General features: G+C 39.2%; 12 protein-coding genes across 17 annotated transcripts; 4 read left to right on the forward strand and 8 right to left on the reverse strand.

Moving 5' to 3' along the window:
* Positions 1-3,700: 3,700 nt before the first annotated feature.
* On the reverse strand, positions 3,701-6,014 carry LOC146309659 (ferritin, middle subunit). The gene is made up of 4 exons (XM_084743965.1): positions 5,691-6,014; positions 5,042-5,188; positions 4,271-4,396; positions 3,701-4,168 (listed from the first exon to the last, which is right to left on the reverse strand). Exons 1-4 carry the CDS (start codon positions 5,790-5,792, stop codon positions 4,013-4,015), a joined length of 531 nt encoding a protein of 176 aa, XP_084600091.1. The 5' UTR covers positions 5,793-6,014; the 3' UTR covers positions 3,701-4,012.
* A 6,072-nt stretch (positions 6,015-12,086) lies between these two features.
* On the reverse strand, positions 12,087-20,805 carry aldh16a1 (aldehyde dehydrogenase 16 family, member A1). The gene is made up of 17 exons (XM_084744687.1): positions 20,444-20,805; positions 19,123-19,222; positions 18,868-18,994; positions 18,603-18,760; positions 18,426-18,503; positions 18,035-18,222; positions 17,745-17,903; positions 17,483-17,641; positions 16,648-16,804; positions 16,366-16,441; positions 16,160-16,265; positions 15,566-15,702; positions 15,291-15,461; positions 13,539-13,743; positions 13,229-13,414; positions 12,691-12,816; positions 12,087-12,532 (listed from the first exon to the last, which is right to left on the reverse strand). Exons 1-17 carry the CDS (start codon positions 20,531-20,533, stop codon positions 12,353-12,355), a joined length of 2,403 nt encoding a protein of 800 aa, XP_084600813.1. The 5' UTR covers positions 20,534-20,805; the 3' UTR covers positions 12,087-12,352.
* A 585-nt stretch (positions 20,806-21,390) lies between these two features.
* Positions 21,391-40,547, forward strand: LOC146309661 (histone acetyltransferase KAT7-like). Of its 5 annotated transcripts, none has more exons than XM_084744117.1 (15): positions 21,391-21,594; positions 23,353-23,497; positions 25,830-26,045; positions 28,433-28,717; positions 28,841-28,923; positions 29,863-29,949; positions 31,350-31,448; positions 31,544-31,654; positions 33,284-33,475; positions 35,128-35,217; positions 35,555-35,695; positions 37,104-37,197; positions 37,412-37,558; positions 39,780-39,886; positions 40,074-40,547. In XM_084744117.1, the coding sequence occupies exons 1-15, from the start codon at positions 21,580-21,582 to the stop codon at positions 40,170-40,172; spliced, it is 1,911 nt and encodes a 636-aa protein (XP_084600243.1). In that variant the 5' UTR covers positions 21,391-21,579; the 3' UTR covers positions 40,173-40,547. The 5 variants fall into 5 exon arrangements, with proteins under 5 accessions (XP_084600243.1, XP_084600245.1, XP_084600246.1 ...); XM_084744119.1 differs by having other exon boundaries at positions 21,393-21,594; positions 28,436-28,717; XM_084744120.1 differs by lacking the exon at positions 21,391-21,594 and adding an exon at positions 21,625-23,257 and having other exon boundaries at positions 31,544-31,633.
* Positions 40,548-46,070: 5,523 nt separating this feature from the next.
* LOC146309662 (uncharacterized) lies at positions 46,071-48,428 on the reverse strand. The gene is made up of 5 exons (XM_084744671.1): positions 48,160-48,428; positions 47,033-47,129; positions 46,809-46,841; positions 46,617-46,670; positions 46,071-46,399 (listed from the first exon to the last, which is right to left on the reverse strand). Exons 1-5 carry the CDS (start codon positions 48,283-48,285, stop codon positions 46,365-46,367), a joined length of 345 nt encoding a protein of 114 aa, XP_084600797.1. The 5' UTR covers positions 48,286-48,428; the 3' UTR covers positions 46,071-46,364.
* Positions 48,429-62,515: 14,087 nt separating this feature from the next.
* On the reverse strand, positions 62,516-71,841 carry LOC146309663 (NACHT, LRR and PYD domains-containing protein 3-like). Its single transcript, XM_084744587.1, has 9 exons — positions 71,723-71,841; positions 70,643-70,935; positions 69,604-69,909; positions 69,185-69,283; positions 65,975-67,907; positions 64,996-65,169; positions 64,715-64,888; positions 64,565-64,611; positions 62,516-63,400 (listed from the first exon to the last, which is right to left on the reverse strand). The coding sequence occupies exons 2-9, from the start codon at positions 70,656-70,658 to the stop codon at positions 62,850-62,852; spliced, it is 3,300 nt and encodes a 1,099-aa protein (XP_084600713.1). The 5' UTR covers positions 70,659-70,935; positions 71,723-71,841; the 3' UTR covers positions 62,516-62,849.
* A 3,800-nt stretch (positions 71,842-75,641) lies between these two features.
* LOC146309664 (NLR family CARD domain-containing protein 3-like) lies at positions 75,642-84,185 on the forward strand. Its single transcript, XM_084744929.1, has 10 exons — positions 75,642-75,745; positions 75,849-75,974; positions 77,640-77,771; positions 78,083-78,161; positions 78,306-78,516; positions 78,678-80,484; positions 80,618-80,791; positions 81,571-81,744; positions 82,403-82,449; positions 82,617-84,185. The coding sequence occupies exons 1-10, from the start codon at positions 75,657-75,659 to the stop codon at positions 83,171-83,173; spliced, it is 3,396 nt and encodes a 1,131-aa protein (XP_084601055.1). The 5' UTR covers positions 75,642-75,656; the 3' UTR covers positions 83,174-84,185.
* A 156-nt stretch (positions 84,186-84,341) lies between these two features.
* Positions 84,342-88,633, reverse strand: LOC146309665 (uncharacterized). 2 transcript variants are annotated; one of them, XM_084744927.1, is made up of 6 exons: positions 88,087-88,629; positions 87,688-87,862; positions 87,196-87,390; positions 86,509-86,643; positions 86,043-86,198; positions 84,342-85,127 (listed from the first exon to the last, which is right to left on the reverse strand). In XM_084744927.1, the coding sequence occupies exons 1-6, from the start codon at positions 88,218-88,220 to the stop codon at positions 84,864-84,866; spliced, it is 1,059 nt and encodes a 352-aa protein (XP_084601053.1). In that variant the 5' UTR covers positions 88,221-88,629; the 3' UTR covers positions 84,342-84,863. The 2 variants fall into 2 exon arrangements, with proteins under 2 accessions (XP_084601053.1, XP_084601054.1); XM_084744928.1 differs by lacking the exon at positions 86,509-86,643 and having other exon boundaries at positions 88,087-88,633.
* A 1,873-nt stretch (positions 88,634-90,506) lies between these two features.
* Positions 90,507-92,546, reverse strand: LOC146309666 (uncharacterized). Its single transcript, XM_084743689.1, has one exon. It carries the CDS (start codon positions 92,371-92,373, stop codon positions 91,450-91,452), a length of 924 nt encoding a protein of 307 aa, XP_084599815.1. The 5' UTR covers positions 92,374-92,546; the 3' UTR covers positions 90,507-91,449.
* Positions 92,547-93,263: 717 nt separating this feature from the next.
* LOC146309667 (growth hormone secretagogue receptor type 1-like) lies at positions 93,264-97,805 on the reverse strand. Its single transcript, XM_084744189.1, has 3 exons — positions 97,314-97,805; positions 96,191-96,366; positions 93,264-94,166 (listed from the first exon to the last, which is right to left on the reverse strand). The coding sequence occupies exons 1-3, from the start codon at positions 97,447-97,449 to the stop codon at positions 93,264-93,266; spliced, it is 1,215 nt and encodes a 404-aa protein (XP_084600315.1). The 5' UTR covers positions 97,450-97,805.
* Positions 97,806-99,437: 1,632 nt separating this feature from the next.
* On the forward strand, positions 99,438-104,393 carry eci1 (enoyl-CoA delta isomerase 1). The gene is made up of 7 exons (XM_084743690.1): positions 99,438-99,559; positions 100,943-101,068; positions 101,412-101,539; positions 102,939-103,085; positions 103,171-103,292; positions 103,423-103,601; positions 103,957-104,393. The coding sequence occupies exons 1-7, from the start codon at positions 99,517-99,519 to the stop codon at positions 104,121-104,123; spliced, it is 912 nt and encodes a 303-aa protein (XP_084599816.1). The 5' UTR covers positions 99,438-99,516; the 3' UTR covers positions 104,124-104,393.
* Positions 104,394-105,267: 874 nt separating this feature from the next.
* Positions 105,268-109,738, reverse strand: dnase1 (deoxyribonuclease I). The gene is made up of 8 exons (XM_084744208.1): positions 109,600-109,738; positions 108,770-108,858; positions 108,512-108,598; positions 108,145-108,260; positions 107,708-107,820; positions 106,572-106,726; positions 106,045-106,138; positions 105,268-105,478 (listed from the first exon to the last, which is right to left on the reverse strand). Exons 1-8 carry the CDS (start codon positions 109,735-109,737, stop codon positions 105,428-105,430), a joined length of 843 nt encoding a protein of 280 aa, XP_084600334.1. The 5' UTR covers position 109,738; the 3' UTR covers positions 105,268-105,427.
* A 4,588-nt stretch (positions 109,739-114,326) lies between these two features.
* Positions 114,327-121,575, forward strand: naa60 (N-alpha-acetyltransferase 60, NatF catalytic subunit). Its single transcript, XM_084744605.1, has 7 exons — positions 114,327-114,550; positions 116,004-116,119; positions 116,957-117,086; positions 118,002-118,098; positions 118,520-118,754; positions 119,254-119,419; positions 119,529-121,575. The coding sequence occupies exons 2-6, from the start codon at positions 116,010-116,012 to the stop codon at positions 119,408-119,410; spliced, it is 729 nt and encodes a 242-aa protein (XP_084600731.1). The 5' UTR covers positions 114,327-114,550; positions 116,004-116,009; the 3' UTR covers positions 119,411-119,419; positions 119,529-121,575.
* Positions 121,576-121,896: the final 321 nt, after the last annotated feature.

The following is a 121,896-nucleotide window of genomic DNA, read 5'->3' on the forward strand; positions in this document are numbered from 1 at the left end:
CACTTAAACTAATCTTTCCCTGATTTGGAAAACATCCTCCACTATGTGTAAAATCTAATTTTTCTCTCATGCAAGAGCTTTCCAATCAAAATGCGTTCATCAGGTGATATAGAATGACATGAAATGAGTAGTAAACTCTAAAATGCACTAAACTAACATTAACCCTGTGCTCCCCGTGATCACAGCTTCTTCTTAACAGATTTACAGGAAGACTGATACACAAATAAAAAAAAAAAACAAAGTAAGGGAAATACACCGCTTCTGAAATGAGTCATTAATGGATCTACAGAAGATGAATCGTGTAAAGTTTCATGATCAAGTAATTTTTCCAGTAAAAGCATAAAAACATTTTATTTATTTTATTGCTTCCAGTACATGTAATAATTCACATGCTAGAAACAGCTGGAATGATTTGTTTGATTTTTCTTTTTCCATTCTTTGTCAGCAGAAAACCTTTTAGTTTTTGACTGTTTGTTAAATACGCACTTTTAAAACACCAATTTTAACTGTGGTAACAAATGAACTAATAATTAACTCTAAAATAAACTATAATACAATATGAAAACAACAAGTAACTCACCTTATTTAGCGTACTCCCTCTTGTCTCTTTGATTTTAATTTTACTTTATTGTTTTGCATCCAAATGTCCTCCAGACAAATCCACCACTGACTGATGAGAAGTCGTTGCGCACAACTCCCCCTCTCTCTGTCCCCCTCCCCCCTCCGTGTTAATCTCCACAATATCCCTCACCGCCAACTGCTTACTGTCCACCTCCACTGTGAAAAAACAGTCCCATCTTTAAGAGCCAATGAATCGAATAAATAAAACACTGTCACTTTAAGTCATATTTCTTTTCAAATCATTGATAAATTTATATTATATTCTGGTAAAAGTGTCACTGTGCTGAATACTTGATTAAAATAAAAATCAAGGAAGTGAAGGTGGGATTATTTTATCCCACTTGTAGATTTTTTAACTGAATTATAAGATTTTAACCACCACTTTAAATGACTTGTCCACATTTTTCACTGTACCGCCTCACCATCCCGGTGTCTCCCTGCTGAAACAGTGGAGGGACACTGAATTGTTTGATTGTTGTCTCATTCAGAACATAAAATGTGGTCAGATTATTGCATTTATATTCCAGAAATACAGAGCACACACAGATGACGGTCACAGTTCAGCATAGTCCAGTATTTTCAGTAGTTACCCTGCAGGTTTCAGCACTCTGGACAGCAACAAACCCAACAGTATAAGTCATAGGGGACCTCACCCAGACCCTCACCCACTGAGTTTGATTTGAGTAAAAGTCATGACCTCTGAGAAATAGGCAGCACTCTCTGATGAGATACATTTTAGCGTCTGCTGCTGCAGTTATTCATTATGAGCTCAGTTTATAAAGGATTACACTTGCTGCACAGTAGGTCTTTCAAGATAAATGTCATTAGTTCAGGAGGTAACGCATTTGAACCTCTCAGGTACAAATTTTACGCATTTTGCCCTTATTTTTAGACTTTAAAAAGTTTTAAACTGTTTATAATTCCAGAACTCTTTGGGTTAGGGTTAAATAGATACAGAAAGAAACATGGTTCACAATGTCTAGAACGCCAAATGTTATTTGTTTTTTATCTCCTCAACCAGTCCAAGATATCAGTCAGTTGATCAAACAAGGAACTAGGCCAAACATTTGTCACAGCCTCGTAAATGATAAATAAATCTCCTTGTATCCTTGTACAAAGTTTTAGCTGGAAGGTCGACTTAGTTATGACCTCCCAGTGCAGTACCGAGCATTTCCAGCAGATGGCCATGGTGCATTAGTAAAACCCCACAGCAGCTCAAAAAGCTCTCCACAAGTTACCACACCACTTAGAAATATAGTTAAGTAAGTGTCATACTGAAAATGTTTATAGTATTTTAATTATTGTTTTACTTATTAGTATCATCATAATATGTTTAGGGAATAGAGGATTTCCTGTATGGTGTAGTTACTGTAACACTCTTAATGATTTGTGACATTGCACTATATGAATAAAGTTGACTTGTATATCATATATCACTGTACTTTTTACTTTACTACATTATTATATGTTAGGATAATATAAGACTGATCCCACATGATCAGCTTTAAGGTGAACACTTTAATGCATCTATAATTATATTGGCTCTTGTGCATAATTTTTAAAATGTATATATCTTAAGTATATTCTGATGCTGATATTTCTGTACTTTTACTTTGGTAAGATTTTGAATGCATGACCTTTACTCATGAACAGTATTTCATTGTACACGTCTTCCACCACTGTTACTGTTATCCAGCAGCTTCAGTTTCATGTTTTTGGTTTGAAATAGAGGAGACACTGCTCACGGAGGTGACCGTAGTCGATAACGCCATAGTCTGTCAAAGGTGGACATATACACAATTGTATGCTTGGCGACAATGGAGGCTTCTAAAACCTGTTATTTAAGTTCTTAATTATAAGAATTATCTTGGGGACAAAAATGACAGTCAGCAGTGAGTAAGTAATGGGCTGTTTTTGTGTACTTTTGTATATTCACATTCAAACAGGACTATCACTTGTCCTGCTGATATTGTGCTATCCTCCAGGACATGAGCTGAGACAACATGTGAGAGGAAACGTCCCCCCATCCTGCTGTTAGTAAAAGGAAAAATGAAAAAAAAAAAAAGTCAGTAAAGGTTATAGTGACTAAGATATTGCTTGCGGATATAAGGAAGTATTGATGTCAGTGAGCATATTGGGCCAAACAAAAGGTTATTCTGTTTAACATCATTTTATCGTAGGGGTGTCAAAGATAAGGACCAGCCCGTCAAATTCTCCTGGATGACTTTGCAAAGTGTAAAATATTGCAGAGCAGCCATTAATTCCAGTCAATAACTAATGTGGTCATTTTCAAAGATGCTAAACATTGTGCCAAACATTATCAACCAGCAGCCTCAGAACAAATGAATCTGTCAGCTCTTTATCCTGCTGCTGAGTCACTGCATCATAATTCATAAGTCAACCTTCTCCCTTATCAGCTTCCACTGTAGTTGGTGTTGTGTATTGATGCCTTACTACACAGGAGTGGATATTTACCAGAATTTCTAGTTGTTTGAGTCATAAATACTAAATTGTTCAGTTTTCAAAACACATAAGTATTTGTGCATTTGTAGATTTACTTTGATCTGTATATTGTAATGAACATGTAATGACAGTAGACTGGCTGAATGAGGAAGAAGTGACATGGTTGCATTTACTTTTGTTCATTTATTTTGTAAATGGGTGGCTCATAATTCTGAACATGCTTGTACTTTACAAAGAGATAAACATAGGGGTTTTGTATAGGTTATGCAATTTTTACTGGTCCAGCCCACTTGAGATTATTTCATCGCTTTTCATTTAGTTACTCCAGGAAAATCTACAGTTTCAGTGAATACTGTGATCACTTTATTGCTAATTAAAGGGTGCTACAGTCATATGTACCAGGAAAGTTATTACTGCCAATGCAGAATAATTTCGTAATGCTCAGAACAGGCATGAAAAGAACATTAGCTTAAAACAAGTGTAGGTGTATATGCATGTCCAAGTTGTATGTTCTGCGTATGAATAAAAAATAAAGTTCTAAAAGCTAGTCATAGTTTGATTCAGCTTTTTGGTCAATATGAACAGGTCATGCAACAGATGCAGACAAACTCCAGAGTCCAGCTCAAAACGTTTATTCAGATTACGAACAGATAAGAAACATTCAGTCACAATTGTTAAAATGTCACAAGAGGAGGCTTACAGGTAATTAGGGCAAAAGCCATAACCTGATTAATATCGTGTCTTCTATACGACATTTAAAGACAGTGACGCCACCAGAACATACGAGAACTTATCAACTTTACAGGTCAAGCAGATTAGATATAAAATGATGCTGAGTGAATGAACAGCTGGAGCAGAAGGGCGCGTTTACTTAAAAGCTTCTGTATTAAGATTTTTCAATCGCAGGCTCAATCCTGGGACTTTGCATTTAGCTCTTGCTCCCCAGGGAGTGCTTGTCAAACAGGTACTCCGCCATCTTGTTGTTGGCGGCGTCCATGCGGGTGAGGTTGGTAACGTAGTCGCCCAGCTTCTTGATGGCCTCCACCTGCTCATCCAGGTAGTGGGTCTCAAGGAAGTCACACAGCTGAGGACACAAATAAAAAAAAACTGTTAGTTTGTTGAAGACAGACAATTAAAGGCAATGCAGGATCTCTCACAGTATTAACAGACCCGTTATATAACTTACATGAGGGTCTCCATGATCGGAGGCCAGCTTGTGCAGGTCCAGCAGAGCCTGGTTCACGTTCTTCTCCAGCTGCAGGGCACACTGCATGGCCTCCAGCCCGCTCCCCCACTCATCACGATCCGGTTTCTACAGAAGAAAAACATTCAATTACAGCAGGCTGAATGGTCATTACGTTAAGCCTTGTGTACACAGCGCACAATCATCCGCCTCACTGGTTTCTACACCGGCACTACTGCCATCCATCACCCTCCGTCTCATTACAAGCTCAGAGGATCAGCTCTGGTATTTCACTGACTCACTGAGGAAAGCTTTTAATTCAGGACTGATTAATAGTACAGCAGACTGCTAGTTAAATTAGAGCGGAGATCTCTAGCTCTGCCAGGACCCTCCATACTACAATAGCTGACACTTCCAAATATCTGTTATGAAGGGGAGAAACTAATGTAAATCACAGTAATTGCATGAGGTCAATATCATAACCATTTATGCCTCATGTTAAGTTTCGCATGTCATTTATCTAGGCTCTTTCATTTATCTATCCTTGTGTATTTTGTCCACCTCGTTCATTGCTATATTGTTGTTCACTAATTAAAAAAGCACAATATAATTTACATACCAAACATTATCATGTATAATGAAAGTACAGACAAAGAATTTAAGAATTGGTGGTAAGTGGGAGGGCTAGTTCATCAACCCCGGTTAACCTATACTAGACACACAGGGTATGATGAGACATGTCACAACAGGACCAGCTCTCTAGTCTCTACCAACCTTGATGTCCTGGAGGAAGATGCGTCCTCCTCTCTTGTTCTGGAAGGACAGCAGCTTCTCGGCGTGCTCCCTCTCCTCGTGGCTGTTCTCCTTGAAGAAGTGGCTGAAGCCTGGAAGGGCCACATCATCGCGGGAGAAGTAAAAGGCCTGCGATGGAGAGGATGACAAAAACAGTGATTAGGAGGAGGAGACGGCACCCATTATTATTTGGCTAAAAAAGCTTGTAACAAACAGTAGTTATGCAGCCAGGCAGTGGTCAGGCACATGAGTCATGACCTTTAGTCAGGTTAGACACAGACAAGAAGTACATAAGAGTGCATAAGCATGACACAGCAGTTTTTTTTTCCCCAGTGAGGTGGGTGGGGGCAGAAACACTCCTTATCCGGCAACCTGCCACTCAATGATAAACAACCTAGCAGCAAGCCAATATTAAAATACTGCATTTCTGCAGTGATAGCAATGCAGACAATACACCATAATTGAATCAGAAACTGTATTTAATATTTTTAATTTTAGCATTATTAGTCTATGAATCAGCTAATGTGGGTAATTTCGAGGATAAACAAACAATGCATCACACAATTTAAGATTTAATTCACATGCATTGATATATACTATCAAATTAAATATTTAAAGTGTTGTTTCTCACCATAGAAGTGTAGGTGTAGGAGGCAAACAGCTCCATGTTGACCATACGGTTGATGGCGGCCTCGCAGTCGCGGTGGTAGTTCTGACGCACTTGGGACTCCATTTTGGCTGGCGTTTCTTGTGCTTTTTCTTAACAAAACGGTACAAAAATAAAGCTTTACGGCGACTTTTTTTTCAGTAGTGTTCAAGTAGAAAAGTTTCTTTGTGAGTCCGGAATGCAAAGCAGTTGAAATAAGGCCGGGACGAAGGAAGAAGTTCCGTTCAAACACTGTTGAAGCAAGAACTCCTCAAGGTTTTCTTCCCTGGTGTGAAATGGAAGATGAGCAGCTTCCTGTATTTATACCCCGACGGCAGCCCTCGTGCGCGACGTAACGTCACTCCGCACATTTCAGCCAATCACAGAGCTCAGGTAACACATGACAGTAGCAGGACTGTGAGATAAGAGATGATGTTGCATTTTTTCCTCCTTATTCATGAGATTAATGTTATATAGATTTATCCTGACCTGCTGACAGTCAGTCACCTGCAATGACAAAGCACTTCTACAAATCTAAGAGGCAATAAATTACTTTATATTTTAATTTAGTTATTTCTCTTTTTTTTCACATATACAAAAAATGTAAGGAAAAAATATATATATAAACTACATTTATATTAACTGCAAGACATCATGCCCTATTAAAATAGAAGTCACTCTTTATTTTACGGTACACTTATAAGATGTAACAATCCATACTTTCTATGAAATTACACAGACACTAGAAATAAACAAACACAGCTATAAACTACTTAGACACCATGTATCCACAGGTACAATGTTAGGATATAACAAGCCATTCTTTGTATCAAATTAGATAAAAACTAGAAATATGCTCTTTATTAGAGGGACTATTTATGAGACCCTTATTAGACTTTATTAGAGGGAAATTATGAATAAATTACAAAAGATCTGTACTGTTTATGTTTTTTTTACAGTTCTGTTGTGTCCCACATTATTCTTCAAGAACGTCTAATAGGATTTAATGGTGGGGAATAATACACTTCAGTTTACAGTACAGTTCTGTTGTAATGTGCTCAAATTTACCTTCTAATAAAGTTTTTTTCCTACCATACAGTAATTTTTATTTCCATGTAGTTTCAAGTTCAGAGTCTCTGTTATATAGTATAGTATAGTCTTATTGAAATCCAAATGGATTTTTATTGAAATTCTACTGAGTTCTGTCAGCTGACCTAGCACTCGATTGCTGATCATTCACTTATGTAATCTAAAGAACTTGGTAAGTGATACTGTCATTAACTTTGGACCAATTTACGACCATACACTGACCTTATTTTACCTCATGAACACACCATAAGGAGTGAAAACTGCTGATAACATGTTTTCAGCGAAGGCGGTTTTTGTTACATTACTCAATACCACAGCACTGTTTCAAGACACTGCTGAGTCTGGACAGCCTGAAAAGTCAAGAAACTGTTGTATTTCAACTGTTTGAGCGCACGTTGATTTTTAATAAAACTGATACAAAAAGAGTCTCAGTCCTGTTGCAATAAGACTCTTTTTATGAAACTTGTGCTGCAAAAAAGTCTCATTACCTATAACATGGGTAAGTAAGCTGGGATAGGCTACAGGCCCCTGTGACCATGAACGGCATAAGCGGTTTAGAAAATGGATGGATGGGACTTTTACAATAAAAAAGTAAAGGATGCTAAGGCCAAAGTACTGACAATAAAGTAAAACATTTGGTGAATGTGAGAGTAAGACATGGGACATTCAGCCTACCTGAAAAGAATGGTTCAGACTATAGGGTTAATATTATTGCCCTTATCAGACTATAATAAACTGAAATCGCTCTGACTGAGAGTCAGTAGTTTTCCACTTACCTGTGCTCTGTTTAAAGTGCCTTGCCCAGGTGGACTTTAAAGAACCTGTCAGTCTGGATTACTGCTTTGTTCAGAACCACAACACTGGTTCTCTTTACATGACATTATTCCCACAACTTCCTGATAGCTCATTTCAATTATTAAATTTAATCTTACTTGTTCTGTTAAAGCTATAATAAGTAACATTTCTGTATGAAAATGTCAGAAATGTTATATATTTTGTTATTCCAAATGTTTCCAACAACGTTCAAATCCAGAGAAATCCATATATTTTTTCATGGTAACAGTACATTTCCTCCTACCTGCTAACTGCTATAACTTACGTGAAAACACATCAGATACATTAGAGAGTGAGGAGGGAAGTCTGCAAATTTGACTAAACATAGCCTAATGTGAATAAAACATTATAGTCTACTATTCAATCATCCATGAACATGATTTCTGCCTCAGGTAGATTTTCAACTGAAGACATATTACACAAAGTAACAATGCATTTCAAAAGTAATATGTTCACATTTCAATATATTTGTTCGCTTATTCCTAGTAGTTAGCTTAGCGTCGAGAGCTACATGCCAAATAACATCACAGCTACATTACAGGTGTTTCTGTTGTTTTTGATGAGATGAGTGGCTAATTATTCAACTCATTCTTCACTTCTGTGAGCAGTGGTTGTGTGGCCGGTATGGCCGCACTCTAACGAGTCACCTTTGCATTTGAAGAACTACATGCTCTCGGCTTTAATTATTTACACATCTCCAACTGCTTATGTGTCAGCCATCTGGCCTGTTCGGTTGTGTTTTGTTTGCTCATCTCTTGCAGGTTCATTTAAGGTGAGGCCATCCATCTTGGCTGACTGGAAGTTCCCGGGCCTTATTCTCCTAGTCCTGTTGTTTTTTGTTTTTGTAAATAACGCTGTTGATTTGAGGGGATTTTTCAGTCAAGTCATACTCATATTCTTTGCAGTGTATTTTTCAGGAGGACTTTGTTCAATAAAACCACTCGTGTGGTTGTTGGCTTTAGAGGCAGATGATTCAGCTTTTTCCCGGTCCACCATTTTCATTTAAGTTGCATCAGTTTTGCATAACAGCTTTCAGCCTGCACGGAAACCTGCATGTTAGTATGCTCATATCTTACACCTATCTCATACCTCAAGTTTGCTCTTTGAAATAGTGACACAACACAAGCTGTGTTTACGAGGACAATATGTCTCCAACCAGACTGAAATCGTTCAGATTAGACATTGCTACATAACCGTTTACATGGACGCCAAATAAAGTGATCCAATTAGATGTGCGTTCCAAAGCAGATCAAAATATTAAAGTGGAAATATAACAGAAAAAGTGGCTCCTCCTCTTAATACAATTTTCAAGATCATCCATAAGATCATAAAATTGAAAACTGGCTGCATCTGAGCCACTATGCTGTTTTGACTTGTAGCCTTCTAGATAATAGATGGGTTATCCCGCTGTTTCTGATGTGGTCAGTGGTCCAGTGGATTCCGACTTCATTCATCCTTTCAAACACTTGATCGAACAATTTATTGTTTCGAGCCTTTAGACCATTGAGGTGTTCAACCAACTGTTCATCCCCAAATTTAGAATACATATTTGTCCTCTCACCTGTAGAGCTATTTATCCATCTAGATTGTTTTAGTGTGAGTTGCCAAGTTTCAGAGGTACTGGGTATAGAGATGTCAGCCTTCTCCATAATCTGAAAAAAAAAAAAAACATTTTAAAAACTCTACAGCAATGTAGAGAAAAAAAACATGACTCACTTACTCAAGGTAATCCACAGACCTTGTTGTGAGCAGTTTCATCCAGGAGCTATTTCCTTTCTACCCGAAATCCTCACAACAAGATCTGCGGATTATCTTGAGTAACCAGGTCAGGATTTCTGGAAAGAGACACTAGTGATGAGTTTTTTCAAATGCATTTTTTTTGGCAGAGAAGGCAGACATCTCTTCAGCTGAAAACTCCAAAACTCATCAACTCAAACCAAAAAAAATCTAGATGGACAAATTTCAGTATAGGCCAGAGGAAAAAAAAATGCATTTTTGATTTAGGGTTGTGTACATATGTACTGTCAGTACATATGTTGTTCCAAAAAGCACTATAACCTCTGGTGAATTTACTAGATTTTCCATAAACCAGAGAAGAATAAAACTGAATTTGGCACTTCAGCGAGATAAGCACCTGTCGTTACGACACAATGCGAGTGTCTATAACCACTCTATATCCCACAATCTCATACTTGCAAAAAAGTGACCCAGCAGTTTAGAAATTACCCATGCTGATTTATTGCTGTGTCACGTAGCACGATTAGTCAGAGCCTCGGAGTAGGATCAGGTTCAGTTGAGAATTCTGCCGTGTCATTGTTCTGACTCAGCATTCCACAGTTTCAAGGCCGTCCTTCCGTTTACTTTGTTCTGTTTTGTGCGGGGTGACAGCGAGAGGGAGGAGTCTTGTGACCAAGCCGATGTCTGACTGGAAGTTTAGCTCATTGCTCTGCTGGCTGGAACCAGTTTGGGAAAATAAAAAGGGAACAAGAAAGTAAAAAAAAGAGGGAACCTGTGACTGGATAAGATTTACTGAAACTTAAACCAAACTGTGTCCAAGTTCCATCACTGCCTACATTTTTTATATGTCAGTGTATAGGAGTAATACCTAATAATATTTACAAAATGAGCGAAGTTGAAATATATTGAAACCAGAAGAGTGAACTCAGTGGAGTGCAGATCTCCGTCAGCCAACCCGAAAAGAATATTTGGATGTAACCCCTTTGTAATCAACATTTTGATTATCATCAGTGTTTGTGTGAATGTTTTTGTCATAATTAGCATATGAATTCTTGAGTTATGGTTAAAAGACACAGTGACCTTTGACCACCAAAATCTAATCAGTTCATCCTCGAGTCCAAGTTTAAGTTTCTGGATGAATCAGTGTAAATTAAACTGTATAGCCGGCTTCAAAAGTCTACAGACGTGCTAGCAGCTCTCAGAGGCTGTACTTGGAGACAGTGGTGCTTTAAGCTAGCTTCTAATAATTAAAAAACAACAACAGAGTGTGTAGATTCATTAAACACTTGTCTTTTTTATTATGTTTTATAGACAGTGAGACCCACAGTGTCATTCTCTGGAAACAGACATATAGATGTGATACTTTTTTTTTTCCTACAATGTGAACTCAAACATAAAAACTAGATTTCGCTGGGAATGTTTTCATCAAATGTACTTTTAAGGCTTAAAGCCACAGTATTATTGTAAAATGATAAAAAAAATATCCAGTACAGTACATTTGCGTGTTTAGGCTGAGTTGACACGATTGATTTTTTTGTTTTTGCTTTGTCATCAATAAAACTCTAAGGCAGATGAGGTTTCAAGTTGTAGCCTAGAAAAGGGGACACATTTGTGGTAAAAATACTTCTTTTACTACAACAGAGATATTTTATTGAAATGTTATGAAGTTTATCATGTCTCTGACTCTCTGTCACTTCGAAGTAGTCCTCTGAGTGCTTTTTGATGCTGACCTTAGAGTCAAGACACTTAATAAAGAAAAAGAAGTAAGAATAGCAGAAGATAGAGGTAGAAAGTTATAAGGTATTCTGTTGATGCCTGCAGAAACAGCAGAGCAACAGCTGGAGACAGAAGAGTAACCTACACTGGATGTTATATGTAGTGAATACCTCCCCCTTTGTAGATTATATTTTAATTATCGTTGACAATTTTTAATTTTAATACATCAGCAATGCTGCTAACGTATGACCTTCATCAAAGTAAGTATTTTAGAGTTTTAGTAAAACCATTTGAAACCCCCTGTCTGTATTAAGTGCTCTATGGTTTGTTAGGGAGTTTTTTTTCTTTTTCTGTTTTGCATAATTCAACCCAGACAGGTCGGCCAAGCCTTTGTGGTGACTCCTGCCATTACCTCAAAATCAAATCTATTAATACATTTAATCTCTTACATTCTCATTCTGCTCAATCACTCAAAACCTGCTAAATAAATCTTGGCTTTCACATTCCTCTCTGTATATGTATATTTTAAATAAACAATAATAGGACAGAGTTTCCTTGTGGCTGATGAAACCCTTTGAAAGTTATTGAAAACACCTGTAACTTTTATGATTGTATTGCATATTTTGATGTTAACATTTCCTTGCTTATAGAATTTGTGTTAAATAGTTTTGTTGATGTTGGAGAGGCATCTTTTTCTGTGCTGGCAGCTCGGTGCCACATTTTTGGATGCTTCAGGTTATACAGATCCACAAACTCAGGGCCATTACATGTTGGAAGACATCACCTACTCACAAGTTTCCACTAAAATGAGAAAAAACATAAGTGGAAAACTGTGAAAACAAAAAACCCCACTCCTAATTGACAACTCGCAAAACCCCTCCCCCAAACAGCTACTGTCCAATCACAGCTTAACAACCTTCACTATGCACAGCAGGTACTGCCTCTGCATTTTAATCCTTGTTTGGAAACATTAAAAACTCAGCTGGTGTTTTTCGCCACCACAGAAAGCCTGACAGCCATAGCAACAGTAATCAAGGAGGGTGAGGCTTAGCAAACAGTTAATTACTGAGGGCATTTGCTGTCTGTTCACTGTTAGGTTCACCTACGTCTTATTATTTTCATGGTTACAATTTTTGATCCTTCCTCTTAAATCTACATCCTACAGGTCACGGTTTAAGTCTACATGCTGATGTTAAAACAGTGGATATCTGCAACTCTTCTCCATCTATCTTTCTAGCCACCTTCATTGTTCATTTTCCCTCCCCGTTTTCTTATGCAGTAGGAATCCAGACACTCTTCCACTGGATGGCATTTCTCCACATCTCTTCCAGGAGCGAAGGATGAGACTGAGTCCAGTCCTTCCCTCCATCCCTCCCCTCCTCGTCCTTTTGGCAGAACAGGCGCAGGGTTTTCAGGGGGCTGGTGCAGGTGTACTGGAGGTACTGACAGCCCTATGGCAGGAAATCAGAGAGAGGGGGTGAAGATGATAATATGTGGTAGATCTGTGTCATGAAGAGTTCTGTCTGAGTTGAATCCTGCGTTAAGGGGGAGCTATGTCCCCCAGCTTCCAGACAAAATATCAAAATAAGTGTTGGTGTTTAGCCCTCACCTCAGCACTGCCCCAGTACCAGATGGCTTTGATGACACTGTGATTAGCCAGAGCCACCGTTAGCTGGTCTCTGCCTCCTGAGATGATATTTACCAAACCTGCTGGCAGGTCTGAAGACTGAAGCACCTGAGGAAGAGGAGGAGGAGGAGGAGGAAAAAAGGGGGATATTAAGACGCTAGTTCTCCAGTTGGCCCATAAAAACACTGCAGAGGAAGATGTTTTTTATGGGCAAATGTATGTTGTAGCAGATGAATTAAAATGCTGCAGTCTTCTAACAAACTCTCAGCACAGGGAGCACATTACTCCAGTGTTGGACTGTCTCTGATGGCTGCTAGTGGAGTTTAGATTTCATTATAAAAATGTTGTTGTTAACCATCAAGAACTTCAGGGCGAAGCATCCCGAGTACATGTCCAAAAAGTTGTCTCACTGACTGGTATCTACTGAATGTTCCAAGACTGAGCATTTGATGCTTTTATTGTGAAGCATTTGCTCACTTTTGTGTTGAAAAGTGCAGATGCCTTCCTTCTTAACACTTACTTGAATGAATGCCAAGGCTGGTAGTGGATTCTTCTGACTGGGGACCATGATGACGGCGTTGCCAGTGGCGATGGTTGCTCCAAGAATTGTTACCATAGAGAGGAGTGGATTCTTGTCAGGGAGGACGACGCCCACGACTCCCAGGGCTTCAGGGATGGAGAGAGCAGAGCCGGACTGTGGCACGGGCTGAAGGAGGGGGACACAGTGACATGTAAATGCAGTTTGTAGATCAGCAAATGCTTCCCATCTTCCTTTTCATTTTTTCCATTATTAGAGAATCTTTTAAAAACTTTGTATAAAAAAGCCTCACCGGAGCTCCTCCTTGGATTTTGTCACAGTAAGCTGCCCAGTCACTGAGCCTGTTGATGCTGAGCTCCGTCTCCTTCTCAGCCTCGTCCATTGAAACACCGGTCTGAGCCTTGATTGACGCAGCTATGTCTTGTCTCTTTGCCTCCAGGCCCTTGGCCAGAGAGTAGAGCGACTGAGCGCGTGCAGACAGACTCTTTTTCATCCATCTGGAGGAGGGGAAGGATGCAAAAGGAAATAAAATGACTATGAAAAAGCCTTTGTGGTAATACTGACATGTAATTTTACGCATGTTTCTTTTCAGGTTACTTTTTATTATTTTGGTAAAGTGAGAATGGTGGTTAAAAACTAAAAGTATGAGTGTACTATATGTACTGTTCTATTCATGTTTTTTTATGAACTGACAAGAAGAGCTTTTTGTGTGTTTACTGGATTGCAGTATAATCAAACTCTGTTGATGTACTTTGTTGATATATTACGTATGACTCTGCAAATTTGTGTCAAGTTGAACTTTAACTCATGATAAACACACACAGCCCACTGGGTTGTGAAATACCTTGTTGCCTGTTTGGATTTTACACAGGAGTGTCCTTGTGAGAGTCTGAAACACTCAATAAATTTCACCTCTTAAAGTTTTAAAGCTCTGTTTAGCCTTAACAGCAGGTGTTACAATTTAACTACAAAAAGGGCCTGGGCCAAATTGATGGGACAAGATTAAATAAAATTGTGGGGCATTTGTTGTGACTGTGTAAAACAAAGGACAGACCACAGAGTCAAATCCCACAGGACACAGGATTCCTGTGAGACTCCTACGAGATGGGAGTCAATTTCACTATTGATCACAGGACTGGGACAGGACAGGAAAAACAGGTCAACGGGACCAGGAATCATAATAACAATAAGTCCGTTTTTTATGCATTGATGTAGATTGATGGCAACGCAATGGGACAGGACCCATTCTTTCAGGATTGGAATGGGACAGGAATTTTTCCCACCCTGTCATGGGACTGGGACAGACACAGGAGTGAAAATCCACCCCCGTGTCACCCTCGAGCCTCCCTCACAAACAGGCTTAACCCACTTGCATTTTGGATTCTGCTGCCACTTACGATTAAAACAACACTTGGCCATTCTGAAGCAACATTGGCTTGCAAAGTGCGAGATGTTTTGTTTTGTTTTCTTTCCTAACAACTGAATGTTTTGCACCAAAGCTCACACATCTTCCCTTGTCAAGAGCATAAAGCAGTACACTGACGTAAACAGTTCCTGCACTGTTGTAACATAAACACCAAGCAGTGTAAACTGTCATGTTACACATATACAACATATTTTACACATTTGACAGTTATTAGTGATGTTATGGTTTTTATTCCTAATCCTAAGAAAGGACAAAAAATTGAACAGTTCTGTAAAGAGAAACTTCATTCAAAACTTTTAAGGCCTTTTGTTTTTTTTTGTTTTTTTTTTATTAAATTCAATCCTTTCTAATACTTCTAAGACCCAGCTGGTGCCCTGTTATTACAATTCCTATATTATTTGAATACTGCTTTGGTTTATCCAAATAAGAAGAGAATTTCAACAATAGCAACAACAAAAACGTGTGTATCTGTTGCATATATATCCACTCAGTGTCCACTGTATGTTTGGGCTTGTGACTCTGAAAACATAATGTACTTGTTTGGATTTTTTGGCTGGACTTTGATAGCCCAACTTACAATCGTCTGTGTCTAATGTGTTTGTGTGTTAGAGCTCTCACCCAGGCTGGACTTTGATAGCGGCCTCCACAGCATTACGGACGTCTTTCCGGCCTCCATCTGGACAATAGGCTAACACACTGCCGCCTCCTGGGGACTGCACAGCCACACTACAGCCAGAAACTGATTTACATGCCTTACCACCGACAAACTGCTGGTAAGACTTAGGAGCACTGAGGGAAGAGGAGGGAGGAGGGGAGTGACGCAGGTGGACAGATATTACAAAACTGACAAAAGCAGAGAATATCATCATCTGTATTACTGTAAACAAACCTACCTGGCAGAGTCTGAATCATCAGGAATGACAGCTGCGGATGCTGCTGTTCCAAACTTTGAGTAATCCATAGAGACAGGGGAAGAGCGAGGTAGAGGAGGAGAGGAAGAAGAGGGTGGGCGTAGAAACTGGTACAGACCCTGGAAAAGAGCAGAGAGGAGGTCAACACACAGTACAGGACTCAACTGCACAGTGTTTGATAACACTGTTTGCATTATTGGATCTCTGCAGTATTTAAATATGGAACAAGACAAGTCAAAAATATAACGGACTACATAATTTAAAAAAAAAAAAAAAAGAATTGTTGTTAAGTAATTAAGCTGGAGTGTGACAAGAAACAGCTTTATATTATCCCTCTAATATCCAAACAGTACACCACCAAACAGCAGAAAAAGTAAATAAATTTACTCTCCCCACATAACCGGAACATTTTCACACCATATTTCCAATGTTCCTAATGCGTATTTGAAAAAGAGATGGGCATGGCCATGCATGACCAGGCGTTATTCCCCCAACGATAACAATAACAACAAATCTTTTACCATATTTTATATCTGGGGCTACTGTTTGCGTCTCCTGTAAACTACTCAAACTCACCTCCTGTCCTCCGTCAGTGCAGGTGCCACTGTCTTTGTGACCAGAGACCGGCATGCAGGGGTCAGACACAGAGTGGGAATTCACCCACACTGAGCCGACTGACAGACTGAGGAGCGAGGATGAAGAAGAAGAAGAAAATATCAGTACAGTTTCACAGAAGAAAGAAACGTACAAGAAAAGTGTTGAGTGTGTGAATGAATGTATACCTCTTAGCTGTCTCCAGAGCCAGGGTGAGGTCTTCAGTCCAGATGGAGGCTGCATGGCCATGAGGACTGTGGTTTCCTGTGTAGAACAGAGACTGTTACCGTGGTTCAAGTGGATATTCAATATTAAAATACAAACTCCCCTGGAATCTGTTTCATTGAACAGTAAACTGCTGTTAGCCACGAAAAAACAATGTAAATGCAACATGGAGGCCACTACAACGTCATACATCTCATCTCAATTTATCTAAATCACTGTAATAATGAATTAATTGGCTTCCTCACCCAGAGTCACTGCTTCTGTGTTGCTTCTGAAGGTCATGAGAGGCAGCAGTGGTCCAGGAGCGGGGCTGACCACAAATGGAGAGGAGGGGGCTGCCCCACAGAGCACAGTGGGGGGGTACTGGGCACCTATAGGGGGGGCAGTGCAGGATTGGACCAACTGTGGACCAGAGAAAAAAAGTAAGTAGAAAACCAAACACCTTTAAGTTCATTATCATTTTTCAACTCAACTCCTCATTTTCCTTCATTTTGATTTTGGCATAATCATTTATCTATTTCCCGTTTTCCCCACCACATTTCAAGCTTTTTCAGAGAACTAGTTACCACAAAACTTTTTTGTAGTATCACAGTATAAACTCTTGTACCAGTAGTTATGATTTCATCCAACAGTTCTCCAAAATTTGAGGAAGAATACGTAGAATTTTATAAATTATAAAAATAATATTTTGGGGGGGAGTTGTTTTTATTTGACAAGATAGCTGAAAAGCAGAAAGGAAAGGGAGCAGAGCAGGAGAGGGGGGCAACGACTGCAAGTGGGAGTCAAACTAAGCCACAGGAGCACCCCATAAAATGTAGAATAGTTTTTAAAATAAAAATTGAATTCAAGTCAGGTTAGTTTTCCATCACCAAGTTATTAGTGTTGTACGGAAATGTACAATACTAGTAGTAAGCATGTGAACTACGGATTAGTTGCAAAATTTAACCATCATAGTTTGAAACATGGGTTTACTGTCACCCTTGTAAATTACTGTCATAGTGTGAGCTTATTCTACTGTCAGTCACTTATTTTGAACATCACTGCAGCTGAGCACAGCTCATCTTTGTTGTTCTGACTAACCGTGGCCCCCTGCTGTTGAGCTTCCTGTACTGCAGCATCCACCAGGACCCGGTCTCCATCACTGTGCAGGGCCACACACTTCATCCCTGCCATGCGCAGCCTGAGACGGGCCACAACACTGTCCAGCACACTCTCCTGCACGCACAACACCCAGTGGACCTGAAGGGGACAGAGGAAGAGAGGACTGTTGAAGAGATGCAGTGTTCTGACAGGATAGCATACCTCTATCCTCCTATAAGGGATTCTCATTTGAGTAAATCACCTCTCTCTTCTTCTTGAAGGCTGTCTCTATCACTCCATCCACTGCGCTGTCGATATCAGCTGACTCAAAGATGATAAAGGGACATGTAGCACCGATGCAGGGGGAGACAGAAACGGGAACGCCCATCCCTGCCGTGGCTTTACACAGCATCACCCCATCCTGAAAGATAAGAGAAATATTGTTGGAATAAGTAAACATGAAAAACAGCTTTCAAAACATTTTATCCGATGTATAGGCAAGTTCTCAACTGTCTGATGAGGAATAAAACCCCAGTTTTGTCACACTCTCACCTGCTTGTTACCACTGTAGCTTACGTAGCTGATGCTGGAGCTCTGGGCCACTTTGGCACCCAGTGACATGTCACTTCCTGTTAAAACATTAAGAGCTCCTGCAGGAAGTCCGGCTGTCATAAAAAGCTGTGCCAAAAGGAGCGCTGGAGGGCCGTTGCTCCGACCAGGGACGATGATGACAGAGTTGCCTGGAAGAACGCAGGATTCAATTAGAACTCACAACACCTCTTGGAGCAGTTCTGAACAAAAATTGACAAGCAAAAATTCAGATTTAATTAGAGCTGCAGCAATTAGAAAATTAATTAATTTGTCAGTTGACAGAAATTTTATCTGCACCAAGTTTGATAAACAATTATCATTTTGTGTGTGTGTATGAGCACGTGTGTGTTACCCATGGCCAGTGCTGGTAGGACTTTGAGCATAAGGGAATAGACAGAGCAGTCATCAGAAACAACTACTGCCACCACACCTGGAAAACAAGAAAACAAATAAAATTAAACAAAAACTCTATTGAGAATGAAGACAAAAACCAAAAGCTTCTTCATGAACACCCCCACATTAACCTCACCCAGCGGTGTCCAGCTGGTGATGAGAGTGTCTCTGAGCTGAGCCCAGCTGCTGTAGTACTGCAGCAGTCTGACAAGGGTGGACGGCGAGCAGGAGACCCCACACAGCTCACTCAGCTCCGACACACACTGTCCATGTTGCCCGAGAACACTCACCAACCTGTGAGTGGACGACAGGCAACATGGACATTAATATCCACATCAGGACAGCAGTAGAAACAGTCAGTGTTGAGGCTCCTAAAATGTGTGAAGGCGAGTTTGTCGTACCTGAGCAGGACTTTGGCCCTCTGGTGGCAGGTCAGACCACCCCAAGCCTTATAACCATTAACAGCAGCAGAGGCGCACTGGGAAATGTCATCCTCCACAGCGCACACTGTGCTGCACACATTACCACCTGGAGACCAGAGGAGTGAACAAAAACATGTATGTGGTCAGTTTCTCTGAAAACTTTGAAGAAGATGATGAAACTGAAAAAGAGCTAAGGACAAGCTGTCCATGTACTCCAAACTCAGCCGCACTTACCTTTAGAATCAGTCAGAGAGCAACTCTGTCTGTTCGCTGGACAGACAAACTTGCCATCAATGAACAGACCCAAGGAACGGGAATGGTGATCAAGCCAGGCCTGATGGAGGAGAAAGTAACAACCGATATGGAGAAAGTCTCTGAGGCAGGGTTTTTGTGATTAATAATACAGATGTTAATGACTAATCATTAATCGATGAACCAAATAAAAATTTATTAGCCGATAATATATGTTTTCTCCAGAGCTCATGGGTTATGAGTGTTTGCTTTTATCTGGCTTTTTAGTCTAGAAAGCCTAGAAGCTGCTTTCAGCTTCTTAAATGTGAGGATTTTCTGCTTTTTCTTGGTTGTTTATGATGGTAAGTGAGGAGTTTTGGGGTTTTGGACTGTTGATTGGACAAAAGAAGCATTTTAAAGACATCACTTTGGGCTCTAGGAAAGGATTTTTAGATATTTTATAGACTAAATGATTATTCAATTAATTGATTAATTGAGAAAATAATCATCAGATTAATTGATAAAGAAAATAACTTTTAGTTGCAGCCCTAAAACCCATGCTCACATTTTATTGGCCAGGAAGTTGCCACCTCTCCTGGACAGTGACTGATAAAATTTGAGTACGCTGGGCGGAGTGTGTCAACTATTTACAGACAGAAGACCAAAGTACAGAGCCGTCCTTCTTTCTGAACCCCTGAGGTCATCTTTAGTTTGCAACAAAGACCAAACTAAAGCTGCTCTGATGTAACAGTGTAATACTGCACAGCACCTTTTCCTTTAATGACCTGAATTCAGTCTTGTTACAGCAGAAAGACAGATTGCAAGGATGTGGAGGTCAACTGTAGAGCAATCTTGATGGTGTTTCATCAAATTGCACCACTACGAGGACTGTGATATCTTAACATTTTTCTGGTTCTTGGACCTTAAAAACATCTGCATCACCATTATCACAATTATATGGTCAACTTTACATGTGCTACCTGTTTACATCAGGAGCTCAAGCCTTGATGATCTGATTTATCTCTGAAGGATGGATAATGTGAGTGTGAGATTTCCCTGAAGTGAAAGTCAAGTGTCCAAACATCTGGCTTGACATTTCACAACTAACTACTGTACGGTCTAAGTCACATGTTTGCCTTGTGAGTTACAGTCAGCTAACACTTAATGAACTTCACATGGGTCAAACAGTCTAAAAGGAATATGCTAACTCTAGTTAGCAGTAAAATAAGCTAACATTTGTCGGTACGCAGCATTACAATGTTTTATGCCAACCACAACTGTTGAGTCTCTTCTTCTGTTGTGAATTAAGTTTTTATAACTTTACCTGTGCAGTGGCATAGCTGGAAGTTGCTGCTGGTCCGTACTCCATGCTTTGAAATATATCGTGAACTGTCTTGATGGTGCTACCAGCCATAATAGTTACAAGTCAGAGAAGCAACAAATCTCTCTACCGCCCTTTTGTATTCGTTTCTGAATGGCGTCCAGGGTGTAAATCTTTACTTTGAAGCTTGTGAGGTGGTACCAGCAAGAGAGCGAAGAGAAAAGGCTCACAGGAAAGAGACAGACGTCCCACTGCACGTCAAATGCAACGTGCAAGCTTCCCTCTTACAAAAAATCTTGAGACGTGTCCTGTCTAGATGGGAATCCCAGAGCCGCGAAAGATCTCGCGAGAGTTATAAATTTAATCCCGAATCTGATCTTTTCCTAACCTCGGTCATGAGTGTTGTCCCTATACCTAATAAGATCTTAATCACAGCATTGTTACATAATGAAACATAATTACTTTGTACACCATGGACACTGAAGAAACAACGCTTATAAATCTCGCGATAGTTATGTAAATCTAGGGATCCCTTCTAGACACGACCTTTGCCGAGCTATAGTTGTGGGAGCAGCGAGAGGTTTCACTCCTGCTTACTTCCCTTGTTGTGCCTGGTTTCTAACAAGGGTACATATTATTAGATCAGATTTAAGCAAACACTATGTTTAGCGTTTCGTAACCTACCTGCAGTATTTTTAGATATATTTTAAATTTCGTTTAAACACATTTAGCAGGTGGTTCCGCCCTGTGTTACACCGGATGACTTTACTGAATGTAACTAGTTGTTGTCATTAATATTTTAGAAACTAAACCATAATAACTATTCTTTTTTATATTTTATAAAGTTTAGAACATGCATGGTCTTGCACACATTCCAGTCAGACACATCGAAATATTTTAAACATGCTAATCAGGTGTTTGTTCCACACGGAGGAATTTTGTTGACGGACCCCCTAAAACGAATGAGCTTGCGCTGTATCAACAAGGAAGTGCAGAAAAATTGATGCGCTTTTTTCAGCTGAGTTGGCTCATATGGAAAGCTGGTGATTTGTCGTTCTTAGAATTTATACAACCTGGGAAAATTGTTCCCAAAGTAAACAGTGATAATCAGCCAGATTCGGCACGTCACGCTTTTGAAAATGCCCCGGAGGAAGGTAAGCGGAAAGATGTTTGCAGCAGACTTAGCCGTTAGAGCACTGCAGATCGGACACACAACAACATAACGTCATAGCTAATGTTAGCCAACGTAGAGGTAAAAATCACACTGTGTGAAACCAGCTATGGCCACCAGCAAGCTGAAATTGGATTCTACTAAATGTTGTTAATAAGTTTTAGATGTGAGTTGAATATAAATGTTATTAGAATCACACAACTTTGCTGTGTTGTGCTGAAACCTATGCTAGCCAATGTTTATTGCTAAGTTGTTAGAATGTGTTATTGTGTATTAAGTGTCGCTTCTTCGGGGTATAAATGGTAAAGGAGTGATCTGAAAATTTGGCCATTGAGAGTTTTTGTTAGATTTCTTCAGCTGATGGAGGGCATGGTGATGTTGACCCCCGTTAATGTCTATAACGGCTGCTATAACTGAGGAAAAGGAACAGGCTGTTCTTTGAGTGCGAGGATGGAACGAAGCGTCCGCACCAAAACAACGCTGTGATTGGTCAGAATTTGGACCAGCGTTGCGTTTATTGGTCTGGCCTCCTCAAACCCCACCCCCTCTCCAATGTAATTGGTCGTATGTAAATTAAGCACTCGGTTTCTTGTTGTGGAGTTGTGTGACACACCTCTAATGTGCGCTTGCTGTCCATGCTGTAGTGTAGAGTGATATTGCTCCCCTATTTTCACTTGTATATTGTTATTTAATGTTTTTCAGACATTTAAAAATGTAGTTTCTTTTCATTAGGCTTGCATAAACGCACAAAAGCACTGTGCGATGCTCTTTTTTTGCATTGTAAAGTCTTGCTTTGGTTCATTGTATGCTTTATATTTACTGCACTTATTTTGTATTTGTATATAAGTTTAATGCAGTTTTAATTTATGGTGTACCTCTCCTAATTTATATTTTCTTTGATTTATTTTCATCCTAATTTCTGCCTCTGTCGCGCTGTAAGACCAGTTACCCCGGGGAATCAATTATAGTGTTATTGTCGGGTTGGCGCATGGAGGAATTTGAAAAATAAATAAATATGACTGTGAACAAAAAAGTACAACGAATAATATGCAGAGGAATAAGAATATTCTTCCTTATGAATTAATGTTATACAATTGTAGGCAGCCCTAGTATCACATTTGAGCTGTTGTTTCTGAAGATTGAAGGGTCTCCCATTTGTTATCTCTTCGATGCAAATTACATGTTGGTTACCTCTTGAGTCCCCTTACCCCACCCCCACCCAGCCAGATTGGGGTAGGGTGAGACCTCTCAGCATCACCCCCCATTCATTCCGTGCGGCAGGCAGCTATAGGCAGCTTGTAATTTCAACAAAATGTGTAGCAGTTCGTGGGACATTTTTTTTAATTCAGTTGTTTGTTTACTCAGCTGTTAGTCGCTCGTAGCATTAGTCCCCCAAACAGTTAGTCGACTTTATAGATCAAACAGGAAATTCACACTGAAAGTGTTTTTAAACGTTGTGGCAAATTGGGGGTTGGTACAGTTCATGCGGTCGGCATTATTCGTTGTGTAGCCGTGGTGACGCTGATTTGGTAGATTTTGAGCATTTATTGACAAGTACATCGTGAGATATTGGGAGTGCAGAGCCGGAGGTGTGCGGGGGGTGATGCTCCTCCCCCAGTATGGGATCTTTGTTGAATTATCCGCTGGTAAAACAAAAACACAATTTTTTTTTCACCCACGTTATTCTCACTAATTTGAGGCGGTTTTGGTGACTTGTTACTGATATCTGATGTTGTTTCAGAGGACGGCAGGCAGCAGCTCGGACGGGACGGAGGACTCGGATTTCTCCGCCGATCTCGAGCACACAGAGGCTACAGAGAGCGCGCGCAGGCGCAGTAGCACGCGCTTGACTCGCGCGTCACTGCGCCTCAGCCAGAGCTCACGAGGTAAACATCAAAAACATTGAAAAGATAATCCAGCATGGCCAGATAGAAAGTACAGCAATGCACATAAATCAGTTACGCAGTGCACAGGCAGGAGCAATAGATAGTTTGGGATGAGAAAATGTGAAATAAGGAACAAACTGAAGGACCATTATAGTGTATAAAATAATTAATAAACACATACATACACATCATACATGCTTACATTTCAGTTCTCACAAAATCGTTTTTATAGCTTGGTACTTCATACATTTGTACTGTTACATGAAGGTGTTACATTGTCAATTTCCTCAAACCAAATAAAAAGGAGATCCTCCTGCTGAAAGTATAAGAGAGCTTCACCAGAGAGGTATACCTACATACATATAAGGGATTTACTCTATGGATTTTTTTAGCTGATAGATAACCAATAAATAATGTCACATTTCTTTATTTTAAAAGGTGGCTCATGTAACCTGTAGTTTCTGCATACCGGAGTTTAAGAAAGGCTTAGATGTAGTGAGCAAAGGTGGATGAGTTAATATTCCTTAGCTCTGACCAAACTAAATCTAACTTGCATTACTATTACAACAATAGCGAAGAACAGTTCTGACTCTGCAAATGTTAATTTATTTTTTCTAGTAATGTTGTGTAATGTATTTATTTCTTTTAGAAATCAAATGAAATGCTTTGAAACTGTCAAATCAGATATTAGCATAGCAGATATTTATTGGATAATATATGCAGATACCAATATAGACAAATCCATACTGGGTAAACTCCCTCCATATCTGTGTAATCTCCTATCACTTGCTAACAGCTGTTATGTGTCATTTTGCTCCACTAGATGGCTGCTCTGCCAGTAGATTTTGTCAGGATTTGCTCAGAACTTGGGAGAGCAGCTTTCTCTTATTTTACAGTCTGGTCATGGAATAACCCCCAGTACACACTACAGCAGCTTAATGATTTTGTGATCCTGTGAGAGTTCAGACCTCTGATAAAAAAGTGAAATATGAATTTTCTATTCCTAAGCTGTATTTTATATGATGTATAATTTGCCCCTTGTCTGTTTTTAACCTGCTCAGTTCTTATAAGTGTCCCTTGTCTGTTATTACTTACCCGATTTTTACAACTTTTTAATGGTGTGCTATAATGAACAGGTCTCCCCTGAAAAATAGATTTTAATTTAAGGGTCTGTCTGGATAAATGTTAAATTATATAAATAAATAAATAAATAAATGAATAAATAAATTTGCAGGTTTAATTGGGTTACCCCCCTTAGTCTGTATAATAACCATCAAAGCAGCATTTTTGGTTAGTTTTAACCATGTATTTACTGGCTTAGTGTAACATTCTGCTGTTAACATTAAATTTAGACTCGCTGAAGTTCAAATATAGGGTTTATAATCTGGCACAGTATATTAACGTGGCACCCATGCAGTGTGGGTGTATCACCATTTTATTGGATCACAAATCATAGGAATAACCTTGTTGTAATTACAGCAGTTTATTTTACCATTATCATTTCACTAGGGTAGTACAGAACTTTAGGAAGACCTTTCCTTGCCTCTTTATCCTCTTTTCTTGCTGTAAAAGTGCAATTTTCTTTCCTTTATTTTCTTGTAGGTATAATTAAACCTATTTATTATATTACATTACTGTTTTGTTTAATGCTCCTCACCTGCAGTGAACTTCTTTTGTTCACTTCTTTTTATCATACATATTTTATCATACATGTTTATTATCAAGCCAGTCAGTTCTACGTACAGTATGATGTTATTAATATGTGTCATTTGAATGAGGAAGGACGCTTTGATTCAGGGACCACAGGGAGACTTCAAACCCCCCGTTCACCTCATCAGTTGCTATTATATATGGGCAGCCTCAAAGCATGAATGAGTCCTGACCTCCCCCCACCACAGACACATACTCCCACTCCTCTGTGTGTGACCTCTTTCTGCTGTGGCTGCCAGGGGGGGGATTTACAGCAGAGAAAGAAAGGCCGACACTGTTTCCTCTGCTTTTTGTTAGCGAGAGATGTTGGCTACGCTGTCGTAGTCCTCCTACAGGCTTAGAAACAGCAACAGAGGCTAGTTCTCTCCAAAAAGAAGAGGTTTCAGAGGTTCTGCCTTCTTTTCTCTGCCAGGATTAGTCTCTTCATAACCATTGAGGCCATTCGCAACAAGTAACTATCTTCTTCTTACCATTTTGCTTGGAGTTGCTCAGTGACAAACTGCTTAGGTTTAAGATTTTCTTCTAGGATTTGAAAAACTTTTAATATGTCTGTTCAGTAGACTGTAAACTCTTCTCTTCTCTTCTCTTCTCTTCTCTTCTCTTCTCTTCTCTTCTCTTCTAGATAACTGCAGCTCAATACGGAGCAGTTCACCTGCACCTGTGGGTGCTGATGAAGGCCTAGATTCTGCAGCAGAATCGGCAGCAGCTGCAGTGGCAGCGTCCGTCTTTTCGTCCGGGCGCAGGATCACACGCAGTCAGCAGGGGGCGACAAACACTACGGCCAAAAAGTACCCACTGCGTCAGAGCAGGTCGTCTGGCTCCGATACCGAGGCTAATGGTGAGAGAAGTAGTGTTTCCTGTATGTCTTAGAAATTAGATCATGAATTACATGAGAAATGCTTTCATCATGTTTTGTTATGAGAAGCCAGAGGATGACAGGGAGAGTAAAAGAAAAAAAAAAGATGAGTAGATAAGAGAGTTGAAAAGGAAGCTTGAAGGGCAGAGAAAAGAAGGAATGATGTGAAGATGAGGTGGATATGAGGGGTAGGAGGAGGAAGGGCGTCTGTCTGCGTCTTTCATTCACTCATTGTAATAGTGCTGTTCAGCTAATGTTATGAGCCCTGTCTGTGATCACAGTGTGTTCCTGATTATAAAGAAGACAAATATGTCTCAGAGCATATCCTGGGCTTGTGTTTTGTCACTGGAAAGAATGAATTACCTTACGGACACCAGGATCTGTTGTCTAAGTTCAGACCCAGGAGGAGGTGGTGATCTGTATCCATTAAAGCGGAGGATAGATCTGTGCTTATTCAGTTTTATCATTTATTGCATTAACATTGAGTCAGCCCGTGAAATAATATCAATACAATGGTACATTGCTAATTTAGTTTATGAAAATGTTTTATTATTGTCATTTTAATGTCTGTGTCACACAAACCTAGTTTGTTTGCTTTATTATTTTCTCACAAATAGAAAGATAAAATGTGAAAAGCTAAGCAAAAATCAGACAAATTAAAACATGCAAACAGCATGATTCAGTAACAACAGAAGCTCATCATGTAGGAGAAAACCACACATTTCAGTACCAAACTTAAGATAACTAATTAATATATGCGAGCCAAACTCTACAATACTGTTACAGTAAAACAAGCAGCAGATTTAATGTTTACAAAGGCTGAGTTGATTCCTTGGTAGCTGACGAATTGAACTCCAGACTCTGTGATTATAGGTACAGCCCACGAAGCTATGGGCCCCGCTTGTTCCTTTACCTAGCTGAAGAAATATATATGCTGCCACCATGTTCACCAGCTGGACGCAGACTGATAAAACACCGACATGAGCAGTGCTGTGGTGGCCAGCGATGTGGAGAGGTGGAGGAGACTCACCTGCGAGCAGCAAAGCTTGAGATAAATTCATATTATTGGTGCTAAAGCTTTGAACAGCCCTACATCAAGCAATGTTTAGCTTGGGTGGAGGTTTGCAAGTCAGAATTTGTCTGACATCTTGAACAGCTGATAGAGACTGGTAGAAGTAGGAAAGAAAATGGGCCTCAATAAGTCTGTCTATTCACGAGACTCTCTGAGTGCAAACGTTGGTCTTCTACTGCAGTAACATCTGTCTTTGCTATTGGATTTCTCTGCTGGCAGCCACTGCTGGAGGGTGTTAACTGCATCTGTATGTGGTCAGATTTGCAGCCTACAGAGATTTCCCTCGAGATAGATTTGTGGTGATAGAGATACCTTTATCACAGGACAAGTGGTACATTTGCATTTAGGCTTTGTGGGAATAGACACTGCAGTATTTCCCATATAATTGCCAGTCCAACGAGCACCCCAGTCAGGCTAAAAAAGTATTTATTTAAATGGCATAAATAACACCAAATTTAAACTAATTTGAAAATCAATCATTGCCTTGGGTGGATAGCTCTGACAGTTGCATTTCTCTCCTCTGTGTTTCGCTGAAGGCAGTGGAGACACAGAGCAGAGCAGAGGGAAAGAGACAGGTGAAGTTGCATGTGCATTTACCACGCTGAGTTGCTACAGCTCACATGCCTGTGATACCACACAGACAGCCTTGTTGCCCTACTTTTCTACACTGGGTTTGCAAAAGAGTTGTAAAGGGAAGAAAACAGTCGTAACAAGAAAGCAGTGTGATTTTCCAGCCCTCGTTCACAGACAGAAAGGCAGGAAGAGAGAAAGAAGAGTGCGCCTAAAAAATACTGCCCCTCACCTGATGTTTTCATATCTGTGACAGATGCTACAGATAAAGACATGGAAACTGTAGTTAGAAGTGTCATGTTGCTGGTGTAATGTCAATATGACTGTCAACAGATCATTTTCACTGTCTGCAGAGGAACAGTGGATTATGTGTATCTGTATAATATGTGGATGAAGTATCCTTGCAGCCACCACAGATATTTTTTTTCTGTCAGTGGTGTCACTGTTGCTGCTGTCCAACCCACAGTATTTGTCTTAAGTGTGCCGTTTGCTACGTTGCATGAAAGCCATAATAGCATCAAATATTCTGTGTTGTGCAGGCTTGGACAACTTCATTGAAACTCCGTGCAGTTTCTCACATGCACGTTAATGTATCTCTATGACTACGAGTTTAATTTGAGATTGAAATGGGAAAAAAAACATGCCATTTTCAGTTAAAAAGACAACCACTGATTTACACAAGGCTTGTAAGAGTTTATTCCCTCTCATTCCTTTTTGATTGGCTCAGCAGACCTGAAGCAGGGGGCTGACCGGGACGAGACCCCTCCTCGCACCCCGACGGGTAACGCCCCATCTTCAGAGTCAGACATCGAGGTTTCCAGCCCCAGCAACGACCTCGTCTCTTCCAGCAACGATATTGTTGTTTCACAAGAGGAGGACGAGCGATTGGCCAAAGAGCTGTCACTCAAAGAGGCCGCCGCCCACGACCTCTCACACCGGCCCAAACGTCGGCGCTTCCACGAGAGCTACAACTTCAACATGAAGTGTCCCACACCTGGGTGCAACTCATTGGGTGAGGGCACGAACACAGCAGCATTTTTCATTGGCTCAGATGTCCCACGTGTATGTACCCAAACTGAGCTCTCTGTGTCCACCTCTGTCTCTTTCCCTCTGCCTCTTTCTCTTTCTCTACCAGGTCACCTAACAGGAAGACATGAAAGACATTTCTCCATATCTGGATGTCCTCTCTACCACAATCTCTCTGCAGATGAATGCAAGGTACACACACACACACACACACACACACACACACACACACACACACACAAAGATATATCAACAGGGATTACAGGGTAAGAAGTATGGAAGCCCATTTTTGCCGTTGTGATGAAAAAACTATTTTAAAATGCTAAAACTTTCTGGAAATACTTATTTCAATAATGATTAAAAACTACAAAATAATGGGAATCCTTAAAATAATGAGAAACTCAAATTAACATCAAACTTTCTCAAAGTTCGTTCTCATTATTTTGAGATACCAGGTTCTTATTTCGAGATACTAAATCGTTATTGTACAATTATAAGTCATTACTCTGTGATAATTCATTATTTTGAGATAGTAAGTCATAACTTTGAGATAATAAGTCATTATTTTAAGACATTAAGTAACTGTTTTAAGAGTCTAAGTCATTATTTTGTGAAAATAAGTAATTATTTTATGATACTGAATCATTATTTTGCAGTGATAACTCATTTTTGTGATATGAAGTCATTAATTTGTGACAATGAGTAATAGCCTTACAGTAATTGAAACCATGACACTGATTTTAAATCAGAAAATTTTCTCATAGGAAGCTCTGCTATTTTACGTTTTGTCTGTTATTTTATAGTTTCCCTTATTTCATTCAATTTTGTTATATTTTTCTGACAGCTATCTGCCACATTAGAGTAAAATATGTTGTACTTTAGTTACGTAGTTAATACTTTGTAGCTTTTGTAATATTACTCTTTAGTCGACCAGGTTTCCGCTGTGGGAGCTTCTCAGCTGTCACACTGTGACCAAGTGTCCAGTGGATGAAACTGAAGAAAACCAACAGACTCAAATTGAAGTTGTCAAGCTGTGAAGCCTCCAGGAACACGGAGGTGGTTGCTGTGATGTTTCTGCTGCGGGGGTTGGTTGTGAGTCGTTTGTGGTAGACAGTGTTGATGTTTTGTTAGGGCAAGGCATCGACGCGCGAGAAACAGACTGAGGAGAGGACGCTGTCGCACCGCCAGGACGAGAACAGACACTCCACAAGAAACCAGGTAACACACAAGAACACATACACACACGTATTAACATGTGCAAATGCATCAGACAGGTACAACACATGGTGACACATGTTCACACCTGAAGCAGACAGATGCAGTACACATACAGTATATACATATACTTTCTTTCTGTAAGGGTGCAGAATATCAGGGAAACGTATTCTCCTTATCAGCTGAACAAGTGAATCCAGGTGAAAGCTGTGACCCTTCCTCGATTTCAGCTGTCCACTTCACTCTGTCATGAACTGAATGTGTGTGTGTGTGTGTGTACGGAGGAGACTTCTAACACACATTGCAACGTTACTCTTAAACCAGTGATAGCTGAGGTCAGAGATCAGACTGTGATTCCTCACTGTAGCAGGGCCGGAGGGAAAGTGGTGGAGCTGCTGCAGTTTGAGTCATAGTGAGTGTGACAGAAGTCCTGGTCTGATGTAATTTATTAGTTTGTTTGACAGGGACAGAGCTCATTCACGAATAGAGAAAAGACTGTAAATGAGACCGTTAGCCTAGAATCTTATTTCCAGATTAGAAAGTTCCCTAAAATAGAATAAAATGATCTATCTTACAGACATAATATGCAACATTTTCGTATTTTAAAAAACAATGTATAGACTAATACAACATAACATTTGCCATTTGATTATTATTATTATGATTATTATTACCATCTCAATCAATGTAGCAACAATATTGTGGGAATGACTATTGGTGCTATTAAAAAATATTAAACCACCACGATTTTTGATAAATTATCATCAGTAATGTGAATATTATGACAGAGTGGTCACTGATAAATAATAGAACAGCAGCTAGAGCGGTCTGGTAAGTTCAGAAAACTGCATCACTTTATTGTGTGTGTATATATATCTCAATATAATATTATCTAAGATATAAAGGAGAGATTAGATCCAGACATGGATCCCGATGTGTTACATCATGTTTAGGAGTGTTACATGGCCTTTCAAAGAGGAACATACTTACAGATTTTGAACGTGCAACATGACCGAGTTAGCCACACTGTAATATGGCTTGTTGTATTAGTACGTTTGGAAGCATGTTGCTGTCTGTGCAACCGTGTGTTTGGATCACTGCGTCATCAGCATATGGCCAGACCTCCTCAGACACAAGGTAAAGAATACATAAGTGGTCCAAATATAGATCTCTGTGGGATGCTGGCACAGATGTTGATTTATGATTATAACCCTTACCAAGCAGTGATATAATATCAATATAGGCATTTATTTTCTTTATACATAACACATATGCAGCTTTATATAAAATCCTCACTCAGTTGAATTCAAGGATGTGATCTGTTTTTTGTTCTACCATCGTCACAGGGTCAAAACGCAAGTGCAAAATCTTCTTTTTGTATGTTTCTTTCTTTATGACATCAGGCCCCTTCAGATCGTCAGCTGCGCTACAAGGAGAAGGTGACGGAGCTGAGGAGGAAGAGGAACTCCAGTCTCAATAAGGAGCAGAAAGAAAAGCACATGGTAAGTGGGTGAGAAATATAACACCATCCACCGCATACCTCCCATATTGTATTGTATTAAGTCTTTCTGCTTTCCCTCTCCGCCCCCACTACCAGGACCACCGTCAGAGCCACGGAGCAAGCAGGGAGCCGCTGCTGGAGAACATCACCAGCGACTACGACCTCGAGCTGTTCAGGAAAGCGCAGGCACGTGCCTCGGACGACCTTGTAAGAGAGAAAACTCATCATCACCTCCCTCCCTTACTCTTTCCTCCTTCCCTTTCTTTTTCGTGCCCCCTTTTCTACGTTCTTCTTCTTCTTCTTCTTCTTCTCTGTTTCAGTCAGCAAACCCTCCTCTGCTGCCACAGAAGGAGTCTGAGATATTTTTGGTAGTTTGGACAATCACTTCCTGTTATTCTGTGTTTGTTTTTTTTCTTCTGCTCTGTTACTTTGTGACCCATTCAGATGACAAGGCATTGTTATTTTCAATCAGGCGTACTTTAAACGATCACATGGGTGGTTTTGTTTGCTTTAGTCGATTTACTTTGCATTCTCTACAATTTTCCAAACAATCACTAGATTTAGATTAACCACAGACTTTTAAAGCTGCTATTGGTTCTTGTTTCATTACAAAATAAAAGCCATCTTGTAAAACTTCAGACAGGCAATCCATCAGTGAACAGTGAACACTATTTCACACTGTCTTTATCAGAGTAATGCTATTATTGTAGCTAGTCTTAAATCATCTTAAATTCACTTGCCCCAAATTCAGAGGTTTAAAGGGTGACATCTATATTTTTCAACCTGGGCCCCACTTTTCCATGTTTTTGTGTCTAAGAGACTATCAGGGACAACAATTTTTGAAATTGGGCAAGTATTTAGCGAGACCACTGCAGCCATCAGATGCAAAACTGAGCTGCAATGTAATTCTTATGGTCAACTGCTCACCGTCAAAGTATGTCTTCTAAAAGTGCTTGTTTTTGCCACTGGCAGGCTCTGATTGTTCAGGGATTTATTATTGAATAAAGGGTTTATTTTGAACAAAGAAAATGAGTTGGTGATTGCTGGAACAGTGGAAAGACTAACCAAGATGTTTTTGGTGAGTTTTATTTGTTTCTGTTGACTTTAAATGAAGATGGTGACGATAAAATTAATATTTCGAGTTTGGCCACAGCAATAAATAGTCTTTTTTCAGTTAAACTTTGGATGTTTTGTATTTTACTCTTTAAAAAAAAGACCTTTTCCATGATGTTGTCAGACAATCTGAGCCTGTCAGTGTCAGAGACAACGACTTTTAGTTAGGGCTGGGCAATATTTGATTTTGTATATATCACCCAGCAGTAATTGTTGCAATGCATTGTATTCTCTGTGTTATATATATTGTATATCGTAGAATAGTCTAAAAATATCTTCTTTTTTTTTTATAAGCCAGGATTTGTCACACTGGTCACTTAGACACAAAACATGGGAAAATAGGGTTCAAGTTCAAAAATTTACCTTATTTAAAAGTTACCTTTTAAATCTTAAATTCAATTTCAGAGCTTTTGAAAGTGCAGTTTATGCAAATCTTGACCCTACCTTCATCTAAAGCCTTTTCCTACTTTTTGCTCATCCTGATTTCCCTTCCTGCATATTTTTATTTTATTTTATCCTTTTTTTGTGGGTGGTTGCCTCCACTGAGGTTTTCCTGAGTGTAATCTTTGGTTCAACTGATCTTCTTCCCTGAATAATTGACATCTTCTCTCTTTCTTCTCTCTCCCCTCTGCCTGCTCGTCTGCCCTCTCTTCTTGTCCTCTTTGTACGTTTTCAACTTTCCCCATCACCCACCCCCCTTCCGTCCTGTCCTGGCCCGTACAGGAGAAGCTTCGTCTGGCCGGCCAGGTGTCAGAGGGCAGCAACATGATAAAGACCATTGTGTTTGGTCGCTACGAGTTGGACACCTGGTACCATTCTCCATACCCAGAGGAATACGCCCGCCTGGGGAGGCTCTACATGTGCGAGTTTTGCCTCAAGTACATGAAGAGCCAGACCATTCTGCGCAGGCACATGGTAAGGTAGCTTTTTATATTTATAAAGATGTGCAAAGTAGTATGATGCTGTTAAGTTTTACCTTAATCCAGTTCCAAATGGTGTAATGTAATGCTTTGTGTTATCACACCTGCAGATAAACAGTTGGTTTGGACTCACATTCATCTCTCTTGTAGAATTCAGTTTCTCCATCTTGTGTGTCTTTGATATTCAGAGTGACTTTAAAGATCCAGTTTGCTGATTCACATTCATCATCAGACATTCTTGTGATTTAGTATTTATAACAAAAAACAAAAGGCTGCATTATGAAAACAAATGCACATCAAGACCACTGTGCCCTGTATCACTGGTTCCCACTGGTGGGAGTTTGTGAAAGCTACTTCCTCCTTTTAACTGGCTGACACGCTACTCACTGAAACTTTGCCTGAGAAAATATACATACAGGCTTGTTTTTATCTGATTTCAAGGAGAATGTGACCCGATGGTAGGCATTGCTATTTAGAAATCTTCCCACTGATGGTCTCATTTGCTTATTTAGGTCATATAGGGGCAACAGTATTAAACTGAGACTGTTTCATAACCACTTAAAAGCTCCTTGTAGTGCATTTAAGATATAAACTTATAAAAAAAGAGGACACAGTGAAGACATTAACACAGGCAGAGCATTTAGTCTCAAAACAGTCTTGTCCTTGATTAGAAAAGTACACAGTTAAAACGACCAAAGAGCTGCCAGATCATTTGCCAACTATCAGGGAGAAGAAAACACTGAATTTGTCAAGCCCTTTAAGCCTGCATAATTGTTTTAAAAAATAACATAATACAGAGAACTGTGTAAAAAAAAAGTCCCTGAAATATCAGGAATACTCATCTCTGATGAAATATTCACAGGAAATTAGTGCCTGCATTATTGAATTCACTGTTGGGGTTAATTGTACAGTTTATTAGCTGTTATCAGCAATTGTATTGAATATAATATGAGATATGTCACTTCATCAGAGGTCGTCACTTAATCCAGCGATAGAAAAGGGGTCCCTCAGGGAAAAGGGTTGGGAACCACTGTGCTATATAATGTGTCTTCACTTTGATTGGTTCTGCTGGGTCATTATTTTGATAATCAGTTTTCTTGTTCTCTTATTCCCCCCACTTTTCAATATGAAAAAAAAAACACCACTAAATACTGCAAATTCTTCCAGGTGAGGTACTTCAGCTCAGCTAAAATGTCTGATGGATAAAAAGATTGAAGCTTCTGGTCAGTGATGTTGAAGTATTAAAGTGGAAATGGACTGTGGCACAAAATGAGTCTGGCCTATTGCTTTAGTTCAAAGTTTAACCTCACTATCTCAGTGCCTAAAGCCATTCATAATTGTATTTCTAGACCATGCAGACTCTATTTAGATAGTCTATATAACTTCCCTCACTGATGCAGTTCACACTCTTTCTATACTGGAAGGAGAGAAGTGAGAGGACTGGGATGCTCTGCTCAGTGACCCAATGGTTTGATGTGAGCATGTCAGACACAACACATCACTATTATCTGTAGCAGACTGGCAATTTTTGCCAATTAAAACACTTTGAAAACCAGAATGACCATTATATGCAACTAAAAGTGGAATGTTTTTCCTAACTTGTATATAAACTTACCTCGGCTGCTTCCTTTTGTGTGTTGCATGAAGGCCAAGTGTGTGTGGAAGCACCCTCCAGGTGACGAGATCTACAGGAAGGGGAATATCTCTGTCTTTGAGGTGGATGGCAAGAAGAACAAGGTAAAAGAGCACTGCACCACCCGTCCTGGCTTTCCCTCAGAAGATCCAGGAATAATGGCGCCTCATGCAAGAACATTTCTGTAGTCTTATCTTAAGCATCTCTCAATTTTTTCCTCAAGGTTTTTTGTCCAAGTGTTCTAAAGTTGACTTTAGTATCATAATGACGTGTCATATTTCTGTCACTATTTTAATGTCGTTTTCCACTGTTTTAGGTTTTAATGGTAGTGGATGAATCAGCAATCCCTAATGAGATGGAGATCTGTGCATGTGAGATTATCCAGCTGTGTTTCCTGGAAGCTTTGATAACTTCTGATGTCTATGATCCTCTTCCTCACAGATTTACTGTCAGAACTTGTGTCTGCTGGCGAAACTCTTCCTGGACCACAAGACTCTGTATTACGATGTCGAGCCTTTCCTCTTCTATGTCATGACAGAAGCCGACAACACAGGGTGCCATCTAGTTGGATACTTCTCCAAGGTAACTTGTGGACCAAACACAGCTGGATTACTAGAAAAATGTTTAAGTCCAGTGTTTTACAGAATTTGACAAGCTCTGTTTGGAAGTTAGGATATATTAAGTGACTTAATAAATGGGCCATTTTTTAAAGAAATATACTACAATTTTTTTTCTAGTTAGAAAAAACGTGTGACAGTGTGTCACATACATGAGTTAATGTATGTGACACACACTGTTTGGAAAAGAAAGTGGCTGTCATTGCCAACTTTTATAGGTGCAATGTGTAATATATGGCCAGAATTTAGATTAAAAATGTTAAAAAATGAACTAACAGTTACAGTTTTGACATTATGTCCAAAGACGTTTGTTTTGTGCTGCAGAACTACTGAAGTTAGTATATTTACCAGCTAGCTTTGGCCCATCCTGTCTAGTAGTATCAGTTTGTGCCTCAAAAGGTGATAAATGTATGTAATATTTCTTCCAACTGCTTGATGCCATGACATGTTGGTTTGAGTTTATATGATATTTTTTCAGTAATATGTGAATATTATGAATATGTGTGAATATGTGAATATTCAAGGTACACAAACAACAATCAGGTGGCATTAAGGAAACATGTTAAGTTTAAATACTTGCTTCTCTGACTTCACTGCTGCAGCTGCAGTTTCCTTTGAAATGTCTATTCTGGGCTGGAATAACTGTTTCTCTAGGCCTGTTTCATGTTAATTAGAGTTCAGGCAGGCAGAAGGCAGGCAGTCACTGAACTCAAAGTCCAGAGTGTGTATTTTGAGAGCAGTGGTCTCTTGTTTCATATTAAGAGACTTAGCTTTACATTGACAGACAATTGACAGTGATAAACAGTTGAGAAACTCACCGTTGCTTGTTATTGTCAATTTACAGTGTTGTCCTCATCTTTTGCTCCTGCAGCCTGCTGGAGCTTCCCCAAGTCTAGGAAGGTGGGGTTGGGGTGAAGCAATTCATTTCAACCATAGGTTGTGTATTAAATAGGATTTCCGTCTATATAATATGCAGTTTGTGGCTTAAACTCACTATTTGGACTGCTGTACTCATTTTTGCATATGCGATTGCTACATATTGCTTTAACCAAAATTTTACTAAAATTGCAATATGGCCTGACCAAAATGGGAGCTGCAAATGTTTGTCAAAGGCAAATTACGTATCAAAATACCATTTTAAATTAAATGTTGTCGTGCTGCAGAGATGTCCTGTCTTACACAAGATTTCAAGGTATAAGAAGGAGTGAAAATACGAAGCCAAAAGCAATGTGAAGATTATATGAAAAACTTTTTTTTGTCATAAAGTATATCCTCTGCCTGTGTAAACAACTCCAGTTAAATAATCTTAGTACTGATAAAGTGCCATGTGTCAGTCAAACCATCATGTTTATGGATTCATTCTCCCTCTGCAGGAGAAGAACTCTTTCCTGAACTACAACGTGTCCTGCATCCTCACTATGCCACAGTACATGAGGCAGGGCTACGGCAAGATGCTCATAGACTTCAGTGAGTACAGACACCTGTACTGCGTGTGTCTCTCTCTTTGTGTGTCTCTGTGTGTGCACTTGCAAAGTACTCGCTGTTCTGGGGAAAACCTTGAACATTTTTTTATGTGATTTTACTATATGATTTTGCTACTTATTAGTATTATCAGTGGGAGAAGGAAATGCTTAAGGAAGAGTAAAGCCAACAAGAAACTCTCTCTGTTGTGTCCTCTAAGGTTACCTGTTGTCCAAGGTGGAGGAGAAGGTGGGTTCACCTGAGCGCCCCCTGTCCGACCTGGGTCTTATCAGTTATCGGAGTTACTGGAAGGAGGTGCTGCTGCGCTACCTGAACAACTTTCAGGGCAAGGAGATCTCCATCAAAGGTCAGAATGGGATCACATTCTCAAAAATTAACTCAACTTTTATTTTAAGTCAGAAAAGTAAAACATAAAATAAACCCCAATAAGAAATATATATATAAAGGTGACAATAAGAATTTAAAACAATAAAAGCCACAATAAAACCCAGTGTCTTTCAGAATGCTGGAAAGAGATCATTGTTGGCCAAGTAATTTATTAGAAGGAAAACCTATAAAGTAAACTGTTAGGAAGGAATCTGAAAGTCCCACAGAAGCCAACAACTCTTGAAACTGTATGTGTGTTGATATGTGCATGCATGCGTTCATGTGTATCCGCTTTGTGAATGGATCAGAGAGCACTGAGGCCACTCCAAGTCAGTGTTCAGGTGATGAATGAAGTTGGAGGCACACGAGACTTAAACTCGAGCAAAACTGGGTCATCCCAAAGATTCTGGTTGTATGCGGAGGAAAGCCCTGCGAGAAAGCCTGCAGACACACTATCTGCTCTTTGAGGCTGTACTTAAGCATGGCAGTGTTTTGAGTGAAATGCTAATGTCAGTATGCTAACATGTGCACCCAGGCATGACGTTCATTATCATGGTTTAGCATGTTAGCATGCTGACTTTGCTAATTATCACTTATCACAGCTGAGGATGATGGGAATGTCATTAGTTACACAGGTATTTGGTCACAAATTCAACAAATTTAAATTTTGACCTGATGATGGTGCGAGATGTAAAAGGCTTTGCCCAGTTATTATAATTCATGACCCATTATGATTCATCCTCTAAGAAGTATGAATGTCTGTACCAAATGTCATGGCAAATGTGTCACAGCTTCAATATTAAATCAAAAATCCAAGATTCTGTTTTTTGATTTAAACATTTTTTTTATCCCTGGTGGCTATGCCATTGTTACACCGTTGAGTCTTAAACTGTGAAGATCAACAATTAATTGGTTTTATGCTCTGACAAACTGTTATCTACATTGTCAAATCCTTTGTTAAAAAGTGTTTTTGAAGTGTCGTTTTTTTCCTTTGGACGTGTGCTAGACACCGCAAGAAAAAAGCAACCCTGGAAAATTGCTGCAATTGAAAAAAAAATTTCGTCACACTGAATGAAGAAGTAGCAGAAGCCTCATAAAATAGAAAGGTCAGGCAGCAACCACGACTGTGTCACAGTGAATAGTTCAGTCATAACACTCTGTTCCCTCCTATCCAAGCTTGTTTTTGTCCCCCTTTTCTTTTGAGATTGTGGGGGGTTTTTTTTCTCAAAAGTTCTGCATATTTTTTTTTTAATTTAGGAAAATGTTTTCAACTCTCACAGAATAGTACAAATAACCCTTGTTAGTCATCCCAGTCTGCATTCAGAATTCATTCTCACTGTGCTGCCATGATTCAACTGCTCTGCCTCTGCCGTTCTCTGCCATGCCTGTGGATATTAGCAAACATTGTGCACAGTGGGTTTTGTCATCACAAGCCTTTTGGTTCGTTTTAACTATACCGCAAACCACACGTCATAAAGAGCTGTGGACAGGCTTTATCTGAAGTTTTACAGTGTTGAGAGGTTTTTCAGTTTCAAGGAAACAGCACAAGTAAACAGTGATGGTGCTGCTGCTGATAATGATGATACACTAGTTTCTTGGTATTGTGAATAAGGAACTTTATGGAGAAATTGTACATGCTGGAAACCAGTCAGTAAACGCTGTGAGTGGCTTTGTCATTCTGAAGTCTTAAATGACTGAACGCAGCATGTCTGTAGTTCATGTTTACTGACCTGAGAGAATGGCTTAAAAGGATAATTCACCCAAAAATGAAAATTCAGTCATTATCTTACCTCCATTGTTTGGGAGATTCTGCAGAGCTGTTTTCCTGTGAAACTCCAGCGGTGTTTTGTGGACTGGAAAACTAAACCCGACCTTCAATCAGCATGAGGGTGTGTAGATAATGACTGAATTTTCATTTGAATTTTGTTGTTGAACTTACAACCTTCAAGAAGTTGTCATTGCTATCTAATAGCATTTAACTCAAAACACTCTGTGCCTCAAAGAACTGCCAGCATGTTTTCATCGTGTTTTTTTCTGCACATTTTGAATTGTTGCATTAGAAAAGGTTCATGGAAACAGCAAAATTGAAAAAAAAACAAAAAACAGTACAGCACTTTAATTTTGAAGAACGTTATGTTGTACATATGTTCTTTATCTTGTAATTTTGATTTCTCTTCTCTTTGTTTGTCGCTGTTTATCAGAGATCAGTCAGGAGACGGCAGTGAACCCAGTGGATATTGTCAGCACACTGCAGTCCCTCCAGATGCTCAAATACTGGAAAGGAAAGCACCTGGTTTTAAAGAGACAGGTAGGAAAGGACTCAGTCAGATTTGAACGACAGAATTTTTTTCATGCTTTTCTGTCTGTCTGGTAGAAAATCCTTACTTCACCAAAATGTTAGCTGGTTGGTCGGGATACTGAAGGCAAACACATTTAAGCATTATTACATAGCTCTACATTAGTGTAGCAGACTAAGGTGCATTTTCTTTCTGTAGGACCTTATTGACGACTGGAAGGCCAAGGAGACGAAACGCGGTAATGGCAAGACCATTGACCCCACAGCCTTAAAATGGACACCACCTAAAGGGACGTAGAGGAGCTTTCTTTCACACTCCCAACCCAAAACACACACACACACATATACACACACTGACAGATCCTCCTGCGCACACTGGCATGCTCACAGACCCTGAGCCTAACCCTTCACACACACTCTTGAACAAAACGCTTTCAGCAGCTACAGTGCAGTCGGTCACTTACAGAGTCAGCTGTTAGTCTGGGTTCAGCAGCCACTGTCATGGCTCGAAAAAACTGACTTCACTCTAACAAATACAACATTATCTCACTGACAGGATGTCTGTCCAAAGTATCAAAACCTTTTTTTTTTTTTTTGATATAACACAAAATTAGAAGAAAATGAGGCTTATTACAGGAATAAATTATTAGAAATGTTTATTTGGAGTCAGTTATAAAAACAAACATGTACTGCATAATGTCATGGCATAAAAAATTACACCATTTATTAATTTGATTATTTGTTTCATGACTTGTTTATTAATTTAATATTGAACACTCTCCATAGAAGAGAAGCAGCAGTTTCAGGCTACAGGTACAGGCGAACAATGAAATATGACTAAATAAAAAGCAATATAATGAGCTATGTAGCAGCCAGTGATGTCAGTCTACGTACTGTATGATCACCACTGATATCTCTTTAGCCTCATTTGTTATCTGAAAAGTGAAAGTAATTGTGCATTGTTAGTACGCCTCCTCCCAGACACTTGATTAGCACGGAGCGCCAGGCACATCCGCTAATCCAATCTGCAACAGCCGGTATTGAACCTGCGCTGCATTTCATTCTGCTCTCGAGACAACGTGGGTCAGCAGCACGTCGACTCATGCGAGACGTTTTGGCAGACACAGACCAGCTGGCTGTGATTAAACAGGACATGGGCAGTGTATAGAACACATAAAGTTTCTAGAATAAGGAGCCCCGACCTCGATTTATCACTCAGAAGACACAACTAATTAGAGAGTTCTAACACAGGATACAAAAAAGAAAAAGGATTAAAAAATATTGATGTGTGTTTGTCTGCATGAACAAAATATTCCCAAGTATTAACCAAAGATTTTCTGTTTAAAAAAAAAAAGAGGAAGCAAAAAAAAACAAACAAACAAACACACAAAATCAATATACAGTTCAAAAGGTCTCAGTTGACTGATTTATCAAGCATAATGAAGTGTCTATGAGAAATAAAAACAGTCTCCATATTTTATTAAAGTTCCTCAGAACCTCAGTTTTACATTAGAAAGAACAAAGTGTGTTTAAAGGAATTTTTTACAGTTTTTTTTAACAGTTGTGCAGTGCTAACTCTGTATGATATGATTGCGATTGTTGTTGAATAGCCTGTCTCAGAAAATAAATAATAATAAATTACATGATAACTGATAAATTCTATGGTGTTGGAACAACCCCAGTACTAACTATTTCACATAACAGTGTACTTTATGATTTGAAGATGCATCAACTGCAGATTGATGTTGCCTTACATCATGCATCAACTAAAGGTTTTTAACCTCTTTTACAGACTCTCTTTGTGTGTAATCAATGTTAGACAGCCCGGAGTGTACGAACATGTTTCTGGTACTGACAGTGGCTGATTGAACCCAGAGCAAACCGATAACTCAGCATCTCTCGTGCAACAAACACACACTTTGTGTCCAGTATTTAACCCGTCATGCCAGTCACGCGGTTAGTCAGGAAGCTATAGCTGCCATTGGCTCCGTTTGGACGGTGTTGTGTCACTGTGATGGGACCTACCTGTGTTTTTTAACCACCTGTCTTCCCTTCTTTTTGAACCTTTTATCTTGGTGACGCTGTGTTGTTTTACGATGTCTGCGGTCATATTCTGAACAGGTACACGGGGCGTCTGAGGAGCGTTAGAGCTCACAAACATGTTGCTGTTTTCGGCTGTGTCCCTTTTAGTGGTTTTGTTAAAGTTCTCAATGATATTTTGTACTTTTTCTACCTCTAAGGTTTACCACTGTATAAAAGCTAGAACAGCCCATTTTAAGCTTCTTTTGTTTCCTTTTTTTTTATTGTGTGTTAACATGTGAGCCTGTGTAGCTAGCAAGTGTTTTTTTTACTAGATTTTTAAAAAATATATATGCTATTTATAAATTTTAAAAAATATGTTAACCGCGTAGAACATAAAAGACAAAGTCTGGTAGAGGAATGTCTACTCTATAGGATCGGCTTCTTGTGAATATAAATATTTATCTCAAAATCTTATGTAGTTTTGAATGTGTTTTAGAAATGTGTGAAAGGTACAGGAGGGGAAATCCAGGGGGTCCCTCATTTACATTTCAGAGACTTATCTCCTGTAAAAAGTGTCAAAAGTGACACATGATTGAATCAAGACAACACATTGTCACTACTTGTCACCACCGATAGAAGCACAACCTGTAAGTGTACCAGTAAATATGCTTGGCACCATTTTTCTATTACTTTTTGTTCTTTCAGGCTATTGTGTTTGACTGAAAAAATATTTTATTTTAGTTACAATCTCCATATTTATTGATTTGGATCTACATGTTAATTTTGTAAGCAGCTTTTAAGATTTTTTTTTGAAGGAATAGTTTATAATTTTGGGAAATATGGAAATAAATAATCTGAAAATAAATATTGACCTTCTTGCCCAGAGATAGATGAGAAGATTGATGCCACTCTCATATCTGTATGGTAAAATATAAAGCTACAGCCAGTTAGCTTACCTCAGCACAAAGACTGGAAACAGGGAAACAGCTAGCAGTGTTTTGGCACGAAACCCCCTGTAAAAGACAAGAAGTTGCTGTTATGATACTTTTTTTGAACCAATTAAACAAACAAGATGTAACATGTTAATTAGTGAGTTTCAATCACTAAAATTAGTGCGTGTTTGGAGGTTTTTAAACATGGATAAACCTCAATAAAATAGGCGGTTGACCCTTCCAATACCGTTTGCTTTCCTGTGCCGCTGTTTTAACTGATTTCTGTTATTTTACTGTTTCGTGTTCTCAGTTGGATAGGCGTCGTGTTAAGTTGCTGCTGATGAAAACCCAACATTTCCTGATTTTGCTGTTTCAGAATAAAAGCTGTTACATAAAAAAATAACAGACGATGTTTATCTACCCCTCAGACGCTCAACTAAAGACAAGCGGTCTTCTGTTAAGTACGTTCTTTTAAGCAAGTCCAAACTCTGCTGTGCTGGGCTGACACACTGAGTCAAACCAAGCTGCACATGCGTATGAAGAAGGAGCAAAAGAGGCGACAAGCCTTCATTGGGTTTGCCAAAAAGAGGTGAAATTAGTATGCCCACTCAGCCATCATGTTTACATCACTGCCAGTTGAAAAAATACCCGTGACCACTGCAGAGTGAAGTGAGGGTTAGTAGGTATTTTGTCCTGCATAAAAGGGGTTGTAGAGGTTCTGGTAGTTGGATATTTTTACCTTTGGACTATGCCAGGGTAGTTATTTGCCTCTGTTTCCAGTGTAAGCTAAGCTAACGGCTTCTCATCTAATTTCCTGCAAGAAGACAACTAAGTGTATTCCCCGAAAATACTGAACTATTCCTTTAAACATTGTGCATAAGCTTAGACGGCAGTTTGCTGTGAAATTGGAGGTGTGTGGCCAACAATGTCAGATTGAATCAACTATTTTTTTTTTCATTGTTTTTATGATGCTATTTTGTTCATGTCACTATTTCTTGTGTGGAGGAATGTTTCTATGTGCAGACCACAGCCTAGAGTTACATTTGCTTTTCCTCTTTCATCGTGTAACAAATGTTGCCTTTTATATTATGTAAGGTTGAAGATGTTTGTCTTGTTTTTATAGTGATGTTTTCTTTCTACCATCTGTGGATTTATTCATCCATATTTTACTGTTTCTGTTTTCTCTAATCCTGTGGTTGGCTTTCCTGCCTTTATTTGGGTCTTACATGAAGGGGTTCAGGAGTCGCATCACTGACTGGCAGACTTCAAATCAATACAAACAGGCCGTGTATTTCTAAGAACTACATTTATCCTTTTAGCACCTGCTCTCAATAAACCTCTCTGAAATGTGCTACTGACCAAAATTACTTATGACTTCCATGAGTGTAGACGGCGTCTTTGTGTTTCTTTGCCAATTCTTAAGTGCATTTACAAGAAAGTGCACTTAATTTTGACAGAGTTTCAAAGGAAACATCCATCCCAAACCACAGTTCTTGATGATGATGATTTATACATAACTGGGCCAATTTAGTCCTTGACTGTCCTTCAGTTTTTGTTACGCTGAGATTTGATGGAGTTTCCTGTCCCTCACAATGAAAGAAGACGGCCATTTCCTACTGATATTTAACATACAAGGAAAAAGAGAAGATATTGTCTGTTCTCACAGTAGCAGTGAAGGGACTTTTCTTGACTGGAAAAGGCTCATTAAACCAGAAATGACAACAACCCTGGAACGTGTTAAGCATCACAAATCGGTCCTATTTTATTGTGAAAGCGATTTCTTTTTCCCTTCCATTTCCTGTCTGTCTTGATGCCACAGTCCATTTTTATTTCTCATTTGAATTTTGTCCTGGTGTATTTCAGTTTTTCTCGTGCCAGTGGCAGCTATAGATGGGCAACTTCCGAGCACCTTTCTGGTTATTAACACATCTGAACAGTATCACAGTTACTTAGAGAAACCAGAGGCATTCCATCACCATTCATAGGCCTCCAGCGAGCTGTTGTTGTACTACAGCACTTCAACTCATCCTGCTTCCTATTTAAACTACGCACTGAAAGCAGAGACAGACAAAAGTAGCGTGGCATCGATATGTAGCTCAGTCGTGCTTTTGTACTTGCTTCTCCCTCTTCAATAAATGCAAATGGTGAAACACGTGGTGAGCTTTTTTTTCTGATGTGTTGTCCGTGTGTTTGCTGCTTCTCCCTGCAACATCATGGGAGTTTTGTAGAGCTTTTGCAGAGCTCTGGAGGTCTCCTCAGTTAGTTAGCAGAGGCAGCAGCTACACATTCATTATTTTATCAATCTATGACAATAAACTAATGAAAGACATAAGGTCTGTCCAGACACACACATGACCCATAGCTACAACAAGAAAAACTTAAACTGATATTGTCACCATAACTGTAGGAGAAATGCCCACATCAGTTTTCCTCTTTCATGTTTAAATATATCGAAGTTTCCCAGTGTAAATAAATGGCTCAGGCAGATAGAAATATGTAAATATGTGTCTATTCAGAGTAAAAACAAGTGCATTCACCATGTGAACAATATATGGTTTTATTCCTTAATCTGCAACATTATGCCATTACTTTATTACCATAGAGTTTTCAGAGCATGTTTTTGCTGGCTTTAAAAGTTGAATAATGTCAACAACGTTGGGCATTTTATGGTTTGTTTAAAAGCTGATGCTAAACAAAATCGCTGGCTTGCTTTGTATGGAGAAGCAGCTGAAGGAGTATAAAAGGGGAATGAGTCAAATTAGTATAAATGGGATTTGAAAGTTGAATAAACTCATAGATGAAAGATGGAGAAGATTATAAGGTTTGAATTGAGTTTCTGGTTTAAAGTATGAATGTGTAAAATTTAAAAGAGTATGAATAGTTGGAAATGTGGGAGAGGGTTTAATGATGCAAAATATAGTGTAAGCTGGAAGCTGAACTGCCTAGTTGGCTTAACTTTGTATGAAGAAACAGCTGAAGGAGTATGAATAATAACTGGGAGTTAATCTGCATTGCTGGTGTAACTTATCCCTTAAATATGTATTATTTAAGAGCAAAAACAAGTGCAGACCTCTGTGTGTACAAAATATTGTTTTATTCATTAATCTGCAACAGTATGCCTTTACTATATTACCATAGTGGTATTAGAGCATGACTTTTAGTAGTGTTTATTATCTTAGTCCATCCTGATGATACTGAATCCTTCTTAACAGTGGCAACACAGAATAAAGACACACTCAAAATCATGTTATACACTTTATTGAAATAAGCAAAATTAAAACACATGTACATAGTTTTAAATATGACTAAATATCGTCAGTAACAATATGTAGATTATAGTTCAAAAGTGATGGGTAGGCAAAGATGATGTCAGCAGCAGCTTAAAATAATTTCAGTTAATTGCAACAGGTGAGTAGACCATCCGTCCATGTCAGACTGCGTCCTGTTGATCAACAACATAGGACTGACCAGGACATTATAGTTCGAGCTGAGCTTTGATAATGATTGTTAAGGTGATCTCATGTCATTTTTCATGTTCAGTAAGAGTCAGATTTCCATTCCTCTTCCATATCTGGAAAACAGGAAAGAAAAGAGCCAGAAACTTGAGCAGGAACACCTGATAAAATGATGCCATGAGGAGTAAAGTTTTCACAAATGAGGATAGGATTTTAACAACAGAATCCTGCACCAGTACTGGTTGAACAAACAGGCAGATTTCCAATGTATAGTTATTACATCAAAGTAACATTTACTGGAAACTTAAAATTCCCCTAAGGAGTTTACATTACCTCCACCTAAACTCCGTCTGCCCATGAGTCCAACAAACATCTCCCCTTTATTTCCTGATAAAGAGTCAGACAGAGATAAAGAAAACAAAGATTTTCATGAGCGTCAGAAGAAACCAATTTATCTTGAAACTGGTGTTAACTTAAAAAGAAAAGCAAAACAATATTCGTGGCTTCTGGTGTAATTACACTCACTTTTCCTGCCCAGTCTCACAGGTTGAGATGTGCCTGAAATTAAGGAGAGAGAGAAATGTTGTGGTGATTATTAAAAAGTACTCCAGAGGAAAAAAAAATAGTTTCAGTAGGAACATTATACAGATATTACTAGAGAGGGAAAAATACCACAAAGTACAATATGACAGCCACAAAAATTCAACTATTAAACCCCGTAAAGCGGAATTATGTATTTGTTTGTTTACCTGAGCTTCTTCCCATCAGGCCGTGGAACTGCTGTGCTTTGGACCGCTTGATGAGGTCTGCCAGCCGGATGGTTATTCCTCTCTCTAGTGGGTATCCCTGCACACACACACACACAAAGGCAGAAACAGAGTACAGGAATTTGTGATCCTGATGTTCGTTACCTCCTGTAAATTATCTGATCCCTGCTGTTTGATGGACTGGGAGAGCTGGTGCTGTCCATGGTACTTCAACTGCACAATTCTCATACAGTTTAAAAGGTAAAAAGGAGAGTACAGTATACAAGGGCATAATTTTCACAGGGGATGGGGAGAATATGCCCTCCTCAATTTTCAAAATCCTGTTTGTGTCTCGTTGGTACACACTTTTAAACGTTATGTTCAGTTTACTTAATAAAATCTCTCAAAACTTTTCTCTCCAGCTGTTAAAATCCAGGCTCACAGCAACAATGAGCAGCAACTAGTGGGACATACAATTTCTTTGCCCTGGGATTTGTCTTACAGGTGGCACACGAACCTAAAAAAGCTCTCTGGAGATAATATTATGAAAGAGTGCTGTGAATAAAAGTGACTTGACTTGAATAGATGCACATATAATGTTGATTTATTGATCTAAATGTGAGGTCTAGAACAACACATCAGGTAATGTATTAAACACTGATAGTCCAGCCTGACTGGTTGTCGCTCTCCGCGGTGCTGAAATGTGAGTGTCAGCTCTAAGTTTGTAAAACAAACAGATAACTGGAAACGAAAGCAGGGAGATTCATTTGTCTTTTTCCTGTCTTTTTTTTATATTTAAGATGAATCTGACGTGATTCTTTAAATAAATACTGGCTTCATCAATAACTATATTAGAGTTTAGAAAACAAAATTCTGAAAAACAGTTCTAACTTTGCAAAATTAGATGTGTGAGACTAAAGGAGTTAAAAAAGCAACATGAAATTACTATAATCCTATTAACTTAAACGCGTGCTTTTGTATGTACTTTTCATTATAAGACATCGAAACTTTCTGTATACATAGCTGCGCTGAGCACTCCGCTGTTTATCCTCTATAGGACGAATAAAAACCCCTGTACAAATCCATAAATCCGCCTGCAAACTTTTCTCTGACGGTGTCTTTTCTTTTACCTGCCAGTTTTCCACCGTCCAGATCTCTCCGTCCTCTTCATCGCTGGACAGCGGAGTCCCCAGCGCGCCGAAAACCTGCACGAACACGACCACCAGCAGCACAACCACAAACTTCAGCGCCTCCATCCTCACCTGAGGGAGCCGGAGTTTAAAAAAAAGAAAAGAAGTGGCTGCAGAAGGTCAAGAAAAAAATCCCTGATGTGGACGCATGCAGCAGTCAAGTAACTTTAAACTTCAGCTTCAGTGCGTGAGTGCTCTTCACGTTGTGCGTTTGTCCAGAGTGAAGGTTTGCTCTTATAAAGACCCCCTGCTCGCCCCTCCCCACCTCCTCCAGCCTGATATTAAAGTGAATACATCCTGCAAGCCAGTTTCCCTTTTTTTTTTTCTTTGTCTGAGTCAGACCTGATGTGCGTAGACAGTGAATAAACTTCACCTTATCTAAACTGTCCTAAACTGTGAGGGATGGATGTGCTGATTTGTCTGTTTCTGTTACTCACCTGACTTTTCTTTTGTTCACATTGACTGATTAACGAGCTCATTAAGCAGGGATAATGTACAGTGAGCAGGTCATTATGGCTAAATAAATCCTGACAGGGTGATGCAGGAGCCGGACAGAAAGCAGAGGGATCTGTACATTATCCCGCTTATTACACCGCTAATTACTTTAAAAATCGATAGCTTGACACAAAATATTGATTAAGAAATGATTATAGCTCCTCCAGAGTCTATTATCAGAACTGTGTCCATGGCAATGGTCTGTTATACAGAAATAATAGACCTTAGAATGCCATAATCACAACAGATCATTTACCAGAGCCGCAATAAACACATTTATCTACTTGGTGAGCTTGTCAATCAGTCATACTTCACCCGGTCAGGGTTTATTTTGCCATAATGACCTTTTCACTGACTTATAACATGGGTTTGTTAAACACTCAGTTCTGATTGGTCAATAACAGCATTCTGAGGTCTGTTATGTCTGTGTAGCACACCATGGTGTTTACTGTTACACATCATTAACTTGAAGTAATGCTCAGAGTTCACAACATTATATTCCCAACTTCCGTGTCGTAATTAAATTTTAAAAAATGAAAAGTCATGGGTTCTATTTGAGCGCGGCACACAGACCGTTGCTACAGACGTAGCTCTGATGATAGGCTCTGGTAGAGGCAATACAATCTTTTAAATCCATAAAATCATTTTAAAATTAATATTTTGTGTAAATTATTGTGTTTTTTTGTAACTAACTATGTAATAAGTGGGATAATTTATTTTGCTCATTGAACATTATCCTTCCCCAGCATTAACAAAGTGGTGTTTGAGATATCAGCTCAATGAACCACAAGGAAGAAAAAACACAAAGGGGCCACAGGCAAAGATGGGACATGCTTTATTTTACAGGTTGGAGACCGCAATATGCCAAACCAAATCACAAACAATCCTGACACGGTTATATTTTCAATTTCAGGCCTGCCCTCAAAGCTGAACCAGATCACGTCATGTTTTGTCTCATCTTTATGGCTTGTGTCACCTTCTGCAGGTGCAATTAGATTTTCAGCTGTGATGTATTCATGCTTTGTTTGTGTGACTCTGCAGGTGGGTGGCCCAGGAGCACGATGAATTTATACCCGAAATAATCACCGCAGCGACAGCCTTTGACAAGGATACATGTCTCCCACCTCGCTCTGTGAACAGCACAAACAGCTGGAAAAAACACGCAAACATCACATTTAGCTTTCAGGGCGTTTCTGTCATTCTTCAGCCGCATGTACGATTAGTCAAACAGGAGATTTCCTCGGTTGTCAGCACTGTAACTACTGTGACTTTCTTTTCTGTGCACTCTTGTGACCTCCATGACTCTTTGGACATAATCTCATGTCCACCACAGTGGTTCTCAACCTGGGGGTCAGGGCCCAAAAATGATGCCAGAGTAAATCTAAAGGGATAGGAAGCAGAGTTTTTTTTAAGTTCACTTTTTCTTAACTTTTCTGTATTTTTTCCTTGAAATACTAGGTTTCAGACTGATATACCAGTTGTTCAATATATCTGTCAGGCTCTAGTAAACAGGTGCACTGCAGAGCAGCATTCTCTCACACAAAGCAACAGCAGCATTGCTTTAGGGATCCCTTACGCTGTAAGTGCACCCCGGTGTCTGAGCCACCGTCTGCATAATTTTAAAAATACAAAAAAGTGGAGAAGAGGCTGAGAGGGGGGTGGATGTGTGAGGCAGGAATTTCTCAGTGGGGTGGGCTGCCAACCTCTAAAGGTGTTCAAGCGTAGTTCAGTGTGTACGATTTACTGACAGGGATTTTTTGGTGGAATATGGCAGAAATAATCTGTATAATCACCTGAAAATTAGAGTTATTGAGTTTTTGTTACCTGAGAATTAACTGTTTACTTCTACAGAGGGAGCAGGTTTTCCTAATGTTGCACCTCCATGTTTCTACAGTAGCCCAGAACAAACACAACAAATACTGCCTCTTTAAAGTTTTTTTTTTTTTTGCAAAATTGTGTTTTTCACGAGTTTTGTGGCCACTGTAGGTTCTGGTTCTTTGCCATAAATAAATACCAATGTGGTGAACTGATAATAATGTGTTGCTAAACAGTTGTGGACACACTCATTAGAGGATAGTATATCAAAAACAACACATTAACATGTTAACAAGGTGAAACCTGATTTCCATTGAGTGATCTTTAACTAGCTACATTTTTCACTGCTACCACAAACACAGGGGCTGATCTGTCTTCACAAACAGCTGGCCAGGGATCATCCTCGCTAATTCTTCACCTTCATCATCACAAAGGAGTTTTCGGAGCTTTTCCAAAATCCTCCAGGTGTGCTGGGAGCCAGCACACCAGTCCTCCCTCCCTCCCTGAAGAGGGAGGGAGGAAATTAGACTTTAGGCCCCATACCAAAGTAGATACACACAGTAGACTATAACTCACAGAAGTGGATCAAACACACACACACACACACACACACAGACACACAGACATATCTTTACTGATACATCAGTACACAACCCAAAGGGCTCTGAACACGCCGGTCAGGTGGATAATGACAGACCTCAAGTGTTCGGTCCAATCAGAATTAACCCCAATCATCTGCTGTCGCCATTTATGTCGTCAAACACCGTCTCACACATTTGATTTAAATGTTGCTTGTAATGTCTCATTTGATGAAGGCCACGACCTGCAACATGACGGTCTCATACTTAAGTTGGTCTTTGTGGTTGGACCAGGCGCTGGAGTTTTGACCTCATCAAACAAGGTTACAAGGTTAATTTATTTATCATTTTACAGCACATGCTTGTTAAAAAACAAAAAACAAAAACAAGATGTGAGTTGTAGTCCCCTTTATGGTACTCACAAAAATATATATTTGCAGTAAATGGAAGGATAAATAATAAGTTTTTTCCATGTTTAGTGCTGAGGACGAATTTAGGAGTCTCATCTCTCTCAAGCAGATTCTCAAAACAAATTGTAAGAAAATACCTTATAGTCCTATAAAATGTTATGTCGAAGAACCTGTAATATGTTTCTTGCTATCAAAGTAAATTATCTCCAAATATATTTTAATGAAAAATTACACCCTCTTTCAAATGGGAGCATCAGAGTCTCATCAAAATGTTTTCTTTAGTCATACATACCTATTTCAGTTCAGGGTCACGGATCTGACCCTCAATCATCTTCAACTGTGGCATCCGTTTCAAAACTATGCTTGACAGCTGATTAGTCATTTATGTATCCACTACTTTAATCTAATAACAGTGGTTGATTTCCTGTGTCACTCACTGTCTCTCCTCTACAAAAATAGCTGCAATCAGTCTCCTCTGAAAATCAGGCGCTATTGAAGATAAAAGAGAGAACAACATAGTACTTAAGATCATGTGCAACATGTAGGAAACTGAGTAAAAAAAAGCAACATTAAAGCATTTTCAGGCTTAGAAAGACTCTACTCCCCCGACTTTTATTATATACAGTACACCAGGTCTGGACCTCATAGACCTAAATAATGGGTACAGCCATGCATAAACACACTGTATACAACCACAATGTATTAAAGTTTTTTTCATTCAGTGACTTTGTTTTTAGACATTTTCATGCAGAAATTCTATATATTCTACCATTAAGTCAGCTTTTTTCTGCTGTTTAATTCAGTAGGATACATCAGGTTGTGATGTTAGTTACAACAGCCACACATTTGCATCAGTCGTGTGCTCCTGCGCTCGAAGCTTCTGAAGTTAGCTGATTCCATTTTATGTCCAAAATATTTTTACTGCCCCTTCAGCTCAAAGGAATGACTTGACATTTTAGGAAATAGGCTTATTCACTCTCATGCTGATAGATGGCCGCCACTCTGATGTCAAAAGGTAACAAAATCCATTTACAAGGGCCTCTAATCAACATGATATACTGTATATTACATCATATATTGTCACATTATAGATTTGATGTGGTTATAATCTGGGAGAGCAGGTAGTAATATTTGCATTTAGACAACAAAAGCCATCCCACATGCGGCAGTGGTCTGTGCTCCTTGCAATTAGAGCTAGAAATGAAATAACACGTGTGTCAAACTGAAACAATAAAGTATATGTGATGTTTTCATTGTTTTATCCCTCCTTCACTCAGACACCTGCACTGTCCTAACCACTAGAGACCGCCTGCCTTGACATGACGGCTGGACTGCTGCATGGCTCACAGAACAAAATCACCAAGTCATTACCTCAGTTATGTTTAACCATTCTACCATGATGACTAAGTGACTCGTATAATTGTTGACATGAATGTTATATCAAAAGTTACGTCAAAGAGTGTAGAGCATGGTTTGAGGATTTATGATGGGATTAAATAATGCTGAAGATAATGATAGAAAATAATACTAATGAAAATTTAAACACAAATATTACAGAATATTTCTCTGACTGGGGATGTACTGCATTAAGTTGAAGTCACTGGAAGTTCATAATCAGATCAAAAGCTTAATGCTCCTGCCTCCTCTTCTGTGATTGGCCAGTTTGTGTATTTATTTCATTAAAGTCACCACCAATCACCATATAACTTTATCCATAAGTTTTTCCACTCAGAAGAAAGTAACGTGGAAGTGCCAAACACTGCAGTTCCTTAGTTCCTTAGACTTATCCTCTGGGGACCATGAATTTCTGTAAAAGGATTTTGCCAAACCATCTAGATTTTGAGACATTTACTGGATATATGAAAACTTGGACCTCCTAGTGTTCACCAAGTCACCCACACCAGCAGAACTCATTCTCTGGATTTAATGAATGTCCAACATCATGTTGATACCACTTGGTGCCCATGGTGGTTGCCAATATGTACAGTACTATCAAATTTCAGTCACTTTCCACAGTCCTGGGGGGGCTGGAGGGTTTTGGTTTGTGGGGTTTATATAGTATTAGGGGGCCATGGCTCCATTGTGTTATTGAGTCATAGTTCAGATCTGCCCAAAAATCCAGAACACTGAAATCATGAACAGTTTAACTCCACAAATCAGTACTACACAGTTCTGTCTTTTCACATGTTTTTAGCTACTATTTTCTAACATGTATAATGTGTTTAGGACTTGCAGGTGTCTAGAAAGACACGGACAGTAGGTCGGTCCAATCCACAGAGAGAATTGGAGGTAAGCTAGCTATGTTTTACTGTCCATATTTTCCATCCACATGACAACATTGTGTCTGTTTGCCACTTAACAGAGATGCAGTGAGAAAATGTTGGGGAATTGACTTGTTCCCCAAATTTCTGACATGTCGGAAATTCATCTAAACGTCTGACCATCATGTTGAAGCCATTCTGCAAGTTTTACTGCAAGATTTACTGACTGTTCACACAGTAGCTGATCGGGCTTCACTCCCCCCCGTGCACTGCACAGCAAATGAAGCCTGAAGCTGAAATTCAGTCAAACTCTTACTAACTTTAAAGCAGTTTAATGCTGCTGGGTTCATATCTGCACTAATTTAGCTTAAACATATTGCTTTGTACCTGAGGTGAAAAAGATAACCACATATACAATGTATTGAAGATTATGCAGATACTCGACATCCTAAAATTTCATAAACTCAGTGTGTGAGATGTTTTCACAGGAGAGTCTTTACTTGATTTCCTGCCAGATTCAAGTGCCGGCTGTCTGCTTTGAGTTTTGGGAGAGATTTAGCTGAGCAGGATGAGCTGCATAAGATGAGCAACATGAGGATTTCTTAGAAGCATGATTTTTGCTCTGGGTTTCCTCTGACAGCACATTAGTGGTGATAATATCTGGCATCAGCCAACAACGCAACAACAATCATCAAGCTTCCTCCAACATTTGGTTTGTGCACCTTTTTAAAGATGACTTTTAACTGAAAAACGTTTGCAAAGGTTTTCTGCATCTCAGACAGGTGTTGGTATTTTCACTTCTCATTTGAGCGGTCCAACACATACTTGAAGTTTTCCCTTTTCTTAACTTGCTTTTGCATTTTACTGTGACTCTAGTGAACAGTCTGTGGACAAAGATGAAGCTAACATTACGTCCAGTTAACTACCAAGGGAGCCGTTTTTGCCAAACAAAAATCATTCCAGCTGTCACCACTTTCTCGAGGGATAAGTAAAGACAGCACACCTGGTGGGAAGTGCCAACACATTACGTGATTTCTTTAATCCGTTTAAAGCTAATTCCTTATTACTTTTCCTCCCATATCCTTACAACTTTGTTGCTTGGAAAGAGTAGAAGTAACAATAAAATCCAGAATGTTTGTCACCGTAATAATGATAACATTAAATTGTAATAATAATACCCAGAAGAGGATATCAAATGAACCAAAACATACCAGAAATTCATTTTGTACTGTGTGATCGCCGGAAATTTATTTTCTTTTTGCAGTCAACTCCCAAGCAACTGTCAAGGTGTTTGTGCTCACATGTCATAGCTGCAGTTTGAAATAACACACACTGAGATTAACAAAAGCTAAATTTTCATTATTAGACAGTTTTGTTGGCTAAAATGACAACAGTCGCTGCATTTCAAATTGACACTAGTTGCAACACTGGTATAACATAGGAAAAAATCTGTAAAAACCTGTAAATGAGCCGTGGCTGGTGAAAATTGAAAAGAATGCCAGAGCTGGGACAGACAAGACAATTTATTGTCACACTGCCAGCCATTTTACTGCAGATCCAATCAACTTTTATTTGTCTGATCAGACTCATCTCACCTCTCCCTCCCTCTCAACTGATTTCATTCAGCCTTTTCTTTACATGAAATATTGCAGATGCAAACCCAAATGAGCAGGGGCAGAAAGCCAAGCAAGATGTCAGCACAGGCAATAACAAAGAAAATTATTAGCACACAGGATTAGCACACTGCTCCCTTGAATTTTGCATTGCTTCATAGCATGAAGCTACTTTTTGAACACAGATTCATGCCAGTCAACACTAAACGTTGAATTGTTTTTGCCAAAAGCTTTCTCTCCAGTGTCATTCACCAGTCACCAGCGCCTGTCCTCTTTTATTCTGATATACTAGAAAGTAAAGCTGCACATTTTACTGTAAGAGTTGACAGATCTAATCAAGCTCAATCACGGCGGAGCACAAAGTGGAGCCACAGAAGAGAGGAGAATCCTATTCCCACCAGTCTCAACTCTTTGTCAGATGTAGGGCAGCTCTGCTCAGGTGATGGGGCAGGTCGCACATGCCTTGGCATCGATGTGGGTAATAAAATGAATATTGAGCAAACTGTAAACAGTCTGTGAGAGTCATGCTGTGGTTTGTAATCTGCCAGTGCGATATTTTGCCTCTCAGAGTGATGCACCCTGGTGGGATAATGACTTTTCAATATCCAAACGGTGCATTACTGTCATGGCTGACTGGCTCCATTATCCATTATCCTGTTGATGAAGTTTATTGCTTTTGGTGAGTTTGCCTCATATTTTTACTAGTGTGCGCCCATTTAGCAGGTTACCAGTGTTTTAACTATAGTATTTAATTTTTGTACTTCCCATCAAGCTAGAGAATAAGAGGAGAAAGAGGAGGAGAGGAGTTTGTCTTGTCTGTTTTTAGATCAAAATTAGTGCTTTTTTAAAAAAAAAAATGCAGCTAACCTTGCTAAAAATAGAGATAAACCTCCCATTGTCATTAAATGAGTTTACTTTTCTGAGATCAGGAGTCCAGGAGAGTAAAAAGACAGAAAGGCATTGGTATGTTCGCTTCTCAATACTTTTGTAGCTTCTAACTGAATCTCTTTTTGCATTATGTTTTCAGGTGGTCCGTCTGTCCATCTGTTTATCCCATTCTTGGGGGAATTTCTTCAAATTTGGCACTTGGACTCAAGGATGAACTGATTAGACCTTGGAAGTCAAAGGTCAAGGTCAGCAACCTCACAAACCATGTTTTTGGCCATAACTCAAAGATTCATATGCTAATTATTACAAAATTCCACACAAATGTCAACAGGAAAAATGAAGTGACGATGTTTTATATCCAAAAAGTCAAAGGTCGACTTCACTGTGACATCATAATGTTCAGCTCTCTATGAGTCCTTTGTACTAATTTCCTTTTAAAGATGTTAACAATGTTTTATTCACTGTGTTTTTATTAGAATTATTTTCACACACACACACATTATTTATATCATTCATTATTACTGCATTATATTTTTAGTTCAATGTTACTGCATTTATATTGCTGATTTTTTTTTTTTTACACAAAATCAAGCAGCCAAAACCAAAGAATTTTCCTCTTGTAGACTTTTATAATAAGGTGTAAAAACAAAGGATTAAAGAAGGACTGAAGAATTATGAATGTTGAATGTTGTTCAATCTTGATTGCCTATAGTCTTGACCTGCAAGGTGTGCACTGATTCCTGTCCCTATTCTTAGGTATTTAAATAGTAAATCTTCCTGCCCAGAGGTGGATATACACTGTATACAGTATGCACCACTATACTTCACTGTTGAAATGACCTAATGGGAAATTCAGTAAATCAGTTAAATTACGCGGAAATAAATTAGCAAACTGTGTACAGCAAAAAGTACATGACAAAATCTGACCACTGTGGAAAAAAAAGAATGATAAAGGTATAACAGCATATTTAAACAGTAAAAATGTTTCCTTTTATGTGACTTGGTAATTTTGAATTTTGGTGTCCTTAACAACAGTGCTTTTCCAGACTTTAGGAGGACTCGTGTTCAGATGGAGATGAAAATCTAAAAAAAGAAAAGGTAAAGCCCTATGTATGAGGTGAACTGTAAAATCTAAATCATTATATTTACATCAGTAGAAAATAATAATCTAAAATTATCATTATTGGTAGTTGTCAGAGTTTGGGACAACTGGAATTTCATATTATTGTTCAGCCAATAATATGTAAGTTTGTGTGTAAGTTTGAGTTTCCTAATGAAAATTATATCTTGGTGTTGTTTTCTCCATCCTGTTGATTTCCCCTCTGGACAGAACTGTATCTTCATAGTTACAGAGACATTAAAAAGGTATATTGCAAAGCCATAGAAACTGGCTCTCGGGCTATGAAATGGCAGCAGCACAACTACTGCTCCCTTAAGAGACAATGCGAGTTGTACGTCACATTGTCACATTATATGTTAATGCATTCATGTGACAATTTGTGCATGTGTTTTTCTCAAAGTTGTCATCCCAGGTTTTTAGCCCAGAAGTGCTGAATCCATATTGCATTAATTTGCTCCATATGTTACAGGTCTCTTCTGAGATCCTCCCCGTTGTGCAGCACCAATATACACAATGAATACTGGTAGTAAATACGACTGGATGCTTTCCCCCACTTCATAATTAGATCGTTCAATCATTTGCTGTAGAAGCCTTTGCCTTGCTGGGGGCTTAGAGAGAGAGAGATATGTCTGTATGCAGTGTCTGGTGTGAGCGTATTTTAATGTGTGCAGTGAATGTGTTTGGGTGGCTGCATGTGAAACCTTGCAATTCATCGATGCACGTCTAGAGAATTTACACCTGTGTGTTACTGGATTGAAACAGGAATGAATGTTAATAAGACACTGCCTTGTAAAATGTAGCTCAGTTGACTGAAATGTTTTAAGATGTGTATTGAATTTGTGTCAGAATTAGATAGATGGTGCTAATTTCCCATTGCATCATGGCTTGGGATCACTTCCATGAAATAAATGCTTCTTTGTTTTGGCTAATTGCACTCAGTACTATTCAGAGTATTGTTTTCACATAAGAGAAAGGGGGAGGATGAAAGCAGGCTAAATTAACAAGTAATTACATGCATTTTTCTTTTCATCTTCAGGTACTTTGTATGATCTGTCCAATAATGACCTTCGTTACTATAAAACATAAAGAATTTAAATTTTAAGGTTAGCTTACATGCAAACTCATCTTACTCTCCCCTTCCAAACATGTAGGAGAAACAGTGGCAGTGAAGTGCGCAAAATGGTGATGGTGATGCAACAGGTCATTCTAACGTAACAAAAACACAACAATTCTCATTTTCAGGTGATGATACATTCTTACTTCCCATTTCTGTCATATTTTGGCAATAGACTTTTAATGGAATAATTAGACATTTTGGAAAATACTCTTATTTGCTCTCTAGAGCATTGTTTCCCAGACCTTTATTCTGGGGACCCATTTTTTAAAACTGACAAACCTAATTCCCTATAGGCCTTATCAAATAATCTTGGGAAGCCTTAGAGGTGTTGCCTGGTTAATTTTGTTATCTTTGACAAAGCTAGCTGATCTGCACCAGGCTGGGTAACGCACAAAAAAGTTGTGTCGCGGGTATAAAATATATTTAGATAAATTAATCTGGCAGGGGAAAATGAACTAATTGCGGGCAGGCAGCAGGTGAGAACAATAATATATCACATTAAATACAATAGCCTAATAGGGCTTTTTTCTTAAAAAAAAAAGTCAGAAATTATTGTGCAGTGTTTTTGACATTTAAAGACACAATAATATCAAGCCTAATCAGGATTTTTTTTTATTATTGCGAAAGCCTACAGTGCAAGTTTTGACCCCACATCTGGCCAAATGATGGGACGTCATTGTCTGATCCAACAGCAATGTTGGTTAGTTGCTCACTAAAATGGCAAAAGCCAGTGGTGAATAACACATCGTCGATGGCCAAGTCTGGCAGAGAAATTTGGCATGATCAGAGACTGTGAGAATGACATTGTTAGTGGTCTCACTGCTTGTAAAAAAAGTGCCAGAAAGTGTTAGACCCAGTCTCTGATAGGAGGACAGGTGCAAATGAGAAATGAGTGTGTTTAATCATGGGTGAGGCTGCAAGACTTAACAGTTCTGTGCAGGTCCAGATATGACTTGTAGATATTTGTGGGTAACGGGCCGCTTTGTGGGTGAAAGAAAGAACCCATGCAGGACTCAAAGTCAAAGCTAAGCTACCCGGCTGCAGGCACAAGCTTCATATTTACCATACAAACTTGAGAACAGTACTCATCTAACACTCAGCAAGAAAGCAAATAAGAATATTTTTGTTTTTTACTGCTTAGCCTATAAGGTCTGTGGGGGATATTCAGCTGGGCCTCCCTGAACACACCACACACACATGTGTACACACCTAAACACACACGCACACACACACACACACACACACGCACAATCTCTGAGCTCATGCCCTACACTGTATCCCAGTCAATACATGAGAACTGATAGCTTTTCTACTAGCCTGGTGACTGTTTGGTGAAAGACTGTTGTTACAGTTATTTTCAAAGCATAAGAAAGTCCAGACCGGCATCATTTGATTGATTGTATTTACCAGATCATGTTCACAAAGGCTTTCAAAGAGGATGGAAGAGTTCTTTATTTAGGAGTTATGGTGTGGCAGTGGATTGATTGGATTTATCAGGTAAATTTAAAATGCACACAGCTGTATCAACAGTAAAGAGAGGAAGGTCGGGAAAGACTGGTGAGTGAGTGATGAGGAGTCGATTAGGAGATATGAAGCAAACATGTTCTGCAGATAACATGTTTCACACACACACATGCGGTGTTAGATTGGCAAATCAAAGTGAAGTAGCTCTTAAACTGCTTAAATTTACCAGTGGAGGGAACTAATGCATTATGGAGAACATAATCTTTACTCCATATTTAAAGATTAATTCCAAAACAGTAGCAGGCTTGTCTCTGCTGCTTAAGCACGGCGCTTAATAGGTGCACTGGGTGAAGGATATGTAAAACACAGTGTTTGTAGTGATAACAGTACTTTTAGTAGTGGTGGTAGAAGCTTTGGTTGGCTGTTTCTAGGTGCCTTGAATCCTATATTTAAAGGAGACTCAGTTATTTTTTTGGCATTCAACAATGACATAATTAACACCACATGAAGTTGTTATTATGTATGTTATCGTGTTAGTGCAGCAACATTAGCATTCAGTTGTGTTGCTGGCCACCAGACAAATCTAACTTCAATATTTACTCTACTTTTACTTGAGCTCTTCTCATTTGGCTTCCAACAACTCTTGACAAACGTCTGATTCTTTAGCTGCTAAATGTTTGCCCATGTTCATAAGCTAGCTGCTAACTTTGCACAATGGTTTTAACAGAGTCATTTCACTGTTGCGGCTGCATTTTTTTTGTTTGTTTGTGATTGGCTGCTACCACTGTGCCCTGATTGGCTGTGAACATGAGTGTAGACTGGCACTTACGCGGGACAGTTGTGACAGATGAATGGATCAAAAAAGAAAAAAAAAACATGAGATTGGTCTTTGTGAATCTTGAGAGGCTATTATAAAACTATAATATGTCACATTTCTGCATGAAAATGTCTAAAAACATTGGCCATATGTTTCATATTTTGTTGAGCGGTGTACTTACATTATCCCAAATGTTTCCAGCAATGATCACCCAGAGACTGAGAGAAATCAGTCATTTATTCAAGGTAATGGTGTATTTCCTACTAGCTGCTACTTGCTATAACTTTTAGGAAAACACAGGATACATCAGAGGTCAAGGTCAGCAACATAACTAAACGTAGCATGAAAGAAACTTTAATACTTAAAAATCATCCATGAACATGATCTCTGCCTGAGTCATTTCAGGCTGTTTGTTAAGTTTTCTATTTTATGTTACAAAATGGAAATGTTAGTATTTGTTAGTGCTTGTGTCTGTTCAGAACACTGTCATTTATGTTGTTCATTTTTGTGCTGGTTTATAGTTTTAGTGTTGTCCTCTCTGGCTCCATATATTCCTTTTTATTTTGATAATGTAAATTGAAAATGATAACCTTCTTCAAGATCAAACATCATATTAAAAATGTATTAAATATATTTATAATATACTATAGTTTTATACCATTAGTGGCTGTTACATTTCTTGAGGCCAGCTGTACTTTTCTTTGGCTGCTTGTCCTTTATATTGAATGACTTTAAGGGGCTGATGTTGCTAAGAGTTGCTTCTTGGCTCTCATTCCACGCTGCTTGCCAGAGTATTTTATTTTATTTTTTTCTCCACAACCATCTGGGGGCTCTGACCCCCAGGTTGAAAGCCATTGTCATGAGGGGTATATGACAATAAAAATGCAGGGACAAAAAAACAACAACAACAACAACAACAACAACAAAACATACACAATATGCATGTCTTATAATAAGACAGATCTGTCATAACAACTTTAAAATCATCTGTTTTCTTGACTGTGATTTAAAAAAAAAAACAAAGCACAGGAGGTTTACAAGTTTAACTGCACCTTTCAGTTCTTTGGACCACAGCGCCATCTGGTAGTAGAGAGCATCTATTACATCATTTGAGGGTAAAACAGTTACACTAAACAAGCAAACAGTTAAAAACTCCAGAAATCTGTACTGAGCAGACTCAGATAGGATACAACCCAAAGGGTACATCTTAATAATCAACCACAGTCATGTAACATGATAAGCACATTTGATTGCACTGCACCTTTATTATCATCATCAAACGTTGGAAAGATAATTAAAATGATTTAATTTAAAGCAGATATCTAAGAGTTCACAAAGCGCTTCGGTCCGTGTATCATCGGTTCATTCAATTATTCAATTCAGTCTGTTTGTTTACTTGTTTTTCTGTATTAACCGAATGCTGAAAAAAGACGGACCTGCTTCACAATAGCCAACAGAATAAAATGAAAAAGACATTACACAATTAAATGACACCAAAACACCAAACACCAAAGGAAATAACTGAACACATAAAAACAATTCTTCAAAACTAAGTTTAGAATTTGCATTATAAAATAGTGAGCTGATTTTAAAAAACAACAACACATCTGTTTCACTTCCCTTCCACCATATCACACCTTGCTTGTCTTAGAAAACCATGTATATACATCTAAACATGTGCATGTGTGAGATTTCTCACTGCATGGAAAAGATGCTAATACTGTTTCAAATATTTTTATTGAGAAGCCTGGTGGTAAAAGGTTACAGAACAAGGTGTTGTCATGCTTCCTTTCCATATAAACATATAATACAAGAAGATAAGATTATTGAATATTGATTTTGTCACATGTTGATTGATTTCAATCTTCCCATCTTACTCAGGCCAAGACAGCAAAAAAGCATATTTTCCAAAATATTCATTCATTGCTTCTGACAAAACGTGTTTGAAGTGCTGTACTTGTTCTCTTTGAAATTCACTCCCGGAGCATCTTCCACTCGTGGAAGAGGTCCAGTGTGCTCCTGAGGATCTGCTCAGAACAGCTGTTTCGTTCTTTAAACAGATGACTGCTCTCCCTCCTCCATCTGACACAGTGCAATTGAGCAGTCAAGCCCCATCCAAAACCCTGGGTAAAGGGGCTCTGTGAATTTGGAGTGGAAGGTGTTGAGGTGATCCAGTGTGTCAGAGGAAATCCTGTAAAAGGACAGAGTGCCAGCAGGCCAGTCCAGATACACTGCTACTCTGGTAGAGCTACCCGGGTGTAAGCTTGCTGTTGTAAATCTATTATTGTGCAGAAAATCAAACCCATCAGCGCGGTCTAGACTCCAGGACTTTTCATTCTTTCCAAAATGGCAGTCATTAGCCTCTCCGCTCCTACTGATTCCTCTGTAAGCCACTGCAACCATAGTCCACTCATCCCACTCTACTTCCCAGTAACAACGACCACTAAGACCCTCTCTACACAGCACCTGAAAACAGCCGTCAAATCTCTCAGGGTGATCTGGATATGGCTGTGCCTCAGTTCCCCGTGTGACTCGTCTGTTGTCATCAGACAGACGGAGGTGTCTGTGTGCTGTGTTTGGGTCCAGTGTGAGTTCACAGGCATCTGATGGAAAGAACAAGTCACAATACAAGCGGGAGTTTCAGACCTGTTTGGTTAATACGACACACATGACTGAGGATTGAATAAATAGATATCACATTCATGAACTTTTAACTTTGGTATTTTTCAACCTGGGCCCTCTTTTCCAATGCATTTGTGTTCAAAGCCCAGTTCTCACAAGAAATTCATGACAAGATTCGAAACTTGTACCTATTAACAGTGTGCTGCTGTGCACAAATGCAGCTAGACACGACTGTACATAATCTCCATAGCCACAGTTGTCTGCACTGCTGCTTTTCCGGATTTTTTTTTTTTTTGGAAGCTGGATATAATTTGTTGCTTCTTAAAATATAGATGAGCAAAATAATAATGAGCTACTTTGTGACAGCTGCACTTCTAGAATGGATAAAATGGCAAAAACATAAAAGGAAGTGTGTGGTTACTATTGTGGAGTGAAGGGTTGTGTCATACAGACATGGTTGTTCCTCAAACAAACTGAGGTGATCCTCTCTTTCCTTTGGCCAAAACTCTGCTATTACTGACAATTTTTTACCTGTCTTGACCAGGTGACTTCACTACAAGCTGATTGGCTGCCAAAAACAGCCGTCTTGAGGCAAGTTGAGACAGAGTTAACACCTCTGCGATTTTTCCCTGTAACTAACATTTTTGTCTTGTCGTGAATCTTTGGTCTGTTTGACCTCCAACTCGCTGCAGTTAAAGATTTATTTCAAGCAAACCACCACAGTTGATGACTGTTGAAACAGTGGAAAGACAAGTTTTACAATTAAAAAAATTACTACTTCAGGAAATGGAATCTGGCCAGTTTGGAGAACCATAGAACAGCTGTTTCAGGTTGAACAAAAAGGATTTAATCAATAAAAACAGTCTATCTGTACGAATACTTTCCATAAAGTAGTTGAGATCTGAGACTAACAATCTAAGCCTGTCATTGGCAAAAACAAATACTTTTAATGGACATAGTTTGAGGGGCAAAATTGCTCCCTGAGATTACATTACAGCCTGATTTGCAGCTGACAAGCAACAAAAGTTGTTGTTCTCATCAATTACTGAGAAACAAAAATATAGGAAAATATGACCCATGCTGAAAAATTCCCTTTACCCTTTAAATTTGAATGGAAATGTAATCTATGTAACTGAATCACTTACACTTCCTCAGACCAGATTTTAACCAGCGCACTCCACATGGGTCAACCCTGAAAAAAAGACTCTTGAGTTATCATAATTTTTGAATAATATTTCTTAACTTGACACAGTAACAGGACAGTTATCGGTTAACTAACTGTTGTCTCTTCATACCTGAGAGTGTCCAGTCTCCAGTTTGGATCCTCCAGTCCAGCTGAGAGCAGCTTCACTCCTGAGTCTCCTGGATGATTGTAGCGCAGGTCCAGCTCTCTCAGATGTGAGGGATTAGAGCTTAGAGCTGAGGCCAGAAAGCCACAACCCTTCTCTGTGATCAGACAGCCTGACAACCTACACACAATCACACACACATGCACACACAGCAGTGAATTTTGAATTTTGATATGCAGATTTGACCACATTTTTCACCATTTAGAAACAAATTCAGTAATTCCGACCTGAGGGTCTCCAGTCTACATACTGGACTCTCCAGTCCAGTACAGAGCACCTTCACTCCTGAGTCCTGCAGGTCGTTGTTACTCAAATCCATCTGTTTCAGACAAGATGACTGTGAGCTGAGGATTGATGCCAGTGCTTCACAGTTCATCCATGACAGATCGCAATAATTCAACCTTAAGGAAAATGGAAGTAGATGTTTACTTTCATATGTATTTATGTATTGTATATAATATTATAATCTTAGGTAAGTCTTAATACAATTATTAATAATGATAGTACCCAGTTAAATGTTTACACTTTGCTGTGACACGTGAATAGATGGAAGAACATTTGTTCAACAACTTAGAATTAGGCTAAGTGGGTTGTCTTTATGCCAATTTGAACAAATTTATTTGAATTTTATTTTTTGACAGCCTTTGTTATAGACTTATTATTCATTGCTATAAATTACTGAATTATGAAAGTTGTGTGGTCAGCATATAGGGGCCATGTTAAGTCAAACAACTTAAAAGTCATACACCCTTTTGTTACACTGCAGCACCTCCTTTTTTCCGGTTTGTCTGAACAGTTAATCACCTGTCCTTGGGCTCATTCCCAACCTTGCCACAAAATCTTGTGCGAGTCTGTGAATCCATTTGGAAGTTACAAGCTTCACTGCAATAAGCCACTCGCATTACCATGCCCCCTTTTAGACAACTGGCATGAACACAAATACACGCCTTCACAGACACAAACTTGACCTCTGTGCCAAAATTCAGAACTGCTGGTTGCAGGTTATAAACTGAAAAATCAAAACTTGTTCACTTAACATAACAAAACTATGTCAGTCTCACTAGGGAAGTGTTTGTGTAAAGAGAGCATAAAGTTTTCATGTCATTTTGACAGTCCTAAGTGTAGACTGTATATGAAAGTTTTCTGTCATGAATGAAATGGCGTTCATAGTTTTTGTTTATGGTCATTATAGGATTGTATTCTGGCCTGAGAGATTCCAGTGTAAAGTGTAGACTTTCAAGTCCATCACAGAGAAACTTCACTCCTGAGTCCTGCAGGTGGTTGTTACTCAGGTCCAGCTCTCGCAGATTCTTGGAGCTGAGACCCTCATAGCTGTCATCTGAGAGGTCACAGTCACTTAACCTGATATGCTGTTTTTCTGATGTCAGTAAGATGAGCACCATAGTTGACCATTCAGCAGGAGAGAAAGAGTCTAAACCTGACCAGATCAGGTGTCGTTGGATCTCCTCTACTAGAGAATGGTCATTCAGCTCATTCAGACAGTGAAACAGGTTGATGCACGTCTGTGGAGAGGGATTCTCCCTGATCTTTGCCTTGATGTACTGGATTGTTTCTGCATTGCTGCTTGAACTCATTTTTTTCTGTTTCAGTAGGTCTGCCAGGTGTTCTTGATTGGTCTGCAATGAAAGACCCATCAGGAAACGGAGAAACATGTCCAAGTGTCCATCTGAACTCTCTACGGCCTTGTCAATAGCCATCATATGGACCTCAGTTGCAGATGTTTTGCTGAAAAGCATCTGCAGACTTTTGGAAGTTGCTTGGCATTCAGCCATCACATTCTTGTTGCTGTTAACGAGCATCAGTTCCACATAAAGAGCAGCCAGAAACTCCTGAATGCTCAGATGGACAAAACTGAACATTCTGCCCTTATCCTTGTGCTTCTTCCTCCTGTGCTCCTTTTTAAAGATCTGTGTGAACACCCCAGAGTACACAGATGCTTCATTGAGAAAAATTCCACTCTCTTTTAGGTCTTCCTCGTAGAAGATCAGGTTTCCTTTCTGCAGCTGATCAAAAGCCAGTTTTGCAAGTGACTGGATGTACCAGATGGTCTTTTTTGTGCCATACTTCTCTTTTGTCTGTCTAATCTGAAACGCCAGGAACTCTGTGTACATCTCAGTCAGGGTCTCGGGCAGCTGTCGTCTCTCACTGGTTTTCAACACATCCTCCAGAACTATCGCAGTGATCCAACAAAAGACAGGAATGTGGCACATGATGTTGAGGATTCGTGATGTCTTGATGTGAGAGATGATCCTCCCTGCAATCTCATCATGACTGAATCTTTTGGTGAAATACTCCTCCTTCTGTGGGTCAGTAAACCCTCTCACCTCTGATATTATGTCAACAAACTCTTGCGGGATTTGACTGGCTGCTGCAGGTCGTGTGGTTATCCAGAGACGAGCAGAAGGAAGCAGAGACCCCTTGATGAGGTTCATCAGCAGTCCTTCTAACCTGACTGACTTTGTCACATCAATAGTGTCTTTGGCAGTGAAGTCTAGTTGAAGGCGGTTCTCATCTAGTCCATCCAACACAAACAGAAGTTTAAATCTACTCTTGTGGTAATTGGTGTTTCCCGACATCTGCAGTGCTGTGAAAATGTAATTAAGAGCCTCCTCTCTGATGTCTTTGGTTTCCTTGATGCATTTATGGATTAGTTTGGCAAGATGAAACCTTTTTCCCTTCAGTAAATTTAGCTGGCGGAAGGAGAAGTGGAATAGAAGATGCACATCTTGATTGGTTCTTCCTTCAGCCCAGTCGAGGATGAACTTGTGAACAAGAAATGTTTTCCCAATTCCTGCAATCCCATTGGTCAACACAGTCCTTATTGGTCTGTATTTTCCAGAAGGATGTTTGAAGATATCACTGGGTTTTATTGATTCCTCTGTTCCTACTGGCTGTCTTGATGCTATCTCAATCTGCCTGACCTCATGCTGCCTGTTAGTTTGCATGTTGCCTACGTCTGTGATGTAGAGCTCTGTGTAGATATCATCCAGAAGTTTTTTATCTTCCATATCTGATAGTCCCTCTTGTACACACATAAATCGATTTTGAAGATTAGATTGGAGCACTTGTTGGTATGATGTGATTGGTTGTGGAGGCTTTGGAACTGGCACCATCAAATCTGTTTAGAACAAAGAAACAGAAGAAAAAGACTGAGGATAATCTTATTAAGATTCAGACAATTTTAAAACAATATTGATGCAAATGACCTCAACCCCTTAAAAGCATGTGGTAGAGGTCATAGGGAGAGGTTAGGACCAACAAATCCTACAAATGAAAATAACATACACTATTAGTCACTCCTCTAAACACAGGGTACAGTTTTTTGAGGCTGATGGGAAATATTGGACAAATAGAAATTTAGTATTGATAATGGCACTAAATGAAAAGTCACCAACATCATTACAATGCACCCTGAGGAGGATAAAATTTCATGGAAATCTGCTGGTGAAGCCACTCTGAAGGATGACTTGGAGACCGGTGATGTAGACAGGACTGCTCAGGAGGCTGGCGATGCAGAGGAACCCCCTCTGGAGGCCAGCAGTCACGGAAGAATTCTGGAGGCTCAAGACAAGGCTGGAGCACAGGAAAGGCTGCTGGTACCATTTGGCTGCAGGCTGAATGGGGCTGCTGGACAAGCCTCTGGAATCTGGAGAGCAGGGGAGCAGGAGACTGCTAAGGGGGCTTCAGGGCTGGAGGCCAGCAACAAGGCAGCAGGACTGAAGGCTGGCAACTGGCAGATAAGCTGATGAAGCCAAGGAAACCAGAGACTGCTACAGCCCGGGACAAACAGGAGGTGACTGCAGCGTGAGCACTGTAGGCTGCTGCAGCTTGGGACCAGGGGATGGTTGCAGGTTGAGAAGAGGTGATGGCTGCAGCCCAGCCAGAGCAGCAACTGGAGATACTAGCTGAAGCTGACACCAGGCTAGCAGACCGGTAGCTAGCTAATTCAGGATGTGGCATGTAGAAGCCTAGCTGGCTCAGGACAGGAAAGCTTCAGGCTCACAATCCTGAGCCAAATCAACTGACATGCAGGCTGAGTTGAAGGCTGACTGCTAGCAAATTGGGAAGCCTGTTGGAGGCTAGACTAGAAGCTAGCAGGATGGATGCTAGCAGGCCAAGGTGCAGACTAGATGCTAGGAGGCTGGGATGAAGGCTAGAGGCTGCCATGATGGAAGCTGGCATTTCAGTCACAGCTGCAAACTCCTATATACTCCTATATATCAATTGTGTTGGATCAACACAAAGGTATGGGCTGTCCTACCTCTTATCAAGTGAAACAAAAATAGATAAATTCTTACTGTGTATACTACGAGTACTTTAATACTGTAATTGCTATAGACGTACTAAAGGGACTGTGACAAAAAGACAAACAAATTAATCAAACAAAAGCTTTACCTTCATTCTGACTGGTGACAAGGTGACGAGGTGAAGCCTGCGATTTAGCTGAGAGAGCTTCTCTGTTTTCTGAAGCAGTCCCCACATCACTAACGTTTACTGCAGAGACAGAGAGAGCAATGTTCAGGGGCCTCAACCAGAGACGCAACAATGTCAGATATTTGCTTCTAATATGTAAGGATATGCTGTTTTTCTTGTCATATGTGATAGTAAATGAAGAGTATTTGGGTTTAGGTTTGGGTTTTTGACTGAAAAGAACCCAATTGACTACATTACTTTGGGCTCTAGGAAATTGTGATTAACAATTTTCACTTTTCTTTGACATCTAAATGATTCATCAGTTAATCATGAAAATAATAAGTAGATTTATCAGAAATGAGTTATCACTCATCTCATAAATTTACTGTCCCACAACATACCTTTTGGTTGTGAGGTGATGCTTGGTAACTGCTGCACCAGATCGTTTCTGTTGATCTTTATTAACCCACTCCTGGTCACCTCCAGAGCTCCAGGGGCGCCATAGAGCTGCACCATCTGAACAACAGTGTCTTGCCTGTCCGCCCTCTCCAGCCGCGTCACAGGGATGGCTGGGTAGGCTTGGAGGTGTGGAAGGACTGTGGTCGTGATGTCCGCATGCTGAAGGAGCCATTTAAACTGCTTGAATTCCTCCTCCTTCAAATCCTCCAGAGTTATCCAGAGCTGCTCTTTAAGTGAGGTCATCGTAACTTCGAAAAATCAGAGGACATTTTTTAATCCAAAAGTCAATTACACAGTTTCTCTTGAAGATAAGATAATAAATTTTATCCCATCTCATAAATGTACGTGTTTTAGGTATATGACCTGCAGAATTACTCTGTACTACCTAAAACACATCATAGAAGTTAACTGTATCATGTACATCCTCTGCACTTTGTACAGCTTATACCTCTGAAAAAACACAGAGCATATACTTGGGAATGTGAACATTTCCTCAGTAACATTACAACACAAGTTAAGTTCCTTTTTTCCTGCATTCTGCTGCCAGCAACAGCCACCTCATATTAACCACAATGTGGACTATGATGATGTGATACTCTTGCTGTTGCACAGTGGTCTTTACAGTGATAAACGTTATCTCTGACACATTAAAATCCAAAAGGACGCAGTAAAGTAATCATAGATTCATCCAGGGGACACACCATATATTTTCACTGACAATGCTGCATTGTAATCATCAAACCCCCGTAGGAATCATGGAATATAATACTTGAACATATATTGCTGGGTGACATACTGGATGTCCACATCATCATATTCAAGTTTTCCGTATTTTAACAGTAGTTCCAGTTAATCTAGGTAAACCCCAAGACACTTAGTTCTGTTACTTTAATCAGTGGTACATGTTGCTCTTCTTTGTATTTATGGTGTCTTGTAGAAAGGAGTTAATGTTCTGTCTTGGCTTGTGTTAAGTTTACATACCTCCAGGGGAATTCATGCATGGTCAAAGTCCAATACTGGCCTCTGTAGAGCCGTAGCACCAGTCACTTGAAGAATAAAAGTGAGCGTTGCCTCATCCAGTGGGAGGTCAAGATGTAGTGGTCAGCTACAGCTAATATGGATCCAGTAGTCGTGTCCCAAATTAACAGCTGGATTTCTAATTAAATCTGGTCAACAGAACTTGTGGTTTAGCACAGATGTGACTGATTTCAAATGACTTTATGGCGGTGGTGTCACAGAAACGGGCGGGGCACCTGACAGTCCAGGAGGCTCACCTGGGAATTTCAAAACAAGTTCAGTAACTTTCAGAGACAGACTCAGGCTGTCTGAGCACTTAAGCATGTTTTCAATCACACCCCTGCCCCTCCTTGAGTCCACCAGTGGTGATATAGGATTGTGAGCTATTCAAGCACCAAATATGCATGTTTAAAATCTGTTTTAGTTTTTTCTTTTGTCAAGCATTTTTCAGTTGTCCCACTTTATCAAATGTGTTTGAAAATTTACAATGGCATGCTTTGGGTAATCTGGTACAAACATTTAAATGGGGGAAATATGCATTTAGGGACTTCCTATTGTTGCATAGTTATTCAAGGTTCATACATCTAATGCTGGTAAGGTTCTGTGCACACACACATACACACACACACACAAGACACAAAGATCACTAGGTGTGGCATGTCTCCTCTGTACATAATATACTTCTGTTCTGTTTCTGGTTAGAAAACATTTTAAGGATTCCAGAAAGCTCAAACATGTTGATTAAATCTTGCATATGTCTGGCACACACCTTTCTGTCAGTTAGGAAGCATGTTTTCCCTTATTATGAATATTTTCCCTGTAAGTCCATGTTTTCATCTCATCTTAACGTTCACGGTCCCTTTTCCAAGTCAAAAAGGAGCACAACAAGAACATTAATGCAAAAGTCCTGTAACAGATGATTCCTCATATTTAATGCACAAACATTCAGCCAGCCATTCAGATAAGCCTCTCTAGAGTACAGATTTTCATAAAATTGCACTAGGAAATACAATATTTTTCAGGTGAAGGTGAAAAAACACTTACCCTCTTGATAAAGCTTTTGCCCCGAGATTTGTTAAGAGGAACAAAACTGAAAACATCTTTCTTAATCCTCTGTTTAACTGGGCGGGGCAGGAAGAACAGCGCAATGACAGCAGCTTCCTCAGCTGATGTTGGATATCTACTGTCAGTCAACATTTTTGTAAAAGTTACTTTATCGTAAAAAAAAAGGGTTTCTTTCCAATCGCTACATAACTGTCAACAATAGAAAGTGGAACATAAGGTTTATGGGTGTTAACACTTAAAGCTGCTTGACAATGTCATTTGATGTTAGTTTGACCACAGCAGCCTCCAATTTCCATCAGCTGAAGAGGATTCAAAGTGCATAACTACTGACCACCTGCTGTCATATACTCATAACTGGACTATTAAAGTAAAAACACACTAGTTTAAACATTAAACCCCAGCCCAGTGGAGACTATTGCACAACACAATTTGTTAATGATAGAATACGGAAGAACCAGTTTTACTTCCTTAGAGCAGAGTTCAGCCACAGATAAGATAAAGAGAAGATGTAGTAGATGAAAATGTACTTGCAAGTTAAAAAAAGAATAGCTTACCCAAGTGTAAACACCAAACAGAAGCTCATTTTTGTTACACTTTTAACAGTGACAGATTTTGCCAGTGGAATTTGTTAGTAATTTTCAGGGCTGCCCCCTGAAAGCTGTTAATACAACAATAGATCCCACAATCATGAAGATTATAACTAGAGCTAGACTGATACTGGAATTTTGGGGTAAATGCAGACGCCGATGTAAGGCAGTTAAAAAAAAATCTAATATCTATATATCAGCCAATATTTGTTTTCAGGGGTGGAAATACTTAATTACAAATACTCAAATTACTGTAATTAAGTAGTTTTTTGGGGTACTTGAGTAGATTTTCACATCTGTATTTTTACTTGTTCTTAAGTATTCATTATGCCATTTAATCTACTTAGTTACTTTTAAAATCATAGTTGAGTACTGAGTACAATTTGAATTCATATCCAGAACTTTTATCTGCATTTTTGTAGCCAATAAAGTGATTTGGTAGTAAAAAAAAAAAAAAGCCAATGAAAACCAGGACATATGGACAAAAAAACAAAACAAAACAAAAAAAAGTATGTTTAATGACTGATCTTTAATTGATTTTTCATTAAGAATTTAACCAGTTAAAAATGTATTCATGGATATTTAATCAATAGTTGTGACAGTAAGTCACACAGCAACTCATCTAGCTTTGTTTTGTCTGCTGGAGACATTTCCTGAATGAGGAAATAAAAACTTGAAATGAGAGAAAAAACAGACAAAAAAAAAACCCAGCCAATCAAAATGAGGGAAAAAACACTTGGTAAAGCAAAACACAGAAAATTTAGAGCCCTAGTCTGTAGAGGTGATGGTGACATCACCGGTTAAAAGTAACTAATACTCTGAGTGTTTTTTTTTTTATAAATACTTTGTACTTTTACTCAAGCATTTTTCTAATGCTAGTACTTTTACTTGTAATTGAGTAATATTTTAGCATTGTAATAGTACTTATACTTGAGTACAGATTTTCAGTACTCTTTCCACCACTTTTCTTTACATTACACAACTGGTCACCATTCACTTCAACTGTACTGGATTTGGCTGCAACGCTGTTTTCTGCTGAAGCTGAAGGAGTGTTTTGTGAACTGGAGATCTTCACCCATCCTCACATCAGCACAGGGGTGAGTAGATATTGAGTGAAATTTAATTTTTGGGTGAGCTATCGATTTAATCAATAGTCTAGAAATGGCAGTAATTGAGCCTTAACTTAAAGTGAGAAAAACATAAAGAAAAATGAAAATGAGAAGCAAAAAACAGGGGGGAAAACTGCATGTAATACCTTATAAAGTATTAAATATTAATCAGTGAAGCGATAATTAGCTTTTTAAACTACTGGTTACAGAAAAGGCTCAAAATTTGCAATCCTGGTGCTTGAGTGTGCATTTCTGACAATATCTAAAAATGAAGATATTGACAGCATCAGGGAACAAAAGCTTTATTTGCAACATGAGACAGCTACCAGTGATCAACAAAAATTGATTTCAAACAAACAAACAAACAAACAAACAAACATTGAACAGTCCTGTTGCAATCTATACGATCTGCAGAATTTGCCCACATGTCCAACCCCGCCTCTCTGGGCGCTGTCTAGTTTAGTTTCACTTTCTCTGAAGTGTGACGCAGTTTGTTTTTTTCATTTACACCTCCAGCAGAAGGTAAGATAACAGGTTTTACATGTTTTACTCTTTAACACAAGCTGTGGTTAACTTGGTTAGATTAGACACGGCAAAAAATCTGCAGTTTGATTGATAATGACTCCAAACCCGGAGTTTATCTGTAAAACTCGAACGACGGAATTAAAATAACCACCACTAAAATATCTCACGGTGTGTTAATATTTAGTTGACCCTCAGTAGTTAAAAGCGAAGAAGGGGCAGAACAATAGGGAGTATTCGGGGGGCACTGAGGAGCTTATATGTTTTATTTTTATTTTTTAAAATAAATTTAATAAATAATGTGTAACTAACTGAGCTGTCAGAGGTCTTAACACGCCTACAAGAACTAGTTCCGGTTCTTTATGTCTGTTTGTACTTAAATATCATCAATAAAAATGGAAGAAACGTTTTTCTTTCTTTCTTTACAAATTTTTGCAAGGGAGAATCATTTTATTTATTTATTATATGTTTTGGTACCTTCAAGTAACGAGGTACATTTACTCAATTACTGTACTTAATACACTTGGGCTCTCCTTTAAGACTACTTTTCACTTACTTAGAAATCCTTGTCTTACTTTCCATACTAAGATTTTAAATGGAAAGCAAAAACAAAACTAAGAAAAACTTGAATCTTTTATAAATTATGATCACTATTTTATATTAAACCAGCTCAAAGTCTAAAGAATAGTAAAAAAAAAAAAAAAGTGGCTCCACCTCAGCCAACAATATCATTAAAGCAGTAGTTACATATTAATGATTGAATAACATAGAAAATATAACAGTGAGATAAGCCAGAGAGTTCTCAGCGATGGAATATAGTTGCTGCCCCATTAGTTTGTCTCAAGTTATGGTTAATGTTTTATTGGATGGTTTAACCATTATTAAGGTCTTTATTAAGGTTCAGCTTTATTGTCATTATGCAACACAGGATTTCGCAATGAAATGCAGTTGCACAGAACATGTATAAAAATCTATTTTTCTAGTTTTTTTCAGCTGGAATAGAATGAAAACATTAGTCCCACTATCAATCAAGCTATTTAACAGTAGGAGTTGAAATGTGTTGTGCAGTAATTTGATGTAGGGCATTTGCTGGGAAATAATCCTGGGTAGGACATCTGTGCAGCTACTGTGTGTAGGGCATTTGTGCAGTAATTTTGGATAGGACTTTTGTGCAATTACTTTGGATAGGGCATCTGTGCAAGAGTTGAGTTTAGTGAATAATTGAATATACAGTTTACTGATACAGTAAAATGTATTGAACAGTGTACAATCTAGAAAATTTATGTAGTGGAGCATGTAGATCTCAGATCCATTAAAATCATGTGGGCAACACTTTGGCACAGTCAACTTTTGCATCACGAGCACTCTGATAAATTTTGATGATTCAGGCATAACTGAAACTTTCAGTGGTCTTGAATTTACAGAACATTAAAGAAGTGAATGTAAAAGGTCCTCACGCAATTGTGTGTGCTACTCTTCACCTCACTGCAGCTCCATGACCCCATCTAGTGAACTGATAGTAAAACTACATCTGTTTCCACCAATATGAAAAAGAAAAAGACAGCCAATCAGTGGAGGAGCAGCTGATATTATTACAAATTACGTAAAGAATGTTCAGTTTATGTGCAGATGAATGATTTGTGTTTCTTCTTCAGGTGAAAGTCTGTGAGCTGATATGGGTGTGAGTTGAGCAGCATGGATCAGAGTGAGGACAATAAGGAGGGAGTGCCTCCCTTTAAAACCACTCTGTGCAGGGAGCATAGCAGTCAGAGCAGAGCGTGGAGGTGAGATGAGGATCTGTCCACGACTCCTCTCCATATCAGTGCTCAGCACTCAAATGACACCACCATTATTTACATTCAGATCTCTGTGTGTTTTGTGCTGAAGCCCACAGCAGCAGCACACACCAGACCCTGTCGAACCTGGATCTGGACCCAGCTGTGTGTCCTTCAAGAGTGACCGGTCAAAGGATGCTCTCATTGAATTTAAACAAGGACATCTGTCTGACAGACAGTAAGTTGTTCTCGTCTGGGGCTGGGTGATATGGAAAAATTCAAATATCACAATATTTTTAACTGAATACCTCTATCAATGTTTATCGATATTGCAACAATATTGGTGCTTTCATAAAATATAAACACAATGACATTTTTTATTGCAAAAGTAATGTGGATGTAATGGATAAAGGCAAAGATTTTTATAAAAACATTACCCTATTTACCTATTTTCACCATTGTACTTCTACTTCATTCTCCACCTTATTTTACTGTTAATCACAAACTACTTTAATCTGCTCACTTGTTTTTCTCTTCACTTTTTCTTCACCCCACACTCACACACAGCTACACCTCTGTACTCACACATCTGTTGATTTTCTTCATCACCAGGATATTTTATGAAGTCACCCACAAAACACAACTCATGTTTTGGATTTTTTTCACCCACTATTCAGTTCAGTTGGCAATTAAAACTATCAAAACCAACGTAGTACTAAATGACATCGACCAACCAGGTGTACTTACAAAACAACTGCGTAAGTAGGCATATACATTAAACACAACTGTCTGTGTGTTTCTCTGGAGAGCATGTGTTCAACTGTCAGACTTTTCTCACACAACAAGTGAACAGGTGAGAGAGGGGATGTTGTCCAGTGATCAGTCGCGCATGGTTTTGGTCTTTCAAAGTTCAATTCAAAAAATGGCAAAATGGGTCATATAATATACGTGTGCACCTACCCTGATACTTATCTATGCTGTTTGCATAGATAAGTATCAGGGAGGAACCTGCGAAGTTGTAACTTTGCATTAAGACAGAATGAGGCAGTGCTGCAGTGTTTGGGGGTGTTAATTTGTGCTTAGCCACTGTGGAGCAATCAGGAAGTAACATTTCATGCCTCTGATTCACCAGCTTTCTACCAGTGCTGAGCGCCGCCTCTCCACTTTTGGTGTGTACCACGAACACACCGCTGCACTGTCTGTGTCCGAGGAGAAAGCCAGAAAAGACACACTGTGACTCATAAAAAGTAGTACATTGGGCTGCAATAATTAGAGCAGTGCATGCTGCGTTCCTTGAAAAACAGACTGTGTCAGACGACAAAGAAATGGTTTGACATTATAGTCGATGTAGATTTAAAAAAAAAAACAGACCAGATGAAGAATAAGGAAACAGGTGAAGGACAAGGAGCACCTGATCTGATAATTCTCTTAAAAAAAACCTGCACTGCAGATCCAATCTGAAGTCTTTAGGGTGGCCCTTCATATTGGGGCGGAGACATGCAGAAGTATTGTGCCTGGGGGGGTGAGTGTGATGTACAGTAAGGCATGTCCTTGAAAAAAATGTAAGGGGCTTATAGCGGCTGTTCTCATTGCTGTTCAGGCAACCATTTCACATTTAAAAATCTCCAGATGTTAAATAGGTGGTGCAATCATCTGGTATCACAAGATGGTATAATCTGGTACCACAAGACAGTGTACAAGGATGCAGCTATAAAACAAGAGCAGAAACTTGTTTATCAACCACTTGTTTCACAAATTCTCATCAGTTAAAAATCCTTAGGTGGTTACGAAACAGTTTATTTGCTTATGTTTGCTTTTACCTGCTAGTTTCTCCAGCAGTTCCTGTATTTGAATACTGAAGGGTGAATTTCCATCCCTGGTGGTTTTCTTCTCTTTCTAACAGGATCTATGGGAAACCAACCTTGGCTGAATCAGAACCTGATCCTGAACCTGAACTCAGCTGTGTGTCCTTCAGAAGTGACCGGTCAAAGGATGCTCTAATTGAATTTAAACGAGGACATCTATCTGACAGACAGTAAGTTGTTCTCAGTTATGGCTGGGTGATATTGAAAAAAATAAATAACATTATTTTTTTGTTGGTTAAATGTTACTAATATTGAAATATCACTTATTCATGTTTTAATTGCTATTTATCCAGATATATATTTTTTAAACCTGTAAGCTAAGTATGCTTAGCTAATAAAATGCTTTTGACAGGCCTCTGCATGCAATTATAAGTGTATGCTGGCTAAAGCCAAAGCTCATCAGCTTCCTTATTAAAATCAATCTATGACTGCCCCATTAAAAAAAAAATCTCTGAGCTAATCCTTCATGATTTATCCACAGAGTTGGCCAGGAGAGCTCTGAAGTTCTCAGTTGTCAGTCTCCTCAGCAGCATCAAACACACCCGGACTCCATATTTGTGGTCTGTACCACTTTTATATGTATGTTCTGTTAAAAATAATCTCCCTGCTGTACTTTTTAGACCAATGGATTTTCAGTCTGTCCAACATGGATCTGATGATTAGTTCTATGTTTTTAGTTTGATTCATATAATATTCTGTTCCAGCATCTAGAGGAGAACATTGTCACTTTTGTGAAGAATGAGCTGAAGAAGATCCAGACGATTCTGGGCCCAGACTACCCAGAATACTTAAAGAATCAGAGGGAAGATGACGATGAAGAGCCGATTAGGAAAGGCAAAGAGGCATTTCTGAAGATCACACAGCACTTTTTGAGGAGAATGAACCAGGAGGAACTGGCTGACTGTCTACAGAACAGTAGGAAGATTTCTCTAAAGATTTAACATGCTAGATAAGTGAGACACTTACTAATGCCTCAAGAGATGGACCAAAATATACTAATATACTCATTTTGTAAGGAAATGGTATGTTCAAGTCTCTTTCTTTGACTGACTGATCTTCTTTGTGTGTTCATTCAGGATATCCTGTTCCAGTTAGTTTCCAGAAGAAACTTAAATCTAAACTGAAGAATAAGTTCCAGTGTGTATTTGAGGGGGTTTCTAAAGCAGGAAATCCAACCCTTCTGAATCAGATCTATACAGAGCTATACATCACAGAGGGAGGGACCGGACAGGTCAATGATGAGCATGAGGTTAGGCAGATTGAAACAACATCCAGGAGACCAGACAGACCAGAAACAACAATCAGATGTGAAGACATCTTTAAACACTCACGCGGAAGAGATGAACCAGTCAGAACAGTGATGACGAAAGGAGTTGCAGGCATTGGGAAAACAGTCTTAACACAGAAGTTCACTCTGGACTGGGCTGAAGACAAAGCCAACCAGGATATACAGTTGACATTTCCATTCACTTTCAGAGATCTGAATGTGCTGAAAGAGAAAAAGTACAGCTTGGTGGAGCTTCTTCATGACTTCTTTAGTGAAACAAAAGAAGCAGGAGTCTGCAGGTTTGAAGAGTTCCAGGTTGTGTTCATCTTTGATGGTCTGGACGAGTGTCGACTTCCTCTGGACTTCCACAACACTAAAATCCTGACTGATGCTACAGAGTCCACCTCAGTGGATGTCCTGCTGACAAACCTCATCAGGGGGAAACTGTTTCCCTCTGCTCGCCTCTGGATAACTACTCGACCTGCAGCAGCCAATCAGATCCCTCCTGAGTGTGTTGACATGGTGACAGAGGTCAGAGGGTTCAATGACCCACAGAAGGAGGAGTACTTCAGGAAGAAATTCAGAGATCAGGAGCGGGCTAACAAGATCATATCCCACATCAAGACGTCACGAAGCCTCCACATCATGTGCCACATCCCAGTCTTCTGCTGGATCACTGCTACAGTTCTGGAGGATGTGTTGAAAACCAGAGAGATAGGCGAGCTGCCCAAGACCTTGACTGAGATGTACATCCACTTCCTGGTGGTTCAGTCTAAACTAAAGAACATCAAGTATGATGGAGGAGCTGAGACAGATCCACACTGGAATCCAGAGAACAGAAAGACGATTGTATCTCTGGGAAAACTGGCTTTTGAGCAGCTGCAGAAAGGCAACCTGATCTTCTATGAAGCAGACCTGGCAGAGTGTGACATCGATATCCAAGCAGCCTCAGTGTACTCAGGAGTGTTCACACAGATCTTTATAGAGGAGAGAGGACTGTACCATGACAAGGTGTTCTGCTTCGTACATCTGAGCGTTCAGGAGTTTTTGGCTGCTCTTCATGTCCATATGACATTCATTAATTTTGGTGTGAATCTGATGTCAGAAGAGCAAACGACACCCCAGACATCTGAAACACAAACAGACAAAACTGCAGAAACATACTTATACCAGAGCGCTGTTGACGAGGCTTTGCAGAGTCCAAATGGACACCTGGACTTGTTCCTCCGCTTCCTCCTGGGCCTTTCACTTCAGACCAATCAGACTCTCCTACGAGGCCTGCTGACACAGACAGAAAGTACCTCACAGACCAATGAGGAAACAATCCAGTACATCAAAAAGAAAATCAGTGACAGTGTGTCTCCAGAGAAAACCATCAATCTGTTCCACTGTCTGAATGAACTTAATGATCATTCTCTAGTGGAGGAGATTCAACAGTCCCTGAGTTCAGGAAGTCTCTCCCCGGATAATCTCTCTCCTGCTCAGTGGTCAGCTCTGGTCTTCATTTTACTGTCATCAGAAAAAGACCTGGATGAGTTTGACCTGAAGAAATACTCTGATTCAGAGAATGCTCTGATGAGGCTGCTGCCGGTGGTCAAAGCCTCTAACAAAGCTCTGTAAGTACATAAATAGCTGGGTTTATTTACATTACAGTTTTCAAAATGCCATATTTTTAGCAGTAAAAAGAAACTTTCACCACTACTAACATTTGCTTACCTATTTTTAATTCCCTTTTTACTCTATCTTCAGACTGAGTGGCTGTAACCTCTCAGAGAGAAGCTGTGAGGCTCTGTCCTCAATTCTCAGCTCCCAGTCCTCTAGTCTGAGAGAGCTGGACCTGAGTACCAACAACCTACAGGATTCAGGAGTCAGGTTGCTCTCTGTTGGACTGGAGAGTCCACACTGTACACTGGAAACCCTCAGGTCAGGATTCATTAAACAACTAGAGTTTGCTTCCAGTAATAATGTGACTGTTACTGGACATAACAGTAATCAGTTCTCCCAGGATTGTTGTAGCTTAAAATGCCTGATTTCTTGGCAGCTTTTGTAAAAAAAATGTGGTGCATGTTGTGATTTCTGTTGTTTTATTCACTTAAAATCAAAGGCAGCTCCACATTTTGTTCGAGCAACCATACCAAAAAAGTTTTAGATTCTAAAAATTTGAACAAAATATGCTTTATTTGTAAATGAAGATCACATTAGGGGTATTCCATAAAGAAGCACAATCTTTTTGCAGCTCAAACTCAAGAAAGCACAAAATTATAGATTATATAATATATACGAACATACAGAGCATTGACAAATGTCAACAATGACAGACTGTATGCTCTTTTCAGCACCTGTGACAAAATAAAAATATGAAAAAATGATAAAACAGAGTTGGTTCATTGAAAGAGACATGAGTGACATTTGCACAGGGGACTGCTATAACTGGTGGAGCTGCAGGAAGGTATGACAAGTGGTCAAATTCGGGAAAAAGTTGTGCTGATTGGACAAAATTGCAAGTTGTGCAGAATTCATGGGAATTGGTTGAACTTGTGTTAATTGTTGCGATCACAACATTGCAACTTCCTGGAGGGACTGAGTAATGAGCTCACCCCCACATTAGACGACAGCACTATGGTATTGCAGTACTTCAGTAACCACTCAGCCCATGCAGTGCCCTCAGCTTTCGTGACGTGTGTTCTTTTGTATGCTGACAGGTTGTCAGGTTGTCTGGTCACAGAGGAAGGCTGTGCTTCTCTGGCCTCAGCTCTGAGCTCCAACCCCTCCCATCTGAGAGAGCTGGACCTGAGCTACAATCATCCAGGAGACTCAGGAGTTAAGCTGCTGTCAGCTGGACTGGAGGATCCACACTGGGGACTGGACACTCTGAGGTATGAAGAGACTAGCTGCATCAGACTGTTTGAGGAGGTGAAGCTGGAAACTTTTTCTGTCACACTGTCATTCTGGCTCATATGACCCTGGCACACCAAGCTGACCTCAGACGACCAGAGCTGATAAAGGCTGAATCATGAAAATGTTTGTGTCCCAGTACAGACAGGAGTAGTCAGGAGAAAACTATTTTTGCTTCAAGTAATTTTCTCTTTCATTTGTTTTGCACTTCCTTAGCTGATAAGAGATTGTTGCAGGACTCACCACAGAAACTACAGGTGACAGCCGCAGACACTGAATGAAGAACCAATAGCTGATTGTCTGTTCACAACTTCTTTTCACTGAAGTTGACAAAGAAACCAGTTGATACAGGTTTAAGGATTTGATTTACTGACTGACTGGTAGAGGAAACTGAGTCTGAAATGTATGATAATTGAAAACTGATAATACTATATCATGAACTAAGTGAAAATAATGAATTGTAGTCATTGGCCAATAAGAGGAAGCTCCACTGCAAAAAAAAGAATAGCCTGATTATTTACAGGCAGGAGTCCTGGAGGACGGGTCTTGACAGAGGTGCTACATATAAATATTTGTATTGAATAACATGTTTCCATGTGGAAAGAGGATGTGCTGGTCTTAACCCCCTCCTCCTTTCAGGGTGGAGCCTTGTGGAGTCCAGTGGTTGAGACCGGGCCTAAAGAAGTGTAAGTGTTTTCAATTTGATTCATGAAAACAAAGCAGCACACATTCAACCGTCTTCAAACTGTGACATCAGTCATTCAAAACTCTGATGTAATGAGTCATCGTTGAATTGCCAGTAAATGAACAGATTAAAAACTGCAGCTGTATTGTATCTTGTTCTCTCTATCAGATTACTGTGAACTCACACTTGATGCAAACACAGCACACAGAAAGATCCGACTGTCTGACAGCAACAGGAAGGCAACATATTTGGAGGAGGCGCTGTCATATCCTGATCATCCAGACAGATTTGACTACTGGCCTCAGCTGCTGTGTACAAATGGTTTGACTGGTCGCTGTTACTGGGAGGTCGAGTGGAGAGGAAAGGTTTACATATCGGTCGCTTACAGAGGAATCAGAAGGAAAGGGAACAGTAAGGACTGTGTGTACGGACTGAACGAGTCCTGGAGTCTGAGCTGCTCTGATATTGGTTACTCTATCTGGTTTAACAACAAAGCAACCTACATCACCACCACTCCCACCACCTCCTCCTCCTCCTCCTCTTCCCCTAACAAAATAGGAGTATACGCAGACTATCCTGGTGGCACTCTGTCCTTTTACAGCATCTGTTCTGACACACTGATCCACCTCCACACCTTCAACACCACATTCACTGAGCCCCTTTATCCAGGGTTTGGGTTAAGGTCTAACAAGTCTGGTTGTTCAGTGTCTCTGTGTTCTCTGTAAGAGGGAAAAATCTCCTCCTGTTAGAGAAACTTTATCACTGCTGACTAGATAATTCGGCCTTAACAGGATCACACAGAGCTGAGGTTAGTTAACTAAGTTGAGGTTTTTAAAGCTTGAGACTGGGGGCCTACCCTTTCACAAAGCAGGGAAAAAGGTGCCCCCAGTTGAGCTAGACGGCTTGAGAGTAGACCAAATATATTAACAAGGGTCTGGCAAAAGGCATTTAGTAGTCTCTGACTCTGGGAAGAACAGAAACAAATTGTAAAATACTGTATGAACTATAACTTTTACCAAATCACACACATTTAATATTCTATGTGATCTCCTAATGATAACTAATGTACTAAGTAGGGTAATATTTTTCACTGCAATTCACAGAGCCTCCCCCTGAAATTGTTTGAGCCCCCCTGGGGAGGCCCACCTACCCCACTGGGAAAAAAAAGGGTTTGCTGTTATACAGGTGGAAGAGCCCGAGGGAGCTGCATAATAGTTGGCTAAATGAATGGAAGAGCAAAGGAGGCTAGGATTAAGGGAAGCATGTAAGGCTAATATGCATCCTGCAGATGTAGAAATGAGAACGTGAAGAAAATAAACAAGATGCGAGGAGCAGGCCAGGGGAGAGGGGTCTATTTGAGATTGTGGGTAGGTTCTGAAGTTGTCTTGGGGGGGGGGGCTAGAGGGAGGACTTTGGACTCATTCAATTCTATAGGGAACAAAGGTGTCAAAAAATATTAAGCTTTCAGTCTAAAACTGAACTGTTTCCATAAAACATTTGTTTCTGTGAATGATCAGTACAAGTGTGTTAAAATGTCAAATGATCAAAATTCAGCATCTGTGGAAAAATAATTACAACTTGAGACGGTTTAATGTGAACAAACTAAATTTATCATCTCTTGTCATCATAAAACAAATTTACTTTAATAAGTGACATTTAAATCAAAAAGTTAAAAAATGTTAAATGATGATGAAACCACATATAATTGATGTCAAAGCATAAAAGTCCAAATTGATTAACTTTATATACCAAATATGATTTTGGATTGATTGTTTTTTATGTTAATTTATTATTGTATTCTGTATTAATGTGTTTGATTATGATTAGGTTGTGGTTTTATTGTATATGCCATTATGTAATACTGAAAATTTTATGGTGTCTGTCTGGATTTAATGGTGTCTATCTGGAGCAGCTGTGGAAAATGAAGGAATTGTAACATCTGACTTCATTCTACACTTTCTATTGCCAACCTCTATTTCCATGTATCACTGGCAATGTGACCATTTGGTGAAACTTGTATAAAACAAGTACATGTCAGATTTTTACATGTCAAAACAGAGACATAAGAATTATAAACCAAACTACACATCAAGAACCAACTCTGTGTTTTATTCAATGAAAGGCTGTAAAATTTATAAACTTTTTAGATTTTCAAACAGCAGAGATCAGGAATAAAGTTGTTGGAAATCAGGAAATGAGATGTGTAGGTTTAAGGACTGATGTTAAAAATATTTCTGTTAAAGAGGTGAACTTGTGGAGCAGCTTTGTGAGGAAATCAAAAAAATCATAAAGAATCATGCACTGAAAAAATATACCGATTAGACTGGGGGTTAGTGTCATATTAGTCTGACATCAAGTTTAGTAAGGTCAGTAACCAGTTATGTTTCAAAAAATCTGGGGCCAGATCAATATCAGCTAGTTAGTCTCAGTCAATTGTTCAACCATGCTCAGCTGAAAGTGTCTCAGCTGTGCTATCAGAGCATCGTGGTGCTTGTGGGAGCTCTGGAAGAACTCCTCTCCCCTCTGCAGGTTCTGGTCCGACAGGAAGCGCTCCGCCAGAGCCCGCTGGACGGCCTTACGCTCGCAGACCCTGTGGTGAACCCCGTGGCTCACGTTTCTCAGAGGCTCCACTATCAACAAGCCACTGGGGCCTGGGTTCAACGCTGGGAACACTTTAACCTGTTGACAGAGGGAGGGATCATGGGCTGATGCTCGTGTTTTCCATGATCAGAAATATGAAATTAACCAGGAATATTCAGGACACCTTAAAGCAAAGCTTAGGGAAATATGAATGTGTATTTTTATGTTGTTGTCAGTTTATTAGGTACCTAGCTAAACCACTGACATATACAAACATAAGAGCTCCCCAAAAGTGCAGCCAAAATGTCTCTATCCCTGGTGACTGGCTGCAGTCATGAATGTCGTCCCGTCTTTGTTAAGAGAGAGGACATGGTCATTTTAGGCAGTTCTTATCACTCTAATATATAATCAGGTTATTTTTTTCTGATAAGTTTGGTTTTAATTAGTTATTTGATGCCATAAAAAAGCATGCGTCATGTCATGATTGACAGCTGAGCCCTGCTCATGATTGAGTCGATCATAGCTGTCTGGGTGGGACCTTGAAAACTGTGGCTCCAACCTCGATCACAGCTAGCGGATGAATCCCAGCTTCAACTGCATCAACTGCATCTAATCGTTTGGAGGATATAGTTTGTGTTGCTGTTGAGTTGTATTGCATTATTCTGAAATATTTTGTCCAACCCATTTATATCAGTGGGGTTCATGTATGAAATATGATGGACAGCAGCAGAAAGGTCAATGCTTATGACGTCTATGAGTCACACTACAGTAGGATGACTGTTGCGATGTTTCCTGTCTGTATGTGTTTGCATTACATAAGCAACTTTAAGCTACATTTTATCACTGCAAGAGACAACAGCCTGCTGACCTCTGGTGGTATTTTTAGGGAAATTAATATTGTCTGTTTCTGTTTCTGTGATTCTCCATGGGTGTTTACATCTATTCCCCTGTAGACAGTAGAGTGCAATAAAATAATTCATTTTCCCCTACTGTTACGAAAGAGGAGAGCAGTACCGTTTTGAGCAGATACTCTCTGTAGATCTTGAGCAGAGGTTCAGCGTGATGGAGGTAGTCCAGACTTAAAACTTCCTCAGCTGATGGATCAGTCAGGCGCTTCCAGTGGAGGAAGGTGTGGATGTGGAGAGCAGCTCCGTTCATCCATTGCTTCACCTGCACACAAACAGTACAACATCTTTACACACACTCACACTTTTTTAACCCTATTCAGATCTGATGCAACCATAATTATTTTGCAAACCAGGGGTTAAAACAAAGATTATCACACTTCTTCAACTGATAAATTATCCCAGAGCTAAAAGCACTTATGATTTATTGCATTGTCACAGTGTAGCAAATGATATCCAGCCAAATACTGTTAGTAGTGACACCAATAGTGGTGAAAGAAGCAGTAATAGATGTACAAGCACCATTGCTAATATTATTTGTAATTCTGTAGCTGCTTTGTATCAACAAAGCCAACCCCAGCAGAGCTGAGAGTGCTCCCCTCCGGTAACATCATCGTCTCATAGAAATCCATCAGCTCCGATCGCAGCTTTCTCTCGTAGGTCTCTAGCAGTGCTACCATCTTGTCCGGGTCATTGGCTGTACTGGGAATCTGCCATGGTAGAAGAGTTTTAGACTCAGTCATCATATTCTCAGACTCCACAAAATATACTGTCTTGTGTTGCATACAGGTTAACTACAGGTATAACTTGATCCATCAACTTTGGTGATATTTTTGTGACAGTTCTGTGCCTGCAGATGAACTAATGGTGGTTCTACTCAGTTTGACTAGACGTGTTCCATTATTTTGCGCATCAGTGCCAAAAACTTGCAAGCATCAACATTTTGGGATATGACTGATAGGGCACTGTTTAAATTATGGGGGAGCTGAGGGGGCCTCCGTGAAAGAGGACCTGAGCCTTCTAATTCTAAGTTAATGAAAAACATGAGTCTTATTTTTAGGTGATTATACATTAATGAAAACATACTTAACATTATATTCCATTTCTGTTATATTCTGCTAAATCCCTCTAAATCTTACGCACTAGACCTTTAACACTTAATCCAAGGTTTTTAAATTTTCAGAATTAATACTCATGAGTGTGCTTTAACCTTAATACTACAATTACTATGATTACTGGATTGCATCTAAAAATCCAGCCACCTGTTTGAGAAACTCGCTGGCAATGGAGCTGATGTCTGACCCCGCATCAGCTCCGAACATTCTGCGTATGGGGTCTGGAGGGGCGGGGCGGGACTCGGCGTTCCCCGAGCTCAGACGAGTGGTCTGGTGATGGGCTAGCATCTCAAACAGGACTGAAAGGGCAAGTGCAACAACACCCACACCCCCATAACTCACCTAGAATAAACACACACGCACAGAAAATTACACTTAGTTATTTGGACATTATCAAAACCTTTATGTTTACACACACACACACACACACACACACATATATATGTATATACATATATATATATATGTAGCTTCAGTTCTTAAACTGATTTTGTGTTTTCAAGAATACACCTTTCTAAAGTCCCTGAAATTCTAGACATGATTAATGGGAATCCTATATAACTTTTAACATTTTCAAGGTTACAACAATAAGGATAGTGACACATGATGGATGCAACCCAAAAACCAGTGTGATCTGACCGTGGTGTTTCCTCCAAATAGGGTGTGGAGGTCACGGTTGAAGGTAAACTTCTGCTGCCTGGTCATACCGCTCTGCAGGGTGGAGTACTGCTGCTCCAGAACCCAAGATGAGTTCAGGGACAGCAGAGAGGCCAGTGAGGCATCCAGGGAGGCATCAGGAACCAGGCCTGCATGACTGGAGAGATAAGGTATTCTGGATTGGACTGATGTAGTCGTATTTTCATAAATTGTTATGACTCAGCTGTCTTTCTGTTAACCACATAACAATTTCAGCCAAAAGTTTTCATCCTCTTTTAACCACATTAGCCCCAAAACAGGGGTAATGTCAGGATTAAGTTTTCAAGCAAGCAACAGCAAATATATGTCTACCAGTGTTAAGTTTGCAGGCTCTTTGCATACCTGGCGGTGTCATACAGACAGTCTATGGTCTTTGGAGAAGCACTGCAGTTTATTCCCATCTCAGCCTCCAGAGTGACTGGAAAAAGCTGCACAGAAACTGGTGTGAAAATGAAAAAGTTGCTATCGCTGACCATTCAGTAATAGTGTGTTAAGCCTCAGTCAGCGGGTACAAAGTCTAGACACACACAGGTTGGATACACAAAAACAGCAAACAAACACATGTTCAAATACAGAGATGACCATCATGTAGTATGACACACATGGCAAATCTGATGACAACTGTCTGCTCATAAAGAAAAGATTATCTTAAGTCATTAATGTTTACTGGGACATTACTTGGACAAGAGGTTTCTCAATATTGGTAAAATTAGCTGTCAAAATGACTTTCCTCCATAGGGTGGCTGGGCTCAGCCTTAGAGATAGAGAGGGTGAGGAGCTCGGACGTCATCAGGAAGCCTTCGAAAGGAGCCGTCTGACGTGGTTTATGCATCTGGACACCTTCCCACTCCAGGGCAGACCCAGAACTCGCTGGAGTGATTACATATCTCATCTGGCCTGGGAACACCTCTGGATCCCCAAAGAGAAGGAAGAGCTGGAAAGCATTACTGAGGAGAAGGACGTACCCTGCTTAGATTAATGCCCCCACAATCAAATGCTGGATAAGTAGAGGAAAGTGGATGGATGGGTGGATTCAACAAAGTTATTAAAAGATTTGGTTACCAATAGTTATAGGACAGACTGTGCCAGTTGTGGGACAGTTGATTTTCCACCCCGATGATCAAAAAGGGTAGTTGTGCCACCAGTGTCAAAAGAAATATATGAGCTTTAGAATTAGCTTTAGAATCCTAAATTGGTTTTAAACTCCTGGTCCATCTTGGTGAAAGGTTTGCCTGCCCCCCCCCCCCCCCCTTCTCTCCTTTGAACCTAAACCAAAGCTCTACTAACCTGCTCAATCAGAGCTGCTCTGAGGCCACCAGTGGTTTCAGTTGGCACCTCTCAAAAGAAAGAAAATGTCTCTCTCTTCCAGGTTTGTCGGGAAGAAGAAGGCATCAATCTGGCTACAGACTATATCCATAAAATACTGTAATTCCTCAGTCTGTCACTCTTTCAACGTACACACATCCCACCGTTTTGCTGGCTGTCAGCTGTAGTTTGTGCAGTGTATTCAAGTACAGCTTTTGACAGAAGATGAAGAAGAAGAACTAGAAAGGAACAGAAACAGTTACATATCTTACATGAAACAATGCTTAATAGATATTTATTTTGATATTGATCCATTGACTCATATGTCAAATACAAGCAAGATATTAAAGAAATATGGCAGATCCTTGCATTTTACAGTGTGCAGTAAAAACATTCATACATTAGTTATAATATGAGCCATGCTGTCAATCAAACAAAATACGAGACACTACAAATTTACTATAATGTCACTCAATGAAAAATGTATTTAATTAAAGATTTTATACAAACTGAGTAAACTACAGGTAATTTTTCAAATTTTTTAACATTTCTCTACTACGTCTCTACTTCATATACACTCAGTTCTAAAAGTAGACCTGATCTCATGGTAGAAATGGCCTAGGCTACTGACTCAATCAAATCAATTGTCCCCAAGCCCGAGGGCCAATCTTTCCACCAAACTACAGGAAATCCATTCTGAAATGTTTCCTGCTGACAGACAAAGAGACGAACATGGGTGAAAACATAACCTCCTGCACAGAGGCGATGAAATCTCAAGAGCAAATCGAATAATGATATCAGTATATGGCACATCATGACATGTAATGTAATATATATTACATAAAAACACATCAGCCTGTATGAAACTACATGAATCAAAGTGGTAGCCCTATTCTGTGTGTGTGTGTGTGCGTTGTTTCATCGGTAATGATGGTAAACACAGCAGTAAAGCTTCAATTAATAAAACACAAAAATGACCTTTTTTGAGGCAGATTTTGAGGCTGCTATTTGCACCTGGAGAGGAATAGCCAGTGTAGCTATTTGCACCCAGGATGAAGTAGCCTATGTAACTATTTACAGTAAGGAGTCTGAGAAAAACAAGTGAGATTTGTTGACATTTCTGATGCAGGCTAATAGTGATGAAAAAGTGGCAGCAGAGAGTGGTTCAGTCGTAAATAACGAGCATGGCTATTTACACCTGCATGGCAGAGACAGGCGATAATATTTTTGTAAACCTAACCAAGTAGTTTTGTTGTCTAAACCTAACCAAGCTATGACTAAAAACACACTGTAAATAATGACTTCTAATTTCACTAAAATCCCTCTTTCTCAGAACTGGACCCAAACCCTGGAAGGCCACGGGAAAGCCCACTACTTAAAGGGACAATTCACCCCAAAATCAAAATTGCATATTTTTCTCTTGGCCTGTAGAGTTATTTATCCATCTAGAATTTTTTTTTTTGAGTTGCAGAGTTTTGGAGATATTGGAGATATTGAGATGACCACTTTCTCTCCAATGTAATGGGACTAAATATCACTCAGTTTGTGGAGCTCAATGCCCCAAAAATATATAGTGTATATTTTAATTAAAAACCAGTGTCTCTTTCTGAAAATCATGACCTGATTATTCAAGATAATTCACAGACCTTGTCATGAGCAGTTTCATGTAAGAACTAAAGAGAAAAGTTCCAGCAGATTATAAAGTTTTTACATGAAACTGCTCACAACAAAGTCTGTGGATTATTTTTATCGACTGGCCAAGATGTCTGGAAAGAGACATCAGTTTTTCAAATTTGGGCAGACATCTCTACAGCCAATATCTCCAAGACATGGCAACTCATACCAAAATATTATAGATGGATAAACCACACTACAGGTCAGAGGAAACATATTTATTTTTGATTTTGGGGGGAACCTTTCATTTAACCATTTCAGTCACCACAGACTCTTATTCACAGAGAATTTGCAGGTCTTTATAGCTAAGCTACTGGCTTGATTCAACTCATCCCAAAAGTGACTCTGGGCTCCATTTATACATGTCAAGTCTATGTTTGCAGATTGCCACGTCCATCTGCACAGAGTAGATCAAGCTGGCAGGAAGTCAAACACAGAATCAGCGTAGAGAGGCCTGTTAATTTTCAAAATAAAAGACCCTGTGCTGACTTGCAATCATAAAAACAGACAAAATAGAAGCTAGTTAACTATGTGTGCTACTTATCCAAAGAAGCATAAAATTAAGGAAAGAGAACACCTATGCATGTTTTTTTTACCATTATACAGACATTGTTTAATTAAAAAGCAGTTAAGGTGTACAGTAAACAAAGGGCTAATGTGTTTGCTTGATTGTTTCCCTTTTTTGCATGCAGTGTGTGCATATGTTTCTGTGCACAGTCTCTGTCCTTACAAAGTGGTCGTGGAGTGCTGTGCCGTGAGTGTGTGCAGACGGTGAGACGGTGTGTGAGACTGTGTGTATATGAGGCTGTGTACAGCGTGTCTGTATCTGGCAGACATCAGGTTGTACAATAAAGGATTGACAGCAGCACTGAGGTAGAAGAGGACAGAGGACACCAGGTTGAAATACTGAGACAGATAGTATAAAAAATACAAATGTGTGTCATCGTGTGTATTATTGTATAGGTTAGTTGGTGTCACAGCATATGTGTTTGTGCCTGCAGTGGGAGGTGTGTGATTGAGTGTGTTGTTTTGTGAATTTATGCAAATTAGCGTAATGTTTTGCATGCTAGTGAGTGTGTGTACATCTGTGCAGCTTGGCTTGTTAGTGTGTGTGTTAGTGCTTGTAACATTATAGAAACTAGTATTTAAAGGTGATACTTGTGTAATAATGTTTGTAATCTGTGTGTCATTATTCGTAGTGGTGTTTGTGCTGTTATGCATGTGATGTGTTGTATCCATGTGTGTTTCAGCCTGTGTTGTTGTGTGTGTACGATCCAGTTTGTGTGTGCTCGTGCCAGAGTTCGTGTGTTGTCCTCTGGTGTTTGATATAACATGAGAATGTAAATGTTTGCCTGTGCTTATATCATCAGATTGTGTGTTTATGTCAGTGTGCGGTTCTGTGTCTGACGCGTGTGTGTCTACACCAGTGTGTGTGTTGATATTTCTGTCTATACTGACATCAGAGGGAGTGTCCAAGTCCAAGTTTGTGTCCATGTATGTTTCCTGTCCATCAGAACCGCTGCCAAGAGACAGAGAGAAAATGGTCCGACCCACATGGAAGGGCAGCCAGCACAGGACAAACGCCAAGACAATCACTCCTGGAGAAATGAATAGTCGGGGAAAAACAAAGGAGGAGGACATCAGAATCATTCATACCTGAAGCACTTTTACCAGGTGGCCAAATATGTCTCTAATTGACTGAACACTACTAACTAACTAACCCTTTTACAGCAATGTCCTGAGTTCACAGTAGTCTCAAAATAATGTCCTGGATTAGACTGCACAAGCTATTCCTAAATCTTTTACTAAGTTTACATGTAAAATTCTTCTAGTAACTACCAGCTAGGTTCAAACTAGTGATTTACTGAACTGGAATTTTAAACTTAAAGGTTGAGTGTGTAAGATGCACAAGGGAATTATAAGAAGAATATGGCAGAAATTGAATATAATATTCATTAAGTGTTTGTTTTCATTTCACTGGTAATGAAAGAGTAATTGCAATATGAAAGCTCACCACTAGATGCCACTAAATCCTTCACACTGGTCCTCGACTAAGAACTAAGGCCTTGAATTAACAATTTTTTCACTTAATTTTTTAGGATAGATTCAGTAATTTTGATATTATAATTAATTCATATTATATAATTTTTGATATTGAAAAAGTTAAATAATCCTTATCCATTACTACATTGATGGTGAGATGGTGACAATAAAGGAAAGGTCAATAGAAAGATGGCATGTTAGGCTGTAGGCTGTTACCACTTTTCATATTATGTATTATAGCGTACTTGCACTGCCGTAATTATCACAGAAGCAGCAGACAGTTAAGCAGAAAAGCAGAATATGTGAAACAAGTCAAGACATTATTTTATGTTTATGAAAAATGTAAACTAATGTAAATTCATCACTTATGTTGATATCAATTATTTATTATTATAAATATATTTATTATTATGAATTATATTATATTATATTATATTATATTATATTATATTATATTATATATCAGTTAGTTCAGTTAGTGTGGTTAGTGTAAATATTTAGTCAAATCTATCCTCTATGTAAGCACTTGTTTGTGTGTTCTTACAGTAAAGAAAGTGCCTATGTGTGTGTTTCTCACCCAGCATTTTGACCGTGTGGCGGTGACTCTGGTCTCTACGGCTGCTTTTTGGGCGGAGCCACAGTGTCCGTCCAATCAGGCTGTAGACCAGGCCCAAGATGCAGAGTGGTACCAGAAAGTACAAGTTGGACACAATCGTCATGGCCGACAACAGGCCGGAGGAAACGGCGTAATGTGTACAGCGGCACTCTCTGTTGTCACTCCCTCCCCATCCTTCATCAACTCCTTCTTCCCTTCCTCCTCCCTCATCTTCTTTCATTTTATTTTGCTGCTCTCCCTCCACTTCCATCCTTCCTTCTTCTTCACGTCCTCCCTCATCTCCTTGCTTCCTCTCATTTCCTTCTCTGATCGCCAGTTTTCTCTCTCCTTTCTCTCCAAGCCACTTTAACTCCCCAACTCTTTCATCCCAGCCCCTTTTCTCTTTTTCCTCCCAGTTTATTCCCTCTAGTCCTCCATCTGTCAAGACCGTATGTCCACTTCCATCTATTATAAATCCTCCCTGTTCTCCTTCCCTGCCTGTTAACCCTCCACCCTCCCTCCATCCACCAACGCCGAGCTCCTCTATCCCAACGTCCTCCACTCCAACCATGACCAGCACTGGTGCTGCACTGACAACTGCACCCAGCCAGAGGCAGCCAATGAGAGCCTTGGTTCTGCTCCTTGTCACCAGAATCTTGGCGGTGATTGGCCAGCAGACCGCCAAGTACCTCTCCAGGGAGAGGAAGGTGATGTGGAGGATGGTGCAGAAGGTGCAGCACTCTGAGAGGAACATCGTCATCTTACAGGCGAGGTCTCCTAAGGGCCAGGGCCTGGGCCTCCAGAGCTGGGACAGACAGACAGAACAGTTATTTTACCCTTGTGACGTCTTTATTTTAACCAATATCCCTCCTTTATTCACACTCAGGTGTGACCAATTTTGTATCAATTTACAAACCAAACCTGAATGCCTCATTTGTTGTAACTAAAATGTGTGTCGTCAACCAAAAAGCAAGCATGTGCCAACAACTGCCATATGTCAAGATGGACAACATGAGAGCTCTACAAAAATGAAGTCAAAACATCTCGACTGACCCTTAGTTTCTGACTGCAGTACAGGTCATAAACCCTGCCCTCTCTGTGGGCCTAACAAATAATCAAAACACATCCCCAAATGTGAAATGTTCAAGTATTCATTTTTTCTTATATGTGTGATTTTAAATATCAAAAAGGTTTTTCATATCATGATTAACAGCTGGGCGCTGTGATTGAGGCTCCAAAGGATGTCACCAACACAAGATGACAGCATATTTTGGCTTCATGTTTGTACAGTGGTAGAAACACTTTGGGCTGGTAGGTTAGTTGAAGCCACTCAACAAAACAATGAGACTCAACAATCAACCCAACCCAAAGCATCGATATTTGACGTCCTGGAAATGAGATCCAACAATCAACTATCTTTCTCTAGAATCGTCCACTCCATCCATTAAGGGGAAATATGTAACACAGTAGTGTTCAAAAATGGGTTCTGCAGTCCAAATTGAAAATATTAAAATAAAGTTATTTTCCACGCACCCTCGATTCCAGACTTGGAGCTCTGGCAGGTTTTCAGCAGGTTGCAGGACACTGACCTCTAAGCGAACTACTGAAAGTAATATAAACAGAACTAACCTTTAGAAGTAAAATCAAGCAGAATTTTGTGGGTGGAATTAAGAATAAGAAGAATGATTTAAGGTGTCGAAAGAAATGGCGCCAAGCATGTATGACTTTGATGCAACTGTATTTTATGTGCTTCTTGTTTACTTTACACATATAATGTGATTGTGCAGAGGAAATGATAGAATGATCTAAGATCACTATCGGTAAGTATGATGTGACCCTTGAGTGTAATAGAAGAAAACTTAATTTGGCAGCAGGGTTTCCCCTCAGGCAACGAGAGCTTGTTTAAACCACTATTGGAGCACAGTTCTCAGAATGAATCAAATGCATCAGGCTCCCTTCTTCTCTCAGGACAGCAGGGCTCAAGATGTCTGCTTGTAAAATGCCAAAAAATCTATCCAAACTCGAGCAACTAACTTGCCCAAACAGACAAATGATGAAAAAGAAAATGAATCTATTAAACAATTTCGATTGTTTAATAATAATTAATTGTAGAAAATACTGTTTTCAGCCTCTCAAATATGGAGGTTTCTAGCGTTACTCTGTTTTATTAAATTGAATATCTTTTGTTGTAGACTGATAAAGCAAGATATTTAAAGGATATCACCTTATAACTTTAAAGTCTAATTTTGAATTCTAATTATAAATAACATTTTCTGAATTCTAAATCTAATTCTATTCTAATTCTAATTCTAATCCTAATTCTAAATCTTAATTCTAATTCTAATTAAGTAAAATTGGGCTAGTAAATCTATCAACTCACTTGCCCAACTGGTATAAAGAGAACTGAACTATCAAACTATTTTGATTTGATTTTGATATATTTTATATCGTATCAAACGGAATATTTTTGGGTATGGACTGACAAAACAGCACAACTAAAGACATTACCTTGGACTTTAATGGACACTTTTCACTATCTTCTACTGCAGTCTACATGACAATTAACTTAAGTCTTTCTTTCATAACCACTAAATAAATAAGCCAGTTTGTACAGAGGTACGAAAAAGTTGACATGGGTCAAGTTCATTTCTGACCCACTTGCCAAACCAACATTAATGCTGAACCCTAACAGAGGTCTGCAATTTCTACTGTGACTGCGCCTTGACATCACAACATGCACAGATGAAAAAAGGTATATTGCGTGTGTGTGTGTGTGTGTGTGTGTGTGTGTGTGTGTGTGTGTGTGTGTGTGTGTGTGTGTGTGTGTACCTTATACAGATCCAGAGGCAGCAGTAGCAGTATCAATAGGTCACTAACCGCCATGCTGCTCAGGTAGAGGTAGGTAGAGCTTCTCATGTGAGGTCGGAGCCAAACCACCAGAATTGTTAGTGTATTTCCCAGAAGGCCGAAGACCATCAGTGGAATGTAAATGACAGTCACACACACTGGAATATGAAATATTGATGTGTTTTATCAGAACCACTTTGTATTCATTTCACAAATGTACACAGTGTCAGTCATGAATGGAAGATGAGGAATGAAAAATGTTAAATTTTACTGCACCGTGCACTTAGATACTAGAACAGCAAGCCTGTGAATTTTTAGCGAAATCGTTCAACATTTGGGAAAAATGCCAGAAACAGAGGACACAGCTTGAATCTGTAAAAATGACAGAAAATGTCTAAAAATCTGTGAAATAACCAAAACTGTCCAAGCTTCGCTATAAATTTATGCCTTCATGTCTGTACTTTCTTAGTCCCAACTCGACAAATAAGGCAGCTGGTCAGTGGTCCTACACTTCAAGCTATGATACTGTCTCCACAGTCAAGTTAACAATAACAAATACGCAACATTGGTATACACTTTCAAAATATAGGTGCAAAAACTAGGGAAGGTTTAAGCAACAAAACTACTTAGTTATCTTTAGGAAACAAAGTTATCATTGTTTTGGTCAAAATAAGTATGTTACTCACATAAGTTCATGTACATAATGCTTATCAGTAACATAACTTACGTAATGCCTTAAAAAGAATTCAACGTTTAAGACAGATTTAAAAGAGATTGTTGGTCTATGTCTCCCTGGTGAAAGTCCTGTGATTGTATGACCCATCCAACCATTTGAACTATTCCTTTAACATTAAAGGCAACAGGGAAAAGATTTCACAGTGATGAGTTTTGAATTGTACTGTCCACATAGCATGTTTCCTTTAGTCAAACAAGATAAAGGTCAATGGTGATGAGAGACTATATCAGCTGCAGCTTCCACTTTGTGATTTACGTTTCTGGCTTGGCTTTGTTTTACCCCACAAATCTTGCCTGGTGCAGCTTAAAACTTCCAATTACAACACAGAATGCAGTAGCATTTTTTTTTTTGCTATTGTTTGTTACCCACCTAACTCAATCAGTCCAAATATAGGTTCCTCCCCGTGGCACTCTTGGTTCGAGCAGTTCTCCGGGAAGCCTGATGCAAGGCTGCAGTTTTCATCCTCACAGTGCCTCCCCATGTCTCCCAACTCCAAAAGATCCATGATGACACCAGATGTTGGTTGTAGGTTGGGCACAAAAGGTGAAAGCTGAGAAAACAGCAGGGGAGAGGTGTGTGTCCCCCAGGTTACAGGGCGCAGAGGTGACGCACAGCGATGGATTTCCTATGATGCTCGATCACAGCACTGACACTGAAGGGGATGTTCAGGGTGGAGAAGTGCTGTCTGGTCAGAGCAAAAAGAAAAAAAATATGAGCACATATACAAGAAATCACACATACAAATGCATGTAATATACTGCATAATGAACACACACACACATGCAGTTAGACAGTTAAACTCAAGGTTTAAAACAACATTAAACCAACGTTTTATTTGTGATGTGTTTAGGGACCAATGGATACGGCCAATACCAACATTAAGGAGTAGAAAAATTCCAGTATCAATATATCAGCCGATATTCTTATCCATTGAAATCAGTGGTATTGTTAATCATTTAAATAACTGTAAATAAAAACACAAAAAAGCTAAATATATTATTAAACCTGAATTAGGAATAGGGATCAACTATATGTAGAACAAAAAATATGCAAAAATGCTTTCATATATGGACAACATAGATACCACTGTAGACCAATAGCTGTGATAGAACAATATCAGGCTGATAATATCAGTCAACTGATATATCTGTAGCTGTGTTTACGTTACTTATTAGTTCCAAATCCTTAAAAAATCAATCTTTGCAAACATCTTAACGTATATAGATGCACACAACACAGTTACTTGTCTTTGAAACCATCGATACCAATAAAAAAACAGTAAAAAAGTCAAATAATCATTTCCATCCACCCACAAACCAACCTGTACCTACTGTACATTAGTGTTTACAACTACAAAAAATACATTCTGACACAGAAAAAATAATATATGAAGTTTAACTTAAGGTAAAATACTCACTGACTGAGAGGTGCTTCGGTGCCTGGTGTGTCTCTCTGCTGCGGTCACACACTTGTGCTTTGGCCATGACTTACACACACACACACACACACACACACACACACACACACACACATCTATCTCTCCCCTCACCCACTCTCACCTCTTATTGCTTTCTTCCTCTCTGTCTCATCTTCTACTGTCTGCACTACCCTGTACACTGAAGCCGTTTGACAGTATGTCACTTTATAGGAATAGATGTTCACCAACAGGCTATTTTATTCTTTCCTATAACTTCCTAACTTCCTATAAAATGACTTTTTCACCACTTTTCACCTTTCTAACGAAGTTTCATGTAATATCAGTTTCAGGATATATTGAAACTCTTAAAATGCTATTTTATTACTACCTCTGTGTAGAGCATAGCGATAGGTAATAAGCTCAAATGTCCTTTATAGTTTTCCTGATGAGAAGAAATAAAAAACTATGAGATGGTCTGTTAAATCTAAAGGCATTTGTTTCTCATGGAAAGTGTTTAATTTGTGTATACGTTTTCAATGACATGGCTTGAGATTTGGGCTGAAAATCATTACAGATTAATGTGTCCATTATTTTCTTGATTAATCGAATGACTTGTTTGGTCTGTTTGTTGATCACTGTTTTCCAAAAGTCCAAGATGATGACCTCAAATGTCTTGTTTTGCCCACAACCCAAAGATATTCAGTTTATTGTCATAAATGAGTAAAGAACCCAGAAAATATTCACACTTGAGACAAAAGAATCAGATACATTTAACATTTTTTTCTTTAAAAACGTACTCAAATCGATTAACTGATTAGCAAAATGGGCGGGGACTGATTTGATAAGTAATTCAGAATTGATTAATCATCGCAGCTCTTGTCAATATATTAAATGGTGACGTGGAAATGGCAGTAAAAATGGTCCATTTGTGCATAAAGGCTTCCCGGGATTATTGATAAGGTTTATGTCATTTAACAAAAAAAAAAAAAGTCTCAATGAAACATCCTCCATGTCCTGATTGGCAGCAGTCTAGCAGCACTAGCCTCACTCCAGCAGAAGGTGGCGGTAAAGCCTCTAAAACACTTGTCTCCGTGTAAAAGCCGAAGAAGACGTTTTGTCCAGTTGTTAAACACGGGACCAGGGCTCTATATCAAAATGGCATTGAGAGCTGCATTGAGGAACAAGTGCAGCTTATCGGGTATGTCTGCGTGTGTAGACGCACTGTGAGTGTGATGTCATTGAACGCATCATTTTAACAGAGTTTCTTACGTATAACAAGAACCGGCTGTTAGCTGTTAGCTGTGCTAGCTGTGCTCAACAGAAACTGGAGCAAAGGTCGCAGGACACTGTGAACTTTAAATACCAATTAACACTCCAACTTTAAATTCATATCAACTGCTGCACCTCTCCTTTTTTTTTTACTGCAAGTCAGGTTATTATACGGTTAATTTTCTATCAAAAAAAGAAAGTGTGAATGAATAAATAGACCAGCCACAGTATGCGCTCCCTCTGTACTAGGTTAGGACATGTTAACCGAAAATATCACAAGTTAAAGAATATATAGCATATTGATATTTTGGTAATTACTGTTTGTTTTCACGATGTATCATGCAGTAATTCAGTTTTTTAAGAGGAGGCCATAAAAACGCTCTTAAATGTAAGAGAGCTCCAGGTAAGGGTGCCACCTGCCCTGTATAATACAGGATTATCCCTTACTGAAAAATAAACACATCCTACTCTAAAGCATAAGACTGCGTTTTCACATACTTGGAATGACATGAGCTGAGCGATACTGAAACCTAAACAGTTTCATGAGACGTAGTAAATCAGAATGAATGACATTCTTGCCCTGGTCATGGAAACTCAGACACTTTTTTTCACCCTGAAAACACCCTTAGCTCAAGTCCACACATAAAAAGAGTGAAACAAATACAGATCTGAATGGCAGACAGACCCCAGGTGGATCAGTCCTCTCAGTGAGAGTGAGTTCAAGGCACAAAGGCAACTATCCACTGTCCAACTATCCAAGTGCAAGGACAGAGGACCAGAGAGGAGTAATTTTGACAGACCAAAATTTTGCACCCTGTCTATGATCTGATGCTTGAATCCTTACTATAACTGATGCAACTGTGCTTTACTCTTATTGGCTCTTTATTTCCTTTACATTCATGTTCAGAGGACTTTGAAATTGAGGGATAAAAAGCACAAATGGATGCATAAAAAGTCACCAGAATGTAAGAAATAAAATGTTTGACACTCAAAATGTCATGTGGGAGGACCTTGAGACCATGTGCTTGATTTGTTTTCCTGTGCCTGGGGTTGTTGGAAGGTGTCCCTTAGTTTTCCACATTGAAGGTCTCATGAAAATGTTAAGAGGAGATGTTCAAGGTGAACACACACACGCACCGAGTTCATTGCGATCGATTTTTAATTTAATTTATTGAAATCGTGACACCCCTGTTTATTTTAGTTTGAAAATGAATCGTTTAATTTTTGCAAATCTTAAAATTAAAAGTGGATATTTCCTACTTCGTAAACACACATACTCAGACACCAGCTGTGCGTGCATGTGTTTCTGCAGGTCTTCTTTCCCAGCGGCCCCCCTGCAGCAGTCATGGCAGAGCGTCTGTGTCTCCTGTTCTCGTCGCTCAGCGGAGGAACAGCTCCACTTCACCTAAGATCAAAGTGGATTTTGATCAAAGCACAGGTAGATTTTGCCATCACCATCACCCCTCTCTTTTTGATTTTGTCATCAATCTGTCGCTCTCTCTATTATTTTATTTTAAAGCCCTCTTTCACACACAGAACATATTGCTGGATTCTGTAGTCCAGACGTGGACGTGGATTTCAGCATTCATATGAGCGTCTTGTACTGAAAAATTATCGTTCCATGCTTTTTTTCCCTCATAGCAGGTGCCTGGAGAGTAAGTTGGGTAATACAGACACAGCTAAAGCCTGCAGAAATATTGGGAATGTACTGATATCAGGATGAATCTGTAGAGTATGTTAAAGTATTCAGGTAAAAGATCATCATCCCTGTGTCTCTGTAGGTGTGGCGGTGATGCGCATGCAGAGTCCGCCGGTCAACAGCCTCAGTTTAGATTTCCTCACAGAGTTCTGCATCGCCACAGAGAAGCTGGAAATGGATAAGAGCTGCAGAGGCCTCATCATCACCTCGGTACAGTATGACCTCAACCTTTACAAGCAGCAGATCCTTTGTGCAGATTTAGATTTGTCTTTTGGCTTTGTGTTTGTATAAAACCAAATTCTAAACAGTTCACATTCTTTGTAAAATGTAAATAAATAGAATCCAATTTGCAAATCCCTTTCAACCTGTCTTTTATATCATTTGCTTTTCAACTGAGTATAGTTAAAAGAGATGATATTAGCTAATGTTTTTGTAACACATTGGGTATGAAAGGGGCAACCTCGAAAAGTTCAGTTGTTCCAAGCAAGGATCGTGTGAGGTTCACCACTGTGTAAAAACGGCAAATAGTCCAACAGCTTAAGAGCAATGTTTCTCAACACAATTGCATGGAATTCAGGGATTTCACCATTTACATTTATGCTGCCATCCAGACGATGTCCCTGTTTATTTCAGCAAGACGATGCCAAGCAGCATTCTGCATGTGCTACGATAGTGTGGCTTCGTAGTAAAATAGAGCAGATACCAGACTGGCCTGCCTGCAGTCCAGATGTGTTTCTCATTGAAAATATGTGGCATTTTATGAAACCAGCACAGACCAGGAACTGTTGAGCTCCTGAAGTCGTATAGCAAGCAAGAATGGGAAAGAATTTCACTACAAAACTGAGTGTGAGAATTAGTGTATATTTACAGAAAAAAAAAAAAGATAAAGTTAATCGGTTTGAACTAGGGATGCACCGACCGACCGGCCAGAGACTGGAACTGGCTGGTTTTCAGCATGACCAGCAGTCAGCGTCACATATCCGATTCTGTGCCTGTCATTGTCACACACAACTTCTGCACGATGGTCACGTCATGCGAGCAGCAGACAAACTGACTGTGTTGTCACCACAGCGCTGATAACAGCTACACATACTCAGACACATGCTTGCATGAAGCTGGTGTTTACAGCAGATTCCAAAAACAGGATAAAGAGAAGACAGACAGTCTACAACCAGACAGAGCAGCTGATAATGTCACAGAACAGCCGTAAACTCTCTAGCTCTTCATGCCAATGTTAGCCAGCAGCAGACTGCTGTTCGCAGAGGGATTGTTAAAATCTCACCTCCTGTTCTGGCTGAAGAATAAACAACCTGTGTTGATGTGTCTCCTCAAACATTTTCTCATCCAGACTCGTTTAACTTCTGCATCTGTTTTTCTCGTGGCAAAGTTTCACTGCAGCAAACTGCTGCACTGTGTCAGTCTCCGGTTTGTTTACATCTGCTTCCACAAGAGATCACGTGAAATCGCATCCCGCAAAATCCCACAAGATCACGTTCACCCGATTCATAATCTTAATATAAAACTGGTTGTAACCTGGAGGACTTTGGAGAAAATTTAAATAGTATTTAATGAGTATTTAATAGTCATTGTCTGTGTTGTTTCACTCCAGAGCCTGCCCAAGGTATTTTCAGCTGGGCTGGATATCATGGAGATGTATGGGAAGAGTCCGGAGCGCTGTGGAGAGTTCTGGAAAGCTGTTCAGGAGATGTGGCTGAAGCTCTACAGCTCCAACATGGTCACTATCGCTGCAATCAATGTACGTATAAACCACTGACAGAAAAATAAGACAATCAGACACCTTGCAGGTCGCCCCTAAGCCCACCTCATCACTTCCTCCACAGGGCTCCAGTCCGGCAGGTGGCTGTCTGATGGCTCTTACGTGTGACTACAGGATAATGGCGGACAACCCTCGTTACAGTATCGGCCTCAATGAGACGCAGCTTGGCATCGTAGCACCTTTTTGGTAAAGAATTATAAGCATAACCACACTAATGACTGTTGTGCTCCTGTTCATGATGATAGTGTTAGTACTGATAATAAATAATAATAAAAAGTAGTTGACTGTAGTAAATGATTACTGCTGCTGTCTGCAGGTTTAAAGACACCATGATTAACACAGTGGGCCACCGAACCACAGAGATGGCGCTGGAGTTGGGGCTGCTCTATAACCCTTCAGACAGCCTGAAGATAGGACTGGTGGACCAGCTGGTACCTGAAGACCAGGTCCTCACCACGGCCACACAGACTATGACCAAGTGGTTGGCTATTCCAGGTACATTACATGCTATAACACACCTTTAAGGGACAATTCACTCCCAAATAAAAAAGACATATTTGCTGTTCATCCGTCTAGATTGTTTTGGTGTGAGTTTTCGAGATACTGGCTGTAGAGATGTAAAGGAGCTTGGGGACTCAAAGTGCCTCAAAAAAATAGATTTGAAAAACTCAATGGCAATGTCTCTTTCCATAAATCATGTCCCAGTTACTCAAGATGATATACAAACTACTTTCTTTCTACCAAAAAGAAAAGAGTTCCTACATAAAACTGCTCATAACAACGTCTGTGGATTATGATTATGATTTCTTTTGGAATCTGCGATCTCACTGCTCATTTGTTCATTTTACAGACCACGCCAGACAGATCACCAAGTCCATGATGAGGAAGCCAACCATCGACAAACTAACATCCAACAGAGAGGCTGACATCAAATACTTTGTCAGCTTCATCACCAAAGACTCCATTCAGAAGTCGCTCGGCATGTATCTGGAGATGCTTAAAAAGAGAAAGAGCTAGAGGAGAGCAGGAAACATGCAAAATAGCACACACACACATGCCGTATACACACATTACAGGGATTTTGTGAAACCATTTATCATCATCATTTAAAGTGCCTAGCCTCACTGTACCTTTAAGAGCCATAACAGTAAATGGAAATAAGCTTGGGTGCATTTAAACAGCCCTCAGTGGGTAAAGCCTTTGTCATCTCTAACAGATTTATATATGTTCAATGTTTCTAACTGCTTTTTAGTCAGAAATGTCTGAATAAATGGGTGTGTTAATGTTGTCAGTGGATTGATTGCTGTGTTGTCATTTTTTGCGGTACTTTATCTCAGGAGTCTTATTGAGAAAAAAATTCTCACTCTTAGGGCCCAGAAGTCACATGACTGAATGATGACATACTGCTAGTCCTACTGGTATCATGATATGCAAATACCTTCAGTCATATGCACCACTGAACCAAGCGCAACCACCTAATGCAGTAAAAGTAAATCAACCTATGTTTGCTTCAAACATTGGAAAAATGATAACATCAGTATGTACTTTGAGAATCAGTGTCCCTGTTGCTCTGCATAAACAGGCTTCTCTTCAATAGTCAGTTCCTCCAGGATTTCATGGGCGGTTTTTGGGATTGTTGCAGCATAAAATGCTTGATTTCAGGGCTATTCTATTTTTTAAAAATGTGATGCTTGTTCAATAAAATTGCAAAAACAAAATTATTTTTTCTATGATTTATTAAAAATCATAGGAAACTTGTTCCAGGGAAAATAAAACTGCACTATGCCCTTAGTTTTCCACATAACCTTGTCAGACTAAAGATTAAAAAATTCTAAAAAAAAATCAGTATTTTGTTGCTGTATTTATAAATGAAAAAGTGCTCAGAACACTGGTGAATGTCAATAACAATGACAAACCTTGTTCTTTACCATACCCGTGACAATATAAAATAAAAAACAGCTACACTGATTGGTAAAATTTGCACTAAAGTTGCAGTGATTTACTAAATGCAAGGTTGTGTAGAATTCACAGAGGTCAGTTAAATTTATGTTCACAGTTCGCAACGTCCTGGAGGGTCTGATTAGTAAATCTTTGTTTTCATTCACTTCACCCTTTACGTAGTTGAATAAAAGACTCAACTCTAGTTTTTCAGATGCCGGTTCCAAAAAACAAGTTGAAACAATTTGTAAATGTGTTTATTTCAGTCTTGTAATTCATGGCTGCACGGATGGCAAGAGTTCCCTCACAAGATAATCATAATTCAGATGCAACCTGGAGGCCTGTGGAAGAAATGTGTGAGTCATGATTCTCAAAGCAGGAGCCTAGCCAATCAGCTTCACATCCACAGGGTAATGGTCACTGACAGCCAATGCCTGAGAGAGAAAGAGAAAACATTGTAAAATGTTGTTTTCTTTGTACAATATCTTTTACTATATACTATAAAACTCAATAGGGCATCAAAACACATTTTTCAGCACCACTAAAGGACTCCAGACTGGTGGTTTTGCTTATTTTACCAACTAAAAAATCTTGTGTAATTAGCATCACTGCTGAAACCTTCAGTAAATGGTGGATTGTTATTTCTTCACTTCACACAAACTAGATGTAATGTGTTAATTAGTGAGCTGCTGATACTTTTGGACAGAGCCAGGCTGCCTATTTCACCCGTTGCCAGTCTATGCGATGTGAACAGGCTGCATGTGGTAGCTTTGTATTGATTTGTATCTACTGTAAACTGTCCACCATAAAGCAGAAGCATAATTCCTAAAATGTCAAACCTCTTTCAGATAAAGAGAAAAGAGGGTTCTAAGGGTACAGCATCACTGCTGCAAGGTGAGAACATAAACTACTAGAGGTCGAGCAAAAACAAGCCAGTGTGAAGCCTTATTGTACTTTGAAGGGTATTATAGAGAAGAGTTGGGGCTAAAGTTGTATTTACCAGACTGTGACTGAGATTCAAGTCAATCATGTAGTTGTAGACCTCAGCGCTGCCCTGCACCACTCCCCTCAACATGTCATCTGTGACCACGATCCTGCAAATACAGGAAGAGGAGTGGAGTTAAGAGTCTGTGTGTCTGCATGTGTTTGTACAAATTACATGCCAGTTTTTGAAATGTAATTTTTTGCAACATAATCCATTGGATTACAAAATTGTATGCATGCTTTTTGATGATCTCAAAATCAGACATTGAAAATACTGAACTTTATGCACAAAATTTGAGTTCCACAGATGTTCTTATTTTTCTCTTTAAACATCTGAAAACATTTTCAAGTCATATAAAAATGCACTGAATATTCAGCATTTAGAGTTGATCAAATCAAATTACAAGCACAAACTACAGCTGTGTATATTCAGCAACATGTGGGATGCTGTTACTATTTTCAAATATGATCTGGGCTCATTGTAGTTACTTATTTTTTTGTGATCTGATTCATCACTACACAGCCCTGTGTGTCTGTGTGTACCTGTCGTAGGGGCAGTTAGTGTGTGACACCGTGGTGTCGGCCGCATTGGTGATCAGCCAGTGAAAACTCTTGTCAGTGAAGAGGCGGATCTGCTGCCAGTCAGAGCCCGAGACATAATTGCAGCCTGCATTGAAGTCGCCCAGCAGCACGATGTCCTGCAGGGAGATTTAAATAGTTCAATCGTTCTCACCCCCATCTCATATTTTACCACATTAATTATCCTCTGCACTCCACCTTTGTTAGTCGGTGCCACTAAATAATTGATTTTTTGTAAGCAGTGCTGCTATTTTTCATGTTAGAACAAGATAATTTCACATCATTACAACACAAACTTTTCACATTATAACAAAAACTTTTCTTGTTATAACAATATATTATTTATCTTGTTATATCAAGCTGTTATAACACTGTATGTTCTGACTAATCCCGTCATAATGTGAGTGTTTTGTAATAATTACTTCATAACATGAAACATTTCACGTTATAAAAAGATGAATATTGTTTTAATGAGAAAAGTTCTTGTGTGATAGTTTGTGAGTTGTAATGATGAAAAGTTATACTGTGAAAAATACCTCCATATAACAATAATTATGTCATGTTATAACAAGAAACTTCTTGTAACAATTTACTATTTATCTTGTCAGAAATTGTTTCATGTTATAATTTGATAACATAATTTGTTATATCAGTAAGTTATCATCTTGTAATATGAGATGTTTCACATTATAGAATATGGCTTTAACAAGAAACAAGAAACTTTTCACATTATAGCAAGAAACTTCTTGTTATAATTATACATTATTTAGCTTGTTATAACTTAAGTCGTTTCATTATAATGTTATAACTTATATTGTTATAACATTACATCATAACAGTATACAGTATTATCACATCATAATGTGAAACGTGTTATGTTTTAACATTAAATTACCATGTAGCAACATGAAATGTTTCACATATTACTTTGAGAGGAAAAGTTTCTTATTATAGTGTAATAAGTTTCCATGTTGGAATGATGTGAAAATATCTTGTTATAACAATAAACTTTTCATCTTTTTTGCTTGTCCTTCTGTGGCAGCAGTAGACTTAGTAATTAAGTGTGTGGGTGTGTTTGAAGAGTTGAAGAAAGTATTCACGTTGGTGTTCCAGCGGGCGCGGACATCAGCCACCACATCATAGAGAGAGTTCACCTCCTTCACAGCGGAGTCTGGAGACGTGTGCTGGGGGATCAGAACAAAGTCCCTCACAGCTAGAAAACAAGAGGGACGAAGGAGTGAGAGAGGAGAGAGATGCTTGAAAGAGACAAGTTGAGAGTTTTGGACATGTAGCAGACATAAATCATAACACAGTAAGTTTGCAGTCTTTTAAATCTGGCAAGACAGAGTTAATAAGCTTATTTGGCTGACATAAGTCGAGTTAAACTGAGTTAAGTTTTTTAAAGGGGCATTGGTGACCAGCAGACTCCATGACCTCAAGATCTCATCCTACACAAGTCCTCAACTGATAATCTAATGAATGAGAATATCTACATCACTGGTATTTGACAGAGAACCATCACTCTTCCAGAACATACCGCTGTTTCTAGAGGAGAACATGACGACGAAGGGTTCTCTGATGAAGGTGTCTGTTCCACAGGACTCACAGCCATCATCATACGTGTAGCTTTTAGCCACAGACACAGTCTGTTCCCTGAGGAGGAAAAATACTATTTAGCCACTTGTGTTTTACTGTGGTGTTGTTTACTTTTTTCTTCTAAAAGTTTCTACTTAAGACAGATTCACTGTAGTTCTGCTTCGTCCCTAAGTATAGGATCCTCCCTCTGGCAGTCATTGCTCACAGAGACAAAGACACTTCAGAGCTGAAGTAAATAAAGCTTTGAAACAAATAAAAAAGAATTCTGTTTCCTGTTTCACAGATGTGAAGTGTCAGAGGAGGAGTACCTGTAGAGGAAGAGATATCTTTCCTTGTATGAGCTGCGACCAAGAGGCTCACTGACGATGTGACTGTACCTGAACTGAGGAGAACCTCTGGGAAAACACACACACAGATATATAGGTGAAGAGCATCATTTTGTTTATCATATATCATAAAGTTTATGAGCTGTCCATCTCCCTACAAACTACAAAGCATATTTTGTCCACGATATCCTCTGTAGTAATACTGTGTGCTCTGTGTGTGTAAGGTGTGTAATATCTAACTTGTTGACATGCTCCATGAGTTTTTTGGTCGCCGACAGATCGCTGTCTCTGACCTCCTGGATCAGAATGATGTCATAGCGATGGACAATCTGCAAAAACCAAAAACAAAGTCCTTGTGACAGAGTGTTTATATGCACACATATATATCTCATTATTAATTATTAGTAATGCTAGAACTGGCTTTGTTTGAGGTGCTTTTGTTATGTGTACAACAATAAAATAGTCTTTATTATTACACAAACAATGAAAAAATAACATAAATTATAGCATTACCAACACTTAGTAAACATTATTTGTTATAATGTCATTGTTAGTTAACAGTAAATTATTAATTTAATTAGTAATTATTAACTAGGTTTGATTAAAGCTACTACAAGGGAACTGTCATGTTGTTGATTTTAAAGGCATCCATGCACAAAAGTATTAGTATTTACATCATCATAACCACAAAATATAACATCAAAACTGAATTAATGTAAATAAGATTTTATCCTGACTAATTTTACCTGGCTAATGTGCTACTCATTGTGAGTTTGCCTGGGTAAATGTAAACACAGGCTCATTTCATCTGATTTCGGGGGGAATCCGACACAGTGGAAACTATGAAGAAACAGCCGATTTTCTCACTGATGGTCTTGTTTTCTTATGCAGGTCACATAGAAGCATCAGCATTAAATTAAAATAGTTTCATAACCGGTTAAAAAATCATTGTAGTAGCTTTAACTATGAATTAACCATGTTTTACTGATGTTACCTTCACATGTGGGCATTTGTGATGAGATACAGTCTAAGAAAAAAGGAAGAAGTGGATGGAAAATGCAGTTTCAGACCGTGCTGATGATGTTCATCAGAGTCGCGTTGGAGGCTTTCTTGTCTCCAAATGACTTGATGTTGAAGGCTCCAAGCCGCAGAGGGGTAGAAAGATGCAGCACGGCCAGAAAGAGGCCCAGAGCACACACCAAACGCATCCTGGGTCAAAGAGGCCAGATGTTCAAAAAAAAAAAAAACGACTCCTCCAGAATTTTTTTTCATAAGTCTAAATCTTGTTTGGTACGTGGACAGTTAGCATGCATAGGTCATAGGGAATGCATGCTGTTGAATGTGCAGTTATGCTGTGTGTGACGGGACCCTGATAGCCTCTCCGTCCCCTGGCCTGACTGTGGGAGTGAGAGACTGACGTAGCACCTGCACCCCTGGACACATGACAGCATGATCCCTATTCCTGGCGCTTTATCTAACTGCAAGTCGGCAACTTAGCATTCGACGTGCTGCTTTTTGCAGAGGCAGGATTCATGTTGGGTAAAACATTAGAAGAATCTACCATCTTGTTACCCTGGTTACGCTGGTGTGGAAGTGACTTTTGGGCAAAGGTTGTAAAATATGGAAATTGAAAGCAGCAGCTTACTTGGTTTTTGGTTACAGTAAACCACATCCACTGTTGCTATGTGTTAGATTTAGACAGCCAATAAAAACATATTTTGTTTTACTGTAGTACTGTAGTATACAGTATCATATTTGCCTTCAGTGTGTGCAAAGCCAGCAGCAGCTGTAACTCTAAACAACTGTAAACAGGTTCACTGTAAAAACAAAAAAGTTGAGAAAACTCAAAATGTCAAGGGTTTTACCACTTAGCAATCTTCTGTTGAGATATTTTACTTTTCTTCTTTAAATAAACTAAACCCAAAATTTGTATCTCAAACATTGTTGAGTGAACTCATTAAAGCTAAAGTGAATAATTGTTAATACTGTGATATTTTTTATTAGTTTCACAGCTCACTGAACAATATGAGCAATTTTTTTTAAATATAATTTTTGTGGGTTTTTAAAATTCAAAGATTCATTTATATCTAAAGAGAAAAAGTAAATTATCTCAACAAAATATTATAGGTCAGCAAAACTTTATTTACTTTATTTCAAACTTAAAGTTACTACAAGGAACTTTCATGTGTTGATTTTAATGTAATGTTTCCATCATAATAACCAAAATATAGCATCATAAATCAAATTATCTAAACAAATATTTCCTCCTGTTTCTTTTCAAATGGCAAACATATTATGCACTGTAACTTTGGCTGGGAAAATTTTTCATCTGACTTCATGGAGAATACAGAGCCAAGAGAGCCAGTCTGTCCAGTGATGGTCCAGTTTTCTTATGTAGGTCATATAGACATCAGAGTTTGAGTTTGATTCAAAAGTCAAAAATCCATTGAAGGCTGTTGCTTTGAAATCATGAGTTTTCTCAGCATTTTTTTTACAGTGTATTTTACAGTATTATTATACTGAATAATTCATGCAGATTTCTGCAACAAAAAGTCTACAAACACGCTCATCGTGCCTGACAGACTGTGTCGGCTTTGTCAAAGGTGCATATCTACCTGCTGCTTCTGTGAGTCTGTGTGGGGAAAGACGAGGCCCGGTGTAAGCAGAACACAGAGGCTTATTTGTGTGAATCCCCTTCTGGGCAGAACCAGCGATAGTGTCTCCTGAGGTTTTTATTTACCTGCGTGTGCATGTGACTGGATCGGGCGAGGGAGGGGTGAAGAGAGGAGGTGTATTGTGGATAGAGTACGGGGTTTTCAGGTGATGCCAGATGGCAGCCATGGAGTAAAGGCAAAACTGTATGTAGGGTCCAATGCGGCTGTAGAATCAGTAGAAATGCAGTGAATCTCTACTTCTGAGTGGGTGTGTCAGTTTACAACTTATTTAATTTACTTTCTAGAATTATTCAACTCATCTGGTGACACAGTGTGTTAGAAACATTTGATATGTAGCAAAAGGAAACATTTCCAAGGCCTCACTGCGCTGCCAGAAATACCAAAATGTGTGTCCTTATACTTATTATCATGTCCTCCCATACCACCAGATCAAAACAAGTAAGGAGTCAAACATGCATTTTCACCCACAAACAAACTTTATTGAGGTTTATTGGACAACATACTATATCATAAAGAATTGTGTTTCAAGTTATTCTCAAATTCAACAGCTGACAAATTAACACCTTATGATTGAGTTCCACCATCAAAGGTTAATGTAATTTAAGAGTTTAATGAGGTTTAAATGAGTAAATGCAGATTCAAAGCTAGGAGAACTCACTTCATATAACAGTTTACATCCATGTCTGTCCAGACTCATATACACATGATGTCTGTGGTGAAGTCTTTAATTAATTTAATAAAAAGGTATTAAGTGTATTTTGGGGCAAAATGTGTGATTCCAGTAAATAATTTCCAGTGAGAAACATGCTGTCTTCATTTAGAGGTGTCCAAATATGACATCTGTGAAAAGTGTTTGTCTCATCCCCGACCTTCAAAGGGCTTCGCTGTGCTCATCTGCATCAGCTGTAGAGAGAAAACACCAAAACAACCAGACATGAGAACAGTTTCTTTACACTCATCATCACTCTGTCGAACAGTTAAATCATTCAATAACCCTCTGACACTCAAATATGTTTTGAACATTTTGTCCATTACTGTCAAATACAAAATCCTGCATATGTTTATGCACTGTACTGTGTTTACATGCATACACTATTGGTATGTATAATTTACAGAAACACTTTTTAAATATATTTGTACTATATACAGTTATTTGTTCACCTTTTTGTATTCTTTTAATCCATGTTTTTTTTTAACTTTGTTGTCCTTGTCTAGCTGTTTGTCCATTTCTAGTGGAACTGTAACATTGATAAAGCCGATTCTGATAAAGAGAAAACTACTGAGAACTGAAACGCTGCCAAATCTGGAGATATAAAGTTGCCACGGTGGCAGCAGTGGACCCATTTAATGTCATAAGCTGAAAACAGCTGCAGGTGTAACTTCGCAATGGAAATGAACACATGTATTCACTGTCCACATATAGCAGGTGTCATGCTGGAGTTACTGTTTACTGCTCAGTGTGTTCGTAGTAGTAAATATGCACCTGAAATAACTTTTGACAAATGTTATGTATGTATATTCTGAAAGGAATTTAAAAAAACATCTTCTTGCAGTAGATCTGGCTCTTATCTGTAATACATTGTGAAATAAAAAATGCATCACATAAAATATAATAGAAATTAATGTTCAAACATGCAACATAAAATCTTAGTATTGCATAAAACATGCTAACATAGACAAGTAGAAAAGCATAATAAAATGCTTAAATTTACAATACAGTCCCAACATTAATTTTGGATGACAACATAAGATGTATTTTAAAATTATTTTAAAATTATTATTATTATTACATCTATTATCTCAGCTGGTCAGAGGACTCTCACCTCTTTAACTGGAGTGTGTGGATGATCAGTAGAGGCTATTTTTACCTGCAGTATTTGCAGAAGCAATGAGAAGGCAACAGATGGCATGAATATGTGATAAAGAGAGTTGATTTAAGGTAAAGGTGTGATAGAAACCTTTTGCTACATTGAGCCACGTTTACATGGTTTTCACACTAGACTATAGATTGCAGATAAAGTCAACAAAACTAAAGCCTGGTATTAACATATATGTCATTCACTCGTATTTTCTAAGCAACAGAAGTAGCTCAAGTCCATAAATATTAGCCAACGCAAGACATGTTGCAAAAGTGCAAACATTCTTTACTCAAGTAGAAGTGTGCTTGTGTGAAAAAAATACAGAAAAAGCGAAGAAGTACAGGTTCTGAAATGTACTTAAAAAACGTTTTTTTCTTCGTTATATCTTTTACAACAACATTTTCATCTTGTTGCATCTTTTTGCATCATTTCTATGTAGCTTTGTTTTGTTATGTCGTTTACATCTAATGTCTTTTATATAATTTGCATCATTATGTTTTTTTAATCTTGTTTTACTGCTTTCTCATTGTCTTTTCTTTTTTGTCATTTTCATCTTTCTGCATCTTTCATATAGTTTTGTCTTGTTACGTCATTGTTGCATCTTTTACATTTTGTTTCGTCTTTTATGTTGTTTTCCTTGTTTTACCTTTCACATCTTTTTTTGTCTTGTAACATCTTTTACATTGTTTTTGTCTTCTTACATCTGTCATGCATGATATGCACTGGATACACCAAGGAATATTTTTTTCTCTGTGTTAATGTCCCATCCGTTTAGTTTGAAATCGGTATTGATGTTGGGAAGGCAGCATGCAGTGATGCAAGATAGAAATAATCAATAATGCCCCTCACATGCATTGATTCTAGAGTAACAAGCCTGGTAAGAAAATGTAAGGAGTAGTAAGAACAGATTTTTGTGTGAAAATGTAGGGAGTAAAAGTCACAAGTCACAAAAGTAAATACTCAAGTAAAGTAAAGATACCTGAAAAATTCTTAAGTACAATGACTAAGTATTTGTACTTACTTCCCATGGCTGCTGTAAACGGGGTATTTTTTATTTTATTTTATTTTTACTGTAAGTGGTGGAACCAGTGAGTGGCATCACAGCAATAAAGCCACTGGAGTTTTTCCAGAGAAATCCTACAGGCGAGTTTATTCTTAATTTTGTAGTCAACACTTCAGACCACTAGGTGGCGATGAAGTAGTAATATGTTTGATACCAAGCTTCTAATAATCACTAGAAGAAAACGTTCAACGTCATTCGTGTAATCGCCACAAACAGGAAGAAAACATCCAGCTGTTATCTAAGCAGGGAGAGCTCTGGCTAGCTTAGCAGCCTGTGTAGCATTTGGCACAGTAATGAAACGGTCTTGCGAGTTGGGAATAAACAGGAGTTTTATCATGCTGTGTCCGGAGTAGTGGCTGTATCCATTGATACCCAAGGAATATTATTCTCCTCGACTTTCCTCCGGTCGGAGTGTTGAAACAAGGTACGTTAGCTTAGCAGCAGGACGTTAGCTAGCGTTGGCTACGGTTAGCCTGTATGCTAATCAGCAGGGCAGCTGTTATAACCTGTCAGAGAGCCTACTTTACCAGGTCACCATGGTTCCTTATGTTGTTTTCTGACTGTTTGACTGCTGTTTTATCATTTTAATTGTACATGCGAAAAGAAAAGTGCTATTTTTGATATAAGCAGGGTCCAACATCACCAACCACTGTGAATACAGGCATATATCTCTGTTAATGTCTACATTCAAATGGGTAATTTAATGATTCGGAAATTGTTAATGTAGACAGCAATAATTAAATGAGGCTTGTTGTTGTGGATTGTCCGCCGAGAGAAGATGGACACAATATTGTCTCGTCGTTTCTACAAACGTGTGACATTATCTGTGTTTAACATGCCAGGCATGGCATTCATTCATTTCTGTGCAGATAATAACCTCGAGGGTGGATCAGTTACTCCTTTTACCCTGTGGTTTTACCTGTCCTGTACCTGCACTGCAAGCACTTTACTAAAGATAACCTCATCTAGTCTGTGAAAGTGTTAGGGTCACTGAAGTGCCAGGAATTTTATATTTTGTGAGATCATTCAGTTATTTAATTAAAAAAAAAAATAGGTGGAAAAACTAACCAATGACAAAATGCTTAATTACAATTAAATTGTTATTAGGTCTAATCTAATGAATCCCAGAAGCTGATGTGACATCTTTATTTTGATTCAAACATATTCAGCAATTACTTGTTTTCGAGAAGCTTGAACTAGTGATTTGTGTGTGTGTGTGTGTGTGTGTGTGTGTGTGTTTGCTGAAGCCGTGACTCAAACAATTAAACGATTATTATAATAGTTGCCGATTAATTTTCTGTTGATTGACAAATCACTTAGACATTAAAGTCCTTGGATTGTTTCTATACATTTATGATACAACTTTTTAATCATTTCGCAACTTCGATTCTGTTCAGTCAGAATCATCACTGGTTCTGCCAGGTTTGATCAGTTATTTAGTTTTTTATATTGGGTTATATTCAAACATTATATTACAACACTTCTGAATATTTTAAATGTATAAGTGCTTCTGAAAAACATGTCCAAATGTTAAAGGTGTTAGTAAAAGGGGATACACACACACACACACACAGACCATTTTTATGGGGTTTGTTATCAGGTGTGACTCCTGATTCTTTAGACACGATCAGTTTCAAAATAAATTTTTGTTTTAAATCAAGTTTTAAAAGAGTTACTCTCTAACCTGTATATACTGTCCATGAAGACTTAATTCACGTTTGGTTCTTCTGGGTGTGTATAACTGCTCTTTACTGATGTTAGGACTAACTGCTTGTCTGGTCTTGAAGTTTTGTTCAGCATGGTTTGTTTAGGTCTGGTTTAGGTTACTGACACTGGGACTCACCAAACCTGTCTGTGCTCTCTGTTGGTCCTTGCAGGTGTGAATGAGTGACGTGGTGCCTCCCACAGCTCTCAGTGAAGTCCAGCTCCGCTTCCTCTGCCACGATGACATAGAGAATGTCAAGCTGCTCTGTGGTGATTGGTTCCCAATCGAGTAAGAATCATATTCAGTCTGCCAGTGATGTATCTGAGGGTTGGAGAAGTATTTTACCCTTTCAAGTCTATCACTGAGCATGTTTACATACAGGAATTTGTAGGAGAAAACATGTAAAGGTACTATCAAACAAGTTTTCTGTTTTGCATTAATGAGAGCTCATTCACTGCACAAATATTGATTTACTTTGGTGCATTTACAATCAGTTTTGAGAAGCATGCCCACTGAAAATGTAAGAGTGTGGCATCTTGGTAGATAATGGAGGGTATTATCAGAGAAACTAGTGAGTAAAATTTTATTATGGTCTTATGTACAAACCCTGCATCAGCTCACAAGATGCCACAAATTCATGTAAGCCACGTCCAGAGTGCTGTACATATATTTTCAAACAATGCTACAAAAAATACAGAAAATTAAGAAAAATAAATTAATTAAAACAACTAGTGTTGATTCAGAGCCACACTATTTAATACTGTGTGCCTTGTGTTTAACTTTGTCTTTTACAAGATAATTTTTTTCTGTTCCTGAAAGGAGTATTTGTAACATGTTTAATTTTCCCCTGGGGATCAATAAAGTGTTTTTGATTCTGATTCTGAATTTCAAACCATTTTCTCCAAACTTGAATAAAGGTTTACTGTAATGCAGCTGACATTACAACACAAGTTAATTCCTTGGGTATAATTCATAGTTCAAAATAGGGGAGAGCAACCCTGTATTTATATTCACCAACATAATCTAAAGAGACTAAACCAAAACCACTGGTGTATTGATACTCTTGTTTGACTTGTATAGTAAGGAATCCCATCATGTTCACGCCCTGTATGATTTTGACTGCAGGTACCCAGACTCATGGTATCAGGACATCACTTCCAACAAGAAGTTCTTCTCCCTCGCTGCCACCTTCAGAGGAGGCATCGTGGGAATGATTGTTGCCGAGATCAAAGGCCGGACCAAAGTACACAAAGAGGTACAGTGATCAGCCCTGTTACACAGTCGCTCACACAAAACACAAGGCTTGTACAAAGTGTGTTTTTTGATATTGTGCTGTGTGGAGATTGTAACCATGAGTGTGTTGCAAGTTCACTTTATCCGTTCTCACTCAGCTGCCATTTGGAAATGTCTGAAGTGGAACACAAAGTCACACTAGGGTCTGTTTTTAGCCTGCTGTTTAGATTAAAAAGCTAGATTCTGTAATGATACTGGAATAAGAAATTTTAGAAAGGAAGACTGCAACTAACTAATTTGTCCTTTTATTTTGAGGAGAACAAATGATGAACATTAAAGTAAATGTTTTTTTCTTTCATTTTTTTAAATAATTGTTTTTCTTGTTTAAATGAATTTGACTGCTAGTCCTGCGTACTTGTCTTTTGAATGTGGGTATACAGTGTAACACAGTACCGAAGCAACTATCATACTGTGCAACACGCTGTATGAAGTGTTGGTAGAACTTTGCTTTACAGTAACAAAATGCTGTAATTGAATTTATTAGACCGGACTGATATGAGAAATCTGCTCCTCTCACTTTGGGCCATAGTTTTTAAACGCTGTGCACTGGGCGGAGCACCTGCTGTGCAAACTTAATTTCCCTTTGGAGGAGTATTTGCATTTTGGAATCAGTCTTCCCAGTGGGTAATTTGCCTTGGCAAACATGAATATGGTGTAATGGGCAGGTCCAAGAGGGGGTATATTTAGAGTGACATCAGATTACCAAACTAGAAGATCCATGTAAGAGATATTCATGAATTCAATAAAGAGTCAAATATAGTTTCACTCCATATTGGATGGTAAGATAATCTATTTTTTGTTCACAGGGCAGTGCATGGTAGGATCTGTCATTTTCTCTCTGTCTTGATCAGTTTGTGTTTCTATGTGTGTGTGTTAGGATGGAGACATCCTGGCCTCCAGTTTCCCTGTGGACACACAGGTAGCCTACATCCTCAGCCTGGGAGTGGTCAAAGAGTTCAGGAAACATGGCATAGGTACTGTTCTCACGATCTCACACACACAAACTTGGCTTGATTTATATTCTCTCCCTTGACACTTGCCCCAACCTTAACCATAGCCACTGCAGGTCAATCCCAGTGTTACTGTAGTTTGGCCCTGCTATCAATGCAACAGTTGCAGCAGCACCACTCAATACCCAATCTGAACAGGCTCCCAGTCAAATCTGAACAACAGGCATATTTTATGGTATTTCTATTTTTGTGACCTTTTATATCAGTGGTTTCCATAATTATTGTTCATGATTGATAATAATTTTGGGGTGTAAGCACACATCAGCTGACAATAGAGTAAACACTGTGTTCACACTGTTAAAAATCATTCAGTTGAACATCACGCAAGACTGTTTCACTCTCCCCCCTCTCAACGATGGACCTCTCTCTTTTTTTCTCCATTCAGGCTCCCTACTGCTGGACAGTTTGAAGGAGCACATCTCAACGACAGCCCAGGACCATTGTAAGGCAATCTACCTACACGTCCTCACCACTAACAACACTGCCATCCACTTCTATGAGAACAGGGACTTCAGGCAGCACCACTACCTGCCCTACTACTATTCCATACGAGGCGTCCTTAAAGACGGATTCACATATGTGCTCTACATCAACGGGGGTCATCCACCCTGGACAATATTATATCCTTTTTGTGGAAGAAGGAAACGAAGACACTCGCTCGCTATTGTTTAGTGGACAATATTTATATTTCACTCTTAAACCAGAACTTTACTTATTTATTTATTCAAATAGACATGTCAGGTAGTTTAACCAAACAAAAATGTGGTATTATTTTGTGCCTCTGTGCCTTCGACAGTTGTGGCTGAAGGTTTTATTGTTTTGCAGTCTGTCTGTCTGTCCATCCTGTTCTCGTGAATGTGATGTCTGAGGGAATTCCTTCAAATTTGGCACAAAGGGCCACTTGGATTCAAGATTGAACTGATTAGATTTTGGTGGTCAAAGTTCAGTGGGATCTCACAACATGTTTTGGCCATAACTTCATAATTATCAGTGGTTTTCACTGTATTAAATTCCTACAAAGTCTGAGACAGACATGGACGTAAACTGCAACTTGATGGCAGATTCATTCAACCATGAGGTGGTAATTCTAGATATATTTTCCTTAACTTCCTGTTCCACTGACTATATCCATCACATCGGTTCCACCCTGGCCAGCCTGAGCCCCTGCTCCATCCCTCAGAGACTGTACCGACAGGCCCAGTCCCTGCTGCGCTCTCTGCTGCCCTGGTCCAACATCGCCTCCAAGACCGGCATACAGTACAGCAGAACGATGTGACACAACATGGTGGGTGGGGGGTTGTGGTGACAGCAGCAACCGTGACTTTTACTGTTCATCTGTGGATGTCTGATTTTTTTTTTTTTTTTTTTTCTGTCTCTTCTTTCTTGTCTTTCAGGAGTGCAGTTTGTGTTTCTCATCAGTCTTCCCCTGGGCACACCAAGATGTACACACACACATTCTGCATCTCGTATGGCTTTCCACACCGTGTGTTTGACACAGGACTCAGGTTCAACCTGCGTTTGACCGTACACACACTAATACTATTCCAGCTTCAGTACACGTTTGGCACCGTTCACACAAGATCCAGGTTTGCAGCTAAACAGGGTTGTTGCATTGCAACGTCATTCAAAGTGCAATGTTAGTTTTTACACTGACAGGCAGTGTGATCTAGTTAAACCACAGGCTTTCTTTTAATTATTCTGTCACAATACTACCCCATATATCCTACACTTCACCATAGTTACTATAGTAACCTGTGTTTACCCAGTCATACCAAAGTCGAGCAGTGTCAGACCTGCTTTCAACCTGTGCAGCAGAGCAAACCGGAGGACCTGGTTTTGATAAACCAGGTTTACCCAGGCAACACTGGTCATAGTTTTGGTGTGAACAGGATGTAACACACACGATCACTCTCACACACACACTGGGAACCCTACAAAGACTTAAGGTTCAACCCTGCCTATATTTCTGTCTTCATAATGTCCACCACTGTCACAGAGACTATGTATACTGTTTGTATATTATATATACTAAGCTAATATATAAATTTCTCTCGATATGTATGTCTATTCTATGCTGTCAGTAGTTGGAAGATAACCCATCCTGTTCACCTTTTTTTGAGTTTAGACTGAATCCAGAGTCAATTCCAGTTTGTAAAGTAGAGACTCAAGAACAAGTTAAATTTAATTGGACTGTGAATTTAGCTATGCTAATAAGCTAGCAGGGTAGAATAACACTAATTATACACAGGGAACCATGAGACACAATGTAGATGGCTGGCATATTTTGTAGCAACCGGAGTTTTCTAAAGGAATTTTTTCCCTTTTGAAAATTTCAGGTATTTTCTGATTTTCTATGCCCTGTAATAGACCCTTCCTAAGTCCTGCGTCTTTTCACTCTGCTCCAATGACAACTAGGTAACTGATCTACATCAATCATTAGCTAACAAGTTAGCTAGTGTTTTGCTAATATTAGCTAGCTTAAGTTGTGACCCTATATGCCACTTTTACAGGAAAAGCAGAGAGTTGACCGAGGCAGCAAGTTTGCTCAACTGTCTTTGGAGCACAGAGCAAAAAAAGAGTGGGACTTAGGAAAAGTCTGTTGTGCTGGAAACTGTACTCAGGACATCAGTACAGAATCATATGAACATGTTACTTAGTGCTTACTGCAACACAATGTTTACAGACACCTCACGTTATGCAGTGCCGTTTTAAAGTCTTATACAAAAATGTGATCAGAACAGAAGCAAAATGGCCTTCCTACATTGTTTCCAAGTGTTTCTCATGTATAATTCATACAAGAGTGAAGGGGAATTGCTGGGGTCCTTATTTTAGAGTTTTTAAACGGCTGCAGCCCTGTCTGTCTGCTCTCTGGCTGTAAAATTGCTGCTAATGTAGAAAAATGTCTATTTGTTTGTCCAGATTTTAAAATATGGCCCAGATTAGATTTTTATATTGGCCTGTAGAAGAAATAAGTAAAAAAGGAAATAATGGTCCCAAACACACACATCGTACACCTTGTGTGCCTGCGTGCACGCAGGTGTGTATGTCTGTGTGTGTACATATGCACACAGGGTCAGAAATTAGCACCCAGCAAGTGCCAAATGTTGGTCTGATCTGTCATTAGAGGACAAATGAGTGAAGTTCACCCAACATGTTGACTGGTAACGTTGTCAGTGAGTAACATTGTAGTTTCTCAGTTTTATTGCATTTTGTTGCATTTCATATTGAGTTACAAACCTGATCCAATCTATCAGCGTCAATGTGTTGGTGAGCAAATCTTAGATTTTATACAAACATAGCACTGATAAAGGTAAGGGTAACTGTGTGAAAAATGTGCATTCATTGTTACGAGGTGAACATTTCTCAGTTTTACCAGCCGTGGGCTGGTAACTCAAAAGTAAATTTCAAACATTGTGTATGCAATAAACTTGTTTCATTTGATTGATTGTAAAGAGTCAGTGTGACTACCCCTGCTGTATGTTTTTACTTTGACAGAAAATTTTCATTGTGATTGTAATATTACATTGTCAGAAGCCAGGCATGGTGAGTAAAGCTCTAAAAACACTGAGATAGGTTTCACAAACTGGTCCTCAGTAAGTCTGGGCCTAACTGCCAAGTCTGTCAACGAACAACAAAGTTATAACAATAGGCACGTTTCATGAAACACTGCAGTTTGAGCATGGATGGATGAAGCTTGGATGCAATGCATGCTGGTACATGTAGGCAATGCCAGCACACCTTTGGGTAAGAGAATTCTGCATT

The sequence above is a fragment of the Lutjanus erythropterus genome, chromosome 19 (genome assembly GCF_056507025.1).
Source record: "Lutjanus erythropterus isolate fLutEry1 chromosome 19, fLutEry1.hap2, whole genome shotgun sequence".
In the NCBI taxonomy this organism is placed as follows: Eukaryota; Metazoa; Chordata; class Actinopteri; order Lutjaniformes; family Lutjanidae; genus Lutjanus; species Lutjanus erythropterus.

Excerpts from the sequence above, each read along its gene's own strand:
- LOC146309659 (XM_084743965.1), bottom strand. The coding sequence starts at position 5,792 with ATGGAGTCCCAAGTGCGTCAGAACTACCACCGCGACTGCGAGGCCGCC. Across the intron at positions 4,397-5,041 it reads TCTTCCTCCAGGACATCAAG|AAACCGGATCGTGATGAGTG; the intron begins GTTGGTAGAGAC and ends TTTCTTCTGTAG. Across the intron at positions 4,169-4,270 it reads CCGATCATGGAGACCCTCAT|CTGTGTGACTTCCTTGAGAC; the intron begins GTAAGTTATATA and ends TTGTGTCCTCAG.
- aldh16a1 (XM_084744687.1), bottom strand. The coding sequence starts at position 20,533 with ATGGCTGGTAGCACCATCAAGACAGTTCACGATATATTTCAAAGCATG. Across the intron at positions 16,805-17,482 it reads CTCAACAGCAGGGGGCCACG|TTGGTCCAATCCTGCACTGC; the intron begins GTTAGTCAGAAC and ends TCTGGTCCACAG. Across the intron at positions 13,744-15,290 it reads GCTATCAAAGTCCAGCCTGG|ATGGATGAAAAAGAGTCTGT; the intron begins GTGAGAGCTCTA and ends CCCCTCCTCCAG.
- LOC146309661 (XM_084744115.1), top strand. The coding sequence starts at position 23,231 with ATGGGATCTTTGTTGAATTATCCGCTG. Across the intron at positions 28,924-29,862 it reads TCTCTGCAGATGAATGCAAG|GGCAAGGCATCGACGCGCGA; the intron begins GTACACACACAC and ends ATGTTTTGTTAG. Across the intron at positions 33,476-35,127 it reads CCATTCTGCGCAGGCACATG|GCCAAGTGTGTGTGGAAGCA; the intron begins GTAAGGTAGCTT and ends TGTTGCATGAAG.
- LOC146309662 (XM_084744671.1), bottom strand. The coding sequence starts at position 48,285 with ATGGAGGCGCTGAAGTTTGTGGTTGTGCTGCTGGTGGTCGTGTTCGTG. Across the intron at positions 47,130-48,159 it reads GGACGGTGGAAAACTGGCAG|GGATACCCACTAGAGAGAGG; the intron begins GTAAAAGAAAAG and ends GTGTGTGTGCAG. Across the intron at positions 46,842-47,032 it reads CCTGATGGGAAGAAGCTCAG|GCACATCTCAACCTGTGAGA; the intron begins GTAAACAAACAA and ends CCTTAATTTCAG.
- LOC146309663 (XM_084744587.1), bottom strand. Across the intron at positions 64,612-64,714 it reads TGGAGACTGGACACTCTCAG|GGTTGACCCATGTGGAGTGC; the intron begins GTATGAAGAGAC and ends TCTTTTTTTCAG. Across the intron at positions 63,401-64,564 it reads AAAATCTGGTCTGAGGAAGT|ATGCCTGTGAACTCACACTG; the intron begins GTAAGTGATTCA and ends TCTTTCCATCAG.
- LOC146309664 (XM_084744929.1), top strand. The coding sequence starts at position 75,657 with ATGGATCAGAGTGAGGACAATAAGGAGGGAGTGCCTCCCTTTAAAACC. Across the intron at positions 77,772-78,082 it reads GGACATCTATCTGACAGACA|AGTTGGCCAGGAGAGCTCTG; the intron begins GTAAGTTGTTCT and ends ATTTATCCACAG. Across the intron at positions 81,745-82,402 it reads TGGGGACTGGACACTCTGAG|GGTGGAGCCTTGTGGAGTCC; the intron begins GTATGAAGAGAC and ends TCCTCCTTTCAG.
- LOC146309665 (XM_084744927.1), bottom strand. The coding sequence starts at position 88,220 with ATGGTCAGCGATAGCAACTTTTTCATTTTCACACCAGTTTCTGTGCAG. Across the intron at positions 86,644-87,195 it reads CCAGCGAGTTTCTCAAACAG|ATTCCCAGTACAGCCAATGA; the intron begins GTGGCTGGATTT and ends CTACCATGGCAG. Across the intron at positions 86,199-86,508 it reads GCACTCTCAGCTCTGCTGGG|GTGAAGCAATGGATGAACGG; the intron begins GTTGGCTTTGTT and ends GTTTGTGTGCAG.
- LOC146309666 (XM_084743689.1), bottom strand. The coding sequence starts at position 92,373 with ATGATTCTGATGTCCTCCTCCTTTGTTTTTCCCCGACTATTCATTTCT.
- LOC146309667 (XM_084744189.1), bottom strand. The coding sequence starts at position 97,449 with ATGGATCTTTTGGAGTTGGGAGACATGGGGAGGCACTGTGAGGATGAA. Across the intron at positions 96,367-97,313 it reads ATTTGGACTGATTGAGTTAG|TGTGTGTGACTGTCATTTAC; the intron begins GTGGGTAACAAA and ends TTCATATTCCAG. Across the intron at positions 94,167-96,190 it reads TGCCTCTGGATCTGTATAAG|CTCTGGAGGCCCAGGCCCTG; the intron begins GTACACACACAC and ends TGTCTGTCCCAG.
- eci1 (XM_084743690.1), top strand. The coding sequence starts at position 99,517 with ATGGCATTGAGAGCTGCATTGAGGAACAAGTGCAGCTTATCGG. Across the intron at positions 103,086-103,170 it reads TCACTATCGCTGCAATCAAT|GGCTCCAGTCCGGCAGGTGG; the intron begins GTACGTATAAAC and ends CTTCCTCCACAG. Across the intron at positions 103,293-103,422 it reads GGCATCGTAGCACCTTTTTG|GTTTAAAGACACCATGATTA; the intron begins GTAAAGAATTAT and ends TGCTGTCTGCAG.
- dnase1 (XM_084744208.1), bottom strand. The coding sequence starts at position 109,737 with ATGCGTTTGGTGTGTGCTCTGGGCCTCTTTCTGGCCGTGCTGCATCTT. Across the intron at positions 106,727-107,707 it reads GCGCCCGCTGGAACACCAAC|GACATCGTGCTGCTGGGCGA; the intron begins GTGAATACTTTC and ends ATCTCCCTGCAG. Across the intron at positions 106,139-106,571 it reads ACTAACTGCCCCTACGACAG|GATCGTGGTCACAGATGACA; the intron begins GTACACACAGAC and ends CTGTATTTGCAG.
- naa60 (XM_084744605.1), top strand. The coding sequence starts at position 116,010 with ATGAGTGACGTGGTGCCTCCCACAGCTCTCAGTGAAGTCCAGCTCCGC. Across the intron at positions 116,120-116,956 it reads GGTGATTGGTTCCCAATCGA|GTACCCAGACTCATGGTATC; the intron begins GTAAGAATCATA and ends TTTTGACTGCAG. Across the intron at positions 117,087-118,001 it reads GGACCAAAGTACACAAAGAG|GATGGAGACATCCTGGCCTC; the intron begins GTACAGTGATCA and ends TGTGTGTGTTAG.